This window comes from Neovison vison, chromosome 13 (assembly GCF_020171115.1).
Source record: "Neovison vison isolate M4711 chromosome 13, ASM_NN_V1, whole genome shotgun sequence".
NCBI classification, from domain to species: Eukaryota; Metazoa; Chordata; class Mammalia; order Carnivora; family Mustelidae; genus Neogale; species Neogale vison.
The window spans coordinates 130,712,372-130,856,550 of record NC_058103.1 but is presented as its reverse complement, the minus strand read 5'-3'; the positions used below and the strand labels follow the sequence as shown (position 1 = coordinate 130,856,550).

The 144,179-nt window shown below is 41.1% G+C and overlaps 1 protein-coding gene and 1 pseudogene across 1 annotated transcript; both read left to right on the top strand.

The window, feature by feature from the left end:
- Positions 1–39,231: 39,231 nt before the first annotated feature.
- On the top strand, positions 39,232–89,120 carry LOC122893809 (CHRNA7-FAM7A fusion protein). Its single transcript, XM_044231088.1, has 6 exons — positions 39,232–39,281; positions 77,913–78,080; positions 79,613–79,807; positions 80,811–80,897; positions 83,546–83,655; positions 87,718–89,120. The coding sequence occupies exons 2-6, from the start codon at positions 78,026–78,028 to the stop codon at positions 88,240–88,242; spliced, it is 972 nt and encodes a 323-aa protein (XP_044087023.1). The 5' UTR covers positions 39,232–39,281; positions 77,913–78,025; the 3' UTR covers positions 88,243–89,120.
- A 52,652-nt stretch (positions 89,121–141,772) lies between these two features.
- LOC122893981 lies at positions 141,773–142,003 on the top strand (annotated as a pseudogene).
- The last annotated feature ends 2,176 nt before the right edge of the window (positions 142,004–144,179 follow it).

Sequence of the window (144,179 nt, the reverse complement as noted above, 5' to 3'; positions counted from 1 at the left end):
CATTAATATGTTATGGCTATGCATTTATTTAGATCTTTGATTTTTTTATCATCTATATTTTTAGTTTTCAGTGTATAAGTCCAGTAGATGCTGTGTAAAATTTCCTCTCTCCCTCCTTCCTTCCTCCTTTCCCTTCCTTTCCTTTATGCCTTCTTTCTTTTTGTAAGCGAATATAAATAGTAATGTATTTTTAATTTAGTTCATGTTTTGTTCATTTCTAGTATGTAGAAATAGAACTATGTTTGATGTATTCATTTTGTATTCTACCACATTGCTAAACTCTTATTACTGGAGTTTTTCTGTAGACTTCTTAAAATTTTCTATGCAGACAGTTATGTTTTCTGCAAATAGTGACAGTTTATTTTACCCTTCCCCATATATATGCCTTTCTTTTTTTTTTTTTTTTGAACTTATTGCAATGTTAGGATTTCCAGCACTATATTGAATAGGAATAGATTTCTTGTAGATGTTCCTTAAAAAGTTGAAGGCATTTCCCTCTATTCCCATTATTTATTTTAGAGTTTACTTTTTATTCTATCAATATGCAATTGATAATGTTTGTGTGAATTTTTTCTTGTTTTACTTATTAATATTCTGGTGTTTTTATATTGTTTGGTTTTTTTTTAATTAAACTTTAAATTATATTTTATTTTGCTTTTAAGATCTTTTTTTTTTAAAAAAATCATTTTGCTGATCTCTTTATCTCTTTTTTTTTCTCCAATTTATTTATTTTCAGAAAAACAGCATTCATTATTTTTTCACCACACCCAGTGCTCCATGCAAGCCGTGCCCTCTATAATACCCACCACCTGGTACCCCAACCTCCCACCCCCCCGCCACTTCAAACCCCTCAGACTGTTTTTCAGAGTCCATAGTCTCTCATGGTTCACCTCCCCTTCCAATTTACCCAAATTCCCTACTCCTCTCTAACGCCCCTTGTCCTCCATGCTATTTGTTATGCTCCACAAATAAGTGAAACCATATGATAATTGACTCTCTCTGCTTGACTTATTTCACTCAGCATAATCTCTTCCAGTCCCGTCCATGTTGCTACAAAAGTTGGGTATTCGTCCTTTCTGATGGAGGCATAATACTCCAGAGTGTATATGGACCACATCTTCCTTATCCATTCATCCGTTGAAGGGCATCTTGGTTCTTTCCATAGTTTGGCGACCGTGGCCATTGCTGCTATAAACATTGGGGTACAGATGGCCCTTCTTTTCACGACATCTGTATCTTTGGGGTAAATACCCAGGAGTGCAATTACAGGGTCGTAGGGAAGCTCTATTTTTAATTTCTTGAGGAATCTCCACACTGTTCTCCAAAGAGGCTGCACCAACTTGCATTCCCACCAACAGTGTAAGAGGGTTCCCCTTTCTCCACATCCTCTCCAACACATGTTGTTTCCTGTTTTGTTAATTTTGGCCATTCTAACTGGTGTAAGGTGATATCTCAATGTGGTTTTAATTTGAATCTCCCTGAGGGCTAATGATGATGAGCATTGTTTGGTTCTTAAATGTTAAACCAGGCTCAAGTCCATGGAATAAACTGTGTTGTTGTTGTTTGTTTGTTTGTTTGTTTGTTTTTACACTTAGAAGTCTTATGCCATGTCCTTCTGGCCACTATGATTTCTAATGAATAATACACTATCATTCGGATTGTCTTTGCCCTATAGATAAGGTATTGTTTTTCTCTAGCTGTTTTTATTTATTTATTTTAAAGATTTTATTCACTTATTTGACAGGCAGAGAGGCAGGCAGAGAGAAGCAGGGGGGTGGTGGTGGGGGAAGCAGGCTCCCTGCTAAGCAGAGAGCCCTATTCGGGGCTCCATCCCAGGACCCTGAGGTCATGACCTGAGCAAAAGGCAGAGGCTTTAACCCACTGAGACACCCAGGTGCCCCTCTCTAGCTATTTTCAAAGGTTTTTCATTGTCCTTAGTTTTTGCTATGATGGGTGTTGGTATGGATTTCTTTAGATTGTCTTGTTTGGGATTTGCTCACTTTTTGAAATTATAGATTTGTATGTCTTCTCACATTTGGAAAGTGTCAGCCATTATATCTTTATGCACTTTTTCAGTTCCACATTCTTTTTGACTCAAGACTCCAATAATACAATTGTGAGATCTTTGTTGTAGTCCCATAGGTTGCTGAGGCTCTGTTCATTTTTTTTAGTTTAATTTTTCTCTGTTTTTCAAATTGTGTAATTTCCATTGTTCTATCTGCCTGTTCACTCATTCCTCAATCATTCTGCTCTTGAGCCTGTCCTCTTAGCTTTTCTTTAGGTTATTTTATTTTTCACCTCTGAAGTTTTCAGGATTTTTCTTTACATCTTGTGTTTCTTTGCTGAGACTATCTTTTCATTTATTACTGTTTTGCTCATAATTCTTTGAGTTTTTTTATGATGTTTGCTTTAAAATCTTTATCAGACAATTCTAACATCTTTGAATTGTTCATCTTATTGTTGGCATCTGCTGATTGTCTCTTTTAAAAATATTTTATTTATTTGAGAAAGACCATGAGAGAAGAACATGAAAGGGGGGAGGGTCAGAGGGAGTAGCAGACTCCCCACTGAGCAGGAAGCCAGATGTGGGGGCAGGCTTAATCCCAGATTTAACTGACTGAGCCACCCAGTCACCCCATGTTGATTATCTTTTACTTTTTAAAAATATTTTATTTATTTATTTGACAGACAGAGGCAACAAGTAGGCAGAAAGGCAGGCAGGGGGGGGGCATATCCCTGCTGAGCAGAGAGCCCTATGTGGGGCTCGATCCCAGGACCCTAGGATCATGACCTGAGCCTAAAGCAGAGGTCTTAACCCACTAAGCCACCCAGGCACCCCTGATTGTCTTTTAAAATTCACTTTGAGATCTTCTTGTTTCTTTGTATGGTGACTGATTTTCATTAAGAACCCAGACATTTTGGTTATTATGTTATGAGACTCTGGGTCATATTTAAACTTTCTATCTATGTATCTTTCTCTGACACTACTCTAGCAGAGGAACAGGGGGCAATGCCTAATTGCTAGGTGAGGGTGGACGTTGAGATTTCCTACTTGGCTTCTGTTGGTTGACATGAAGGAATGGGAGAGGGATGGGCCCCTTTTTACTGCTAGGCAGATACAAATTTTTATTCCCCCCTCCATTACTGCCTAGTGAAATGAAAGCCATGGCTTTCAAATTGTCCTTCTGGTACATAAGAATCAAAAATAAAACCCACGGAATTCACTGAAGTGTTATTCCTTGGTACTAAGGTCTATAGGCAGTCTGCCTTCTCCTGCACACTTTTTAGAGTCTTTTCCTGTTTGCCTTATATATAACATCTAGAGTTTTTAGTTGCTTTCAGTTGTATTTAGTGGCAGGCTCCCAGCTCCATGGGGAGTCTGCTTCGCTCTCTGACCTTCTCCTCGCTCATGCTCTCTCTCACTGTCTCTCTCTCTCAAATAAATAAATAAAATCTTTAAAAAAAAAAAAGAATGGGAAAAATCATATCTACTCCATCTTTCTGGAACTTAATCATTTTTATGGCTCTTGTAATGAGCATTTAAAAATTCTACAGTAAGCCAAAATATGTAGTATCAAAAATGAGATAAGAATTATAACTCCCACAGTTGCGTGCATGTTAAGGTCAGTATCACATCCTCTATATATTTTATTTAGAGAGGTCAAATAACTCTTAGTAAAGCAGGTGGGTTGTGAGAGAAGATTTCAGAGAGCAGTTCAGTATTGAAAGGATCAGATTATATTCATGAGTAAGCAGGGGATGAAAAATAGAAGAATCACAGAATAGAATTTAAACAATGGATAATACTATAAGTACAATTTTATGGGATGTTTTTCTCCCAAAACACATTCTAATGTGTTTCTCAGATGATTGTATTTTTTTAAGAAACATTTTAGTAATTACATGGCATTTCCCTTTATGGATATGCTACAATTTATTATTATATGTGCTGCCGAAGCGAGCATGCTACAATTTATTATTGGGCAGTTAATTTGCTTATAATATTGTGAGCACTGTAAGTAATATAATCAGTACCTTTGGACTTCCTTGTTCATTCTGATTCCTGACTATTTCTTTAAGGCCATTTCTTAGATGTGGAATTAGCCCCCAAATTTAATAGTATTTTTTAAAATTCTGTTACATAAAGGCAAATTTAAAGGTTGCTTTGAAGAAAGTATGTAGTACTTTACACATTGACTCACAGTTTCGGAAGCTACCAGTTTTGCTATACCATCATCAGTTCTGAGTCTTATCATTTTAAAATACTTACTTAAAAGGTGACTTGGTTTATTTTAAGCACATACAACTTTGCATTAATACAGATTTAAGAAAATGGCCCACAGTTGCAGAAGCCAATCATTCTTTCAGTTTCTCAGGATCATTTCCTACTATCTATCCATGAACCCATACCTAAAGGAGGACAGGTCCAGGATGTATAAATGTAGCAATACTTCAAAGTTTTGTTCATTATTTATAAATTTGATGTTAGAATTAATCCAATAAAATGTGAGAATTCAAACATATTCAATGCAATCTGTCACTTTTTTTCCCATTTGTATGTTTTGAGATGTCTCATTTTTCCCCCTCTTCCAAATCAGCAATATATATTCACAATCTTTGTGCTATTATTCCTTTCCTTTTCACTTGTGAGCTAATTGGACAAGATTTTCTTTCTTATGAGTATGCTTACTCAGTTTTCAAGAGCCAGAAGAGAAGGTGTGTTCTGATCCTCTTAACTGTTATTGCCCTGTGCCACTTATGGAGTTGACCACTGTCAGGGACTGTGAGGACACATGAGGACAGGGGGGGTGCATTTAAACTTCTGCCAAATAAGTTAGATGGCATCTCAGGAAGGTCCTACTGGAGGCAAAAGGGGACATTGAGTGCTTCAGCATGTGGTTGGTCAGGGGAGGTTACAAAGTATCTTTAGGAGCGAGGAAGAAGGTAACAACTCACTGTGGAAGTTGGTGAAAGTTCTTAGGAAATGTCAAGGGGACTCTTCCTTCCCTGGGAATCTCTTCTTATTTCATAACCTAATCTTTTATAACAATCTGTTTATGAAATCCAATTTAAGGCAAGTGCATCCCCCTTGTTAAACTAAAGAGAAATTGACTGTTCTAGATTATAATGAATATAAAAATAGGTGCAGGTTAATTTTGATCTACTGGTGAAGGCATGATTATAGATCGAGAGGGGTTAGGAAATGGGAAGTTGTGGAAGAGAGATTCAGCTCCAGTTGTTGTAGATTTCAACTCAGGCATCTCCCGCACCGAGCATTTTCTTAATAGTGAATTCATGGTTTATAATGAAAAAAATTTCCCTGAAATATTAAGTGGCTGACATGTAACAAAAGGTCATTTATTAAGGAAGGGCACACTTTGGAAATTTATGCAAACTATTTAATCACTGGAATCACAAGAAAGTTCCAAAGTCATCTGTTCCTGATTTTGTGATAGGAACATTTTTCTTGGTAATTGGTATAGTGTGCTTTATGGCATGAATCACTTCATTGTACTTTCCAGAAGAAGAAATGAGGTCTGTGAATAGTCTGAATTTGGCTTATTTAGCTCCTCATTGTTCCATGTAGAATAGGGCATCTGAATATGCTCTGTATTAGATGGGAAATGGACTTCTATCTTGGGGAAGGGAAAGGTGTAGACTTTTCCTTTCTTAGTGTTAGAACTCTGTGATGATTAGTCAGAATGAAGTGCCAAGTTATTTCTGGGTATTGGTCATTTATTCGCTTTCTACAAGTCTGTAAGAAAAGGATTAGAGCCTAAAGATCCGTAGAGGACTCATTATTTATAGCTTGTATAGAAGAACAAAAAGGATCCTATAATTCCATTTGGGAACCACAAATTTTGTCAGGTTCTTTGGGACTTAACAAAATCCTTGTGATAACACATGAACTGGGGTCTATGAGGGTGCATCCTAGTGTTTTTCTTTGTTGATATACATCATTTAGGCTGTACACTTTAGCCCTGGGGTTTCCAAGATGACCCCAGCCTGGTTTCTTTAAAGGGTAGAACCTTGAATGCAGACTTCTCTGCTACTGTGTTGCTAGTCAGAGTTGGCACTGGGGGCTGCCTAGGTAGCAGCATGTATGAGAACATCAAAAACTCAGAACAGGCATGTTGGGCCATGTTGGACCACCGTTAGGACAGCATGGGACCTGTGGAACTTCTGTGGAGGATGCAGTGTTGCCATATAATGTTCCTGGTTCTCCCTCAGGTATCTGTATGGCAGAGAGCAGGTCCTTAATAAAAGTGCATCACCAGGGTGGGCATTTGGTCCCATAGTCAGGTTGAAAAGGAAGACACTTTGAGTCAGCTGCTGTGGGCAGGAAATTTAGACTACTTCAGAGGTGCTCTCTCCCCATGCTGGGGGGACCACATGCATAGGGGGACCATGTTGGGGACCCACTGCATAGACTGTACGCATGCCCAGTCTTAGCTACCGCCTGACCTCTGACTCCTCTGAAGGGGCCCAGGGGTAAAATTGGCTTATCTTTTTACAGAAGTCCCCACCATCTGGCCTCTCCCTTACTAGATCTTTGGTTGCTTTAAATGCCTTATTTTCTTTTTCTATTGAAATATTTTGTTGAAATATTCAAAAGAGAGAAATATTCTCATTTTGCTTCTTATCCGCTTCTTGATTAAGATGTGCTGGGTAACATGCTGTTTGGAAATGGTGACAAGGACTCTCAACTTCTTTTCCTGAATTGTAGTTGTTAGTGTCCTGGAACCACCACAATGACATTCCTTGTTTTTCTAGTTCCTAAGTTTAGCAACATACTCCTATAGGTTATTCCCATCAACCTTCTCCATTTGAATGAGTTCAGGAATATTTGCAAGCTTAGAAATTTCTCTGCCTTTCAGATAGCGTGTAAAAATTTCAACGTTGATTCTGGAAGAAACCCCTGTGTAGGCTCTTTGTGTTTTCGAACATTGGAACAAATGAGGTTGAGATGGGTCATTAGAAGTCTCTGCTACTGCTCATGCCTTCTTTAACTTATGAAAGAAGGAGTAAAAAAATACATTTTGTACCATAGTCTATCAATTCTAAGATTATTTTTCACATTTTAACATTCGTGTAACATACATGTGTCTTACAGCTGAATGGCATCTAAGATTGGATGTCAGAGTCTTATCCTGATGCTTGCTTCGACCCTTCAGATTATTTTTTCTTGTCTTTTACCTGCCTGGTGGTTTTTCTGTCACAAGTCAGAAATGACCTGTAATAGGAGTTGAGGCAAATACAACTTAGTATGAAAATTTATGTTAGTTTGGCTATTGGTTAGGTGTTACTGTTTGATGTAGCTTTGGGGGCCAGAGGCTTCACATTCCTATAGTGTCCTTATTTTTGTCTCCTTGCTTGACCTTGGGCTGCCCTTGGCACTCTTGCTCAGGGAGTCTGCAGACTATTTCAGCCATACCCTGGTGCCCTACACCCATACTGGTGTCCTACTGGAGCATTGTTGTGGTGGAGAAGTGTGGGGGAGAGGAAGCATTCTATAATCTTATGATAAAATCACAATATTTTGGTGGGGCTGTGCTCCTGGGTGTTTCCTAGTGATATAGCTCTTCCCTTCCCCAATCTGGTGAGACAGAAAGATGACAGGGTATTGGTGTGGGCAAGGGACACTCTCCCCAGCAGAAATAAATCTGACAAAGTCAGAGTAGGACTTTTTGGAGAGTAGAACTTTGCTAAGGAGAAGCCTCTGAGTGACCTGTTTCCCTAGAGTTGCTCCCTCCATCCCTGTATCAGAGTGAAAAGTGATCTTTTTTTGCATATTTTCCATGAGAACTTGAGGGGGGCTGCTGCTGGAGATAAAAATCCATAGAAGTATAGAGGTGTCCATAGAATTGTGGCTTGTGTCATGTGGACGAATGCGGTCTGGGGGTTTGGTTCAGTTCCCCTCCAACTATGGAGTCAAAGCTTTGTCCTCAGTCCCATCAAGGCCCTGCTCAAGTTCTCTGTGAATATAACTGGCCACCACTGTTCTCTGGCAACATCAATTCATGCACTCACCATGTTCTTTTTAGTTTTTTCTTGGATTTCTGTTTCGAGGGATTTCTCGTACCTTTTTTATGAGCTTAGGTTTTCATTTAAAAAAATTTTTGTTTGATTTCTTTCACCATTTCTAAGTGTTTTGTGGCACAATGGTGTTCAGGCCATGGAGTCTAGTGTTTTGCCAGAACCAGAAGTATGTCTTCTGTGCACTTACTTTTTTCATGGTCTGCTCTCCGTTTCAGCTCTCCTTCTGTCTTCTTATGTCACCTCCACCTCCGACCTCTTCCCTAATGGACTTAATCGCTTTGTGTTTTTCCTTTGCACAAACTGTGATCATCTCATGCCTCGCTTTCATGCCAGTAACTCAATTTTTAAGGGCCTGTTTTGTCCCTTTCTGGGTCTAATTTATTAGCTATGTAATCATGTTGTTTTGGTTCTCAGTTTATTTATTTAACTCTGCAGTTTCCCTTTCATTTCATTTGGTTATTTTATAATCTTGTCTTTGAAATCATATTTAATTTGATCCAAGGTTTTATTAAGTTATATAGTATTAAAGAACTCATGGGAAACATGCTCTTCTTGTTTGGGTTTTTTTTTTCCAGACATTATTTTACATTTTAGTTGTGCCTATCTGCTTGCCTTCCTTTCTTCCTTGTATTTGCTATTTTTAAAAATGTACCCATCCATTCATTCATTCATTTATTGCCGTATTTTATTTATGCAGCTGTCATTTCATCTTGCCCAGGCCTTATCCTCATAATGTGCCTACTCTTAATTTTTAATTTTCTGGGTTGTAATGGTAGTGAACTATTTTTTCCCATCATTTTTTCCTTACTTGTGGTCCTGTTTATTTTTCCTTAATTTATTAAACCAATTAATCTATATTACTTGTAGAAATACAAGTAATGCCAAATAACAACCAAGGGAGAAAATATTACTTCTCTTATATCTTGCTTCTACCTTCCCTTCATTCCCTCCTTTTTGGCCTTTTGAACCCACCTTTGCATCAGTTACACATGGGGTGTTCTGCTGGGATCCCTGTATCTCTAGCTGATGTCTTTAGAAGACCTCGGTTGTAATGAGACACACCACAGTCAGTTCCTGCCAGAGTGCATTGGAAAAGCCTGGTGCTGATGCTGCACACATCTCTGTAATTTCTCAGGCATCTGTGGGGGATCTGGTGGTCCATGTGATTCTTTGCTCTTAGCCCATTCAAAGATAATGTTTTATGTGCACTGCGTGTGTAGTAGTGAAGGCAATGCTTGGACACTGATTCAGTTAGGATGATGGTTAAGTGTAAAGGGAAATTTATTGTGTCTGTTCAAGCAGAGTCGAGATAAAGTTGATTCCTGGGTCATGTAGGGCCACTGAAGCACTTCTCCCTCTCCCGCACTCCATGATCTCCCCCATTCCTGCCACCATGTCCTCCACTTCTCAGCTCTGTAAACTCAAGGAACAGTGTCTTCTTGGTTAGGATCACTCTCATGATCACCTTCCCCAGCTTCGTTCCTCCAAATTTGGGTCTTTGGGGGGAGATAGAGAGGCCCGTCCTCTTGCAGAAGTGGAAAGAAAGCCTTTCAGTCTCAGTAAAAAGTGTACTCTTGAAATCACTCCCTCTCCTTGGGGAACCTGGGCAGTGCTGGGGATGGGGTTCACCCAGCAGGAACCATATAACGACAGGGCAGGTTACTTCCCCAGGGAATCCTCTCATACCTGCACACACAGGCAGCAGAAGTGGCTTGGCCATGAGCCCCAGTCCCTTCGATATTGCACTGGGCAGTGGGTTGTTGTTGTTGTTAAGATTGTATGTATTTTTTGACAGAGAGAGATCACAAGTAGGCAGAGAGGCAGGCAGAGAGAGAGGAGGAAGCAGGCTCCTTGCTGAGCAGAGAGCCCAATGCGGGGCTCGATCCCAGGACCCTGAGATCATGACCTGAGCTGAAGGCAGAGGCTTTAACCCACTGCGCCACCCAGGTGCCCTGGGTGATGGGTTTTATAGGGGAAAGAAAATCAGTTCGCATTGGCCAAATCAAGGACCTAAGCTCAGGAGACAGACTTGCCATTAGTTCACCTGGCATGGAAACTTTCCAAGGAGACAGCTTGATGGGCCAGTTTTGTACCCTTGGTTATGATGCATCTTAACTGGGCTGAAGTCAGTAAGGAATTATACACCGTCCTGTTGGAATAATACTCTGGTCTGATTTCACAGATTTCTTCCAGACTTCCTCTTCATTATTCCTGAAAACAGTGTTCTAATGCTATGCAAGATTAACTTTGGTAATTAAAAATGGGATAAAAGGGTTCAAAAATCACTTTGGGGAATTCGAGAGACAGTTTTCCAAGGACCATAATTTGCGTTGGTGGAGTTCTTCGGGGCACTGTCTACAGTATCAGGCTCTTCAGAGTGCCGTGTTTTAAAGGACCACAGCATAATACATTTCCTTTATTTATAAGTACTTAACAATACTGTTAGAAATAAGCATATATCTCTAAACAGTTGAGTGAGGAGTAAAGAGTTCCAGAACCTTAGTAAGAAAATGGTGAGGTTCCAAGGCCAAGCCTGCTGAGAAGCCGGATGCTGGTGGAAGGACATAAACATCCAGCACTCGAAACTGTGGCACACATTTTTTTTTTTTTAATTCACATCTGCACATTCATATATCACAATACCCTTAACCCGTTAGGAAAATTAAATGTTGACATCAAGACATTTACCTTCTAGGCCCAGATTTCTGTGAGAAAACAAATGTAATTATGTGCCACCTGCAAAGGTAGGCATTTGGGAGTAGAGAGGAGATTTTGCCTCGGTGGGACAACCTTCTAAGTCACCCCAGTACCTTTCTGTTGGAGGAACTTGTTTCTGATCACTGAAAGGTAGAAACTTGGGACACCTGGATGGGTCAGTTAAGCATCTGTCTTTGGCTCAGGGCATGATCCCAGGGTCCAGGGGTCAAGCCCACTTTCAGGCTCCTTGCACAATGGGGAGCCTGCTGCTTCTCCCTCTGCCCCTCCTCCTCACATATGTTCTCTTTTTCTTAAATAAGCAAACTTTTTTTTTTTTTTAAAGAAAGCCAGAAGACTTTACTGTGTTTTAGGGACTTCTTGCGTGCTACTTGTTTAATCCTTGCAGTTTGCTGGAGAGATGGCAATCAGTTTCTTATTTTTATGTATAGGAAACCGAATCTCAGAAAAGTTCAGTGACTGCCCTAAGTCTACATAGCTTGTAAGTAACACAGCCAGGTCTGCCTGTGATGTCTGGGCTTTTCAGTTGTACTCCCATGTCACAGATCATGAACAACCCCAAAAGGAGAACAGAGATGCAGTAGGGCTCTGCACCATGAGAGGGCTGGGTTTTAGGTATGAGATACAGAAGTTCTTAATGAATGTAGGCCCTTTATCAGTGACTCTCAAACTTGAAAGCTTCAGGACCCCTTGTACTCTCAGAAAAGTTACGGGAATTCCTCCCAATTTTTCTTATGTGAGTTATATTTATCAATATTTACCATATTATAAATGAAAATTAAGAAAACAGTTTAAGTTCATTAATTAATTTAAAATTGTAATAACCCCATGCCATGTTAATGTGACCAGTATTTTTCTAAAAAAGTAAATACATTTATCCAAGCAAAACAATTTTAGTGAGAAGGGTGGCACTATTTTATATTTTGCCAATCTCCTTAATGCCAAGCTTAATAGAAGACAGCTGGATTCTCTTATCTGCTTCTGTATTCAGTCAGTTGGCGACTCATATGCCATAGGCTCTCTGCAAAGCTCTGCTCAGTGCTCATGAGGCAATGAGGGGGAAACCACCTAATAACTTCTAATGATTATGAAGTTTTTCACTGATCCTCTAAAGCATCTCAGAACCTCAGAGGTTTCCAGATGATATTTCGAGAACTCCTGTACGAAACAAATACCAAAGGGAACTACTTTTCATTAACATCACCAAGGTGCTCACTGTTCTGACATTGGGAGCAGAGCCTCATGGTAGCTTAAACACAGGTGTTGGGATAAAGAGGTAAGGGGGTGGATCTCAGCTTCCACGCTGAGCTGGGGCCAGGAACTCCTTTTGTTTCACAGTTGATATTTTTATGCACCCCTTCCCTCTTGATTATAAAGGAAGATATAGGCTCACCTGAACATATTTGAGCAGGATGGAGACATATATTAGGTTAAATTTGGGAGCCTTTCCATAATCCCCATTATTAAAGGAGAATAATCATAGTACTGACTTAGCTGGGTTGTTGTCACAAACTTTAAAAAAAAAACAAAACAAAACTGTGTGCGTGCCTGTGTGCACGCATGACATTTGGGAAGAATGCAGATTGTCTACTGAAGATTTAACTAGGTATTTTCAGATGTCATTTACTGATATTCTCTGTGGTGAAAATCATGTGCTTGTTCATCTTTTGCTCATTTTTCTCTTGGATTGTCTGCCTTATTCTTATTGATTTATAGGAGTTTATTTCTTATTTTGGATATGAGGGGTATGTGTCTGTGCGTGTGTTGATAGTTCATCTACTATCTTGCTGACTTAGGGAAAATCTCAGTTTATTATTCTATAAAACTAGGACAAAAATATGGTTGGTGTAAAATTAAATTAGATAAAAGAAGTAATCCTTGGTATAAACTAGAGACTACACAAATAGGAATTTATGTTATCCAGCAATTTTTCTCTGCAAACAAGAATTTAGACACAGTGAAATGTATTGTTATCTACTTTTTCTCAGCTTCTATACAAAAGCAAAGAAAAAGTGTTGGGAGCTTTGCAAAATAATGTTGAATAATGTTGCTGTACAACTTCCAGAAGAATAATTGCTATATGAAATACAAGATAGCACATTACACATTATCAGAACTGGTGTGCCCAAAGCAGATTCTGCGTGCTCATGCTTATTCTGGGAGATTGTGTCAAAAAGCATGGCTGCTTAAATCAAAGTGCACTTTTTTTTTTTTTAAAGATTTTATTTATTTATTTGACAGAGTGAGAGAGATCACAAGTAGCACAGAGGCAGGCAGGGGGAGGGGGAAGCAGGCTCCCCACTGAGCAGAGAGCCTGATGCAGAACTCGATCCCAGGACCCTGGGATCACGACCCAAGCCGAAGGGAGAGGCTTAACCCACTGAGCCACCAGGGGCCCCAATCAAAGTGTAATTTTAAAAGAAAACAACACGCCCTTTATTGAAGTATGAGTGAAATACAGAAATTTTATTTATATTTATTTATTATTTATTTATTTCTATGATAACATTTAACACAAGATCTACCCCCCCCTTTTTTTAAAAAAAAGATTTTATTTATTTGACAGACAGAAATCACCTAAGTAGGCAGAGAGGCAGGCAGAGAATGAGGAGGAAGCAGGCTCCCCGAGGAGCAGAGAGCCCGATGCGGGGCTCGATCCCAGAACCCTGGGATCATGACCTGAGCCGAAGGCAGAGACTTTAACACACTGAGCCACCCAGGCGCCCCAAGATCTACCCTTTTAATAGATTTTTAAGTATATAATATGGTATTGTCAGTCATAGGCTCCATGCCTCACCAGAAATCTCTAGGAATTGTTTATCTTTCAGAGCTGAACCTTGGTTCCCCTGGCCTAAAACCTCCCATTCCCCCGGCAGCCACCATTCCATTCTGTGCTTCTTTGTGCTCAACTATTTGTTGATTCCTCATATAAGTGTTATTTGCTTTTCTGTGTCTGACTTTTTTCACTTAGGATAGTGCCCTCCTTGTTCATCTATGCTCTCACAAATAGCAGAATTTCCTTATTTTACACTGTTGGTGGGAATGTAAGTTGGTGCAGCCACTTTGGAGAACAGTGTGGAGATTCCTTAAAAAATTAAAAATAGAGCTTCCCTATGACCCTGCAATTGCACTACTGGGTATTTACCCCAAAGATACAGATGTAGTGTAAAGAAGGGCCATCTGTACCCCAATGTTTATAGCAGCAATGGCCACAGTTGTCAAACTGTGGAAAGAGTCTAGATGCCCTTCAACAGACGAATGGATAAAGAAGATATGGTCCATATATACAATGGAATATTACACCTCCACCAGAAAGCCTGAATACCCAAGTTTTGTATCAACATGGACGGAACTGGAGGAGATGACGCTGAGTGAAAGAAGTCAAGCAGAGAAAGTCAATCATCAGATGGTTTCACTTACTTGTGGAGCATAAGGAATAACATGGAGGACATAGGAGAATGCAAGGAAAAGTAGATTAGGAAACATTGGAGGGGGAGATGAACCATGAGAGACTGTGGGCTCTGAGAAACAAACTGAGGGTTTTGAAGGGGTGGGGAGTGAGGGGTTAGGTGAGCCTGGTGGTAGGTATTAAGGAGGGCAAGTATTGCATGGAGCACTGGGTGTGGTGCATGAAGAATGAATCTTGGAACACTGAAAAAATAAAATTAAATTAAAAAAAAGAAATGAAAAAATAATTTCCATATTTTTTAAGGCTGAATAATATTCTGAGGTGCTCAGAATAAAACAAAAAACAATGAGGCATTAGACTAGCTGGCTTTGGGGTTGCTTTGTCACAAGGGCCTCCTGTGATTCCATGGCAGGAGAGCTGTGTGGTGAGGGCAGCTGCACAGGGACAGCCACTGGCACTGAGTCACATGTCACAGTTTGCAGGATGCTCTCCTTGCCTCTTCCACTCTAGAAGGTGGTCAGGGCCTCTGTTATCTCCTTATTTCCTAGGACAGATAATTGGAACCCACAGAAACTGAGTGCCTATGATTGGAGGGCTCAGATTGGAGCCTGGAGGGTCTTCTGCTGAGACGGGGTCTGCCCCTCCACGCTGTCCTGCAGGGCTGGATCAGATCAGGGATGGCCAGGTGGCCGCCTGAGGGTCTGGAATCACTGAAACCCATGTTCAGATTCTGCACTGCTTGCTGGTTATTTATTCAGAGACCCTGGGGCTAGGGTTTGGGACTTGGGTTTGGAGGTATCATTCCCCCTCCCTGCAGGAATCCCAGTGTTTGTCCAGTGTGCCACCCAGCTCATGAGGAAAGAGATTATTGAAAGCAGCTTCATCAGCTAATTCAGGATTTAAACAAGCTCAAGGGAGTGCAGAAGGCTGATGGCTTTTCTGTCAGTGGAGGATGTTTACTTGAGAGGGAAGGAAGCTTCCTCCCGGGTTGAATAAGTACAGCTTCTGGACAGTGAGAGTGGAGCCCCTGCAAACCCTGCCAGGAACATCCAAATGCCCGAGGCCAGAGAGGCATCTGGGAACCACAGCTCCATCTGCCAACTTTCTAAACCAAAGCCTCCGTCTCCGTGCCCAGTTCTCCACATCACCTCAGCATGGACAGCAATGCAAACCCTGAGGCATGATAGTTGAATGCAGGCTAAAGTTCTGCCTTGGGCCCTCTTGCAGAAGGCTCAGGAAGTAGGGCACTGCGGGTATCCTGGGGATGGCAAGAAGGAAGGGCTAGAGGCTGGCGTGGGCACCAGGGTGTGTAGGAGATCTGGCCACTGTAGACTGCGCAGGCCCTCGGTCACCTAAGCTGCACACTTGCAGGGCCACTGAAGTGTCCTTTGCAGGCAGGTGGCTATCCTCTGTGTTTATAACTCCAGGAGCTGGTTGCCAGGTGCTTTCTGAAGTAGGCTGGATTCTTGCAGGCTGTAATCTCTCTTATATCTCTCCTCAGTGCTCCTCATTCTCCTTTGCAAAGCCGAGGTCCTGAGCTGCGTTGCTGGCTCTGTGCTGGAGCCGCTGTTGAGTCAGGAGGCAGCCTCAGTCCGGGCAGGAGAAAGGAGGAGGGTAGGGAGAGGGCAGGTCCTGGGAGGTGAGGAGTGAGGTCTTGAAGAGAAAATGATACAGGTGATGTGATAAGGGAGCCATGTCTTTTGGTCTTCCAGTATCATAGGGTGTCAAAAGGAAGGCTCATTCTTGGGACTCCATCCCTGTCATTCTCTCTGAAGGCACCCTGTTCCGTTTCTGTCACCTTTTGTAATTATATCATTCTTGAGTTGTCTAATCCTATTCCTGACTCACATTCTACATTCTACGGGCTCAAGAATGATGTTCAGTTCCTACTGTATATGTCTGGATGGGACAGGATGAGACAGGAAGTGCTCTGCAAACATTTGTTGAATGAGTGAGTGAATGAATAAATGAATGAACACTTGGCTGGACTGTGGCTTGTAGAAAAGGCTGTGTACTACACTAGGAACTGTAGACTTCATTCTTTCAGCAGTGCAGCTGGATAAGGGCAGAGAGCCCCATCTGGAACTGAGTGAAGGTCAGTGTGTGGTGGGGTACTATCTTCATCAGCTTGGGCTCCTATAACAAAAATATCACAGACTGGGTGGCTTAACACACAATTATTTCTTACAGGTGAGGATGCTGGGAAATCCAAGGTCAGTGCACTGGTCGATCTGGTGTCTGTGCGAACCTGCTTCGTGGTTCATAGACAGCTCTTTTCTCCCCGTGTCCTCACAGGGCCGAAGGGGTGAGGGGGCTCTCTGGGGTCTCTATCATAAGGCACTGATCCCATTCACAGGAGGCTCTGCTCTCAGGACCTAATCTTCCAAAGGTCCCACCTCCAGATGTCATCACAGTGGGTGTTAAGTGTGAACATGGGAATTTCCGGGGGACACAAACATTCAGTGTGTGATGGAGAGGAGGCACTACGCCCGGGGGTGGGAAAGAATTACGACATCTTGTCGCTGGGCAGGCTGAGAAAGCTGAGAGACACAGCCAGTGGGTGGCCCTGGGATGGAAGCAGGAGAAAGAGACCCACTCTGGGAATGCACACAGCAGCCTCCTTGCTGATCTGTGGGCTGGTCCCCGGAGTCTCCGCGGAGGGCTCCCCGACCTGGCATCCTTGTGCTCTCCGGCGGTAGCTGGCTGCTGCTTCGTGTTGATTACAGTTTGAAATGCCGGCACTTCAGTCCCATGCCGCTACACACCACAGAAATTCCGTTTCACTCTAATGAGGTTTCAGTTAGAATGTTGGAAAGAAGAAAGCCTTTTAATTAGATTGGTAGTAATTGAGCTCCCAAACCACAGAAGCTTTTTTCTCAGAAGCTGAAGACACAGACGCAATTAAAAGAAGGAAAGCCACCCAAATGGAACACTGGCTAATTTTAAGTCCATTAAAAACAACAACTCCTTAATAAGTTGATGCAATGGATATATGTCCTTAAAGAGTTCACTGATGCTTTCAAATAATATTGGAGATTGACCCGGAACAAGAGTTTTCTTGCGGTGCAAATACACGGCTCTATCGGGGACCATTTGCTCAGTACAGAATACCGAGAGACGTCAGCTACGTTAACTTTTTCCACCAAAAAGACACTGCCGTGTTTTATTTTGGAAAATAGGGTGTGTTTTTGCTTTAATTAAACTGACAGCATTTTCTGGACACAGCTGCAACCCGAGACTTTACTAGGATGCTGTTGCCTGTCCCTTCCCAAGCAGCTCTGTTCTTTCTTTGGGATTCACATACCTCCTTGCCTGCCAAGTTCAGTTCTCAAAAGTTGCTTGGGTGGGAGCTGCTGAGCCAGGGGCATTGGTGCATCAAAGAATCTTTGCCAAATCCTTACATGTTCAAGATATTTTTATTTTAATGGGAAACAGCATTTATTTCTCATTTGCATCCCAGCCCTCTGGCCACGCCCCAGCAGATGCCATGTTCTTTCTTCCATTGGGTCTGTTTTTGTGTAAGCCATCAGTTAAAGGGGCCAGGTAAATCCTGGAGGAGGAACTCACAGTCTCAGCTTCTAGGCACATCTATTTGGGGGCATTGCTTAATACTTTCTCCTAAAGAGACTGGCAGTTGCCAATTTACAGAGTCGTTTAGGTGGGAATTGGGTGCTAAGTTCTGCATAACACCATCGCAGTAGAACTACTGCAGGAGACTTGCTCATTAGCCTGCACACATTGCTGGGCCATGTTGGGCTTGGCCAGCTGTGATACGATGATGCTTGCATCCCAGCTGGAAAGGTTGATATTGCCTAGAATCTTCTGTAGATGTCCTGTGCTGGGGCAAAGCCATGGTTATTACACTATCCCAGGCTCTGCTTAGAGCACAGACTAGGCACCCTGCTGGATCCCATCCTTAGGTGGTTTGGAAATGTGGGGAGAAGGGGCTTTGAGTCAGAGATCCAAGTTTGATTAGCTCTGTCGGAGAGTCATCTTACCTTGCTGAAACTTGGTTTGCTCATTAGGACAGAATTTACCTTGTAGGTGTATGTCAGGGGCCAGGCATCCTTCTTGGTAGCTAGAAGATGAGAGAAAAGGTAGGCAGATCCACAGGGACCAGGCAGATATGTGACCCATGCAGCACCATTGGCATACAGTGTGTCTGCTGCCATAGGGTCATATTCCCTTTCCTGGGGGAGGGAAGCACGAGATATTGATATTTGTTTAAAACTGTATACATTCTGGTAATAAACTTGACTTTAAAGAATTGGAATTTGTACCCAATTTTATTTTCTTAAGCATTTTAATTAATGTAAAGGGTACAAAGGAGAATAAGCTAAATCATTAGCATGTGTCATCTCTGGATAATGGGGCTGTGGGGTTTTAATTTTCTTCTTTATACTTCTTCATATTTTGTAAGTGCTCTATAATGTACATAATTTCAGGATAAAGAGAAAAGCTTAACTCTGGGGAAATGCTGCTTGTATGTATTTGGAAGCGCTCAATGCCTCCTAATTTCCACACACTCCAGCAGTCTGAGCAGTCCGATTCCTGCATGAATAACAGTATCATTCCCTCTTTTGTAAACCATATAAACCATATTTATATGGGTCTTTCTTTTTCTTTGAAGGATGAGAAGAACCAAGTGTTAACCACCAACATTTGGCTGCAGATGGTAAGTCGGGACAATGGCAGTCCTCCCCTGCGGGTCTTCCTGCTCATGCTTCCCAGTAGCCAGTGCTTGAAATGCAGGGGAAGCAGAGGACCCCTGAGCAAAGCCAGGGCAGTCCTCCCTCACTGCACACATGCCAGTGTATGTGAACTAGAATGCCCACTCTGGGGTTTCTCATTGTATCCTGCAGGATCGAGTGCATGCTTGTGTTTCTCTATGTGGTGATTTGAGGGACATTTTAAAACCACTTCATGCAAAACAAATAATAAGACAAAGATCTGCATTGTCTGTAAGGTGTCTGTAACCTGCACTAACTGGACCCCAGGGCTCAGGGGCACCTGCCTCCCCCACCTCGCCATGCCCCCTGGATGCACATATTGGAATATTAAGGAGTTGCCTAAGCCAGAGGCCTCCACACTTAGTGCTCCAGTGGCCCCTGCAAACGTTTGGAAACACTATATTCCATTCATAGATTTTTAACTTGACATCTAAAATTCTCACCTAAATTTAATTGTAAATTGTAAATGATGTCTCTTCCATCAAATTGTAAATATTGACATTTGAAAGTAAAACTGTTAATCTCTATTTTCAGTGGAATCTAAATGCCATAATAATTTGATATCCATATCATTCACTTAAGAAATATATAAACAAGGTCTTCTTTAACTGCCAGATATTTCACACAGTCCCTGTCTTCTTTGCACTGGCATTGCAATTCTAATTTTCACACAGAATTTTACCCTAACATAATATAATTTTGTGTTTGCAGGTCTTTTATTAATCACTCTGTCTTGGTTCTCTTAAATATAAATATTTACATAAAAAACTATTCCTTTAGACAATATGTTAATTTTTTTTCTTCTAGATTGATTTAGGTTTACAATGATTATTGGTACTTAATTCATCAAGGTGACATTCATCTCTCTACCAAAGATGGGTTTTTGTTTTAAATTAATTCATGTATTCATGGATGACTGTTTTTTATTATCAGAAATGAGACACTGATGTCTATTTCACCATCAGTTCTATGACTTTTTAAAATAGATGTAATAATGTGTCGCTCATAATGAAAGACATTTTCTTACAGCAATGTTAATCAATTCCTTGAACTTCTTCCAGATGACGTGCCAAAGATAATATAGTTTTATCAGGATGTATCAGCTGACAACCTGATTAGTTTCTCTTTCAATTTTGTTGAAAGCAAGGAATTAAATGATTTAAAACCCACCAAAGATCATTTGAAAGTTTTTGTCACCCAAGTTTTAATGCATAGATACTGACATTTTGAATTGACTTGTTCCTTCTTGGTCCACTGTCCCAAGATAGAAGCTGAGGTAAGGGAAATATGCCTTTCTTTGCAAGGAGAAATGAGAAAAGTAAACGTGCGGAAAGGGGTACTCCCAGGTGGTTCTTGGGCAGGTGAGTTTTAGTGGAAATGCATGTGGAAGTTGAGGGAGAGAAAACGGATTCATGCAAAGCCATCTGCTTTGTGTCCCACAAGTGAGCTTCTCTCTACATGAGATCCCTCAAAGAACCTTTTAGAGATTTCGCTGCCGGATTTAAAGCAGCATTCTTTAGTGAGCACATCCTACCTCAAAGCCTGTGCACACCTGCTCCAGCTTCCCTCCTTCTATCATGGGCACAGGGTCAATGCTCCCCTAGAGAAGGGCTCTCCCTCCTGGGAAGGGGTTCCTCTCCTGGTACCTGCTGAGAACCTTGCTTTCATGGTCCTCCCTGTTGCCTCTAACGTCATAATAGAGTCTGCAGGTCATTCTCAGCATACAGGCAGGGCTCAGTTTGTCCCCATTAACCCCTCCAGTGACTCTGGTTTCCTCCTCACCTTTACAAGAATGTTCCTCCAAGTGGTGCTTCCCTGGGCTCAGACTGCCCCCAGCCTCTTCCCATGCGTTCTCAGTTAAACTCACCCTGGCCTGGCTTGGGGTGAACAAACCACTAACCCCAGTTTGCTGAATGCTGTACTGTGAATAACAATTTTCCCCAGGTTTTTGTTGAAAATTTTCAAAAATTTCAAGCTTTGTCAAGTCACAGTGAGTGTATGTCTTCACCTCATAGACTCTGTAATTAGCACTTCGTAATTCTTGCTTTCTCCCATATTTGGCCATCTATCCATCTTCCTATAGATCTAGCTTCTTTTAAAATTCTGTTTAAAGTGGAAGAGCGGACAGTGGTCACCTTCACCCATGTGTTTCATGCAGCTTTTTGACTAGGGTGTCTTTCAAGGCAAAATTTTAGGTACAGTACAATGCCTAGATCCTAAGTGTACTCGTCAGTGAATTGCCAGGCATGCTTTCAGCTCTTCAGTCCCACCCTCCTCAGGAAGCAGAACTTTGCCATCATCCAGGGTGATGTCTTGTGTCCCTTACCAGTCAATACCTGCCCTGTCCCCCTACTTCCCACCAGGGGTAGAATACCATTGTTTTATCTTTTCCAGGGATTGATTTTTTTTTCCCCCTCGTATCTTAATGGGTCTCTCAGGGCATTTGGTAGAGTTGATTGGTCCCTCTTCCTTAAATCTTTCTTCATTTAGTGTCTGGATACCTCTCCTTAAGTTTTTCTCCTAATTCACTCAGACTCCTAAGCTCCCTCTGTTGTCTCTTCATATCTGTCCAGCCATTCCTTGTCTCAGGAGTTGGAGGATCCAGTATCCTGGCTTAAGGCACCATTCAGGAGCTAACAGCACCAACCCAACTTCCTCCCTGGTGTCCCCATGTGGGCACCCAGTAGGCTCTTAACCCTAGTGTATTCCAGACCATCCATTCTTTTCCTTTCACACTTGCCACCTCCATAGTGAAGAGAAGCTAAAATCTTTCTCTACCCATTAAGGTCCTCCCAGTTGGCCTAACATTGAATTTACATGAGACAGATTAACAGGAGAAAACACAGTTTTGTTATGTGCACATGGAGACCCAATAATGGCATTGAGACCTACAGAAATGACCAAGACAGATACTTTTAAGCTTCTTAGACAAAGAGACACATTTGTGAGGAATTGACAGGACAAAGACCCTGTCTTTGGGAGTTTTAATTAGTAAGGAATTCTGAAGGAAATTTGGACTGTGCTGGGAAATTAGCAAAAAGTAACAAAGATTGTTTCTACAGCCTTCTTGGCTCTAAATTTTCCTATCTCTGGTGATAATTATGTCTCTTTAGCTCCTGGTCCAGGGAGGGTATCTTTCATGGGAGAAATTTATTTTCTTTGCTTTCAGGGAGACAGAGGAGGGTCTGAGTATCCTTCTTGCAGAGGCCTTTTTAGGTAACTTTTATTTAAAATAATCAGTATGATGGGCATTAAGGAGGGCATGTGATGTGATGAACATTAGATGTTATATACAACTAATGAATCACTGAACACTACATCAAAAACTAATGATGTACTATATGTTGGATAATTGAATGTAAATTAATAAAATAAAATAATCAGTATAGCACAGTGGAACATTTTGGGCAGCTGCCCTTGGCTACTACAGTAGCTGTCTCCATTTGGGATAAATGGTATCTCCATTGTCTTCATTTACTCAGAGCAGAAGCCTCAGAGTCACCCTTAACTCTTGTTTTTCACACCCACATCTGATCTGGCAGTTCGACCTTCAAAACAGATCCAATTCTTATCACCGCAAGTCAACCCCATTGCTTCTACCCTGGTCTAATCCATCATCCTCTCTCACTCATGTTATTGTGGAGACTCCTAGCCCAACTTTCTGTGTCAGTTCTTACCTCCCCTAGTGATGTCTGTTCTCAATATACCAGTCAGTATGATCCCAATAAGAGAGGATGAAGGTTCAACCACAAGCCTCATTGACCCAGATCCTTCCAGAGACTCCTGTCTCACCAGTGACAAGCTGAAGTCCTTGAGGTATTCTCTGACTCTGTCAGCCTGGCCCTTGCTGGCCTGGCCCTTCCTCTTTTTCTTGCTGTGCTCCCTGCCCTGCGTGATGCCCTGCACATGTTACCCAAGCACACACCCACCTCAGGGCCTTTGTACTTGCTCCCTCTACCTGGAAGACTCAGCAAGAACCACTTCTTTTCTCCCTCGCTTCTTACTAGTCTCTTCCTGAAAATCAGCTTTCCAGTGAGGTCTTCCCGGTGTCCCTGACTACTGTCTCAAACCCTCCCCTGCTACTCCAGCTCACTCCATTCTCCTTACCTGGTGCCTTTGTTTGGGCTGCTATAAGAAAATACCATAAACTGGGTGGCTATACACTACAGATATTTATTTCTCACAGTTCTGAATGCTGGAAGTCTGAGATCATGGTGCTACCAGCCACAGCTGGGTTCTATTAGGGCCCTCTTTTGAGTTGCGTTTGTGTCATGTTCTCACATGGTTGAGAGGGAGTGAGCTAGCTATTGGCCTCTTTGTATAAGGGCACTAATCTCATTTGGGAGGGGTACTTCCATATGATCTAACTACCTGCTAAAGGCCCCTTCTCTGACATCCTCACATTGGAATTAGGGCTCAGCATAGCAATTTGAGGGAAGCATGCATTCCATAAGGCCATTTCATTTTGTTTCTAAAGCCTTTGTCCCATCCTTTGTTTATTTGTTCTCTGGCTCTGAGTGTCCCTCCCACAACTGGAATGTACACTGGGAGGGCTGGACTCAGTTGGGTTTATTCACTACTCTACCCCCAGTGGGCACTGAATAATTTTTGTGGAACGAATGAAACAAAAAAACTCAACCTAGGAACCTAGGAAGGGCTAAGATACCATGATACAAAATAGAGCCAACTCCAAATAACATCTGAACACTGTAGTGTAAGGATGAAGTTCTGGAAATTCTGGGAGATAATACAAATGCTTCCTTTTTAGCATAAAACCAGAATTCCCCGTGTCCTCTATGGCACAGTCCTGCTGTTGCCATTTTTCTTATATAGAGAGAAACACCTAATATGTTCACTGCATGTGAAGTCACAGACAGGTCTGTCTTCTTGAAGCCTATATTCCTTATCCCACAGTAAGCAAATGATCTTCAATGACATATATGACTTGGCAAATGTTTTTTTCAAAGTTGTTGTTTTCCAGGAAAATATTATTTTGCCAGATTATTACTTATTACATTGAGTTCAGGGTCTTCATAAATAAACATGCTTGCTTTGAAGGATGTCGCTGGAGACTTCTAAATTTCTCTCAAGCACAGCATGTTTCTAATTAATTCTCGCAATTGCAGAATTGTCTGCAACTTCATTTATTCTAAAACTCACCTTATCTCACTTATCTATTTAACAAATCTTTTTGAGCACCTGTTATGAGGAAGGCATTGAACTGGGTCATGTGAGGGAGACCCAGAAGTAGATGAGACCCAGCTTTTTCTCTTAAGCCATTTATGATCAGGCTGTGCAATTTACATTCAACCAAAAAGGTTAAAATTTTGTGACCAAGTGAGTCCCTAGAGATATGGCAAGAGGCATGCTGATGGTAGGGACAGTGGAGTTCACAGGTGGGGAAAATCTCTGCTTTACAGAAATGAACTGTTTTGTTTTCTTTTTAACATCTTAATTTTATTATTATTATTTTTTCAGTGTTCCAAGATTCACTGTTTATCACCACAACCAGTGTTCCATGCAGTATATGCCCTCCTTAATACCTGAGGCCAGGCTCACCCATCCCCCCCCTCCCCTCCCAAACCCAAAGTTTGTTTCTCAGATTCCACAGTCTCTCATGCTTTTTCTTCCCCTCTGATTTACCCCAATTCAGTTTTCCTTTCCTTCTAATGTCTAATGTGAAGATCAGAGAGCAGTAGACCAGGGCAGAAATATGGACAGGAGGGGAAAGAAAAATCAAGGAAATTGCCTTCAGCAAATTTTATTTCCCAGAGCTTCCTGTTGCTGAATTGCTGTTCTGAAAACCTGAATCTGCATAATCTGTTCCCCCAGGGTATTTGAACTCTGAGGTCAATATTCTGCAAATGAGAGATTTTCTATACAGTCTGAATAGAAGGATGGAAAAGTAAAATAAATTAATTAAATTAGATTTTCTTTTGAGTTACAGTTTGTTACTATGTTTTCCTTTTTTTCACTCACCCTTGATTTGGCAGGAATTTCCAGTTATTTAGATAACCTGAAGGAAGAGAAAGTTGCTGTTCTGTTTACCTCTTCTTATTCCTAGGAGGAAGTGCTTGGGGTATTTTTTTTCTATAGAGTAGTTTCATCATTTTGGGAAGCCTGTCAGATATAATCTGATTTAATCTGTGAGAAGAAATAGAAGAACCATTTCGGTTTCTGAAGGGAAATCCAAAGACTTGCCTGTGCTTTTCAAAAGAGTCTGGCCTCTGATCTCGGAATTTTGACCATTCTTCTGGCTCTACATTCCCCATCCTTTTTATGTTCTCTATTTTGTACTTCCTGATTCTAATTATGGAATGAATAGTATTCACATTGTAGAATGTTACATTGTAAACCATGTTTATTTCTAAAACGTTTACTTTTTAAATTTGTTTTCTCTACCACTTCATCTCTGACATGTAGAAATGCTGCACATTACGTTCACACACAAGCCAGCCAATGCCTTGCTTAGGGCCCTCATAACAACCCACAGTTAATGATGATTTCAATCGTGATGTCATACAGAGAGAAAAAAATGTCAGGGGTGTAAGGTTTTATAGGCGAGATAAACACAACACCAGGCAAAGTGGGTGCAAGGCAAGATTTATTAAAGGCACTCTCCGGTGAAGTTTCGGGGCTCAGGAGTAGGGGAGCCAGGAAAGTTGCACTGGGAGGAGGTGGGCACCCTTGGGGCGAGGTTCCTTGACTCTGGAAAGAGGAGTGGGGGAAGTCGCACTGGGAGGGAATTGGCAGTGGGTGGGGGGGCAGGGGGGGCAGGGGGGTGGGGGCGCGTGTCTTTTATCTGTTTCCTGCATAGGTATCGGGTTACCTTTGGAGATGTGACCTGGGCATACATCCTTTTGGCGGGAGAGTCAAGGGTGAAGGAAAGCGTGGGAGGAGGCGGGAAGATGGCAGGACCCATGGTCATTTCTCTTATTCCTCCTGCACTCCCAGAACCGCCAGTCATTTCTGTTGTTCCTCCTGCGCTCCCGGAGCCTGACGACCCAAGAAGGAAGGAAGGAGGAAGGAGGAAGGAGGAAGGAGAAGGCCCACTTTCTTCTTCTGAGATCAAAACCGTTGACTCGAAGAATTTTCAAAACACACATGTATGGAGTTTTCTGACACCAAGTACATGCTTTTTCACACCTACGATCAGTTCTCTGATTCTCTGGACACAGACTGGGTGTCCAGCCTTTCAGTTCTATTCTGATCCTCTCTACCTGGAATTACCATCAGATCCTACAAGTCAAGGTCTCAGTCCCACAGGTCTACCCCCAAAGCATGCCAGCCACAATGTGGGTGTCCAGGCTCCTCATACTTCTGTCCAGCTGAGTTCAAATTCAGAACATCTCATGGAACTCAAGAAAACACTTATATTTACTGATTTATTATAAAGAATACTGGTCAGGAACAAGTAAATGGAAGAGAGGCATAGGGCAAGGTATGGGGGAGACACAGAGCTTTTCTGCCCTCTGTGGGCTACTGTCCTGGCACCTGGTCACCAACCCAGAAGCTCTGAATTTTGTTCAAGGGTTTTTATAATCCATTCTTCATTCTCTCTCCTCTGCCTGGATATTAAGTTTGGGTGGGGCTGAAAAATCCCACCTGGGAGTCAAAGCTTGGTCTCTTTGATGTCCAGCTTCATCCTGGCTATCTGAGGTAATCTAGGGGATCCACCTTAAGTCACCTCATCTCCTTAGAATAATCTTAGATGGACTCAGATATATGAATAACAAGAGACATTGCTATCCTCAGGGAATAACCAAGGTTTTAGAAGCCCTGTGCCAAGAACCTGGGACATAGACCAAATATGTTTCTTATTATACCAGACGTACTTTCTCTTCTCTCTCGTTCTCCTGCTATAAATATTTTCATGCATGTGCATGCACACACACTTAAAAAGTTTCCTGTGGGCTCAAGGCAAATGCTAATGAGGCCAGTTCTCAGACACATGGAAGAATTGGGGTTCCTATGGTGTGTTTCACATCCAGGGCCCCTTCCTCCCTTGTATGTCCTCGTAACAACCCTACTTAATCATATCTTGAAGACGAAATGAGAAGGGATCCCTCAGAAATGGAAGAGAAGGAAAAGCAGAGATTCTTCCAGATGCTCTGGGAGTAATTATCTGACACTAACTCCAGGTAAAGAGGATCTGAATTGAACCAAATGGCTGGACATCCGGTTCTTGTCCAGAGAATCAAGAACTGGTTGTTGGTGTGAAAGACTTGGCTTTGGAAAACTCCGTACATATGTGTTTTTTGTTGTTGTCCTGTTGTTTTAAGATTTTATTTATTTATTTAAGAGACAGAGATGACAAGTAGGCAGAGAGGCAGGCAGAGAGAGAGGAAGGGAAGCAGGCTCCCTGCTGAGCAGAGAGCCTGCTGCAGGACCTGATCCCAAGGCCCTGGGATCATGAACTGTCCTGAAGGCAGAGGCTTTAACCCACTGAGCCACCCAGGTGCCCCAGATATATGTTTTGAAAATTCTTTGAGTCAACTATTCTGATCCCAGATGAAGAACATGGTTGTCGTTTCTAGGTTGACACTTACTATCAGGTACCCAACATGCCAGGCACTGTTTGTAGGAAGATTTTGTGCAGGACCTCTGCCCTCCAGGGACCTACTTTCTGAGTGGGGAGTGAGTGCTTCAAGAGGATAAAAAACCTGTTTCTGGAACATGATTGCTTACAAGCCCTTTTACATATTCGGTTTTCAGAAATGTTCATGGAAACCTTTGGGGTCCTGGGCTCTGATCCTGCTCCCAGGGCACACAGAGCCAAGGTTCCTGCTACAGCCTCCTGTGCCCAGTTGATGGTGTCTCTATACCTTTGGGTAAAGCTTGGTTCTTACAGCTGTCTTGTCCTATAGGGTCTTGTGAAATGGAGAAGTCCTTCTTTTGCTTTTTTTTTTTTTTTTTTTGGGTATGCCATCATTATTTGTCACATTCCTGCTATGGCCATGTGACTGACCTGCTACTGTACACATTTCATCCTCACAGCACCATCCTGCCCTGCGAGGCAGGGCACCTGTGAGGAAGCCACAGCTCAGAGAGGGAGGTTTACCTTGTGAAAAAACAAATTGCAACCAAGTAAGGTTGAAGATCTAATTGGCTTAATTAAATGATCAATTTGTGAGTTGGGCGGCACCCTACCCAACAAGTAGAGAGGAATGAATTCCCAGGAGTTGCACAAAATGGAAAGTTTTTAAAGGATGGGGGGCAGGGCAAGAAAATTACAAGCAAGAGAAAAGAAAGAATTGTTTCAGACAAGGTCACTTTCCCTTACAGGGAAGGGTAGGGGGGTCTTATCAAGCAGATTACCTCATCTTCCACTGGAGGATAGAGAGGGGCTTTTTTTAAAAAATTAATTTATTTTTTCAGTGTAACAGTATTCATTGTTTTTGTACCACACCCAGTGCTCCATGCAATCCGTGCCCTCTCTAATACCCACCACCTGGTTCCCCCAACCTCCCACCCCCCACCCCTTAAAAACCCTCAGATTGTTCTTCAGAGTCCATAGTCTCTCATGGTTCACCTCCCCTTCCAATTTCCCTCAACTCCCTTCTCCTCTCCATCTCCCCTTGTCCTCCATGCTGTTTGTTATGCTCCACAAATAAGTGAAACCATATGATGATTGACCCTCTCTGCTTGACTTATTTCACTCAGCATAATCTCTTCCAGTCCCGTCCATGTTGCTACAAAAGTTGGGTATTCATCCTTTCTGATGGAGGCATAATACTCCATAGTGTATATGGACCACATCTTCCTTATCCATTCGTCTGTTGAAGGGCATCTTGGTTCTTTCCACAGTTTGGCGACTGTGGCCATTGCTGCTATAAACATTGGGGTACATATGGCCCTTCTTTTCACGACATCTGTATCTTTGGGGTAAGTACCCAGTAGTGCAATTGCAAGGTCATAGGGAAGCTCTATTTTTAATTTCTTGAGGAATCTCCACACTGTTTTCCAAAGTGGGCTTTTGACAGTTGACCTCACTGATGCTGATCAGAAAATTCAAGACTGGCCCTTTAAGGCTTAAATCTCTGGAGTTGATTGAAACTGCAGTTAAGTATTAAGCCCAGTTTGGTGACTTGGCCAAGTAATTTGGGGCCCATGGTTTTTTGTTTAACAACTTGCTTGAGCTCACACAACTGGCTCTGCCACAGGCTTGGTGAGAACCTAGGGCTGCCTGATTTCCACCTCTCCCTGAAGCCCACCTTTCCTGTCCTGAGGTGGGGGAGACCCAGCTTGGCTTTCAAGTGAGCAGATGCGAGGCACCTTCTGGGACGATGAGGAGCCCACCTCCCTGTGGTGGGAAGTCTGCCAATGCAGAGACATTTGCTAAGAAGAACTGGCCATGGTAGAGCCTACAGATCACTCTTTTTTTTTTTTTTAAATTAACATATAATGTATTATTTGCCCCAGGGGTACGGGTCTGAGGATCATCAGCTTACACATTTCACAGGAGTCACCATAGCACATACCTTCCCCAATGTCCACAGTGCAGCCACCCTATCCCTACCATCCTACCCCCCAGTGACCCTCAGTTTGTTTCATGAGATTAAGAGTCTCTTATGGTTTGTCTCCCTCCCGATCCCATCTTGTTTCATTTTTCCCTTCCTTAACCCCCAAACCACCCACCTTGCCTCTCAAATTCCTCATATCAGAGAGATCATATGATACTTGTCTTTCTTTGATTGACTTATTTCGCTCAGCATAATACCCTCTAGTTCCATCCATGTTGTTGTAAAAGGCAAGATTTTTTCCTTTTGATGGCTGCATAGTATTCCATTGTATATATGTATATACCTCATCTTCTTTATCCATTCATCTGTTCATAGACATCTAGGTTCTTTCCATAGTTTGGCTATTGTGGACATTGCTTCTATAAACATTCGGGGACACGTGTCCCTTCAGATCACTTCATTTGTATCTTTGGGGTAAATACCAGTAGTGCGATTGCTGGGTCATAGGGTAGCTCTATTTTCAAATTTTTGAGGAGCTCCACACTGTTTTCCAGAGTGGCTTCACCAGCTTGCATTCCCACCAAAAGTGTAGGAGGGTTCCCCTTTCTCCACATCCTCTCCAACATACGTTGTTTCCTGACTTGTTAATTTTAGCCATTCTGACTGGTGTGAGTTGGTATCTCACTGTGGTTTCGATTTGTATTTCCCTGATGCTGAATGATGTGGAGCACGTTTTCATGTGTCTGTTGTCCATTTGGAAATAATCTTTGCAGAATTGTCTGTTCATGTCTTCTGCCCATTTCTTGATTGGATTATTTGTTCTTTGGGTGTTGAGTTTGGTAAGTTCTTTCTAGATTTTAGATACTAGCGCTTTATCTGATATGTTATTTGCAAATATCATCTCCTGTTCTGTCAATTGTCTTTTGGTTTTTTTTCCTGTTTCCTTTACTATGCAAAAGCTTCTGATCTTGATGAAGTCCTTGCCTTTGGCAGTGTTTCTTGGAAGAGGTTGCTGTGGCTGAGGTAAAGAGGTTGCTGCCTGTGTTCTCCTCAAGGATTTTGATGGATTCCTGTCTCACATTGAGGTCTTTCATCAACTTTGAGTGTATTTTTGTTTATGGTATACAGAAATGGTCCAGTTTCATTTTCTGCATGTGGCTTTCCAATTTTCCCAACACCATTTGTTGAAGAGACTGTCTTCTTTTCCATTGGACATTCTTTCCTGCTTTGTCAAAGATTAGTTGGACATAGAGTTGAGGGTCTATTTCTGGACTCTCTAATATATTCCATTGATCTATGTGTCTGTTTTTGTGCCTATATCATACTGTCTTGATAATGACAGTTTTGTAATAGAGCTTGAAGTCGGGGATTCTGATGTCACCAACTTTGGCTTTCTTTTTCAACATTCCTCTGGCTATTCAAGGTCTTTTCTGATTCCATATAACTTTTAGGATTATTTGTTCCATTTCTTTGGAAAAAATGGATGGGATTTTGATAGGGATTGCATTAAGTGTGTAGATTGCTTTAGGTAATATAGGCATTTTCACAATATATACTCTTCAAACCATGAGCATGGAACATTTTTCCATTTCTTTGTGTGTTCCTCAATTTCTATCATGAGTAATTTTTAGTTTTCTGAGTACAGGTTCATTGCCCCTTTGGTTAGGTTTATTCCTAGGTGTCTTATGGTTTTGGGTGCAATTGTAAATGGGATTGTCTCCTTAATTTCTCTTTCTTCTATCTTGCTGTTGGTGTATAGAAATGCAACTGATTTCTGTGCATTGATTTTATATCCTGATATGTTGCTGAATTCTTGTATGAAGTCTAGCAGTTTTGGAGTGATTTTTTTGGGTTTTCCACATAAGTTATCTTATCATCTACAGAGAGTGAGAGTTTGACAACTTCTTTGCTGATCTGGATGCCTTTAATTTCTTTTTGTTTTCTGATTGCTGAGGCTAGGACTTCTAGTACTATGTGGAAGAGCAGTGGTGATAGTGGATATACCTGTTGTGTTCCTGACCTTAGGAGAAAAGCTGTCAGGTTTTTACCATTGAGAATGATATTCACTGTGAGTTTTTCATAGATGGCTTTGATGGTATTGAGGTATATAGCCTCTGTCCCTACACTTTGAAGAATTCTGTTGAAGAAAGGATGCTGTACTTTGTCAAATGCTTTTTAAGCATCTATTGAGAGTATCATATGGTTCTTGTTCTTTCTTTTATTAATATATTGTATCACATTGATTGATTTGAGGATGTTGAACTAACCTTGCAACCCAGGAATAAATCCCACCTGGTTATAGTGAATAATCCTTTTATGTACTGTTGCATTCTATTGGCTAGTATTTTGGTGAGAATTTTTGCATCTGTGTTCATCAAGGATATTGGTCTGTAATTCTGCTTTTTGATAGGATCTGTGTCTGGTTTGGGGATCAGGGTAATGCTGGCTTCATAAAATGCATTTGGAAGTTTTCCTTCCATTTCTAGGTTTTGGAATAGTTTCGGAAGAATAGCTATTATTTTTTCTTTAAATGTTTGGTAGAATTCTCCTGGGAAGCTGTGTGGCCCTCAGCCCTCGGCCCTTGTTTGTTAGGAGATTTTTTTTTTCAAATTTTATTTATTTATTTGAGAGAGACAGAGAGAGGGCACGAGAAGGGGGTTGGTCAGAGGGAGAAGTAGACTCCCTGGCAAGCAGGGAGCCTGATGTGGGACTCGATCCCAGGACTCCAGGATCATGACCTGAGCCAAGGCAGCCGCCCAACCAACTGAGCCACACAGGTGACCCTGTTGGGAGATTTTTGATGATTTCTTCAACCTCCTTACTGGTTATGAGTCTGTTCAGGTTTTCTATTTTCCTAGTTCAGTTTTAGTAGTTTATATGTCTCTAGGAATGCATCCATTTCAAATTGTCAAATTTGCTGGCATATAGTTGCTCTTAATTTGTTCTTATAATTGTATTTCTTTGGTGTTAGTTGTGATCTCTTCTCTTTCACTTATGATTTTATTCATTTGGGTCCTTTCTCTTTTCTTTTTGATAGGTCTGGCCAGGAGTTTATCAATCTTAATAATTCAGTGAACCAGCTCCTAGTTTCATTGATTTATTTTACTGTTTTTTTTTTTTTTTTGGTTTCTATTTCATTGATTTCTGCTCTGATATTCATTATTTTTCTCCTGCTGTGTTTAGGCTTTCTTTGCTGTTCTTTCTCCAGCTCCTTTAGGTATAGGGTTAGGTTGTGTACTTGAGACCTTTCTTGTTTCTTGAGAAAGGCTTGTATTGCTGTATACTTTCCTCTCAGGACCACCTTTGCTGTGTCCCAAAGATTTTGAAAATTTATGTTTTTATTTTCACTTGTTTCTATGAATATTTTTCAGTTCTTCTTTAATTTCCTGGTTGACTCCTTCATTCTATAGTAGGATGCTCTTTAGCCTTCATGTATTTGAGTTCTTTCCAACTTTCTTCTTGTGATCGAATTCTAGTTTCAGATCATTGTGGTCTGAAAATATTCAGGGAATGATCCTAGTCTTTTGGTATCAGTTGAGACCTGATTTGTGACCCAGGATGTGATCTATTCTGGAGAATGTTCTCTTCCACAAGAGAAGAATGTGTATCCTGTTGCTTTGGGATGGAATGCTCTGAATATATCTGTGATGTCTATCTGGTCCAGTGTGTCATTTAAAGCCTTTATTTCCTTGTTGATCTTTTGCTTAGATGATCTGTCCATTTCAGTAAGGGGCCTCTTAATGTCTCCTATCATTGTATTATTGTCATGTTTGCTTGATTTTGTTATTAATTGATTTATATAATTGCTCCCATGTTAGGGGCATGGATATTTAAAATTTTTAGATCTTATTGCTGGACAGACTCTTTAAGTGTGATATAGCGTCCTTCCTCATCTCTTATTATAATCTTTGGCTTAAAGTCTAATTTATCTGATAAAAGGATTGCCATCCCAACTTCATTTTAATGTCTGAAAACATGAATTGTTTTCCACCCCATCGCTTTAAATCTGGAAGTGTTTTTGGATTTAAAATGAGTTTCTTATAAACAGCATATCTATGGGTCTTGTTTTTTTATCCATTTGATACTCTGTGTCTTTTGAATGGGATATTTAGCCTATTTACATTCAGGGTAACTATCAAAAGATATGAATTTAGTTTCATTGTATTGCCTGTAAGGTGACTGTTACTGTATATTGTCTCTGTTCCTTTCTGGTCTGTTACTTTTAGGTCCTCTCTTTGCTTAGAAGATCCCTTTTAATATTTCCTGTAGGGCTGGTTTAGTGTTTGCAAATTCTTTTAATTTTTGTTTATCCTGGAAACTTTATATCTCTCCTTCTATTTTCAGTGACAATCTAGCTGGATATAGTATTCTTGCCTGCATATTTTTCTCATTTAGTGCTCTGTATATATCATGCCCGTCCTTTCTGGCCTTCCATGTCTCTGTGGATAGGTCTGCTGCCAGCCTAATATTTCTAAGATTGTATGTTACAGACCTCTTGTCCCAATCTGCTTTCAGAATTTTCTCTTTGTCACTGAGACTTGTAAGTTTTACTATTAGATGATGGAGTGTGGATTTTGAGGGGGGTTCTCTGTGCCACCTGGATTTTGATGCTTGTTCCTATGCCATATTAGGGAAATTCTTTACTATAATTTGCTCCAATACACTCTCCTTCTGCTGATCTCTTTCTATTCTTCTAAGATCCCAGTTATTCCAATATTGTTTTGTCTTATGGTATTGTAAAGTTTTATAGGCGAGATAAAATGACACCAGGCGAGGTAAGCACAAGGCAAGATTTATTAAAGGCACTCTCCGGTGAAGTTTCAGTGCTCAAGAAAAGAGGAGCCAGGAATGTTGCACAGGAAGGAGGTGTGAACCCTCAGGTGAGGTTCCATGATCTGGAAAGCAGAGTTGGGGAAGTCATGCTGGGAGGGAGGTGGTGGGGGTCTTTTATCGGGCCAAGGCAGGGCATGGGCTTACATCCATATATGGTAGGGTATTTGATGATCAGAGGGTATGGGGTGTGGGCATCCTGATACTTCTGTTTCCTCCATAGGTATCAGGTTACCTATGGAGATGTAACCTGGGCATACATCCTTTTGGCAGGAGGGTCAAGGGTTGAGGAAAAGGGGGAGGGGGCTGGAAGATGGCGGCCCCAGCAGTCATTTCTATTCTTCCTCCTGCATTCCCGGACTGCTGACTCAACAGGTATCACTTATCTTTTGAAGTCTCCCCTTATGGTCCAGTAGTTGTTTGTCTCTCTTTTGCCTAGCTTCTTTATTCTCCAGCATTTGGTTTTCTATAACACTAATTCTATCTTCTGCCTCATATATCTGAGCAGTAAAAGCCTCCATTTTTTATTATACCTCAATAATAGCTTTTTTGATATCAACTTTGTTAGACTTTAGTTCTTTTATATCTCCAGAAAGGACTTTTATTTCTCCAGAAAGGGTTTCTCTAATAATCTTCCATGCTTTTTTAGAGCCCAGCTAGCACCTTGATAATCGTCATTTTGAACTCTAGTTCTGACATATTGCTAATGTCCATATTGATTAGATCCCTAGCTGTTGTTACAGCCTCTAGTTCTTCTTCTTCTAATTCTTTTTTTTTTTTTGTGGTGAATTTTTCTGCCTTGTCATTTTATCCAGATAAGAATAGAAGAATGAGAGAACAAAATACTGAGAATGATGGCAAAAACCCCAGAAAAATAAGATGCTAACCAAATCAGAAGAGACACAAAACAAGGGGGAGAAGAAAAGGGGCAAAATGAAAAAATAAAAAATAAATAAAATTATATATATATATTAGACTTGTGAATAGAACAGAGCCACCCACTTAATTTTGGGTGTATTTTGGTCTCTTAGAAGAAATTACCTCCCAAAATTTTAAAGAAAGAAAAACTTAAATATATATGAAAATAAGGGTAAACACAATGAAGGGATGAAATATGACTATACAGATGAAAATTTTAAAAGATTCTAAAAAGGGGGGGCACCTGGGTGGCTCAGCGGGTTAAGCCTCTGCCTTCTGCTCAGGTCATGATCCCAGGATCCTGGGATCAAGCCCTGTATCAAGCTCTCTACTCAGCAGGGAGCCTGCTTCCTCCTCTCTCTTTGCCTGCTTCTCTGCCTACTTGTGATCTCTGTCTGTCAAATAAATAAATAAAATTTAAAAAAAAAAAGATTCTAAAAAAGGAATTGATAAGAAGTTATTTGGAAAAAAAAAAGAGGAGAAAATGTGATCAGATTGGAGACTAGAACAAATCTGTGCACTAGATTTTGGGTATATTTTGATCTATTAGAAAATATGTCCAAATTTTTAAGAAAAAAAATCTATACATATACAGTAAATAAGGTTAAATACAATGAAGGGATAAAATATGACTATACTAATGAAAATTTATGGAGTCAGATGCGCTACCATTGTACCACAAGGTCACCACCAATGAAAATTTAAAAAGTTTTTTAAAAAAAGGTATTTATAAGATAAAATAGTTAAAAAATGTTAAAATAGGAAAGAAGAAAAGTTAAAAAAATAGAACAAGAAAATAATAAAATTTAAAAAAATTATCTTTGAAAGACAAAAGGATCATGGGGGAAAGCCATGAATTCTATGTATTGCTTTCCCCTAGCTCTGGAGTTCCACATTTCTCACTGATTAGCAAACTTGGTCTTGGCTGGATGCTCTTGCTGATCTGGGGAAGGGGCCTCTTGCAGTGATTCTCAGATGTCTTTGCCTGAGGTGGAATTGCACTGCCCTTGATATTGCCAGGGGCCAGGCTAAGTAATCAGCTTGGGTTCGCTCTAGGTAGGTTTTGTTCCCTGAATGCTTTCCATACAGCTTTGGAGGATGAGAATGAATATGGCAGCCTTTCAGTCTCCTGTCCAGAGGAGCCAAGAACTCAGGGCCCCACTCCTCAGTGTGCCCTCAGAGAAAAGCAGTTAATCCCTCCTGTCTCCCTGATCTCCAGCCATCCAGCACTGTGCTCATCCAGCCTGTGACGTGCATTTCTATATCTGGTGCACAGCCCCGTTTGGAGACTCCAAATCCAGCAGATTCCTGCAGCATGCTCCCGCGTAGCTTCTCCCAGAGGAGGAAGAAGGAGGGGTCTCTGGATCTGCCACTTGTGGGATCCCCACTCGAAGAACAGTGGCCCAACTCTGCCTCAGAGCACAGTTTAAGGTGGCCCTGAGCTGAGAGCCCACTGCTCAGCTCCATCTCTGTAGCAAGCTTCATCACTCTGATACCTAGGAACTCTGCCACACTCAGGCACCCCTGGTCTTTCTGTGACCCCATGGGTCCTGAGACCACACTGTCCCTCCAAGGGCTCCACCCTCTGCTTAGCCTCTGGAGCGATATCCTTCAGTGGAGCAGACTTCTAAAAGTTCCAATTTTGTGCTCCGCTGCTCTTTCATTTCCTGGGAGCTGGCCCCTTCCCCCACGGTCCATGTTTCCATCGCTTTGGATTCACTTCTCCACATGTCCTACTTTCCAGAAAGTGGTCGATTTTCTGCTCCAAGAATTGCTGCTCTTCTTCTCTTCTATCTCTTGTTGAGTTTGTAGGTGTTCAGAATGGTCTGATAACTAGATAGCTGAACTCCTGGGACCTGATGATATTTCAGTCTGCTACTCCTCCACCATCTTGCTTCCTTCTATATCCTGATCACTCTTCTTGAAGTCAAACAATGCAGCCCTGAGTCTTGACCCAGTGATTGACAGAAAGGATGTTGCTTCTCTGTGCTCCAGTCTCCTCTTGTAAATAGGAATAGTTGTCATGCTAGCATTCCTGGATTATGACCAGCGAGGTGTACACATGACTTGAAACAAACAAGGCGGTCAGGGTGTATGCCTACAGGACACATGCAGCTAAGATCATGAGTTGGGTAGGGGGAGATTGCTAGGGAGGTAGCCAAGAGCTCACACATGGTGCCATCAGAAGAGGCTGAACTTTGACCAACCAACCAAGCGCTCCCACTCCCTGCCTTACCTCCCTGCTCTGCCCCTCATTTCAGCAGGCTAGGGAGATGGGTATTTTCTTCCCATGCCCATCTTCATTCTGGGAGCCATGTGACCCTCATTAACATAGTGAGAGTAACAGGCTATGCAATAATGAGTCACCAACCCAGAGAAGCATCCCAGGGTAAGATGAGATTCTAGTAAGGAAATCACAGGTGTTGGGTATGAATGGGCTCATCACCAGGACAAAGGAGGAAAAAGAATGGTGCCCTGGGCTACAGAGATGGAGCAGTCTGGAGCAAACACAGTTTGTTGATGCCCAGGGATTCCTGAAAACCAGCTTCACCAAGACTGGTCCTCTGGGAACTTTCCTTCCCTTCTCCTCCACCAACAACCCACATCAATTAGAAATATCAGTGGGGTGGCTTTCTATCCTAAATACCCCCAGGTGATTCTCCAACACATTATACATTGACAAATCTTCATTCTCAGAGGCTCCTGGCTGTAAAGTGACATTACTCTCCCAGCTCTTCCCTCTCATCTGACTTCAGATGGTCCCAGAAGTGGGATTGCCTTTCCAGATACTTACCTGTCCTCTCCAGAGGATGGAGGGATCTCTGGGACATGCTCTGTGATCCACTACCACTTGGCTGCAATTCCCAAATCTCAACAGCTTTGAAAATTAAAGGACTTTTGTCTCCCTTGATGTTGTTTTTGTAACTCTGCATCAGACTCACGGAGTTTAAAAATCAAACTGAAATAGATATGCAGTGAAGGCATTTATTTTTCTGACTTAGTATCAGTATGCATGTTTTGCAGTAGAAATAATGATACTTTTGATTATGGGAGTTGCCTTGGTCCCAGCTGGAAGTGTTGTATCAGATACCTTTCTAAGCCTGAGAAGGTCTGAGCTCCAGAGTACAGGTGGTCCCAGGGAGACTGGATACAGGATGGGGCCTTTGCTTGGGTCTTCTCTGATTATGGCACATTTATAGGAGCTGCTGAGTCCAAATGGGCTAGCTCAGCAACCCTGGCTTGGTGGTGCTTTTTGTATATAGCAGCTGCCTGTGGGATCCTTCCTGACCAGTCTTTATAGAGCTAGTGGACTCCAGGCAGGGCTGGGGTATGTGGTCCTGGACAAAGGACCCCAGGCATGGGCCTTCCTCTGGCAGAGGTCACTCAAGAACCAATTTAAGGCCTGGCCCCAAGGAGATGCACCTGTGCTGGTGTGTTTAGGACTATTTCTTGAGTCCTCATCTGCACACTTGTCCTGATTCAGTGTTTTACCACCAAGGCCAAGTGTTTGTATTTTTCGGTTGTGACATCAGAAGCACTATTCCTGAGAATATGGACTCCAATCCAAAAACAGCCCCCCATTAGAAGGTTCTGAGAGGTTTCCCAGCAGCTGCACAAAATTGTTTCATGGAAATAAATATTCTCCTTTTTTCCAGCTCAGTTCGTATTCCAGTTGAAGTAAGTGAATTTATTTTTCCCAAGTGTCCTTTCAGTGGAGAACTTTGAAAGCAGAACAGTCACTCATTTGGCTAGAAAAACCCCATCTGCTGTGGGAGGGAAAGGCTTGGGGGCATGCAGTGGACCAGAATTAACTTTACTGCTACCGTCTGAATGTAATCATGGTGACAGCAGAATCTTAAATGCAATTTTTTTTGTGCTATTCATGGTCATTTTGGAAGAGATTATTTAATTCTCAGTTTCCTTATATTTTGTAGATAACAATTAAATTATGTAAATAAGTATCTGGATCTCGTTTTGGCTCTGAATGTATCTAATAATCTTGTAGAAGAAATATAAGTAGGCACAGAAGCAAAGTGCTGCTAATGTCATTGTATCTGTGTGTCAGTCTTGGACAGATCACTATTTACAATGGAATATGTCAGAATATCCGGGTGTGAAGACTGTCCGTTTCCCAGATGGCCTGATTTGGAAGCCAGACATTCTTCTCTATAACAGGTAAGCACGCTGGACAAAAGGAAAAATGATTTTATTCTTGCATACATGTAATAACCAAGCATATTTACATATTTTATAGAAACACTGGATACATTATCTGTATTGAGATCATTGCTGTCCATGATGCTTTGTGAATGCCCAGGCCTTTGAGAAGCCTTCTGCCCCCTTCTCCCATGTTCTCTGCTGTGGCATGCAGGCTTGTATTACTTACTACTCTCCCTATGATGACCATGTCTCTAGGACTGTGCATGATAGATACATACATACTTTTGTACATATTGGCACTGAGGCATTTTTGCATGTGGAAGTACCTTTGCACCTGAATGGCAGCATTATGGTCACAGCATAAGTTGCTGGCCAATGGCGTGCATGACTGGAATCTACTCTTCGGACCCAGGTCCTCACTGGGTGCATTCCCCAACGTGCGTTGGGAGAGTCCCACTGTGTATAGCTGGGTGCATGAGATCGTCATCTCTAGCTGTGCTTGGAAGCTTGTGATACAGGTCGAGTGACAGAAGGCACATAACAGTCATATTCTAATAGTCCTCCTGCTCCTGAAGTCAAGAAATGAGGAATTCATTAGTAATCCAGGACATTCTGATTTGTAGACCAGATGCCCAAAAGGCAAGTATTCAGGCAGAGTAAATTTCTAGAAGCACAAAATTTTGGGCTAAGCTACATCATCAAAATAGGGATCCAGAACATCTCTTTCCAGTAAGGTGTAGAATATGATAATGAATCTAATGTAAAAGAAAGATGTTTCCTAGTGGTAACTGCTGCCTTTGGTCCTATCTGGAAAAGAAGGAGGCCCCATGCCTTCTTGACTTAGGAAACAGTGTGACCAATGTGACCATTGAACTCAAAGGCCCTTGCTTTTGATTTCCACAGAGTGATTCTGGGACCAGCTGATATGTTTGTCCTATATTGACTGCTTCCAGGAGGCTGGATGATTCTTATCTTGCATCAGCTATTAATTTGCTGGAGATTACATTTCATTTGAATTATTGGGCCTGTTTCTAGAAGAATATTATCCCTTCCTGATTTGCTTCCATACTTCAGTTCCTTAAATTAGTTCCAATACCTGAGTTTTACAACATGTCTAAAGTCAGAGTGCGTGGTCCCCTACGGAGTAGGTGAAACACATGAAATCCTATGGCTCATCTTTTGGGTCATCAGTGTCCCAGGACTGCCATAAGAAAATACCACAGACTGAGTGACCAGAACAACAAGAATTTGTTTTCTCACAGAAATGTATTTTTTTTTTTAAGATTTATTTAACAGAGAGAGAGAGAGAGAGAGAGATTACAAGCAGGCAGAGAGAGAGGGGTAAGTGGACTCTCTGCTGAGGAGAGAGCCCGACATGGGACTCGATCCCAGGACCCTGAGACCATGACTGAGCTGAAGGCAGAGGCTTAACCCACTGAGCCACCCAGGTGCCCCCAGAAATGTCTTTTCTTTTGGAGCCTGGAAGCCCAAGATTATGGTGTCATTAGGTTTCCTTCTTCTGAGGCTCCTCTCCTGTAACTTGTAGATGTCCATCTTCTCCCTCTGTCTTCATATGGCCCTCCCTCTGTGCATGTCTGTGCTCTGTGATCTCTTGTGAGGACAACTATCATACTGGATTAGGGCCTACTGTAATGACCTCATTTTAACTTAGCTTCCTCTTTAAAGACTGTCCAAATACAGTCACATACTGAGGTACTTCAGCATAAGCTCTAGGACTTCAGCGTGTGAATTTGAAGGAAACACAATTCAGCCCCTAACAGGGACACTGCAGTTGACTCCTTAAGGACAACGAGTCAGGACTGGAGAAGTCCGGGTTGGAATCTTAGCTGTAATGTTTACTGTGTGTACAACTGTGAAGTCTCAGACTCCTCCTTTGCAGAACGGGGGAGATGCCAGCTTCACAAAATTTGGAAGGGATCACTCTGTGGATGTACCTAGCATGCCCGGTGTGGTACTTGGCAAAGACTGAATGGCAGAGCATTTACAGAGATGGTAATGAGGATTTCCGCATAGAGTAAGAGGGTATGGCAATGCAGAAGGAAATGTCTGTAAGGGTTTTGCATTGTGCCTAACTTAGTTCTTTTTCATTTGAAGTCAAGAATAAATACAACAATGTGGTAGAATCTTTTCTTTTTATAAAGATTTTTATTTATTTATTTGACAGAGAGATCACAAGTAAGCAGAGAGGTAGGCAGAGAGAGAGGAGGAAGCAGGCTTCCTACTGAGCAAGGAGCCCAATTTGGGACTTGATCCCAGGACCCTGAGATCGTGACCTGAGCCAAAGGCAGAGGCTTAACCACTGAGCCACCCAGGTGCCCCGGTAGAATCTTAACAAGGCCATAGAGATGGTTCTTATGGTTTATATGGAAGGCCTCAAACCCTAATAAATAAAATGTTTGATGATTCTAACGTTCTGGATAATGAAGAGTTACCAAGAATTCTATATAAACTGAATTTCAAGGAGCAAAGGAATAGTCTCCACCTGCTATCACCACGGAGCAGGCCCTCAGAAATAATGCTGCCCCCCATATGTCTGACCAAGCCAATGGCCCCAGAAACCCTTTCCTCTCAGTTTCCCCTTGAGCTCTAAATAACTATCTTTTTTTTTTTTTTTTTTTCCCCTCTTTTCCCCACCTCCCTGCTGGCCACATTCATTATTTCCTCTCATAGACTCTGTAGAGGCTGCCTCCTCTTCAGCTTCAGTTTTTCTGAGAAATGGGAGGTAGAGCCTCCTTTCTGAAGTAATTGTTAAATATATGGCTTGCATGTCCACACAAACATGTTGTAGCATAAGCAGTTTACAGAATATATTTTAAGCCTGTCATAGACACAGTGTCATTTATCCTTTGCTGTTGGACAGACTACCCTGAACTTGGTTCTTAAAAAATTGTGTGCATGTTACTTCTCACCAGGCTGGGGACTGACTGGACCCATGTGGTTGCCTGTCTCTGCATGTGAGATGTTGGCAGGACGCAGGGGGCTGGGGCTCAGACAGGCTGGAATGTGGAGGGCCGCAGCCCCATAGCTGGCAGGGATGGCAGCTGCCGGTGGGAACTCAGGTGGGGCTGTCACCTCTGCCACCTCAGCTTCCTTTTAAAAGTCTTTTCTACTTGGTATGGGCATCCCCCAGTGGGGTGCTTGAAGAGGAAGGAAGTGGGGGCCATGAGGCTCTGTAGGGACTGATCATAAGAACCCTAGAATAGCCCCTTCACTACACCCTGTTGAGCAGAGTAGCCAAGGGCTCAGCTTGGATCAGGGGAGCAGAAGTCAACCTCACCAGGGCACACAGGGAGGGAGGGAAAGGAAGACAAAGGTATGCTGGGCTCTGTGGAAGGGAAGTGGTGAAGCATGAAGGCCAGATTCGATGGTTGTGGGGGGAGGGGATGAAGAACCAAAACAGACATGTGTAATGAAGGAGGACTCAGTTAAGTGCACCCTGGAGGGACCTGTAGAAGGGAGAGAGTGCACAGGGAGGCAAGCAGAGAGAGATTCCCAGCATCCTCTCATCCCCTGACTCCATTCACTGGCTTACCTCTGCTGTCCGGACAGAAGTCACAAGGCCTGGCCAGCAGGTGGGAGTGGCCCCGCCCATCCCCTCCAGCTGCCTCTTAACACGTGCTGCTCCCTAGCTAGAAGTTTGTCTTCTAGCTCCTTGGTGTGTCTGGACTCTCCCACTACAGGACATCTCTGTGAGCTCCCCTCTTGACATGGTCACCCTTCTGTCCTCCCTCGGGCCTCAGCTTGATGCCCTAGCCCACTGAGTCCCTGGTGTGTGTCTCTCTGTCACGCTCTGTCACAGAAAGAGGTCCTGCCGCCCATAGCACATGGGGTCTGCCATCTTTCAGGGGTCTAGAGGGTGGTTAATACATATTTGTGCACAGGCAGGATAGAAGGAGGAAGGGAAGATGCAGGAGTTAAGAGGAGCGAGGGCAGATGATGGAGCCATGTGATGTGGGTGCTGTTAAGAACAGCAGGGAAAGAAGAAAAAGAAACCGTATGGGCAAACTGGAAAATACGAACCTGTAATGGAGCCAAAAAATTGACACAGGAAGTAGCAAAAACAGGCTTGAATTTAATAGGATCCTGACCTTCTGATATTCCATTATTAGGGATTTTGAGAGATGTCGAGCTTAATACTTTCTGCCAGCTTCCAGGCACTCCAAATGGTATGTTCCCTCAGTAGGCTTGTGAGATGGTTCATTAACATGTTGTGTTTGCAGGGGGAGCTTTTCCTTAAGGAGGGGGGTATACCATCATTTCTGTGTAAGCCATGGTTTTAAAAGGAGCATTGATTCAGGTTAGGGGAAGCATCACAAACATGTCCATCACGTTTCTTGGTCTATTCTGGTTTGATAATGGAGTCCAAGTGTGAGCCACTAATGGTTTTTGGGATAGAATACATTTTCTGTGCTTTGAAGAGGCTGGGTCACTGCAAAACAGCCATCTCTGCATCATTTCTGGGATGGGATGCTTTATTTCCCTGATGGATGGAGAACAAGTTACAGTGCTGCCAGCCAGCTGGCCGGCTTGCTCCAAGGAAAGGACGGGCGCTGATAAAAGCATCCCTGCCGGATGCTGATCCCAGTAGTTTCTCGGTTGCTTTATTCTGCTTTACTTTAAGCCTGCAGTTCAAGGATTTTTCTGAACACAGCCTTGCTCAAAGTGAGTAGCAATTGTGGATAGCTTTTCATGATTTTCACATTTGGATGGAATGAAAGGCGTCCCTTATCAGCAGTCGACTCATAGAAGAAAGCCTGAACCGCCGGGACGCCTTGGCTTGCCCTGCACTGTGCAACCACAGGCAACTGCCTCCGCCTCTCTGGGCTTCTCCATTCCTGAGCTGCTCAATCAGTTATAATAGTGGAATCTTTGCTGATGAATGTATTTGAAGGTGTTTTTGTTGGCTCTGTATTTTTAGGACAGCATGATGTGTCAACCATCCCTTTCTTACCGCCTGTGCAAAACTGCATTTCCATGTCTGCAGGCTCGTGTCTGGCTCGGAGACTCCAGTCCCCTGGCTATAGCCTTCTTTCCGTCATGTATTCCCATAACCCTGTACCTGATGGCAGAGCCTAGGGAAAGGGTGATGTGTGCAGAACAAGCCTGGATGCAGTGTATTCCAGCCCATGAGGGCCAGTAATTGTGTGCTAATCAGTGACTCACCCATGAAATAGAGTTTATTTCCTTTCCAAGTGTCTTTTGTTCCCCCCAGCAGTCAATCTACGACAAGTATTTCAGCACATGGTTTATTTGGGAGAAGCGAGACAGGGAAGGAAGGAAGCCAATGTAAGATAAATTAAAAAGCAAGCTACTGCTCTGGGCAGTGGGGGCCCTTTCTCGCTGGAAACCTCTGCCAGCTGCCCTCTGCCTGTCATAGGTTGACCGCTGCTTCCAGGAATGTCACCTCCCTGACACCACCTCTGCTTGCCTGCCCCGTGCAAAGACCGAGTGGGAGTTGGTCCTCAAGCCTCAAGCCAGGCTGCTGATGCCTGCAATAGGCAGATGTCAGGGCCTTGGGCCTGGGAAGGACAGCTGTCAGCCTGGTCAGCTGCAGTGCAGATGAGTTGCACACTCACGTTTCAGTCGTTGTCACCTTGGCCTGATTGAAGTTCCAGTCCAGTTCCCCCTCCTGTTGCGGAAGGCAGCAGTGATGCAAGTAGGAGGGAGAACATCATAAGGACTAGGCGGGTTTCTCAGCCAAAGCAGAGAGGAGACAGGCAGGTAACAGAGGTAACAGAGAAGAGCCAGGACCTATATCCTTGTGAGTGACCATAGCCCCTCTGTGGCCTTCATGTGTTATCATGGTTTCACATCAGTCTACATATGCAAAGGGATCTCAGGGAGCGAATCTCTTATTTGGTGTTGTCACTGTTAATGCCTCGTGGAGAAGGTTAATGAGTTAGTACCCAACAGCCCATGTGCAGTCATGGCTGGTTGTGGGGGGTGGGGCTGGGGGCAGGAGGCCATCACGGAAAGGATATCAGTAGCGGCTCTTGGATGCAGCAGGACTCTCCAGTTGAACAAAGGTAATTTTGCAACTTTAGACCTCCCAAGCGAAGGAGGTTTTAGGATGTGCTGTTACAGCATGATCTGCTTTATCAAACATTCAGACCTACTCTGGAGGGAGGCTGTTCCTAAGAAGGCATAACAGGAAGAGATCGGAGCAGTCACCTGTTTTCAAGAAGTGAGTGGAACCATCCGATCTATGCGTGCATTTCCAAAACTGTCCTCCGAGCTGTCTGCCCAAACCTCCCCTTTCTTACCCCTGTGCCTTTGATGTTTGTTTTTAATTTGTTCGTTCACTGAACCAATATTTAGTGAAGGCTTATGTGCTGTTATCACACACTGTCTAGGATCTGAGGACACCACAGCAATCAAGCCAGACAGAAATCCCTGCTCTCTAGAGAAAGGGAGAGAGAGAAAAGAGGGGAGCACAAACGCCAGATTATAGGGGCTCCAAGAACAAGAAAGCAGGGATAGCAGATAGGGAGTGGTAGAGTCATGGGTAGGATGTGAGGTCAGCAGAAGGTCCAGAGGAGGTGGGGTAACAAGTCATGTGGCATCAGGGAGATGAATGTTCTTGATCGAAAGAATAAGGCCTCTCAGGAAAGGTTATAAAAAGCCTTGCAATGTGAGAGCAAAACAGACAAGAGAAAGATGACCAGGTGGCCTACGGCATGCTGTGTGTGGTCACACGCACCTTCTAGGTTAGCAGAAACTATCTCAAACTCTGTCATGGTCTTTGAACTACTTTCCAACTCTGTACATTCTAGGAAACCAAGAGTAATGCATTTAAATGACTGCAATGCACAGAGAAGCAAATGGATTTTGTCTCCTGGGCTGATTTCTCCGTTAACAGATCTGATCCCCACTCTTGATTGCCTTTGTATGTGTCTACTTTCTGGATGCTCCTTAGAATTGGTTTTTGACACCTTGCTTCTTCCCTAATTAATTAATGACTTAAGTAAAAATTTCAACACATGTTCACTTGGTATTTTGTGCAAGTGTCATGCTTTCATCTTTGAGAAAATTTACCTTTTTTGATCACTCTCAGATGGGAACATGCCATCTGGGTCTGTCTGGGAACACGAGGGAGAGTGGCCCAAGTGTTGGAGGGCTTGGCTCTTATCATGAGTGAGATGCGAGCGGCTCTCATCCTTTTTGTAGAATTTAATTTCTTTCTTTCTCTGAATAATTATCAAAATACTTATTCGTATTCTCCTTCTGACTCCTCCTTCTACCACCAGATGATTCCCATCCCATGGTTATTTTGTCCAGAAGTTACCTGTTCTCTGCTTGTACACTGCTCCCAGCCGATGGCAGAGGATGTGTTTTGCTTCTGTTTCCTCTGGCTTTTTGGTCATGCTGAGTGGAGGAGGGCCCATGAACACATGCTGTCATTCAGCCACTGTTAGCCCACATCCACATCCTGACTCAGAGGCCAGCCTGTCTGCACTGGACATCACAGACTGTCCCTGCTGGACCTTTAGCACCTCTGCCTGGTCCTATTCTTTCTGCAAAGGGCTGGGTAACTTCAAAGTCAGTCTTTCGCATCCATATTTCTCAGGACAAGAAACTGGTACCCAGAGAGCTTTAGTCAATTGCCCAGAGTGACCCAGCAGTGTGTGCCCAATGCCAGAGTCTGATGTATCTCAGGCTGGCCTGCCTCTGGTCTGGCCAGAGATCCTTTATTTTTCTACAAATTAAACAAAACAAAATAATTCCTCTCTCCCTCCCTCTGAGTTGACTCTACTTTTAGACCTTCACTGAGCCTCTCTTTTTCTTTCATTCTGGAAAGGTGAGTCTCTCTTCCCACTCTCAGAGCATCTGACATCCAACTTTTCTTTCACCAAATCCCTTGCCAGCTAGAGTGGGATGACAAAATGCAAACCACTGTGCAAGGGTTTGAGCAGAATTTCAAACAGAGGGCCAGGTGCTGCAGCGATTGGGGTTTGCTAGGGAGGGCTTTGCATCCAGATGGCCCAGGCCAACGGTCTTTCTGCCTTTGGCACAGGGCCAGTCCACTAGCGCCCACCCCCTCCCTGCACCCTGAGGGCCTGTGAGACTGATTGAGTCCAAGAGCATGGCTTTTGGAGATGAGCTTATTGATCTTAGTGACATTGGACACAGAGCCAACATGGTTGTAAGGGTCTGTGTAATAAATATGTGAGACAGGAATTCGATGGGAAGTTCAGTCATCATCATGAGCTGCCTGAGGGAGGGGCGGGGCAGGTAGCACAGTGGTGGTGGGCAAGATCAGCCCTTGCCTGCCCTCCTCAGACTGCTCTGGGGATCCCTGCAAATTTCCACTGCCCTCTGCCTAGGGCTGTGCTCAAGGCTGCCTGCATGGAGCCGCACATAGGGGTTTGTGAGTCACAGGAAGAGATGTATGGGAGAAAAACTGGTCTTCCCCAGCAAGCCCTCACAACCTCCTCTACAGAGTGTGGGCCCCTAGCTGATTGTGCCCCATGGAGTATATCAGAGTGTATGGAAACCTGGAGGAACCGAGACTTGACTTGTCTGATGTGGCTGATGCTGTCAGTTCAGCTCTGGAGGATTTTCTGAGGACCTACTAAGTGTGAGATTCTGTGCTTCTAAAAGGACACACATTCAGTGACCTGAAGGCACTTGTAATCAGGAAAAAAAATCACTTTACCCTAGGTGGCCTCATCTGATTTGATCTCATCAAATTACTATCCCCAGTTCAGCTATTTCTGAGATTAAATGGCCTGTTCACACAGAACCACAGCCTTGACTCCAAACCCTTTTGCTTTTTGCAATGCTTTGACACCTTCTTCCTGGGTATGACAAAGGCTCAATGGATCATCTTTCAGAGGAGAAATGATGTATCAGGGATCTGGCATCTTAGAAGGATCTGGAAGACCGAAAGCCTCATCCAGAGGTAGGAGAGGAGTACTTGTCTGTGGGAAGGTGGCTGTACCAGATTTGTCTACCTGGGAGCCTGGGACAGGCCTGAGTTCAGTTTTCTGTCCTGGCACAGCTATTAGTAATGCCTCATTTCACTTCTAAGAGTAACTCAGTTTAGACAATAATTTAAGTGGTCACCTCACTTTGGGACAGTGTCTATCTGCTTAGAGAGAACAGTTAGATTAAGACATGGGAGCCAAGAGGGGCATCTGGGTGGCTCAGTGGGTTAAGCCGCTGCCTTCGGCTCAGGTCATGATCTCGGAGTCCTGGGATTGAGTCCAGCATCGGGATCTCTGCACAGCGGGGAGCCTGCTTCCCCCTTCTCTCTCTCTGCCTGCCTCTCTGCCTGTTTGTGATTTCTCTCTCTGTCTAATAAATAAATAAAATCAAAGACATGGGAGCCAAGATATATGGCATTTTCATGAGAAAATAAGAATTAGGCCATGGCGTGCAGAGGGCTCTTGAGGAGGTGATGGGAGTCAAACTTGGAAGGAAGCAAATGTTGCAGGATTTGCTTTTAATGCAAAGGAGGGGATGAAGATAAGATAGTAAGGTCAAGATGAACTACAATGAGGAGTTCAGATCAGTCTGGCCAGGCTTCTCCTCTGGGACTGTCCCTGCCTTGGCCACTGTGGACCATGGAGGAACTTGCTGTTTCTAAGCAACATGACCCATAGAAAATCAGGTTTAACACTCTCCTTCCTCCTCACTGGCCAGTGATCTCTGTCAGGGAGGCCATGTTCTGTCCACATGTTTTATCCCCAAAAGTTAGTGTGGCAAATAGCACTAGAGAGCATCAAATTACTGTGAGTAGTTGCACTACTGGAGCCATTAGGTGGGTCCATTAGGGAGTGGCTGGAGCCCACAATTTGGTAATGGCACTGGAACTCACACTGTCTGGATTGACCAATTGCTCTCCCCAACACCAAACACATACCTCCCTACCTATCTACCTACCTATAAACATACATGGATTTTGGTTGTTTGGGGTGGGGGTGTTGGGTATGGGTCCTAAAATATACATGGGTATAGCCTGAAAAACAAATTAACCTAGAGATTGTCATTCTCTTTTCTATAGTACTTTCCATACCAATCTCTCATGAAGGATTATTCAATTTAAATTATTCAAGTTGTCTTTTAGCATGATGTATGGTCTTTTATTTAAAATAAATTTTCATTCTTAGTAAATCAGATCTATTTTGTTATTATTATTGTTTTTTTTTATGTGTCCTCTAAGACTTTGGGATTCCATGCCAACAGATGACATGTGCATTCTATTGTAGTTTCTTTTAATACTTTAAAAAGTTTGTACTGAACTAAACTGACTGCTAAAGTAAACCAAGAGAAGATTTTTTTTATATTGTGGGTTTTTTTTTTTTTCCTGAAATTTTCCTGTATGGTATGAGGTAAGAGTCTAACTTTATTTCACTCTAAAGAATAGGAAATGATTAACATGATTTGGTTGAGCATTCCATCTTTTCCCCAGTGTATTGAAATGGGATGGTGTATTTGTCTCTTCATGTACCAATAGCATACTGAATACTAAGTAGGGTAAACAGAAGAGACTTATATCTTGAATATCACTTGAAATTTACAAACATTGAGGATGAAAGGAAAACCTCTCAAAGCTCTCAAAGTGAAAGATCTTTATAACAGGAAAAAAAAAATTGCCTAAGTTAATAGAGCCTTACTTTCTAGTATTAGAGGTAAAATTCTTTTCATAATAAAATATTTTAATGAACTGTACTACCCAGGCAAAAATTAAGGTAGTTTAGAATTTGTGAAGACTTGAGTGATTTACTCAAGGATAGACTGAACAAAATGGGATGAAACCAAAAGAGAGGCAAAAAAGACTGGTGTACAGTCAGCAGTGGTTACCAAAGAAAACACTAGACGTTATAGCTAAGTTTAAATATTTGACAATATTTTTAAATAGATTAATATGCTGTTTAAGTCAGTAGGAGATTGAGGCATCGAGGAGTGACGTGGAAGTTTGCTCTACTCTTGTTTGTGTATGGGACAGATAGATGCCCTAGTTAAGTGCACAGGATGGACAAAAAGTACGATTAAATTGATTGTTTATAAATTTTGGTAGGTATTAGAGGGACAGACATGGTATAATAACTTCCAAACCACTAGACACAAAACAAAGCAATCCTGACTGATTGCTTTGTTTTGTGTCTAGTGGTTTGGAAGTTATTATATGTAGGAATGGAAAAATAAGAAACAACATGAGAAAATATGGCAAAATGACAAGAGAAAAGCAGAAATAAGTTAAAGTAGTCACTAATCGTAAAAGTGCAAATAGGTTTACATCCCATAACAATTCCTAAAATAAAATAGACTCTCTGATTGGTTTAGAAAAACAAACAAAAAACAATCTGAGGGTTTTGAAGTGGTGGGAGAGGTGGGAGGTTGGGGTACCAGGTGGTGGGTATTAGAGAGGACACGGATTGCATGGAGCACTGGGTGTGGTGCAAAAACAAGGAATACTGTTATGCTGAAAATAAAAACTAAAATTTAAAAAAAAAAATTAAATAAATAAAATGATATATGCACCTCAGTAAAAAAAAAAAAAAGAAAGAAAAAGAAAAACAAACAAAACTCCAACTGTAGGCTGTATACAGAGGACGCATTTTCATCAAAATGATGCAGCAGAATGAGTAGAAAAGAATTGAAAAAGTTATGTCTGGAAAGTGCCAGAAAAAAGACACCTGATTTAGCAGTGTTCTTATTCAAGAAATAAAAATCAAAAATAGAATACAAAAGGCATGAAAAGAAACAAAATGAATCTTTTTATATTCATTAAAGGCAAAGTTACTGAGTAAACAAAGTGATTATGAGCAGTTATGTAGCAAACAATGTAATTCAAGACATTTGCAGCTAATACTGATGAAGTACGTAGGAGAAGTAGACAAAATCATAATCTCAGGGGGAAAAGATTTGGTTAATAGGATGAAATAAAATAGTTGATAAGGTCAAATCATGAAATACAGAGATTCATACTCAACAAACAAAAAATACTTTTAAACACTTGAAATATTTGCCAAAAATTATTTTTTTTTTAAAATTATTTATTTATTTGAAAGAGAGAGCAAGAGAGGGAACACAGCAGGGGAAGTGGGAGAGGGAGAAGCAGGCTTCCCACCAGCAGGGAGCTCGATGTGGGGCTCGATCCCAGGACCCTGGGATCATTACCTGAGCTGAAGGCAGATGCTTAATGACTGAGCCACCCAAGCGTCCCCCGAAATTATTTTTGAACTATAAGTAATATCTAGTGTATTCTAAAAAAGTACATCTCATATAGCTCGTATTCTCTGATCACGTGTTTTAAAAGATGAATAACAACAGAGGGATTATGATAAGGTATTCTGTGTGCATATGTATCTATAATCTGCACTTTTTAAAAAAAGACACTCTCAAATTAATCTTGGTTTATAGAACCTTTCAAGAAATATCTTTTAAGGAATGAATGACAATGAGAGTAAACATAACAAGACCAGGGAGATATTGTCAAAGCACAAATTAGAAAAGAAGGAAGTTTGAAATTTAGTTAGTAAGTTTGTACCTCAAAAATTTAGAAAATATTGGGGCACCTGGGTGGCTCAGTGGGTTAAGCCTCTGCCTTCTGCTCAGGTCATAATCTTGGTCCTGGGATTGAGCCCTACATCAGGCTGTCTGCTCAGTAGGGAGCTTGCTTCCCTCTCTGTCTCTTCCTGCCTCTCTGCCTACTTGTGATCTTTCTGTCAAATAAATAAATAAAATCTTTAAGAAAATTAGAAAATCCATACCAGAATAAACCTGAAGAAGGCAGAAGGAATAAATTAGTGAAGGCATAAACAGAAATTATTTATGATACAAAACAAATACACATTTAGAGAAAGGAAAAGAACTAAAATTTAGTTCTTTGAAAACATAAACTCCAAATGAGTATATGTATGTATGTGTGTGTGTGTGTGTATATATATATATATATATATATATATATATATATACACCTGGTTGAAATGGGTGATTTTCTAGGGGAATACAAATTACTAAATATACCTAAAGAGAAGAAAATCAGGATAGATTTAAAAATACATTAAAAAATGGAAAAAGTAGGCCAAGATTTATATTTTAAAAGATACATTTTTACATTGGACTTTTGTATCTTCAAGAATAGATAAATCTACGTTATATAAATTATTCTAGAACATGCATAAAAGATGGAAAATGTATAACACTGATATAAATTAACATGGTAAAGATATCTCAATAGAAGAGAACTATCAACAAATCTTGCATGTGAATATGGATGCTGGTATTCTAAATGAAATGCTGGCAGATAAAATCCAGCAGTGCATTAGGTGAAAAAAACCAAATAAATTTTATGCCAGGTATGCAAACATGGATTAACTTGGTAGTCTTGCTAATGGAATTCACTGTATGTCCATGTTGAACAAGGAAACAAAGACAAAATCTCGAATGACAGAAAACTTTTTAAATTCAGCTACAGTTCTTGATCAAAACACATTATAAAGGGGCACCTGGGTGGCTCAGTGGGTTAAAGCCTCTGCCTTCTGCTCAGGTCATGGTCTCAGAGTCCTGGGATCCAGCCCCGCATTGGGCTCTCTGCTCAGCAGGGAGCCTGCTTCCTCCTCTTTCTCTGCCTGCCTCTCTGCCTACTTGTGATCTCTCTCTCTCTGTCAAATAAATAAATAGATTAAAAAACAAACACACTATAAACTAAGATTAGAAGAAAACTTTTATAACTGGATAAATATTATCCACAAGAAAACTCCTGCAGACATAAAGCTAACTGTTGAAAAGTTAGATGAATTCCATCCAAGTTAGAGAGAAAGGGAAGATGCCAGATATTCCTGCTGTCCGCGGTCTGCTGGGAGGCCCTAGCCAGAGCAAATTAAAAATAAGAAATCTAAATATTACAGAGGAAGACATAACACTGTCATTGCTCCTAGCTGATTATTTACCTAAAAATAGAATTAGCTGACAAACTCTGAGCTAATGAGAGAGTAGAGCAAGGAAGGCAAGATAATAGCTGAGTTACACATCAGTGGATAGCAACATGGAATAAAGGGTCTTGGATAACCCTGAGATACAGAGAAATAAATCTGGGACAAAGGCACCATCCTGTTGTTAGGAAAACTATAAAAATTCACCAAAGCACCTCAAGGGGAGTGAAACAGCCAGAAGTGGCATATGTGTTCTTCCTAACCCTCTTCCCCATGTGGCCACCCAGACATCGGAAGCAGCATGCAGCAGGAAGACTGCTAGGGAAGCTTCCTGGATCAGGCTCTACAACTTTATCTGCAGTCTCTCTGTACCAGGACAAAGGGTCCACAAGGAGACAGACTCATTTTGAAAATTTTCAGATTGCTCAGTGGTTCTATCTGCGGCTCTCTGAAGCCTTGTGGGCCGTAAGGGTCTTTCACATTGTGCTGACTATTTTGACTCTTCTGTTTTGACTTTCTGGCTTCTGCTCTACCATAAGAAGCTCCTTGAGTACTTGTTAACAATGGAGACTTCCCTTCTACCCTCCCAGGGCCTGACCCAGCAGGTGTGAAGAAGTACAGCTCAGGACTCTGCTACATATGGTCCCCAGACCAAGCTTTGAAAGACTCTGCCTGCTTAGCACTAACACCTGCTTACATTTTTTTAATTAGATGGAAGCTAGCAGGAATTTAGTGCCTGGAAGTCCTGAATTTCAGCTCATACGCTAACCTCAGTTATATTCTTGTCTCCCTCTTGCTGTCCAGAGAAATACCAACTGAATGGTGAATTATAATCATGCCACTGGGGGCTATGGTAAAAGAACCAATGAGAACTTGATTGTAACCATCTGAGTGTTTCTCTTTGGTACTTACCTAGTAAGTGCTTCTCATTTTTCCCTGGGATGCATGCATTAATGCTAGACAGCTTTAGTGAATCATTACAGGATTCCTTACCTATTTTGTAATCAACAAATGTGTTATTATAACATAGTCTTTTGATGTTGTTGGTATGCAGAACATTGTATGGATTCCATTTTATGGTCTTCCAGATGGTGCCTCCAAAAGACTTCCTAAAGATCAGTGGCAGTAGATCAGTGGGTTTGAAGGTTTCAGTACCTTCTGACCTTCCAGTAGATGTTGTTACTTTTTGTGTTGTCACTGTTGACCCTTATTTATTATGAAAGCTAACTTCAGATTGAGAGCAAGGTAAAGAAGGACCTCTTCATATTTAAAGACTACCATCAATGGCCATGAAAAAGTAAAAATGCTTAATTTCTGTTTCTCCTTCCCTAAATAGCTAAATTTCACTTTATTATGTCTTCCTTTAGTCCAGCTGCTTAATATGCTTTTATGGGATTATAATGACATAATTTTTCAGTTACATAGATATTTTCTGTTTCCATGGACTTTTCCTAATCATCATTTAAATGGTGACATAGTAGCCCATTGAGAAGATGTATTTTATTGAACATTGTTGGATATTTTGTAAGTTTCTGACTTTTTCAAATATTTTATTTATTTATTTGACAGAGAGAGACAGCAAGAGAGGGAATACAAGCAGGGAAAGTGGGAGAGGGAGAAGCAGGCTTTCTGCTGAGCAGTGAGCCAGATGTGGGGCTTCATCCCAGGTCCCTGGGATCATGACCTGAGCTGAAGGCAGATGCATAATGACTGAGCCACCCAGGCACTCAAAGTTTCTAATTAAAAAAAAAATTCTACCTTCATTTTGAAATAATTATAGGTTCACAAGAATTTTTTTTAAAAGTATACATGGAGGTCTATCTTTCTAACCTGGATAGGACTCAGTGGTATGGATGTACCATGGTTTGTGTAACCATTTATCCATTGAGGAACATTTAGGGTGTTTAAAGTCTTTAGCTGTTACAAGTGCATCTCCTGTGAACATTTGTGTACAGGTTTTATGTGAACATAAGTTTTCATTTATCTGGTATGAATTAAGTAAGAATGCCATTGTTGGCTTACATAATAAGTGAATAAGTGGATATTTGGTTTTACAAGAAATTGCCATAATCTTTTTCAGAGTATCTGCATTGTTTACAAACCCCTAACCCCCAGAAGTATATGAGTGACTGAGTTACTCTGTGTCCTTGCCAAGATTTGATGTTATTACTAGTTTTTATTCTGATAAGCATGTAGTGATATCTCATTGTGGTTTTCATTTGCATTTCCATAATGGCTAATGAGGCTGATCTTTGCATGTATTCACTTGTCATCTGTATATTCTCTTAATTAAATTTCTGTTCATGAATTTTTCCCTTCTTTCTATTTGGATTGTTGCTTTTTATTATTCATTTAATTTTTACTGTTGAGTTTTGAGAGTCCTTCATATGTTGTAAATATGAGTCATTTGTTGGACATGCCATGAGAAAAAAGCTTTTGCATTTCTGTGGGTTGTCTTTCCACATTCTTAACAGAGTCTTTCACAGAGCATTTTTTTAAAAATAGTGGAATCTAGTTCATCAAATTTTACTTTAATGGATTGTTTTTGGTATCAAATCTAAGGACTCTTAGCTTAGACCCAAGTCCTCAAGATTTTCTCCCAAGCCTTATAGTTTTAAGATTTGCATTTAAGTCTCTAATTCACTTTGAGTTAATTATTGAATAACAGGTGAAGCTCAGGTAGAGGGTCATCTTTTTGCTTATGGTTTTCCAATTGCTCCAGCTCCATTTGTTGCAAAGGCTTTATTCCTCCTTTGTGTGTCACACTTTTGTCAAAATCAGCAGGGTGTACTATAGTCCCTTCTTATTCATGGGGGATATTCCAAGTTCCCCAGTGGAGATCTGAATGCCTGAAACCACAGGTAGTACTGAACCCTGAATATGTTTTTTTTCCCTTATAGATATATACCTTTGATAAAGTTCAATTTATCAATTAGGCACAGTTAGACATTAACAATAATAATAATAAAATAGAACAATTATAACAATATATTATAACAACAGTTATGTGACTGTGGTCTCTCTATCAAAATACCCTGTTGTACTGTACTTATCCCTCTTCTTGTGATGATGGGAGATAATAAAATGCCTCACTGATAAGATGAAAAAAGGTGAATGATGTAGGCATTGTAACATCAACTTAAGATACTATTGACCTTCTTACAGTGCATCAGAAGGAAGATGGTTTGCCTCTGGATTCCGGGTAACTGAAATCACAGAAAGTTAAATCTTGGGTAAGGGCTGGGGGAACTACTGTATTCATGTGGGTGTAAACTTGGGTTCTCTGTTCTGTTAGTTTCTTTGTCTGTCTCTCCATGGATACTGTATTGTCTTCCTTGCTTAAGCTTTACAGTAAGACTTAGACATTGAGTATTTTCTGCCACTTCACTCCTCTTCCTTCAAAATTGTTTAAGCTGTTTTAATTCCTTCGCCTGTCTGTATCAATTGGAGAATGACCTTGTCTATGTCTACAAAATAACTTACTGGAATTTTGATAGGAATTTTGTTAAACCTACAGATCATTTTGGGGAGAATTGACATCCTATATTGAGTCTTCCAATCCATGATTACGGTATGTGTCTCTTATTTAAATCCTCTGTGATTTCTTTCACCCGCATTTTGTAATTTTCAGCATAAAAGTCCCATGAATGTCTTGTTAGGTTTATATTCGAGTTTCATTTATTTGAGTGATTATAAATGGTATTGTGTTTTCAGTTTCCATATGTTTATTGCTAGTTTATAGACACATAATTTTTTTTTTGTTTTTTTGTTTGTTTGTTTAAAGGTGATCTTGTATCCTCTGATCCTGAACTCATGTATTCTAAGAGCTGTTTTTTTGTTTGTTTGTTTATTTTTAAGAGACTTCTTGGGATCTTTTACCTACATAAACATGTAGATGATTTCTACTGTCATGTCAACCCAAATAGGGACAATTTTCTTTCCTTCTGATCTTTATGCCTTTTTTCCCCTTTATTTTTGAAGTGAGGACTTCCAGTGTTATGTTGAATGAGAGTGATGAAGACAGGTGTCTTTGCTTTGTTCCTGATCTTAGGGGGGAAACATCAGTCCTTTTACCATGAAATGTAATGCTAGCTTAGTTTGTCTTTAGATGTTCTTTATCATGCTGAGGAAGTTCGTTACTATTCTAGTTTTCTGAAAGTTTTTATTATGGGTAAGTGTTGACTACTATCACTCTTTTCCTACCAATTGGTATAATCATGCTGTTTAGGCTCTTAATGTGCTTGATTCCACTGATCAGTTTTGAAATACTGAACCAGTTTTGCACCCATGGACTAAACCCCTTTGGGTTATATGTGCAATTACCTAAATATGCAGCTGAATTATATTTGCTAATATTTTATTAAAGGCTTTTAAAATGTCTGTTTATGAGGGAATGTAGTTTGTAGCTATATTTTTTCCTTTTTCTCTTCTTTTCCTTTTTTTAGGAGGGTGGGGTGGGGTGGTCCTATCTTTGTGGTTTTAGTTTCAGAATATTAGACGTTTAAAATGAGTTGATAGACATTCTATCATCCTCTGCTTCTTGGAAGAGAGTTACAGAGTTAGTATTCATTATTCTTTGATTGCTTTATGAAATTTTCAAGTAAAACCATCAGGATCTAGAGAATTCATTTAAGAATTTTTAAAATTATTAATTTAATTTGTAAAATAGCTTTAGGGCTATTCAGTTTCTTCTTGGCTAAATTTTCATAGTAAATTTTTAGTAGTTTGTGATTTCCAAGGAATTGGCGTATTTCATTTAAATGGTCAAATTTATGTGTGAAGAGTTGTTTACAGTATTTCCTTATCACCTTATCATCCTTTTATTGTTATAGAACTTGCAGTGTTATACTCAGATTCCTTCCTGATACTGGTTTGTCAATTTTATTGATCTTTTCAAAGAGGTAGATTTTGCTTCATTGATTTTCCCTGTTTTTTTCTCTTTTCACTTTCATTGATTTTTGTTCCTATCTTTATTATTCCATTCCCTCTATTTAGTATGAGTTTATTTTTCTCTTCTTTTTCTAGTTAGTTGAGAGGTAATCCCAGATTATAGACTTGAGACTTTTTTCTAATGTAAGCAATTTGCTACTATAAATTTCCCTGTCAACTCCTTGTCTACATCTTACAGATTTTGATGTGTGTTTTTTTTTAATTTTCATTCAGTTCAGTGTATGTTTTGAATTCCCTCTAGACCTCCTCTTCGGCACATAGACTACTTAGAAATATGGTGTTTGATTCCAAGTGTTTTGAGACACTTCCTGTTGTTTCTAATTTGATTCTGTTGAAGACACATATTATGTTCTATATAGATTCAATTCTGATAAATGCTGTCAAGCTTTGTCCTATGGCTCAGGATACGGTCTTAGTATACCTTCCGTAGAGTATTGAAAAGAATGTGTTGGGGCACCTAAGTGGCTCAGATGGTTAAGCATCTTACTTTGACTTGGGTCTTGATCTCCGGGTCATGGGATCGATCCCCACGTCAGGTTCCCTGCTCATCCGGGAGTTTGCTTTTCCCTCTGCCACTCCCTCTGCTCATGTTCTCTCTATCTTTCTCTCTCTCTCAAATGAATAAATAAAATCTTTAAAAAAATGAATAAAGAGAATTTGTTTTTACTGTTGTTGGGGGAAGGGTTTTCTCTCCATTAAGTCCTTTTGGTTGAGGGTGTGTTAAGTTCTTTTGTATCCTTGCTGATTTTTATGTCTATTTGTTCTGTCTTCCATTGTAGAGGGAGGAGTGTTGAAGTCTCCAGCTATAACTGTGGGTTTGTCTCTTTCCTTTTTTTCACTTCTATCTGGTTTTGGTTCACATATTCTACAACTTGTTTGTGGAAAGATTACATATGATTACGTAAGATTATGTATGATTACGTAAGATTATGTATGATTACGAATGATTACGGTGTCTTTTGGTGGATTGAACCCTCAACGATGTGTATATTTATGTCTGCCCTTTGTAATTTTCTTTCCTCTAGCGTCTACTTTATCTCATAATAACATAGTAATTCTTGCTTTTTTGGATATTATTTTCTTGATATATACAATTTGGTTGGAAGTCTGGAGTCCTCACTTAGCCATTGCTGATGGGGTTGGTAATGGTATATTATTTTCTTCTTTGGTGTTTAGCTGATACACGGATATTGTCTAAAACTTTTCTGTCTCTCTGCTACCCTTCTGGTCACTGGGCTAGATAGAGCAGGCTTTTCTCCGAGCCTTTTTTTTTTTTTTTTCTTTTGATCTATGCCTTTTGGTGCTCTCAACTACCCAGTTTGGAATTTGGGGAGACAAATGGAGCATGCAGGGACTTCATGTCATTCCTTCTGCCTTCTTCTCTGCACTTTTCTCCTTATGTTTATTTATACATTATATTCAGAGTTTTTAGTTATAATTAATAGAGAGAATGATGGATTAGCCAACTTGAGCTGCCATAACAAAGTACTATATGTTGGATGTTGTGTTTCTTTTTGTTTTGTTTTGTTTTTTGTAACAAAGTAGATATTTTTAGAGAGCTAAATCCTCAAGCCATGAAAGTTTATTTCTTATTTATTTATATACTGTGCTCCTCCCAAGAAGCATTCAAAGTGATTTTCATGGATATATAAAAATGGAGACTTTTACTTCTCACAGTTCTGGAAGTCCAAGATCAAGGAGCGAGCCAATTTGTTTCCTGCTGATAGCTTTCTTCCTGGCTTGTAGATTGCTGCCTTCTCATGTCCTCATATGGGATATATAAAAAGTATGGGGGAAGGGAAATGGAAAGAGAGAAGTCTCCTTCCTCTTATAAGGCTGCCAGTCCTATAGGACTAGGGCCTCATCCTTATGACTTCATTTAACTAATTACCTCCTTTAAGCCTTTAAGCTCTATCTTCAAATGTAGTCACTCTGGGGTTTAGGGATTCAAAGTGTGGATTTTGGGGTGGGAGGACCCAAATCAGTCCATAGTAAAAAGATAATGTTCTGTCTTTCTATAACTGAAAGTCTGAGCTGTATATTCTATCAAAATAGTAATAAACATATGTGACTGTAATTGTTTTAACTTTAGGTAACTTTCCAGACAAAATATGGAAATGTTAAGGCTCCTAAATGCTCTTACTATATTATGTGAAATTTCTTTCCAAGCTTGTTATACCAACGTGGTTTACTCATAAAGAAAATAAGACCCTTTATTCCCAACAGCTTTTTAAATTTTACTTCTTTGGCCTAAACTTTGCATAATTTCTTAAAAAAAAAAAGAAAGAAAGAAAAGTAAAAAAGAAAAAAAAAGGAAAAAAAAAGAGAGAAGAAAATAAGAAAATAAGGCCCCCAGTATTATATTCCACATACTCTAAACCAAGTTTGATTTTTATAATTAATTATTAATCTGTTTCAGTTTTTTGGTGGAAATACTTGAAATAATTATGGGCAGGAAATCTTTAGATTGAGTTTATTAATTTTTTTTTGAATATAATGTCATACATAGCAAGTGGTATTTTTTGAAAGCATATGCTTACTTTATATAGACATCATATTCATTCAGATTAATGCTGATGGAGTTCTTTACTATCTTCAGTCTAAAAAGGAAAGTCCCCTTAAAAAATTAATGTGGTCACTTTTTAGCCAGTTACCTCAGCATGGATCTCAGGCCACCATTTACATAGGAATTTCCTAAGCTGACAGAGATTGCTGGAGCACAGGTGGGCAAAGTGTGATTTTGTTACATTTACCATTGTGTTTTCAGTCACCCTGCACACACACACGCACACACACACACACACACACACACAAACTTGTGAATTTCTGCATATGATTTATAGTCTTTTAACACATAATCATACCAGTGGCAGAATACTTTGTCCACTGGCACAGGCGATTAGCTTTTCCTCTTTTTCTCTTTGTTCCACAGATCTGGAGCCAGAGAAGGGACGTCATAGTTTGCATAGTTTAGGAATGAAAAACTACTTTTTGTTTCATTGAGGTCTTCGTATCGATTATATAGGCTACCTAAAACACCGCTAGAAGGAATGCCCAGGCTTTCTTTTCTGCCCAGGTAGCCGACTTAGGAAAATGGAGATCAGCTCTCTCTTTCCCGCCTGGAGCCCTGGAGAAGTTCAATGAACTGTTCTGTGTCACAAAACTAAGGCAGGAGTGATAGCGGTGCTTCTGCTCTCTTGCCCCATACAAGGTGGACTGGAACTGAGAAAGCTGGCTGGCTGTGGAAATGCTGCCCTCAGTGAGAAACTGGGCTGAAAAGCATTTGCTTCTCAGCACAGGAGGATTAAAGAGAAGCTTGCCTGTTTTACACTGTGCTGGGGGGGGGGGTTGCCTCCTGGGGCTAAAAGGCTCAAGGTTCATTCTGGTCTGTCCCAGCAAAAAGCTCCAACATGCCCTGTTCAAGCTCTGTGGGTGGGAAATCTGCACTTGAGCCAAGAGTTTTGTGCAGCCTAACAAATAGTACAAGGCACAAGTAGATAAATGTCTGGAGTGGGAGGCATACAGCTGTGAGGAGAAAGCCACAGGACTCTTTTTTCCCCACTGTAGTCCCCAGCCTCCTCTCCCACCAGCACTGTTGCTGCATTGATGCCTCCTGAGCTCTCGTTCTTACAGAAAATTGTACAAAGACTACCGGAAATAAAGCAGTAGGGGAAGGTAAGATGGAACTCAATTAAACATGTGCACGTGCACGCACACACACAGACACACACCCTGCTGAAGATGAGTTGAAAATTAAAATTATAAAATTTATAAAGAAACAGCTCACTTGGAGCAAATAGTAAACACGGCAAACAACAGATTTAGATCTAAATCTTAGGTCATAGAAACTAACAAATAATTTTAAGGTAATTAAACATGATTAAGAATTGAAAACACAAGAAAAGAGCGGCACACCCTCTAAAAAGCACCATTTATTTATTTATTTTAAAGATTTTATTTATTCATTTGTCAGAGAGAGAGAGCGAGCATGCGCACAAGCAGGGGGAGCAGCAGACAGAGGGAGAAGCAGGCTCTCCCCAAGCAAGGAACCTGTTGCAGGACTCGATCCCAGGAGCTTGGGATCATGACCTAAGCCAAAGGCAGACACTTAACCAACTGAGCCACCCAGGCATCCCTAGAAAGCACCTTTTAAAAGTCAAGTAAAACTAATAGATTGAGAAATTTAGCCATCAAAATGAAAAACTCGGTGGAGACATTGATTATCAAATGAGGCACAGTTGAAGAAAAAAGGCTATTTCCCAGATGAATCACAGTGAGCTAAGTAGACGAGAATATGAAAGAACAGTGAACAGTTGCAAAAATTTCTAACACTTCTATGATGCTTCTCTGTGCCAGGTCCTGGTCCCGAAGTTTCATATAGACTAACAAGGAAGGTACTATTATTATTCCTCATAGCAATAATAATAGTAACGTACTATTATTATTCCTATTTTCCAGTAGGGAAAAATAGGACTAATTGATCATAATCATAATAAAGTAAAGTATGTCTGAGGTTATGTGGAAAACATATATGGAAGCATGAATCCACCCAGGAGATACCATGTACTTAATCCTGCAAGACCTGGAGTGTGGGTTCCTTTCATATGTAGGATTAGTATTCCCACACATGTTTGCTAGTACAATAGAAGGAAATAATAGAAAGAATGTGGGATGAGTGTTCAAAGATTATTTTCAGAAGAAAGATAAAATTGTGACTTGTAAACAGATATAAAAAGTGAACACATGTTAAAGAATTTATTTTACTCATAAAACACAAGGAAACCAGGCAGATGTTAGAGCCAGTTCAAAGGAGAAGTCAAATCAGGACAAATTTATATGGACTGGGAATGTTGAGATAATTTAGAGGTGGACACAACACTTGTTTTCCTACAGGGCACAGAAAGTCAAGTCACTGTCAGTTAAATCAGTACCAGACAACATATAATTTATACATCTATCAGTTGCTTACAGCTTACAAAGAACTGCAAAATAGCTCGAACACCATACAGGCTAACTCAGAACTGTGTTAGAGAGCATGAGATTTTCCACTGAAATACATCTTTTTTTTTTTTTAAACAGAAGCCATATTCCGAAAGAATAGCTGAAAATTTAATAATATTGATGAAAAACAAATCCTCAGCTTCAGGACATACAACAAGCCTAAGAAAAGGAGGATAGTAAGAAATGAGCCCCTAAACATACTGTGCTAAAGGCTGCAGAACACCTGAAGCTGAGGAGATCCCGGGAACAAGGGAAGACAAAAAGGGCAGCTTCTTAATGAAGAGCTGAGAATTAGACTGCCTGCGGACCTTTTAGAAGCCACAGTAGAAGCTAGGGGGAAAAAAAGAGTATTTTCTAAATACTGAAAGAAAATAATTATCAACTTAGAATTCTTTCCCCAGCCAAACCATTTTTTAGGGGCAAATTAGACATCCTGACATCTTCAGGAAAACAAAGACAAAAAGAGTTTCCCATGAAGGGGAAATGACCATAAATACTACTAGTAAGAAAAATGTCAGAACGAACATTTAGGAACGAGTTTTGAGAAGGAATGGTAAGCAAAGCAGTTGGTTAGAAATTCAGGTAAATATAAGGGCACCCGGGTAGCTCAATTGGTTAAGGGTCTGACTTCGGGTCGGGTCATGATCTCAGGTTGTGGGATGAAGACCTGAGGTGGACTCTGTGCTCATTGAGGAGACTGCTTGCCCCTCTGCTCCTCCCCTGCTGGTATACACTCTGTCTGTCTGTCTCTCAAATAAAATCTTAAAAAAAAGTTCAGGTAAATATAAACAGGCTTGAATATATAAAATAATAATGATGAGGGGCACCTGGGTGGCTCAGTGGGTTAAAGCCTCTGCTTTCGGCTCAGGTCATGATCCTAGGGTGCTGGGATTGAACCCCGCATCGGGCTCTCTGCTCGGCAAGGAGCCTGCCTCCCCTTTTCTCTGTGCCTGCCTCTCTGCCTACTTGTGATTTCTGTCTGTCAAATAAGTAAATAAAATATTAAAAAAAATAATAATGAACTTGGGGGTATTAAAAACAAAGAGATTAAGATGCTAGAAAATAGTAACATGGAAGGTGGTACTTGGATAGCAGGTGGAGGTAAAATACTCCCTTGTTGCTCTGGCAGGCCACAGAGTGGTCAGTTCTGAGTAAGAGACACATGTTAAAAATGTAAGAAGAACCATTAGAAGTATAAGAATAATATAGTGAACTTTCAAACAGGTGGGGGTGGGAGAATAAGGAAAACATGAGTAAACCAAAGAAAAGAGGGAAAAATGCAGTCAAAGGAGAGAGAAATCAAAAGCACAAAATTAAGTAGTAGAGAGAAAAACCAAGCGTATCAACAGAGAAGATAAAAGTAAATGGATTAGGCAGCTGATTAAAAGTACCAATGTTTCCCAACTATGTTATAGATACTTTAAAAAATCTGGCTATAGGTCATTCGGATAGAACTAAAGCATTTAAGTACATAAGAAACAAAACACATTAATTAAGGTAAAAAGTAAAAAATGAGAAGGTATACTTGACAAAGAGGAACCAGGAATGAGAATGACTGTGTTTACAAAAGAAAAACAGCAGCCAAAAATAAAATAAACCCCAAAAAACAGAAAACCAAAAGTCATAACACACACTGTAAGAAAAAAAATAATAAAGGCCTAGTCCATGATAAAAAAGAAACAATTTCTAAGAATGCATGTACTAAATACAAAATACCTTTAAAACAAATGAAGAAAATTGGCAGACAAATCCATAATTATGGTAGATTTTGATGTCCTTTTTTAGTAATTGATAGTATAAGAAGAGAAAAAAGCATAAAGATTTCTCAGTTTTGAACTACACAGTTAACAAGACTTATCCAATATATAAATATGTACAGTTAAAGGGATACACATGGAGACAGGTATAGGAATAGATTTATCCTTGTTATACAAAAAATAAATATCTGCAGAACTAAATATCATATATGAGTAAAAACTTTGGTGTAAGTGTGTGTGTGTGTGTCTGTGTGCCTGAGTGTCTGTGTCTGTGTGTGTAGGGAGAATACATAGCCTTAAATAATTACTTTAGAAAAGATTTAAAAAGGCAAATATGCGATTTAATCATCAATCACAAGAAGTTAGGAAAACGACTAAGTAGAAAGAAGGAAGAACAAAGAGTAGAAATACCTTAAATAAGAAACATAGAAATCAAGAAGGAATAAGCTGATTATATTCACTTTATTTCTTTAAAGATTTTATATATTTGATAGAGGGAGATAGAGGGGGCACAAGTTTTGGGGGAGGGGCAAAGGAAGAGGGAGACTCCCTGCTGAGTAGGACACCTGATGTGAAGCTCAATCCCAGGACCTTGGTATCCTGACCAGAGCCAAAGGCAAGCACTTAACTGACTGAACCACCTAGGTGTCCCAATAAGCTGGTTTTTAAAAGAACTAATAAGATGAATATACCTCAGAATAATTACCAAGAAAATAAAGAAGATACAAACAAATGATAATTAGCAGTAAAAAGGGTTTATAACTGCGGACAGGTATTTTATTTTATTTCGTTTTATTTTATTTTATTTATTTTTTGGACAGGCATTTTAAAACAAGTGGGGCTATTATGGATAATTTTATGCCAATAAATTTGGAAATTTAGCCAGAATTATTTTTTTCTGGAAAAACAGAAGCTGATTCTAGACAAAAACAGAAAAAAAAAAATAGATAAGATTGAATCAACATGTATTTCTTAAAAATAGACTTTACTTTTTAGAGCAGTTTTAGGTTCATGGCATAATTGAGTGGAAGAGAGAGATTTTTCCCTATATCCCCTGTGCCCACTTATGCACAACGCCCCCCCCCACATCAGAGCGGGACATTTAACATAATTGATGAACCTACATTGACACATCATTATCACCTAAGTCCATGACTTACATTACGGTTCACTCTTGATGTATATTCTCTGGGTTTGGACAAATGTGTAATAGCACATATCTGCCACCTTTATATCATACAGAGTAGTTTGACAGCCCTAGAAATGTTCTGCTTTATCTGTGTATCCCTCCCTCACCACTACCCCTGGCAAACACTGACCTTTTTACTGTCTCTGTAGTTTTGCCTTTTCTGGAATGTCATATAGTTGGAATCATACATATACAGCCTTTTTACATTGGCTTCTTTCATCTTGTAATAAGCATTTACGATTCCTCCATGTCTTTTCATGGCTTGTTAGTTCATTTCTTCTTAATACTGAATAATTTTCCATTGTGTGGATGTATCACAGTTAATTTATCTAGTCACCCACTGAAGGACATCTTGGTGGCTTCCAAGTTTTAGGAATTATGGATAAAGCTGCTATAAATATCCATGTGCAAATTTTTGTGTACCTAAGTTTTCGACTCCTTTGGGTAAATACCAAGGAGTGTGATTGTTGGATTGTATGGTAAGAGTATGTTTGGTTTTGTAAAAAATTGCCCAGCTGTCTTCCAAAGTTTGTATCGTTTTGTATTCCCACCAGTAATGAATCAGAGTTCTTACTGCTCCATATCCTTGTCAGCATTTGGTGTTGTCAGTGTTTTCGATTTTGGCTAAGCTGGTTGGCCAAAATCTATTTTAATTTGCATTTCCCTAATGATCGTGGAAAATCTTTTCTTATTCTTATTTTATATTTGTATGTCTTTGCTGAATTGTCATTCAGGTTTTTGGCTCATTTTTAAATCAGGTTGTTGTTGGGTGCCTGGGTGGCTTACTGGGTTAAGCCTTTGGCTCAGGTCATAATCTCAGGGTCCTGGGACTGAGTCCTGCATTGGACTCTCTGCTCAGCAGGGAGCCTGCTTCCCCCTCTCTCTCTGCCTGCCTCTCTGCCTCCTTGTGATCTCTCTTTCTCTCTCTGTCAAATAAATAAAATATTAAAAAAAAGGTTGTTTTTATCCTTATTGTTGAATTTCAAGGGTTATTTGTATATTTTAGATAACAGTCTTTATCAGTTATGTCTTCTTCAAATATTTTGTCCCCATCTGAAGCTTGCCTTTTCATTCTTTTGATTGACATGTTTTGAAAAAGAAAGCAGAAAATGTGGGGTTTATAGGCAAGTTTCACCTAACATACAGTGTCACTTATGAACACACATGTATAAATGTTAACCAAAATATTAGCTTACTAAATCTAGCGATAATTAAAAATAAATCCAATCAAATTTAGTTTTCTATTAGAAATACAAGTTTTGTTTAACTTTAGAAAAATCCATTTATATAATTCATCCTCATATGGTCATCTTGGTAAGTGGAGAAAAATCAACTGACAGTATGTGATACCCATTTGTGAAATAGAATAAAACTTAATTTCAGTTGATGTAAGATCTTTACCAAAAGCCCATTTAATGCTGAAACATTAGAAGTTTCTGTATGTGGGAACGAAATAAGGATACCCATTGTCATCATATATCTTAATAATGGTATGAATCTAAGTAGTAATAAAAGCAAAGTACTAAAATATCAGGGATTAGAAAGGAATAAACTAACCATTATTCATAGACTGTTATTTGTTTACATTAAAAAGAACTCTTTAGAGACTACACAGACAAATTATGTTGGATACAAAACAAGTGTGAAAATACTGAATGTATTCCTTTGCCCTTGTAACAATTAGAAAATGTAAGTTAACCAAGTTCATTTCCAATATCTGCAAATGGCAAGAATTACTAATAAACAAACATGAGAAAGACCAAAATAAAGGATGGATTATGTCATATTTAATTCTGGGAAAACTCAGTATCACAGAGATGTCCAATTTTCCCAAACTATTCTATAAATTTAATGTGATTCCAACTGAAGTCTCAGCAAGGTCTTTGTGAGACTGGACAAGTGGATCCTAAAGTTTACAATGATGAAGGAAGTGTCAAGGATAGATAATACAATTTTTAACAAAAGAACAAAGTTGGGGGACTTATTCTGCTAAATAACAACAATTTATTATTTTGTAGATTAAGATGATATTATATGAGGGGTTGAGGGTGGCTCAGTCAATTGGGCATCCGATCCTTGATTCTGGCTCAGGTCTTGATCTCAGGGTCTTTAGATCAAGCCTGGAGTCAGGCTCTGTGCTGAGCATGGAGCCTGCTTGGGATTCTTTTTCCTTCTCTCTCTGCCCTTCCCCTCACCATCTCTCTTCCTCTCTTTAAAAACAAAGATAATATTGTAGGAGGTCATGGATAGTCATACAGTTCAAAGAACAAAATAGGGAGCTCAGAAACTTGATAGATATTGTGCTAACATTATCCTATTCATAACATTATTATAATCCATCCAATGTTACGTTCAATTGTTATAATAACATCCATGTTATATGCCACCTAACATGTAAATTGGTGGATAAAGAAAGGATCTTGAATGCATTCCTCTGGAAGCCTCCTGCTGATGCTGATAGCTGCCTCCTGGGATCTCTGACGGGTAGAAATGACCATGAATTTTTAGTTCTGCTCAAGACTTTGTTCATGGACCATGACTGGCCACAATGCTGGTTGTAGACCCTTAACATCTTAGATAAAAAGGCAGAACTAAATCAAACAGGCAGAAATCAAAAAGAACTAAATAAAAAAGAACTAAATCAAAAAGGCAGAACTAAATCAAACAGTCCAGAAACTGGACTCATTACTTTTGAAACAAAAACCATCTCTTTTAAACAGACTGTTTTCCCCTCTGACATCTAGGTATGCCTTACTTAAGAGGTGTTTTGGGTTTTTTTTTTTTTTTTTTGAAGATTTTATTTATTTATTTGACAGACAGAGATCACAAGTAGGCAGAGAGGCAGGCAGAGAGAGAGGGAAGAAAGCAGGCTCCCGGCTGAGCAGAGAGCCCGATGCGGGGCTCGATCCGAGGACCCTGGGATCATGACCTGAGCCGAAAGCAGAGGTTTTAACCCACTGAGCCAACCAGGCGCCCCCATAAGAGGTGTTTTATCGTGTAATTGACAACATGGTTTTTTTTTGGCAAGAGATTTAATATAAATGATACCTTAAATCCATTGTATTTTGAGATAGATTGGCTCTCTCTGTCTTCCTCCTTTACTTTTTTTCATTCCAGTATTTTAATTTTGTTATTTTTTATTGAGATATAATTGACATGTAACATGCCAGTTTACTGTGTGTGGTGTGTTGATTTGATCCATGTGTATATTGTAATAAGATTACTGCTGTAGCATTAGCTAACACCTCTAGCACATCACATAATCATTATTTCATTTTGCGGTGGGAACAGTTGAGATCATTTTTCTTCTCTTCTGCTTTTCTGTTTCTCTTTGAAGGACGATGTGAGCTCAGAGAGGACAGGATGGGCTGCACATGAGTTCTTATTCATCAAGGTCCTCATGAGCTCACACACCTAGTGGCTCTTTGGTACAGCAGGGTGACCCTGGATTATTTTTTCCCTAATCCTTCTGCATTACTAATATTCAGAGTCTTTAGTTTAGTGAGCATGTGTCTGTTGGGGGTTGGTCTTTCTGGGCTTCCTTGATGACTGGCCCCCCTGTTCTTCTCTCTCAGGGCACTGACAGCTGGACTCCAGGGACAGATGATGCTGTGAGTGGCACGGCCACTTTCTTTTCCCTGGCTTAAGGCTGAGCTCCTGTAGACTGTAGGGGTCCGTGCTGTAGGGCAAGCTAAGCAGGAGGCTACGGTGAGCTGGCTTCAGAGGCTCTGCTTCCCAGGTCAGGAGCCAGTACTATAGCCCCAGGGGGATGGAGAACAGGAAGACATCTAATCCCAGACCCCCAAGTTCATCTCTGCCTGTGCCTTCATTGACTTCTGAAAGTACAGCTTGCAATGAACTCACTGAGCATTGAACCCTGGACCCTGCAGGCATGGCTACCCATGGTTTGCCCTCAAGCCCTGATGCTAGCCTTCCTGCTAAGGCAAGTGCTATGATAAGGTATTGGGGCAAACTTCACTCACTCCAGCATCCAGGCAAACCACACCTTCACAGGGCTTCCCTCTGTATAGTTTACTTACAGGTATATGATCAGACCATGCATTCTGCTGGGGATGTACCAACCTTCCTTTCCACCTGCTGGAGTTATGCCCACCTTTCAAGCCTGTCCAGTTGCCCTTTCTTCCTGACCACCCCATGTAGGACATTAGGGTCAGAATAATTGGGCTAAATATCCATCCTCTCCATGATCACTTCTCAGTGACAAAGCCACTTTGCCCTTTGTTGCCCCATTGGTGTGTGTGGGGGGGGCGGTGTACCCAGAGTTCTCCTCATACCAGTGGAGGGCTTGTCTGTCCTCCTCTGGCTGGACAAGGATGCAGGCAGCTGGAGAGAGGAGCTGTCGATGGGAATGAAGCGGCCATGTGCCTGAGTTGTCAAGAACTCTGAGGGTTCATCATGTCTTAAGGACATAAACAGTATACATATTCAAACTGTTTAATACAGGAAGTTTCGCATGCACACCAGAGCAGAGGGAAGAGTGAGCCAAGGCCTGTGGACCTACCCCAGCTCCCATGGCTAGCAGTGTCTGCTGGCTACAAAGCTGTGTGATCTCACCCCTCATGCTCCCTCTCCCCTGGCACACATTATACATCACTGCATGACCTAGTGCTGGGCCACGGGACACATTTCACTGACACTGTCACGCCCCTGTGTCATGGCAGTGGCTTGGGACCACTCGTGTTTCACAGAGCTTTGTTCAGCCTCAGTTTTTAGCAAGAGAGCCCTTTTGCAAACAGATCTCATCTCCAGTTCTCATGGCCAAAACAGATAAAGTGGTATTAGCATACAATTATTACAGCAGTTTACTTTTACATCATTGGTGTAGAAAATAGCAAAGAACTCTAAGACTGTCAAAACAAATATTAAGATTTGACCATTGATAACGATAACAGTGTTACAGTTCAGTTTATCTCAATATTCTGTTTTGGTTGAACTGTGTTTAGAAATCAGTGAGTCACACAGGTAAACTGTTGCTAATGGAAACCGATTTTTATCTTGTTTTTACACATTTGTCTTGTGATCTCAAGAGTGTCTTCAATTAAATTGATCCAAATGTGTGGAGGAAGAGCGTGGAGGAATTCTTTTTTATTTTTTTTCTCCTCTAGAATTAAGTCACTGATCTAACAGATGCTCACAGCCTTTGTTATAAATATAAAAATCAGACAAGAAGAAACCCAAGCTTAAAATAAGCAGAACCGTGCATCCTGTGTCATGTGTCCTGAGACAGTTTCAGTTGTTGCAGTGGTGGGAACAGGGGCTGTGCAGTGGGGTCCAGGTTCTGTGCTAGAACTGCAGGCTCAAATGTGGATTTTTAAAAAGAGCAGTGCAAAACTGAAATCTTACTGGGTAACTCATTTGCAAGAGATTCAGATCCATGCACAGGCATGGCAAGAGAAGTTTTAGCTTAACTTTCAGCCAGAAGGGAGTTAAATGGGCAAATGGGCCACAGGTAGTAATCCATCTGTCGTCTAGTCTGAAGAGGTAGAATTTTCTAAAAGTCCTTTGAGTGTCTTTGGAATTTGATTAGTATTTTCAAGTACAAGGAAAAGAGAGTATCAGAATCTACATGTACAGAAACTCCAGAGCACATCCAGAAAATCTCAGGGTTCCGGAGAACCCGATTTGAAAATCATGGTTTGAGCTGGAGCGCTTTTGTGATGGTCCACATGTTCAGCTTTTCTGTGCTCAGTCACTGCTTATCATTTGTTTCATGGAGACAGTTGGGTACAGACCACAGTCAAGCAGAGAATATTTGCACCTTGAGCCGGCCTCCTCCTCTCTCTCCCTGTGCAGGCTTGCCAGAAAGGATGTAGGAGTGTTCTTCATCCCAAAGCTAGGAGCTTAGACTCTCTCCCCTGCTTCTTCCTCTGCACCTCAACACATATTTGTTTCATATTCAAACCCTGGCCTTTTTTTTTTTTAAAGATTTTATTTATTTGACAGGGAGAGAGATCACAAGCAGGCAGAGAGAGAGGGGGAAGCAGGCTCCCTGCTGAGCAGAGAGCCCTATGGGACCTTGATCCCAGGACCCTGAGACCATGACCTGAGCCGAAGGCAGAGGCTTTAACCCCCTGAGCCACCCAGGCGCCCCCAAACCCTGACTTTTTTGTATAGTTTTTTTCCCCCCGAAGTTTCTGGTTGATATTTTACTGTAATTTTAAAAAACGTGTTCTTGATAGACTGCATGGTGTTTTCCAGCTTATTTCTCTTCTCCCTTGCTCTGAATCTACTTCACTCTCCTGAGACCCCTCATCTCTTGCTGTAATTTGGACAGGTCTCCCAGTCCCTCCTCTTCTAGGCCCGCTGCACAGCTCAATATGGAAATACATTTACTTGATCCCCAGGTTTAGTCTGAAAGTTTATTCCTTCCTTTTTCAGTATTCACCCTCATTTTCCTAGAGCTCATCCTCAAATCCATGATCAAGAAAATACACGTGGGACGCAAGCCCTCTGAGCCCTTTAACTGTTGTGAAAGTGCCTCCCTTTGCCTTCGTGCTTGGCTGGTTTCTTTCAGCTCCAGCATTTCTCTGTGTGATTTCTTGAGTAATTGTCTCCCGCCCTTTTGTCTCTCCAGCATCTGTCAAGTGAGTTCCTTGGGTCTTGGACTCTGGAGGCTTTCCTCGTCTCTGTCCTACATTTCATCTCTGATTGTTCTCAGCCCAACCTCCCACCCATTTATAAAAATTTATTTCATAAATCATATTTTAACTTTCATATTTCTCTTTGTTTTACTAAATGCAATGTCCTCTTGAATTTCTGAGAGGAGATTACTTTTTTAAGGAGAAATTTTTTATTCCTTTCATTGATGGCATCTTCTTGGAGGGAAAGAGCCTTTACAGTGGTTTCCGTGGACTGGAACTGGCGAGGCAGGGTGAGCAGGGTTAGGCTTGGCTGGTGTGAAGGATGTCAGTGGGTTCTGGGTCGTAGGCTATCGCTAGTTGCTTGGTACCTTGCCCTCAGGTAATCAGGACAGAGGGAGAGAGGGCCAGAGTGTGAGACCTAGAGGAAGGGGCTGGGGTATGGGCTCTGGATTAGATGGTTTGCGTTTGACAGATGCACTGGTGAGCATGTTGTCTCCTGTCTCTAGGAACTGGCTAACTTGGCAGTGGAGGGGGGACAATTCCTCCAGGGTCAGGAAAGCATCAGAATACAGAAGATACAAGACGTGAATAATAAAGGCTGATGGCTTTAACTGTTCTTTTTTCCTGTTTCATGTCTTTGTTCAAGTTGGTAACTTCTGGCTGCAGGAGGTTCTGAACAAGGGCAGGGAGGGGCCTGGGGTGTACCTGTCTGAAACCTGTTCCTATCTCTGCTCTCTTCACCTGCCCTCCTTCCTGTCATCGCTAATCATGGGGCCCAGAATGCCTCTGGGCTCTGCTGGTGTCTTCAGTTCAGTCCCTCAAGATGTATTGGTTGAGGACCCGCTAAGCATTGGGTGCATTCAGGAGGCGGGAACTGGAGCTTTGGAGGTAGTGGGTCAGAATCCCTGCCCACATGGGGCTGTCCATAGCAGAATGCTTACCCGCTCTTTATTTCCTACAGAGAGATAGGAACGTCTCATCTGCTGATGTCCTGTGAAATTGTCTTCAGGTTTAACTTCTGCTAAAAACTTTGTTTTATGTGCATATGAAAATCAGAGTGTATATGAAATGAGTGGCGTAGATGGACATTGGCCACTACCAGCCTGTGCTCTGAGAAGATCTCCCAGGCCAGCTGCAAATGGTGTCGGCATGATCTAAGCACCAAGGGTAGCACTTCTTAAGCTTTTCTAGCTGCAGTCAGGACAGACGTAAGAGCCCCGAGAAATCCCCCGCCTGGCAGTGCTGACTCATGAAATCCTTCTCGTGTTTCTAGTGCTGATGAGAGATTCGATGCCACATTCCACACCAACGTGTTAGTTAATTCTTCTGGGCATTGCCAGTACCTCCCTCCAGGTAAGACCTGCTTCCTTTGTCCTTCTATAGTTAGACAATTTAAACGAGTTCAGGGTGCCAGTTCCAATGGTCCTCACATGAGTGTGGCGCATCCTTTGCCTCGTTCATACCCAACCCCTCCTGTGTTTGCAAATATTTCCTGAACATGACAATGCCATCTTCCTCTTTTTTGTCTTGGGGTCGTGGCTCAAACTGTCTTTGCTGAAATGTGTTATATGTCCTCATTGTGTGCCAAGTGTTCTTTAAAGTTAATCCACAGTTAAAGCAGGTCTCCCTCATCAGGTCACTTCCAGGTCTCCCTATAGTCTGCAAGACAAGCACCCTGGCCTTTCCCTCCACCATTTCAGCTGGCTGTTTCCCTTCCTGCCAGACAGCGTATCTCGGCCGGGGCTGTTCTCCAGGTGCTGGGGGCGAGATGATGGACTTGCGGGCTTTTTGAGCATGTGCATTAAAAAACTTGCATGTTAGATAGAAGAGCAAGTGGTTTCAAAGTGGGGCTCATTAGTGTCTTATTCCTGACTGAGCTTCTCTCCCTCGCAGCCAGTTGCTGGTTAACTGCTTCCTGGGATTGATTTTTTTTGCCCCACCAGCTCCTCATTTTTCTCCATTCATTGAGCCCTAGGCTGCTCACTGAATAATACAGAGCATGGGGAATCTGGGTTTTAATGCTTTGAGGCAGATATTAACAGAGTTTTAAAAATCTTTTAGATGATTTTTTTTAACATGTTCTTTTCCAGGATTATCTCCCCCACTGCAACTGTTCAACTTCCTGTTCCAGGCAATCTGCAGCCGACTCCTACCCCAACACCAGCATAAACACACACACACACACCATACCATATGCACACACCTACCACTCCCACACTCACCACACACACACATTATACATCACACGCACACCCCCCCACATATACACCCCACATCCATATCTCCCCCACACACATATCCACACACATTCACACACCAAGCAAGCCCCCCCACAACACACCACTCATACACATCACACATAACATGTCCCACATCACACCTCACATGTACTACATCCATATCTCCCCCCCTCACATAGCCACACACGTTCACACACCAGTCACATCCCCCACATACCTACACTACACACCACACACACACACACCACAACCCACATATATACCCACACTCATACCTTCCCCCCACAAATCCATACACATTCACACTCCTACCACATCTCCCACATACATATACTACACACCCACACCATATCCACACACTATCTACTGTCCCCCCCACACCACACATGCATTACACACCACACATCCCACATATATGCCCTACATACCTGCTTCCTGCACACGCATATCCACACACCAAGCACAACCCCTGCATACACACTACACAACATACATACCACACTCACATACACTCACAGCCTTTCTGCTGTCGTAAACCCCATTCTCACACCTTCATTCACAGCACACAGCAAAGCTGGCCTTATTTCTTGTTGTTGCTTACACATTCTTCCTCCTTAGCAGATGATAAGCATCCCGTGGGCAGATTCTGTGTTTACTCATCTTAGAACCACCACTAATCAACCAGGCACCTGGCCCACTTGTTCATAAATGAATGTGTGAGTGATTAAACCCATCAAAGGCAGATACCTCCCAATAATGTTTGTAGAGACCGAAGAACCACAGATTTTCAGGTTTTGTACCTGAAAGCATGTGCTTCCTTGCTGCTTCCCCTGTTCCTTCACCCCTCCCCCAGCCGAAGCATGCTTTCTGCCTGACAGCAGGCCCCTGGGGGACTGAGGCTATGGGAGGAGTCTTCCATCACATACGCATACATTCTTTTTCCCCAGCCTGGGAGTTACAGTTTCTATTATGAGAGCTATTTTAAAAAATGATCTCCGGTAGTCATCAGTGTACAAGAATATGGTGCTGCACATTGTTTTGAGGACGGAGGCTATTTTCAGCTACAAGAGGCAGCATTCCTGAGCCCTAGGCCACCTGTGTGCAGCAAACTCCTCTGGGGCTCCGTGCCTGTGTCCCAGCCTTCATGGCCCCAGGAGCCTGGGAAGGACAGGGCAGGTTGTGCTGTGAGTGTGGGAGTCTCCCCTACTTTGGCAGGAGCAGAATGGAGCACTCTGGCCTGGGGCAGCAAGCCTGTGCCCTGGGGTCATGTAGGACTGACCTGGGATGCTGTTCTGTTCATGCAACCAAGTACAGGCAAGAAAAAAAAAAAAAAAAGTGTTTTGGGTGCATGATTTGAGATAAAGACTTGGTTATGAAATTCTCTTTCTATTTCATGTTTTTATTTTTAACAGGTTTATTATATAATTGACATATCATACAGGTCACCCATTTTAAGTACACGATTCAGCGATTTTTCAATAAATTCACAGAGTTGTACAACCAGTACCAAAATCTAGTGTTAGAACACTTTTTATCACTCCAGAAAGATCCCTTTTACCATCCTGCAGTTGATCCCCACCCTTACTGCCCGTCCTAGACCAGCACTGATCTGCTTTCTATCTCTAGGGATACTCTTTCTCTGGCCATTTCCTGGAAATGGAATAATTCAATCATGGAGTTACATTTTCCACAAGCAGTGTGGGTTCAGGGGGATCTCGCCCATTAATGGGAGGGCAGCATCTGTGGATTCCTATAAACAGCAGACATGGCGCTTAAAGGAACTTGTGAGGATAGAACATTGTTTATCGTTTCTCAGCTTGGTTGTGGAGTGAAGGTTTGTGTTTGCAAGGCTGCGGAGTCCCTCCCACCATTCATTTTTTCTTTTTGCTTTTTTTTTCATTTACTAGCAGAAATGTATGGAGCACTAACCCTGTCCCCAGGAAGAGGGGGCACCCTTAGCTCTTTGTGCCTTCCACAGCCTTCAAGCCTTTTTCTGGGCAGGGAGGAGCACATGGGCATAAATTACTGAAGGGGGCTTATCTGGTTTCGTCTCCGTAACCTGCCAAAAATTCACTTCCAGCTTATCTTAGGCTGAAGTCAGTCTTTTCAGTGGAAACTTTTACTTGTACCCAAGCACTGTCTTCCATTAAACCTATCAGTCTTTGTTCTTCATCTAAGATCCAAACTAGTTAAAATTATCCTGCACATACACGTGCATTGTGAAATGATGCCCCAAAGTTAACACATCCATCACCTTACCGGGCTGGGTTTTGTTTTGTTTTGTTTTTCATGAGAATGTTTAAGATCTGCTCTCTTAGCACATTTCAAGTACACAATGCTACTAACTAGAGTTCCCTTGCTGTACCGCTGATCCTCCAAATGTACCCCTTGACCAGCCCCTGTCCATTTTCCTACTTCCCCTAGGCCCCTGGGAACTCACTGTTTCTGTGAGTTCAGTTTTTTGTTCTTGTTTTTGTTTCTTTTTTTTTTTTCCTTCAAAATCTACATGTAAGGGAGATCATAGAGTATTATCTTTGGCTTACTTCAATTAGCAAGATGCCCTTCGTGTTCATCCACGGTACTGCAAATGGCAGGATTTCCGTCTCTTCTAAGCTGAATAGTATTTCACCGTGTGTGTGTGTACGCATTTGCATGTGTGTATGGTTTGATCATCTTTTTCTGTTTTTATTCATTCATCGATGAATACTTAGCTTGTTTCCAATCTTCAGCTGTTGCTAATAATGTCGCAGTGAACATGGTGAATATGGGCGTGCAGTTCTCGCTCCCGGAGGGCGATTTTATTTCCTTTGGATATATTCCCAGAAGTGGGGTCTCTGTATCATAAAATAGTTCTATTTTTAATATTTTTAGGAATCGCCATACTGTTTTCATAATGACTATACCAGTTCACATTCCCACCAGCAGTGTGAGACTGCTGGGTATTTAAAGCCGGGCTTGGTCCCCTTCCATTTCGGTTTTCTGACTGTTTTGTTGCCCACATAGGCATATTCAAGAGCTCCTGCTACATTGACGTGCGCTGGTTCCCCTTCGATGTGCAGCAGTGCAAACTGAAGTTTGGGTCCTGGTCCTATGGAGGGTGGTCCTTGGATCTACAGATGCAAGAGGCAGATATCAGTGGCTATATCCCAAACGGAGAATGGGACCTTGTGGGTAAGCAAGGACATGAGACCAGCAGCCTTGTAGAAAGCTGCTTTTAAAAAAAAAAAAAAAAAAAAAAAAAAAAATATATATATATATATATATATATATATTTATTTATAAAACAGTACCCATTTATTAGCTCCTAGGTTTTTTTTTTCATTTAATAAATTTTTAATTTTTTTTAAACATATAATATATTATTAGCCCCAGGGGTACAGGTCTGTGAATCGCCAGGTTTATACACTTCACAGCACTCACCGTAGCACATACCCTCCCCAGTGTCCATAACTCTACCACCCTCTCCCTAACTCCCGCTCCCCACGAAAGCTGCTTTTTATTCCTGGGCTGGCTTTAAAAGTCTGGGATTTTCCACTCTGGTTTCAGTGTAAGCATTTATTGAACCCTGCGGCAATCTCTATAATTTACTGAGAGCCATACAATAAGAAACAAAAAACAATTAGAAAATTCAGAGCTTTCCATGAGAAACGTGCAGCCATTTAAAGAAGTCAGTGCTAGTATAGGCATGACTATATTATTAGAATCTGCTCCATTCCTAACATCAGGTTGGATAGCAAATTGCAGTTCACAAAAACCTATATTTGATTATTTTTAATAGAAAAAAATAGTAATTACATTTATAATGGTGTAAAGCTCATAATGTATTATTTATAATCATGGTGTCTTAGTCCATTCAGGCTGCTAAAACAAAATACCATCGATTAGGTGGCTTATAAACAGCAGAAATTTGTTTATCACAGTTCTGGAGACTGGGAAATCCAAGATCAAGTCCAAGATCAAGGCATATCCAGTGTCTGCTGAGGGCCTGCTTCCTGGTTCATAGATGGCTGTCTTCTGTCTATGTTCTTACACAGCTGAAGAGATTAGGGAGTTCTCTGGGCCTCTTCTCTAAGGGCAATAATCCCATTCATGAGAGCTCTGCTCTCATGACTTAGGCGTGCCCCCCCAAAGTCCCCATCTCCGAATGTCATCACTGTGGGGGTTAACATTTCAACATAGGAATATGTTTACATATTCCTATGGGGACACAAACATTTACTTTATACCTCATCTAGTTCAGTCCATTAAAAAAAATTCTCCCGGGGGCACCTGGGTGGCTCAGTGGTTTAAGCCTCTGCCTTCAGCTCAGGTCATGATCTCAGGGTCCTGGGATCGAGCTCCACATTGGGCTCTCTGCTCAGCAGGGAGCCTGCTTCCCCCTCTCTCTCTGCCTGCCTCTCTGCCTACTTGTGATCTCTCTGTCTATCAAATAAAAAAAAAAATCTTTAAAAAAAAAAAATCTTAAAAAAAAAAAAAATTCTCCCGGTTTGCTTCAATATCACTGAGATACTCCTGAACAACTCAAATACACCAGAAAGGGTTTATTCAAACACTGATTACCCAGTTTTATTATTTTTTTAACTTTTTTTTTTTTTTTTTAGCACCTAACAAACTCCATGGTCATTTGTGTGATACGCCCATTAAAATAAACAAGCAGGGTAATTTTCTTCAGACACTGTTCCTTTCCCCTTTTGTTCATGGAGGAATCCCAGGCAAGCGGAGTGAGAAGTTCTATGAGTGCTGCAAAGAGCCCTACCCAGATGTAACCTTCACAGTGACCATTCGCCGCAGGACCCTCTACTATGGCCTCAACCTCCTCATCCCCTGTGTGCTCATCTCTGCACTGGCCCTCCTCGTCTTCCTGCTTCCTGCAGATTCAGGGGAGAAAATTTCCCTGGGTAAGTGTCCTGATCTTGGGTGTGAGTCTGAGACAGGATGGGAGGCCCTTGCCTTGAGGTCAGCTCTCTAGGGATCCCGGTGGACGATGCAGGACATGTCATGGCTATGGGGGCAGAGATGTGGGGTCACACACTGACCTCCCAACCCGGGGCATCTCCCCAACACCTCAGCCTCCTGATTTAGCTTCATGCTAGATACCCAGTGCCCTCCTGAGAATCTGTAGGCTCCTCCACAGAAGATGGGACTGCCCAAGAAGAGACTACTGAGTTCTGTCCTGAGGGGCAGTAATTACCATTACTTTCTCTTCTTGTGCCACTGCATCCTGTTTCTTGGAGAGCAGCTGGCCAGCATTTGTTATGGAGACGCAACACTTTAGTTAGTACAGTATCAGTTTGCATCTCTATATTGCTGTACACAGGGTAATTCCTTCTGATCATCCAATAGAAAGATAAGAAAACTAAGACTTAGAATGGTGAAATGAATTTCTCAACATCTTAGAGTTATTAAAGGTCATATGTCATACATGTAGAAATCATCCTCAAACCCTTATCTTCTGACTGCAAGGCTCAGGCACATTAAGTGACTTATCCACAGTCACACAGGTAGTAAATAGCAAAATCAAGAACAAAAGTGAGGTCTTAAGATTGTGTGGCTTTTTTGTTTTGTTTTTGTTTTCCTGCTATATGTAACTACCTCTCAATTCTAATGTAGTTAAGAAAATGAGAGATACTTGTGTTGAGTTCAGTAGTTCATTTTGTATCCTTGTTCTAAAGTCCTGGCTTCTAGACTTACCTCGATCTGGGACTCTGACAATTGATGTGAACAGCCCCCAGAAAAATGGCCGTACCCTTACAGACAGAGAAAGAACCCTGCACTCACTTTTAGGACATCACTGGCCTCTCCCCCACACCTCCCTCCTTTGAATCGCAGATTAGGCACAGTTAATGGACTTGAGGCGTTATCATCTCTTTTGTCTCAGGCACTGCTGTGTTTATGTTTCAGGGATAACAGTTTTACTCTCTCTTACTGTCTTCATGTTGCTGGTGGCTGAGATCATGCCTGCGACATCTGACTCGGTGCCCTTGATAGGTAAGCAAATGTCAGGTCTCTTTTGAAGATGTGGGTTTAGTGAGGGTCCTGGAGAGCCACATGGTCCCAGGAGGAGTGACTTTCTAGAACTGTTTGAGTGACCTACAGACTCTGCTTCCCTGGGTACATGTACGGCAGTGTGGGGAGTCAAGCTTCATGGTTTGGCTTGAAGGTACAGAAATGCACCCTTCCTCCCATTGTTCTCCCCCTCACACTTATGCAGCCAGAGATTTTACCATTAGAGATTTGTCACTTTAGCTTTGAGTCATTGTTCTTCCACAAATCCTTTGTCAAAATCAGAGGAGCTCACATTTTAACTCTGAGATACCTCAGTGTCTCTGGATAAAGTTAAAGCTTGTGAGAAAATGTAAACAGGGTAAATGTGTTTTTGGACAAGACACATATAAATCATGACCTCCAGCCCAGGACAGGATGACAGAAACAGGAGATAGCATTGCCCGTGGCTATGTACCTCCCTGGATTGGAATAAGCAGCAACGTGCAGAGGGGTGCTCAGAGTCTAGTGGTCAGGATTTGCTATTTTCGCCACTACAGCCAGGGTTCTATTCCTGGTCAGGGAACCAAACCTCCAAGCCAGTTTTGAGAATGGGAAGCAAACAGCCTCATAGGGGATATTAGGTATAATATGAGCATCACTCCTCCAATTGGGTGATGGAGTTCAGAAAGACAGATGGAGTCTCTGATTATTCCTGTTGCCCCGGGCCACCTGAGGGCCACCCTGTGTGGTTAACAAGGGAGGGTAGGTCTAGGGGAGCCTATTTATCTTACACAGATACTCCCAGGCTTCACAAACGACAAAGGCAAGTTTCTCCTTTGTTCCCCTAATGTGTGATATTTTGACCAGAGAGAGACAGTATTGCTATGAAAAGCCTTTGTGGGTGTTCCTAGTTCTCTCACTAGCATCCAGAGGTCAAGAAACCATGCTTCAGCCCACTCTTCCTACCTTCCAACACAATGCTTTCAGTAGAGACTTCAAACAAAAAGCAGGCTCTGTGGGGTAGTGGGCATCCCTGCCTTGACCGATGAACTGATGAGCAAAAGACATGGTTGGTGCATAGCCCATGTCTAGAAAGATGGGATTTCAGCTGTGGGGATCCTTTGACCCCACATGTCTCCACAGGTCTTTGTCTCAGTCAGCTAGGTTTGCTACAGTAAAATTCCACAGACCGGGTGTCAACACACAGAAATGTATTTGCTTATAGATCTGGAGGTTGGGAGTCAAGACCAAGGTGCCGGCAGGTTTGATCTCTAGTGAGGCCTCTCTGCTTGACTTTGGATGACCACCCTCTTGCTGTGCCCTCACATGGTCTTTCCTGTCTGGGTGCATTCCTGGTATCCCTTTGTGTGTGCAAATTTCCCCTCTTATAAGTACACTAGTCAGATAGGATCAGGTCCCACTCTAAGGACTCCATTTTAACTTAATCCCCTTTTTAAAGGCCCTGTCTTCAAATATAGTCATATTCTGACATACCAGGGACTAGAGCTTCGACATATAAATATAAACTCAGCCCTCAGAAGTCACAGTTTTGTTCTATCTCCTTCCTTTTCTTAGAGATCCCTGGAGCTAACTTGAAGTCCCAGATATCCTTCTCTCACAGCTTCTCACATGTACCTCTTAATTCCCACAGTGGGGCAGTGAGTTCCTTCCTGCCCAGAGAAAAGGAGGCATTCTTAACTGAGTGTGTGGCCATGCACTTAGCCTCTGCACCAGGATGTCCTCTGCTTCGAGCTCAGCCCCCTTGAGCTGAAAGCCACACCAAAGGTTTAGTAATGAGAGTTGCCAATCAAGGAATGTCTTCCCTTCGCCAGGCTTTCTTCTAGATCCTCAGCTCATATAATTGCTATGCCTGCACCAACCCCACAAAAGAAGGCATTGCCATCCCTGTTATACTGCTGAAGAACCTGAGGCCCAGACAGGCTGAGTAGCCTGTCTAAACTCATAGATGTCTGAGCTCATGGTTGGAGGCAGTGGGTTAGTGGAGAGCTGTTTAGGATGTGCCATGCTTCTCATGTGGATCAAGGAGGAAAAATGCATCCTTGCCCACCGGAGCTGAAGCTGGCATTCTCAGCCAGGAAAGTCACTGTCTTTCACGTTTTCTTCAGACACCTGGCACCTCCTCCTATCTCTCATTAGATGGGACCAGGCTCATTTCCCACACTAATTCTAGGTACTCCGCCAGTGATGCCCAGGTTTGCCCTTATTACATCCCTGCCTCCAGCATGTCCCTGGCCTACAGTTATCACGATGGGGACCAGACCTTCACTATCCTGGTATTCTCAACTCCCATCACAGTCCACAGCCTTTCTCCTAGGAGCAACCTTATCAGCGTCCTGTGAGGCACCGTTAACCCTCCCTGGAGGAGGAGGCTGGCGGAGCTCACAAAAGTGGGGTCAGCCAAGCCAAGCAGCTGGCACGGATGGGAAAGCTGGTCCCCGTGCTCCAGGCTGGCCTCTGCCTGCCAAGAGTGTGGCGGGGGGTTCTGCAGGCCCGTAGACAGTCCTGCCTTGCTCCAAGCTCTGCCACATGGTCCCAGGCAGTCAGAGATGGCCATCTGGTTCTGCCTTCCATGCCATGATGCCTGTGCCGTGGAGGGCCCGGGGCTCACCCTGCGTCTCTTGTCTCCGCAGCCCAGTACTTTGCCAGCACCATGATCATCGTGGGCCTCTCCGTGGTCGTGACGGTGATTGTGCTTCAGTACCACCACCACGACCCCGACGGCGGCAAGATGCCCAAGTGGGTGCGTCCCTCCTGCTCTTCACCACAGGGAGTTAGGGGCCCTCAGCGCGGGTGACTCCGCAGATGAATTATCTGTTTTAAAACTCCCACCGACAGCTAGCAGCCCTCAACCCAGAGCCATGTATCCCACAGGACCTCCCCGGTCCGCACTATTGTATTATGTCTGGCCTGTTACGGTGAGCACGCTCCTAGGGGCCCATGGCACTGTTCTTGCAACCTGACATTCCAGAACGGGGCCCACACACTGGCCGCTCTCTACGTTTGGCTACCAGTGTGTTTCTAAAACGTTTCGCACGTACGCTGTGGAGAACAGGACAGTGGTTGGAAGCAGCGGAGGAGATAAGCACCCAGCCATGTGGCTGGATCTTCCAAACAGAATGAAGACCAATGGGGTGAGAGAGAGTGAGCCATGTATTAACACAGGTAGTCAGTGCCTGGAGGAATGCCAGCGTACCACAGGCCTATCTAATAAAGGTTAGTGCTTACCAGTGGGCAGGGGGGCTAGGATAAAAGCAAAAGGGAAAAAGATAAATGATTGAATATAGCCTGTTATGTCAGCCCTGGGCCATGCCATTCCTTCCCAGCTCCTGCTCAGCAATGGGCACTGGGATGTAGGCAGATGCTTACCAAGCTGTGCCCTTGGGAGTCCGGGATCGGAAGCTCAACGCTGTTCCTCACCTGACACTCAGGAAACCTTGATTAGGGCCAAGTATGGCCTGGGCTTTCCTCACCTCAGCACAGTGTGACAACACCCAGGGCCAGGGGAGAGATGGATCCTTATTTGGGCCCTGCAGACCTTCCAGTGTTCTTGTCCAGAGAGCATGGCCTAGGCACAGCGGGTGCTAAAGGAGCCCTCTCTTGTCAAAACAAGGCTGTTTTCTTTGGAGATCTATAACCTTGCATCCAAGTTCGGAAGGGACTCTAAGAACCGCTCCCCATCTTCCCTCCCACACACACACGCTAAATGCAGGTGCAAGAAGTCAGGGACATTTTGTGGACCTCTGGGAAGAAAGCATTCCCAGGCCTTCTAAAACTATTCATTGTGCAATAATTTACAGTTACCCAAAGTGATTGGAAAGACCAATTTAATTTTTTTTTTTTTCTTTACTGAGTTACTGTGTCCTCTTAGGTTCTTTTCCACTGCAATTTCATACACTTAATGACGACTTTCTCTCATAGCTCACTGTATCAGCACCGGAATGAGCCCCCAGAAATGGTGCTGTCTCCTACACATGTCCCATCACTGCAGTCCGTGGGCTTGTTTTGAGAAGGTCCCCCCATTAAAAAGTGGGACACATTTGCACATATTCACTACATTGTCATCTGACTTTTACAGCCCTGACACACTTTCTGGCTACCTTCCTTCCATTTGAAAAAGGTAATACATTCACATGTTTCAAAAGTCAAAGTGAAAGTTAAATCATATGGAAGGAAATCCTGCTCTCGTTCCCAGCCTCACTGTGCTTCCACCACCAATACTGATAGCCATTTTAAGCAATTTCCCCATTATCCTTCAAGTGTTTATGCAAATGTAAAACTAAAGACACATATTATTACTCCTTATGTTTAAGACACAAAACCATTTTTAAAGACCTGGTAGTACTTTACTAGCCCAGAAAAAAAAAAAAATCTTAATTAAGAGTCTATGCTAATTATTCACCTCTCAGCACGGGAGTGTGTTAAAACCAATGGCTGCAAATGAAATATGAAGCTTGGATCTCTCACTTTCAATTTATATAGCCTCCTGCATTTTTCTTTCTTTCTGTGTGTATTTGAAAAATAAATAGCCTCCGAGGAACTTTTATTATGATGTGTTGCTATGAAGAAGATATTGCCGGTGCCGTGGCATTATGTGACATTTACACAGCCAGACACAAAACCATAACCCAACAGAAGAGGTCATGAGCACAGTTTGATAAGTGTCAAGAGGATAATTGCATCTTTGGAGATGCTTTAGCCTTGAAAGCTAATGATTTAGGCCATGGAACTCAGAACAGACTTGGTAGCATGGACCACATTAGCTTGAGATGTGCTCCAGGGTAGGCACAGACTCCCCTGCCCCCCGCCCCCCGCCACACACACACACACACACACACACACACACTCCATGTGTATAGCTGTCTCTTGGGCTTGGACGCACTCGCTGCCCAATGCATTTCCTTGAAGTGGGAGTTGGGCTAAAGTCACAGGAGTGTTGAAAAAGACTTCATAGACCCTTTCACAGATGAGCCGTGAAAGCCTAAACACATAGATGGCTTGTTTACTGTGTGACCTTGAGCCAATTTATTAGCCTCTTTGAAGCCTCAGTTTCTTTATCTGTAAAATGGGTGGGGAAATTATACTCACTTCACAGAGGCCCTGAAAGGAGCAACTAAACTGTCATGTCTTCTCAGCCTCCTGTGGAGGGCCAGACTGACCTGCAGATTCATGGGAGGCCATATGTCCCTGCTCCTTACTGGTCATGGAAAACCCTCCAGGGTATGCAGACTGGATTTTCCAGGCTCTGGAGATTTGTCCATAAGGGATGGGCGGGATATACAGAGTGCCTCTGCCCTGAGCAAAGGGTTCTCTTTACAGCTGGAGTGAATCTGCACTTACGCCTTCTTGTTCTCTTTTCATTGCCTGTCTCCAGACAGGTCTACTGCAGTTATCTCTGAGAAGATGCCATCAAAGTGCTACAGGCATGAACTTCACAACTTACCGCCTGTACTTACAGATGGGAAACATGCCTTTTATGTTGCTGATGGAACTCACCGCAATCCTAAACCAAAATTAAAATTGGTATCTGGATAACTTCAGGGAAAGGGCCCACTCTTCCCACACTTGTCTCAATAAGTTTCCAAGAAATTTTTTAACCTGAATTAAGGCTTTGCATGGCTCCCTCTTTTCATTAGAGGGAAAAACCAGAAATCTCAGTGATTTCTCTCCAGCATCTTCTGCATGTAGGCAGTATATGTTGATAAAACACGTTAAACTGGAGGTCAGCCAGCTGTGGCTCCAGTGGTCAAATCTGGCCTACCAGCTGCTTTTGCAAATAAAATGTTAGTAGAAAAAAGCCATGTTTATTTTTTTACAAGCTTTCTATGACTATTTCTATACTTTATTAATAGCTGAGTATTTACAACAGAGACCTTATGGAGGTTATTATGTGGCCCCTTAAACTCTGGCAACCCCTGCTTTCGACTTTTCCAAGTACTTTCGTGCACATCATCTGACTGTCTTCATTGCAGCCTAATGAATTAGGTTAGAGGTCCCTAAACTTTCCTGGTTCACAGCTCTTTTAGTGTCTTGGGGATTTTTTTCACAGGCCCTAGGGCAAAAACAAAAACAAAAAAACCCCACCTAATGGCTCTCTTTATTAAGGTGGTCAAAATAATGTAATAAATATTTATGTCCTGACCCCGAGGCACCTGTTGGCACAACACACCCCTTCAAATCTTAGGAGCACAGTGCCCCCATTTTCTGTTCCATGTTGACTTTCTTGGCACTTGCTTTTCATCAGGACAAAAACCCGCTTTGCAATGATATGCCATCCTTACAAGGGACCCCATGTTCTAGCAGGAACTATTTCAAGCTGGGGGTTCATGCAGCATCTGATAGGTGTCACGGGGTTCCCCTTGAAAGTTTTAAAATCTCCAGCGGTGTGCCCCTGCAAGTCTGCCCTGGCACTGGGGCGCCCCACAAACAGCTGGGTATGATGGTCGCTGGTGGAGGATGGGGGAAGATTGGAGAGGGAAGGTGACTTATTTTGTTTACACAACTCAGGCAGGGCTCTTTTTCCAAGACCGCTCTCTCCTCCCGTATGCCTGTTTGCCCCAAGACTGCAGTGTGTCTGCCACTGAGAATTCCGCTCATTTCCAGGGTGACTTTCTGGATTGGTTTATTCTAGGCTCACATTTGACCCAACCATTGCAACATGTTGGCACTTCTTGCCAGTGTAAACTCAGGGAAGAAGTGGGAGCCTGGCTCCCCCAGTAACCCCTTCCCCCCACAAGTAGGGCTGCGATCAGGACCCGCTGATGCTCGCTTCCACCTGCTCCTAACTTCCCTGTTGTCTCCCCAGACCAGAGTTATCCTTCTGAACTGGTGCGCATGGTTCCTGCGCATGAAGAGGCCGGGGGAGGACAAGGTGAGGCCGGCTTGCCAGCACAAGCAGCGTCAGCGTCGCTGCAGCCTGGCCAGCGTGGAGATGAGTGCGGTGGCGGGACCGCCCACCACCAACGGCAACCTGCTCTACATCGGCTTCCGCGGCCTGGATGGGGTGCACTGTGCCCCCACCCCCGACTCGGGCGTTGTGTGTGGTCGCATGGCCTGCTCCCCCACGCACGATGAGCACCTCCTGCGTGGTGGGCAGTCCTCCGAGGGAGACCCGGAGCTGGCTAAGATCCTGGAGGAGGTCCGCTACATCGCCAACCGCTTCCGCTGCCAGGACGAGAGCGAGGCCATCTGCAGTGAGTGGAAATTCGCGGCGTGCGTGGTGGACCGCCTGTGTCTCATGGCCTTCTCTGTCTTCACCATCATCTGCACCATCGGCATCCTGATGTCAGCTCCAAACTTCGTCGAGGCTGTGTCGAAAGACTTCGCTTAACCTGGTCTTGGTCCCCAGCATGTGGGAAACGCACCAACAGGCGATGCCTTTGGCTTGGGGAAAATCCGGGGTGCTACACTAGACATGGGGATGCTGATGTATCCAGAGCGCTCGCTGCCAGTCATATCCGTTATAGTTTCCTTGTTACTTTGAATAATAGAATCTCAGCACGTTTTGTTGAACCCTCTCAGATGGGCTACTTGATATTCTTGGGACATCCTTAGGGTCACTAGGACCACTGAAAGCTGTTTTTGCCCATTCCCCAGTGCCTGGTGAGCCCTTCAGAGAGGTCAGGGTGGCTCCAGACCGCCAGGGGAGGCCTGTACAGTTGGTTTTGCATGCCTGCATGTCACTTGCCAGAAGGCCTATGTGAAAATTCAACATAAGCTTTTGCCTGTTTACAAACCTCGAAGGAAAGTAACAATAATAGTAATAAACCACCCTCACTAGATCCATTCAGATAATTGGTAAAAGGACACAAAACCAAAAGGAAAAACCCAACTGCTCGTTTTTCTGTGATTCAGATTTTATTTTTCTCTGCCATAGATGGTAGAGAGAGACAATTTTACACTGCTCCTGCATTTTATTAGAGAGAGAAAGAGGCATAGTTGGTCTTTTAAATGATGCTTTTACCAGTCTGATTTTCTGCCAAGCTACCCTGTGGTGGGAATCAGGAGGGACATAGATGTATGTTGATTCTGAACTAGGACCACACCTGCCCAGTCAGGGGGATGTCTGTAGATACCAGGGGACTCCCAAACTTCCTATGCTACCCTCAGACACTGGGGAGCTGAATTTGCTCTATTCTGAAAAACCCAAAGGGCAAATAGAATTCTGTTAAAATTATAAGCCCGATCTAATAGCTAAAGTTAAATTAAGCCAGCTGTGTGTGTGTGTGTGTGTGTGTGTGTGTTTAATAATGCATTAGATGTTTCTCGTGTACTTGAGTTAATTAGTCTTAGAAAATTGTGGGTCTGTACAAATGCACAATATAAAGTGAAAGTATGCTATGCCTTTCCTTATGTGTCAAGGCCAAGGAGCAGGATCTGGGACCTTTCTGGTTCCTTGTATGGCAGGAACTGGGAAGGGCATGATGTGGGCAGCAGCTTTCCTGGAGCAGTAACTCCATTCTCTGGCTTTTAGGGATCTGCTTTCGCACAGCTCAACAGCTCCAACGTTAGCCCAGAAAGGTAGCTTGAAAAGGGACATACATCTATGTCCCTCCTGATTCCCACCAGATTCACTGGAGATAAGCATTTTGAAAGCAAAGGAATCTTTCATTTTAAACCTGTGTGGTGACAGAATTTTCCAGTTACATTATCTAGCTGACAGTGGTCACTTTGACTCTTCCCAGTTTCCTTATTTTTTAATGCAATCAGAAGGAGACACAACAAAATCTCTCCTGCTCTGTTGTTTCATCTAGAAACAGATCAGAGCTCAAAACCGCAGAAGGCTTTGAGCTCCTGGAGATCTTTAATTTGCTTCTAACCCCTGAGACAGGTGTATTATGAGGGAAGATTATGTTTTCAGAGAGAAAGAAATTGCATACCTTTCTCCGGCCATTTATTTCACTCATTTCTGGGTAATGCACATGGATTTGTTTGCACTGAGGAGAATGGAGGCTTGGGTATGCTCCGAGTGTGGGTGTGCGTGAAAGCTGAGTGTGCAGCTGCAGAGGGGACAAGCAGGTTGATAAGTGAGGGCATTCTAGCTAACATCACGCCGTTTGGAGCAGGGTTGTCCTCAGAGTTCAGCCGTTCTACATGGGATGGATGAACAACGCACAATCTTTTCTTTCCTTTTTTTTTTTTTTTCCTATTGTAGACACAAGTAGAAGTGTTTTGATATATAAGAGAATGCTTCATTTCCTATTGCTACCTGAAAACCTCTGTAACACTTTTGCTTGGGAAAAAAAAACAACTGACTTTGATTTTGTGTTTTATACAGAAAAACATTTAAAAAGCAAACAGAAGTAGTTTATATGTGGACCCCTTGACCAGTACTCTGCCATTTTAGAAAGTGATAATAAGGAAAAGATGCACATGTAGTCAGAAAAGCATAATAGCTACAGGGACCACGGGTGAATGAGCTTCTGAGGACTGGGGAGCATTTCCAGAAAGGAAGAAAAAGAAAGGGAGGGAGGCCGGGAGGGGGTGTAAGGGGGCTCAGAGAGACTCCTTTGCTACCCCCTCCTGCTATGCACAGCACTCTGCACTTTGCTTTCTGCGATTAGTGTTTTATCCTTTCACAGCAACATAAAAAGATCTACCTCATTCTTCTTAATAGCTGCTTAGCATTCCATTGTCTCGATGGACTTTTTTTTTTTTTTTTTGGTTAGTCTATTAGTGAACATATAATTTCCAGGTTTTTTTTATTTTTATATACAAATCTGTAATGAACATCCTTGATTTATATCTTAGCATACATTTATGACCATATCTTGATATAAATGGGAATGGTGTAAGTGGGAAATGGAATTGCTGGATTCAAGGCTCTGTGTGCATTTACCATTCGGTAGATATTGATAGATTACCCTCCAAATACCAATCAATGAATATACCTACCAAGAATATAATGAAAAGGCTAGTTTCTCAACTTTCTCAGTACTGGGTATCATCAAACTTAATATATATTTTTTTCCAATCTGGTGAAAAATTATATTGCAATCTTATTCTGATTTAGTTCATTTTATTAGGAATAAAGTTGAGTATCTTTCAGATATGTTTTAGACATTTCAATTTTTGTAATTTATGTTCTTTACATAATTTGGGGTTATTTGGCTCTTTCTTAATTAATTTGCCTGTGTACTTTGGAACTTTCTTGTCTTATATCTTGAAAATATTTGTTTAGAAAATATTTTTGTTTATTTTTGTCTTTTGATGTTATTTATTGTTTTGTTTATTTCTTAGCATATAGAAAGTTTAAAGTTTTATGTTGTCAATTTATCCATATTTGCCTGGGTAGATCCTGGGATTTGTTTCCAGTTTTAAAAGGCCTTCCCCATTCTGAGATTATAAATAAATTTACTCATATTTTCTTCTAAATTTTTATGGTTTCATTTGTTTACCTTTACATCTTCTAGCTCCCTGGAATTCATTTACTGCAGGAAATAAAGGTAAAAATGCACTTTTTTTTCTCTCCAAATGGTTGGTCAGTTGTGCCAATAAAATATATAATAGTGTATCCCTGTAATATAGTTAGTCTTTTCCCCATTTTGTTCAGAATGGCTCCTTGTTTGTAAACTAAATTCCTGTCAAGTGTTTTGGGGCTATTTCTACTTATTGGTTTGTCTCTCCGTGAATGCTTTTCATTTTTGAAGCTTTATTCATTTTAATATTAAATATTCACAAATCGATATTTTCAAATCCCCTTAACATTTCCTGCCTTTCCCTTCCTCTCTCTTACTCTCTCTCCTCCATTTCCCTCTCTCATACACATTTTTTTTTCATTTAAATTCAATTAGCCAACATATAGCACATCATTAGTTTCAGATGTAGAGTTCAGTAATTCACCAGTTTCATAGAACACCTGGTGCTCATCACATCACGTGCCCTTCTTAATGCCCACCACCCAGTTACCTCACCCCACGCCCCTCCCTTCCAGCAGCCCTCAGTTTGTTTCTTATAGTTAAGAGTGTCTCATGGTTTGTCTCCCTCGTTGAGGTCACAATGAATTTATATGAGTCTTCCTATTCAAGAGTGCTGCAGTCTAAGCTTGTGTTCAAATCTAATTTTATGCCACTTGGTAGATTATTATGGTTTTGTTCAGATAGGTTCTATGAATTTCTTGTCTAGTTCTAGATAGTTTATTGTTTGGCTACCATTTTCAATGGAATATTTCTTCCATTTTATTTGATAACTGGATGTATAAGAATACAGTTGATTTTGTATATTAATGCCATAATGGCTTTAACTGTGTTTTCTTATTGTTTCTAAGATTTTCTTTTGCCTTCTCCTTTCCAATAATTTCCCTTATTTCTTTCCCTTGGGCAATTGCGCTTGAGAACAGTGTCAAATAATAGTGATTCAGGTGGCATACCTATCTTGTTCCTGACATTAATGGGGTGGTTCAGTGTCTCAATATTCAACTTGTATGAAGACATGTATTTTCCTTGTCATAATAAAAAAGTGTCCGTGTATTCTCAAAATATTCAGGCTTTCTGGGGGAATATATAGGTGTTAGATTATTGTGACAGCCCCACAGTATCTATGGAGATGATCAGAAAGCTTTCCCCTTTGCGCTAATAGTATGTTGTATTATATTAATAGATTCCTTAAGACCAAACCACTGTTAGAGTGAGGTGATCCCTACATGTAATTTTTCCCTATTAGTACTGATAATTGAGATTAATCATTCTGTCGCTTTTGTGTACTAAGCAAATATCTCTATATTCTGCAACTGGTTACTTGGTTTGAGAATCATCTTCTTAAGGGTAAAAGAACTCACCTGGGGGCTGTCTGGGCATCCACCGGTATGTGTCTGAATTCCTCCCGTTTGGGAAGGTTAGGTCCTCAAGTTGACGTCTGGAGTCAACTTTAGTTATAGATGTTAAAGAAAATTAATGACAGTCCCTTTTTCAACATATTTGCATAGGTTTTACAATATAGGCACTTAGGATTTGTTAATTTCCTCTGTGTTGGTAGCTTATTCTCAGGCTTTCATTTTTAATTGTGTACATTTCTCCTTTCTTCTGTTTTTATTGATATGGCTCACCAAGGATTTTGTTTTTGTGTTTTCAGACCCCAAACCCTTAGACGTTTTCATCCGTTTGGAGAACTCGGTGCAGCCCCTTTTGGCACTATGCTGACCTGACCTGTCCTGGGACAGCTTGTATACTGTGCAAAGGGAGCCCCAGCTATGAGGAGCCACCTTCCCACTGGCTTCCGGGGCCACAGCAGGAGTATCACTAGGCAGAGGGAGCTCAGGGTTCAAACCAGGCCAGGCAGCACAGATGTGGCACACATGAATAACCATTCTACTGAAGAGATGACCATAGTTTGCTGGAGAATAGATGGACTTAAAGCTTTAACCAGAAGCCATCTTGTGGCACAGGCCACTGGAAGTATCCCTTTTTCACATAATTTAATGTTCTCTCATTAATGCATTCTTTTTGACCAAACCCTCCCCAATCCACACAGGACTGACCTCACTGCTCATGGCTCCTTAACTAAAAACCATTTACTCCATTTGCATATGGGTTTGATTTTTCTAATATCAGATATTATGATAATATGGAGAGGGGGTCCTGATATGTACCTGGGGGGAGGGAAGCGGAGGAAGGTACTATCCATAGTTTCAGCCTTTTTGAAATCTTGGGGGTCGATTGTCACCGTATCTTCAGCACACCCCATTTAGGAGTGCGCGATATTCCACAGTTCAGCCCAGTCCTTCAACCTTTCCTGTCTGACTCCAATGTCTCATTTAAAATTGTACATTCTCTAAATTTTTTTTTCTCCAGAAACCTTATTACCAGTCCCTCTTCTGCTGTATTGGATTTTTATGAATTTACCTTCTAACAAATACTGCCCATCAACAAATTCTATGGAAGTGTTTTATAATTCTTAAAGTTCTACTTTTATTTTTAATATTTCAGCTCTTTTCCTCTACTCTTATTTTTATTTTTTTTACATTTAGGATTCGTTTTTGAGCAGTTTTAGGTACAGAATAACTAGAGAGTACAGAGAGTTCCCATATTAGCCCCCCCCCACACACACATGCACAGCCTCCCCCACTACCAACACCCCCTATCCAGAGTGGCATAATTGTTACAACTGACAAAAATACATTGTCAATGTATATTATATACTATATAACCACCCAAAGCCCATTGTTTACTTTAAGGTTTATTCTTGATGTTACACATTCTATGGGTTTGGACAAAGACATATGTACACCATTATAGTAACACACTGAATAGATTCACTGCCCGAAAACTGTGCTCTGCCTGTTTATCCCCCTACCCCCACCAACCTCTGATCTTTGTCTTCAAATTCTGCTTTTGTTTTTCCAAAATGCCACATAGTTGGACTCATACTGTATATAGCCTTTTCAGACTGAGTGCTTAGTAATATGCATTTAGAGTTTCTCTCTGTCTCTTCATGACTTGATAGCTAATTTCTTTTTACAGGTGAAGAGTATTCCATTGTCTGGATGTATCATAGTTTATTTATCCACTCACTTACTGAAGAACATCTTGGTTGCTGCCAAATTTTGGCAATTATGAAGAAAGATCCTATAAACATCCAAGTGCTGATTTTCGTTTGAAAATAATGTTTCCACTCCTTTGAGTAAATACCAAGGAGTGCGATTGCCGGATCATATGGTGAGAATGTGTTTAGTTTTGTAAGAAACCCTCTTCCAAAGTGGAATGCATTTTGCCTTCCCACCAGCAGTGAATTGGAGTTTCTGTTGCTTCCCTTTCTTTCCAGAGTTTGGTGTTTTCAGCCTTCAGATTTTGGCCATCTAATAGGTGTGTAGTAGTACCTTTTTGTTGTTTTCATTTCCCTTTCCCTGGTGACGTATGATGTGGAACATCTTTCAATATACTTATTTGCCGTATGTCTTTCTTATTTGATGAAGTATTTGTTAAGGACTTTGGCCTATTTTTTAAATTAAGTTGGGTTTTTTTTTTCCTTGTTGTTGAGATTTTTTTTTAATTTATTTTTTATTTATTTTCAGCATAACAGTATTCATTATTTTTGCACCACACCCAGTGCTCCATGCAATCTGTGCCCTCTCTAATACCCACCACCTGGTACCCCAACCTCCCCACCCCCCCGCCGCCACTTCAAACCCCTCAGATTGTTTTTCACAGTCCATAGTCTCTCATGGTTCACCTCCCCTTCCAATTTCCAACTCCCTTCTCCTCTCTAACTCCCCATGTCCATGCTATTTGTTATGCTCCACAAATAAGTGAAACCGTATCATAATTGACTCTCTCTGTTGTAGAGTTTTAAGAATTCTTTGTATATACTGGATAGCAGCCCTTTATCCGATGTGTTTTTCAATTTTTTTCTCCCAATCTGTGCTTTGTCTTTTCATTCTCTTAACATTGTCTTTCACAGAACGAAGTATTGCATTTAAATAAAGTCTAGTCTATCAATTATTTCTTTCAAGGATCATGCCTTTACTATTGTATTGAAAAACTCATTTGCATATCTAAGGTCATCTAGGTTTTCTGCTACATTATCTTCTAGGAGTTTTATAATTCTATGTTTTACATTTAAGCCTGTGATCCATTTTGAGTTAATTTTTTAGACAGTGTAGAATCAATCTTTCTTTCTTTCTTCCTCTCTCTTCCTTCCTTCCTCCCTCCTTTCTTCTTTCCTTCCTCTCTTTTCTTTTTCTTTCTTTTCTTTTCTTTTATTTCACTTTTCTTTCTTTTCTTTTCTTTCTGTGGATATCCAGCACCATTTATTGAAAAAGCTGTTTGCTCCATTGTATTGCATATGGATGTTCAGTTTTTCAGGCATCATTTGCTTAAAAAACTGTCTTTTTCCAGGTGCCTGGGTGGCTCAGTCACTTAAGTATCTAATTCTTGATTTCAGCTCAGGTCATGTGAGCTAGAGGCCCGCGTTGGGATCTTGCTTGGGTATAGAGCTGGCTTAAGATTATTTTTCTCCCTCTCCCTCTGCCCCTCCCCTCTCAAAAAGCCAAAACCAAACAAACAAACAAAAAAAAAAAACAAATTTATCCTTTCCCACAGAATTGCCTTTGCTCCTCTGTCAAAAATCAGTTGACTGTATTTATATATGTCTATTACTGGGTTCTCCCTTCTGTTCCACTGGGTTTCTTCTGAGTTCTTTATTCTGTTCTATTTGTCTATCATTTTATTAATGCCACACTATCTTGATTACAGTAGCTTTATAGTAAGTCTTGAAGTTAATTTTTTTAGAAAACTATTATAAATATATAATTGTGCTAAAATATAAACAACATAAAATTTATGATTTTAACAATTTTTTTAAAGACTATATTTATTTATTTGACAGTGAGACAGACACAGAAAGAACACTAGCAGCGGGGGCAGCAGAAGGAGAGGGAGAGGAAGAAGCAGGCTCCCCACTCAGCAGGGAGCCCCATACAGGACTCAATCTAAACCCTGGGATTATGACCTGAGCCAAAGACAGATGTTTAATAGACTGAGCCATGCAGATGCCCCCAGTTTTAGCCATTTTTAAGTGTACAGGTCAGTGGCATTAAGGGCAGTCACATTGTGGTGCAACCATCACCCATCCATCTCCAGAATTCTTCTCTTCTTGCAAAATTGAAACTCTACCCCCAACTTTGTACTAACGCCCCATTTCCCATCTCCCCAGACCTTGGCAGTCACCATTCTGTTGTCTGTCTCTATGAATTTGGTTATTCTAAGTAACTTACGTAAGTGCAATCACTTTGTCATTTGTCATTCTGTGACTGGCTTACTTCACTGATCATAATGTCCTCCAGGTTCATCCAAGTTGTAGCTTCTTTTCTATTTTATTGTTTATTTTGTTGGTGTTCTAATTCATTCAGTAGATAGCTAGTTCACCTAATTTCATTAATTCTGACTTACTCGTATCAGTACTTTAAGGTCTGAATAGTCTTCTCACCAAAGCTTTAACAGCAATTCATATTTTGAGATGTAGTTTTTTTAACCTTCATTTTCTAGATATTCTTTAAGTTCTGTTTTGACATCTTTGAAATGAACTTTTTTGAGCATTTAAAAAATTTCCATATTTTTAAAAATTAAAATTTATTATTGTATTACATTGTTCTTTGAGCACCATGTATTCTGTACTATTTTTATTATTTATAATTTATTAAGCTATATATTGAGGGGTTTTACTCTTGTTTTGTTTTGTTTTTTTAAATATAATCAGTCTGTAGGAATGGGTCCTTCCCAGAGTATGACCTTGGAGTTCCGCCTTTTCACACTGAACTGTCAGAGTCTGGCAAGAGGGGTCACACACTATTAGCTGTACTTCTTTCATTTTTCTTTCTTTTACCAGGAGATATCTAACAATACATCATATTTTGGTTCTGTTCTAAATGTTTACCTTGAATACACACTTGTCTGCTTTCAAAATCAGGGCCCCGGATTTCTTTCCCTGAGCTTATGCTTCATATATCCTCCCTCATGATTTTATTTTTAACCGTTTTTGAGTCACTTTGTTGTAGGTTCATCTTGAAACTCATTTAAACTTTAAATGTAACTGATATGGTTGTCCTGATATTATTTTTCCTCAAATGATTTCTGTATTAATATAAATTTTTTGCATCCTATGTTTTGGGTTTTCTTTCCCCTCTTTTGGGGATATGGGTTTTCTTTTTGTTAAAATGAAAGATTTATTATTTGTATCTATTTAAAGTGGCTACCTATATACTTTTACATAACATAATCAAACCTATATTTCTTTTTTTTTAATAAAACCTATATTTCATGATTTATCAATCTGAGCCTGTTTTCAATGTTCTCACATGTTCTGAAATGGTGGGTTTTGGATTCTCAAGCTCTACAATTTGCCTTTCATTTGATTCATCGATCTTTTCTTTTAGCTCTTGTTTTATTGAAATCAATTTCTCATTAACTTCCTATAACCAATTTTGGAGCATTTCCTTCTCTTCATTGGGTTCTTTGTCCTTGCTGAGGGGAATCTTTGTCTTTCTTCCAGATGGGTCACACTTTCCTTTCTGTTCTCCATGAACCTGTTTGCATGAATGCCTTGCCATTTATTTTCGTCTTGCTTCTGCTTACTTTGACCAGCTCTGTGTGGACCTTCCATTTCCTCTGGTTGAGAAGATCTCTGACCCCCTTTCCCAAATCTCTAATTATTCTCCCATTCAAGCTTGAAGTGAAAGCCCACTCCTCCCTCTTCTGCTCTTTTGCCCTGAGATTCTGGGAGGAAGGATGGAAGATCTAGGGTTTATGTTTACCTTTTTGCTGTACTTGTTGGCCTGCTAAATGCCACTGACAAGTGAGGTACCACTTTCAGAGACTTCCATTTATTTCTCTAACTCAGCATGAAGTCCTGGAGCCTCCCACCAGCTGATTATTTAAGCCTGATCTCAGCAGCAGCATGGCCCAGCCCTTACCCTTAAATCCATTCATTCAGGACAGAGAGAAGAAAAAATACTGGTGGACAGAGCTGCTGTTCCCACCAATGGGTGCGATGTGGAAACACTACCTTTTGATCGGATTGTGCCTCTGAGGTGGTTAAAAATCGCATTCCCCCCACTTTTTTCCCGTCCATCTCAGAAAGGCAATGTGAAGACCCCTGGTAGGTTTCTGGCTTCTGCAGAGATCCTCAAGGGGTCCATAGGGCATTCTGCACTCACGGGGGTTCTAGAAATGTTCCCCTCTGGATTACAACTTCCCTTTTCAGTGAGCCACATGCCAGACTGGTGTGGATGGGGTTGGGCAGAGTGGAGTCAGCTGCTTCGGTGGGATGTCCACGTAGTAGGCAGGATCTGTGCCTTGCAGGCCCACACCACTCTGTCTCTCTCTTCGTGGCTGCAGTATTTTGAAAAGTGCAACATGCAAGTCCGTCACTTCATTTACCTCCCTCTGCTGCTTAGCATTCTCGCTGTTTGGGCTGGGAGCATTTCTGGTTCTGCTTTCCTCCACTCATAATGCCTTTTTAAGGCCCTTGACCTATATTCGGAAAAATGAGTAACAGAGGAGAATAACTGTTGTATCCTTAAATACCAAGGCTAGTGGAAAGTTATATTCTCAATCACTTGAAAGTATCCTGGCAGGTATTTTTAACTTTATGTTGAAGGAGCATCTGGTCGTGCAGCTTAATATTCCTCCACCCCTATTTGCCCATTTTTCTTCCCATGGTAAATGAAAGCAGCCAAGAGCTGGCCGTTTATTGTAGTAATTTTTTCTATTAATACTAATGACATAGCTGTTTTTCAAGACCTGTTATACCAAACTATCTTCTAAGATATGGACAGTCTTGAAGGAATAAATACTTCTGACTTAAAGTGAGTGGTGTGTTTTCTCCTGTGCATTTTGGTAATTACTATACAGTGTGAACTGCCGTTACACTCTTCAAATGTAATAGGGCTCAGAAAAGAACTACCCATTTGAAATTTAATATGATCTCGTCCTGTCCATACTTCGGCATGCTCCCTATACCCTGTCGACCTCGGCCTTCTGGTTCCTCTGTGATGACCTCAGGCGTCCTCATTTGCCGAGGCCCACGTGCTTTCTACAGAGGGAAGCGTGGTTATGCATTTGAGTAAGCAGTGTCTCACATCTTTTGCAGAATAAGGTTAAGTTTGTCACCAGCTAGAAAGATCCCCAAACCTGAACTTCATTGCCCGCCTGCTTGTGCTCACCGACCTTTGCTCTACGTTTTTCCTTCCGCTCTTCTTTCCAGATTATTATCTCTTAAGTCAGGCAAATGGACAATGAAACTGACCCTTGAACAACAGCAGCTTCCCTGACAAGACTTGCAGCTGGCCCAGAACACCCAGAGTAATTTGAGAGTAACCTCTGACTCATGCCTGTGCAGATATGACCCTGGAATGACTTCTAGAATGACCAAAGACTACCTTTACCTCATTATAATACTACAACTCCCACCCAAGGAGGAGCACGAGCCTCATTCACATACATACAATGCAGGTACAGGCCTGTTTCCTTATGCCCACCCCTACATACATACAAGGCTTCGTTATCTAAATATTCATCTTCACCCTAAATAAAAGGATCACATCCACCCTTGCACGGGGAGTCACAGCTTTGAAAGTCATTCCCTGTGATCTCCTTATTTGTTGCAAATAAAGTTTTCTCTGTGCCACAACGACCCCGTGCAGTTTATGACTCCCCACGGAGTGAAGTCGTGTTGTTTCAGTTACAATCTGGGTGGGGTCTAATCCGGTCTGACTGGTGTCCTTCTAAATAGAGGAGATTAGGACACAGACACCCACAGAGGGAAGGCCATGTGAGGACACATGGAGAAGAAGGTCATTGGCAAGCCAAGCAGAGAGGCCTGAGGAGAAACCAAGCCTGCTGAGACCTTAATCTCAGGCATCTAGCCTCCAGAACTGTGAGACTAAATTCTGGTCGTGTAGACCCCCAGTCTGCTGTTCTCTGTACAGCAGTTCTAGCAGACTAATAAACCACCCATGATGCAATGTCCCCTGTCAGGCTCTGCGGTGAAGAGTGGGTGCTGCCATGTGCAAGAACAACAGTTCTTCATCCAGAAAAAGAGGTCTTTCCCAGGAAGAGACTTAGATGCAGAAATAGACAAGGAGTGAGGCATCTCAGGCTGGGGAAATCACGGAAGACTTCCCAGAGAAGGTGGTGCCTCAGCTATAATCAGACAGCCAGACTGAGGCCAAAACCGATCATGTGTTCAGTTTCTCACAAATGATTGCTTTTGAGTTAGGACGGGAGACTCGGTGTCCTAAGGTTGTATTCATTTACCCCAAACGCGTCTGTCCTAATTTGGAAATGGAGAATGCTGTCCTGTCCTTCAATACCCAGATTTAAACAAAAGTGTAGAGATGCTACGGCTGCCTTGCCGACTCAGCATTACATCCTTCAAAGTGATTATTTTTTCTGTCACTGGCGTGTGCTGTCTTCATTAGTTAGCTGTGGATGAAAATTTTGTCTGAAACCATTTTTCTTTGTAAGGTTACTTCTTCAGGGCCATGATTCTGGGGACACTGGTGCTCCTGAAAGCGCTTTTAGCTGAAGCATGGGTGGCAGGGGCAGCTGGGAATGGCGCCCTGAGGCCCTGCGTCTAGAGCTTCCCACAGAGTGGTTTAGGGCTCTGTTCAGCTACCACAGATCGAATAAGTTCAGGTGGGAGTGATTAAGAAAATCTCTCCAAGGCATTTTGTGGCTTGCAAATCCATTCCCTTCAAACTATCACTTCTCTAGTGCAGTGCTTAGAAATGGCCACCCCAGGTCAGCCCATCACACCCGCAAACCCACCTCTGGCACGGCAATGACTCAATGACTGACCTCCAGCCCGCTACTCAACCTCAGTTTCCCCATCTGTAAAGAGTAAATGACTATTAGCTCTATCTGCTGAGACAGGTTTCCAGATACAGGACGCAGGAAACACTCAGAAAATGTGAGCTAAGTTCATTTTCACCAGGATCAAACCTCACCATCCCACACAGGAGACATTCAATTCTTGTTTTTAAAGGCTTATGACAAACAGCTTCCCAATTGTTCTGTCACAGGCTTTGCCTTCAAGTTTAACAAACGGCTCCTGCCCCACTGGCGAGGACATCCAGCCACATGTTCCTGGGGAGAAAAAGCAGTTCAGAGAGACACTGTCTGACATCTCTTCTGAGTGGTATTTTCCAGAACCCCAGTACTGAAAAGCACAAGTCAAACACCTAGAGAGGGGCTTTGGCAGTGAACCCCGAGAAAAGCTGGCAGGTGGGTAGGGAGGGGCCATTCCACATGAAAAGCAGCAGAGCTGTCACAGAATGAGTACATATTCAATGCCTCCTACACGCTCCACAGGTTCCCACATGGCAAGAGGGAGAAGCCTATCCACACGTCTGGTAGTCTTGGAGTCTGGTAGGGAGTGTGATCAACTTGTGTACAGACATGGACATGAATGAGACAGGATGGGCATGACAGGATGAAGACCTGGGAGAGTGGAGTGGAGGGAAGGGGTCAGGAGAGGTTGGTTGCCTCTGGAGGCAACCTCATGCAATACATAAAGCAAGGATGAGCAGAGTAACCCAGCGTGGTGGATGGGAGTGGCAGCCCACAGCGGAGGCCCCTGACCTGTGTAGCCCCAGAGGGACAAGCAGTCATGTAAGGATAAGAGCTGGGAGCGGTGACACTGGGGTGTCACTGTTTTTCCTCAGAGCAATAGGGAGGCTTTGAAGGTTCCAGCAGGACGGTGGTATGATCCCGTTTGTCTTCAGATTCTTATAGACAGATTTGAGGGAGACAGCATATCCCCTCCCACCACTTCCACCCCACAGGACATAGAGAGCATATGTTGAGGACTATGCTGAAAGCCTGAACAAGTTTGACAGTAGAAGCCGAAGCCCCCTGATTTTCCTTTAAGATTTAGTTATTTATTTGAGGGAGAGAGAGAGCACAGTGGGGTGGGGCAGAGTGGGAGGAAGAGAGAATCTTCTGCAGACTCGCCACAGAGCCTAGAGCCCAGTGTGGACCTTGATGTCATGACCCTGAGGTCATGACCTGAGCCGAAGACAAGAGTTGGATGCTTAACCAACTGACCTACGCAGTCACCCCTTCAGCATCCCCCCCGCCGACCATTTTTAAGGTGAGAAACGGGGTGAGAATTGCAGGATGGGGGATGCAAGGTCACAACCAATGAGACTTGGCTAATGAATGAATGAGTAACCAATATTTTATCAAAGCCCAGGACAGAGGGACCTAGAAGAAAGCACAAAGTCGAAAGGGATTTTGAGGCATTTTCTAGACAGGTATGATATAAACGCTCTCCTCCATCTCACCAAATGATATTTTCTAAACTTTGCAAAGCCCCATCTGCCAGTCTGTGCAGACGGGAGGCAGAAATGTGAGCATGGAAAATTTCATTCGAAGAACCATCAAGCAGACAAAGGTAGCCAAGACTGAAAGGAGGGATCAAGGGCTCTAATGTGTATAGAGAGGCTGGGATCACAGAAAACAGCTGCCAGCCCTGGAGCTGAGGGGAAAGACAGATTTTCCAGGGTTTCATTTATTTAAAGGTGATGTATCATTTTTTAAAAATTTTTTTAAGATTTTATTTTTTATTTTTTTTAAAGATTTTATTTATTTATTTGACAGACAGAGATCACAAGTAGGCAGAGAGGCAGGCAGAGAGAGGAGGAAGCAGGATATCCACTGAGCAGAGAGCCTGACGTGGGGCTCGATCCCAGGACCCTGGGATCATGACTTGAGCCGAAGGCAGAGGCTTTAATCCACTGAGCCACCCAGGTGCCCCAATGTATCATTTTTGAAGCAATTTTTTTGTGATGGCTACTTTAAAAGTTCTTGTCAGGTAATTCCAATATCTGATTCATTCTGTGTTGGTGGCCCTTGTCTTTTCTCATTCAAGTTGTGATTTTCTTGGTTCGTGATATGACAGGTGATTTTCCTGTATATTGTAGACATTTTGTCTGTCATGTAGGGAACTCTGGGTCTTTTTCAAATCTTTTACTTTAGCAGGCAGTCACCTATTTAAGAATGCATGCCCTGGCCTATTCTGTGCACTGTGGTTCTGATGACAGTGTCAGAGTCTCTGCTGTGTTATTTTTCCCTGTTGGTTTCTCTGATGTCACTGGATCTCCCATGGTGCCTGCTGATGCTGCCTGATGGACAGAAGGGTCTTCCCCCAGTCCTGGGCGTCTCTCGGTAAGGCAGAGTGATCTGTGCTGGACAAAGAGGCCTCTCAGGTGGAGTTCCCCTGCAGGTACCATTTATTCATCCGGTATCCCTAAGTGGCGAGGAAGATCTCAGCTTTTGAGAAGGGAGAGTGACTCCCCTGACAGTTCTTACTGGGGGTTCTTGGGATCCATTTCCCTTGCTAGTGGTGTTGAGTTGGAATTGTCAGAAGAACATCCTTCATCAGAGAAGGAACACATCCATCCTGCCGTCTTCAGCTTCTGGGCTAGGATCATCTTCTGTTGGACTGGAGAAATTCAGGTCTTCCTTCCACTGTTCCTTCCTTCCTAGGGTCCCAAAGCAGCCCTCCACCCTCTGACGACCTTTTAGAGTTCTCTGATTGCCTCTTGTGTGTTACTCTAAATATCTGGTTGTGCTTGGAGCAGCAAAAAGTGGTCTATGCATCTTGCCCAAATGGCAGATGGGGTAGTGAAATGGGGACATATTACGTGTTTATCATAGACTGGTTTTGGAGGGGGAAATGCATGTCCAGGGATTGTTGGGAAACATGGAGTCCAGGAATTGTGAAGATATTGGGTAGATATCCCCAGGGCTATGGGCGGAGGATCATCCTAAGTGAGGGAACCACAGTGCAAGAGGCACTCATGAAGACAGATGTAGCCTCTCCATGGTCTACTGGGGTTCAGTTTAGTGGCTGCAGCATCACTGCATCTTTGAATAGTGCAAGATATGATTATCTGTAGCCCAAGACTTTTTTATTACTTTTCCTTTATGAATCCCATAATTTGAAATATCATATCTACCCACTTAATCATATCCCAGTGTTTCTAAAGAAAAGAACATTGATGATATGTTATTCATCAATAATCCTGCAGTACACAAAAACAAAAAAAAGTGCTAATTTAGTCATATTTTGCATCGATTATTACTGATTTGATATGGGAAAGAGAAATGATGGGTAGGCACTGGTCTGGCGCTCACGGCTGGGCCTTGGTGCTCTCCTGATAAGCGTCAACAATCACATTGCATGCAGCAGGCAAAGCCATTCAGTGTTCGTGATGGATCAGGGTGAGAGCGAGACCAGTACATCATCATGTCTGAATACAGACAAAGCAGGAACACTGTCCAAGCTCCAAAACTGGCCAAACATCCCCCTCTCCCAGATGAAGTGAGCGTGCTGCTTCCTTATAATTAAAAGAATGCCACCTCACTTCTGTCTGCCCTTCTTCTAGATGTGATTTATTAGGTCACCAAGCAAAGCATTATGCTTCCTGACAGCATCCAACCTAGAACAAAGCCCCACTTCTTTTAACCCTCCTCCAGAGTCACCCAATGCTAGCCCTAGTCCTGTAAGAAATCCTTTCTGGCACCCCCTTACCCAGATGCCCCACAGTTCCCCATGGAGGCCCTATGGGTGGTTTCTCCAGCTCCAAAGGAGCAAAAAGCCTGCTTTGTTCAAATGCAGACATGTTCCTAGGGGGTCTCCAGCTAAAGGACATTTTCAGTTACAATATACTCAGGTAGCATTTATGGGCTAATTTCCATGAGGCCTTTTGAAATATGTCAAAAAACTGACATATTTAACTCCCACCTGGCCACCAACTTCATGACAATGCAACTTTTGCTAAATCCTAGGATTCTGGAACACTCCAGATTTTAACTTCTGAGCTAAGAACATCCTTGTAATTTTTGTGGTATATGAGTAAATAACAGGAGTAACTTAATGAGATTGGATATCACATTTTCTTCAATTATTAATCTGCTGATTCTACCAATGATGAATGAAAACCACCTGATGCCTTTAAACTCTCCTTCTCACCTCTCCTGCTATTTGTCCCCAAGAGACACACTCCATTAGCTTCAAATTACTTTGTATCTGCTTTCAAAGAATGTATTTTTTCAAAAACCAAACAAACAAAGAAGGTGCTATAATGGATAGATACCACCAGTGTGCTCACTGAATTGCACAAAAGTTGTTCATTTTAAATGTTAGCATAAGGAAACAAAAAAAAATAAATAACTAGAACTTACTTAAAGTTTCTGGTTAGAGACTTTTAGAAAAATGGCTCAAAGGACGATATTCAAAATCAGGATCTTTGCACATCATATGAAGCCTTTGACACACATGTCTGAGCAGCCTACATATCGACTGAGTCTGGAGTTGAAGATGAAGTTAGAGAAGCTTCCAGAAGACATTGTCAGCTCTGCACAGTTGCTCTCTCCACCCCTCCCAGGATAAGACGTGGAGGAAATCTGAACAGGCACAGTGTCTACCACTGGGTGATCCTCCCTTCATGAAATTCATGGTGTGGGTATGAAATCGTCACCACTGCATCTTACATCAAACCCTAATATAAATAAGCAAGCAAATAAAGCTTTTAAACATGTATTTTTGATACTATACAACCACAATAGGATTCGGAAAATATCTCCTTGAGTTTGGGAGAGGGGAATGAGGGAAAGTAGGGTTTGTAGATCTAGAAAATAAAAATACAGGATGGGATAATAGTACATGAGACATCTTTACACTAAAAAGTTATTCAACTGAAATTCAAGTTTCACTGGGTACCCTGTGTTTTATCTTCCCAGAGGTCATCACAAAAAAATAATATTAACAACCAGTCAGGTGGAAGTGTTGCTCTAAATTAAGAAAGGTTTGGCCTATGATGGGATTCCAGGTGTGCAGTTCCTGACTGCTCTGAAAATGACCAAGAAGCTTTGGCTGGAACAGGAACCAATGGTTGGGCAAAGGAGAATATGGGAACAGTCTGAGTGGTCCAGAATTGCCTGTTGATGGGTTCTAGATAGTCTAGTCCTAGACTCCTTTTTTAAAGATTTTATTTATTTATTTTGGAGAGAGATGGGGTGGGAGAAGGGGGGAATGGGTAGAGGGAGAGAATCCCAAGCAGACTCTCTATTGAGCATGGAGCCTGTCACGGGGCTCGAACTCACAACCACAAGATCATGACTTGAGCCAAAATCAAGAGTCAGATGCTCAACTAACTGAGCCACCCAACCACTTCAAGATCTCTGACTTTTTAGGAAGGTCTGGTTACCCATCAGAGCCTAGAATGGTAGGTCAGGAGGCTGAGGTATGTGCTGCTAAGTGGAGTAAATTGAGTCAAGTTTCTTGGCTCAAAATTGACTGGCTGTGAGGCGGTGTTCTTAGATAAAGCAAATGAAGAGGTCCACGTCCTGTTTCTCTACCCCAGCAGGACTCTGGTCCGCCCTTGGGCTCTCCTGAAAGCCTAAGACAGTCACTGGCCTGTAGTGCTCAGTGTGGACAAGAGGGAAGACAGAAGCCCGATAGAGGGACTGCTTTCCTTTATTTTCCTTGTCCCAGAAGCCATCCTGCTCTGGGCTGGCCATGCCTGTCTCTGGTTGGAGCTTGCCAGTTCCAGCAGTTACTCTGTCTCAGGTCAGCAAGGCTGCTTTTAATGCAGAAGTGTCCTGCTGTGAATGATAAATTACATGATCATCCTATTCTTAGCCCAGGGGCCTCTCTGAGTTGAACTGATTGCATCAGCTTTGTTTTAACCATAGAATCCACCTTTGCAATAGGGGGACAATATGATTCTGGCAGACAGAACAAAGATGAGGAAAAATGGGACAAAAAAGGAAACAAAAAAGACGAAGACAGGAGAGAAAATGGTAGGAGTGCAGAGGAAAAATCCTACCCTTCCCTCCTGGGTCTCCTGACCTATGCAGGCCTCAGAGGGACCAGTTCACTGGAGCGAACCTGAAAAACTCACTCCAGAAAAGGATTCCAGGAAGCTGTTTCTAGAGATACTGAGATCTGGCTCTGGGGAAACTGTGCCAGTGTGGCTCCATCCAGGATCTGAAGTCTGAAGAGGGATCTAGTCTGTTTCCCAGAGATGCTTCATTCGAGTGGGGCAGGGGGACTGGGGCCATGGACACTGGATTGTGCAAGGCACTTAGCACATGCCCTGTCAACGTTGACGGGGAACATACATACAAGTTCAAACTGCCTTATTAGAGTTTCAGATAGTTTTCCTCTGTAAATTATTAAAATATTTCCCTTACTTTCTTAGAAATAATTTTATTTAAAACCCACCTGTGTTAGTTTCCTAGGGCCAGTGCAACAAATGGCCAAAACTCGGTGGCTCAAAATGATATAAATAGATTCCCCAACCATTCTTGTGGTAGAAATGAGTCTCATAGGGACAATACACCAAGGTGTTGGCAGGCCTGGCTCCTTCTGGAGACTCTGGAGAGGATCAACGTCCTTGCCTTCTCCAGCTTCTGAAGTCACCTGTGTTCTCTAGATTGTGACACATTCTTTGCAGCACACAGCCCTTTCTTCTCCTACTTCTCCATCATACTGCCTTTCCTTTCTCATGTCAAGTCTTCCTCTGTAATGTAATTACATTTAGGGCCCACTTGGATGATCCTGGATAATCTCCCCATCTCAAAATCCTTCATTTCATCACATCTGCAGAGTCGTTTTGCCATGTTAGATATCTACAGATTCCAAGGATTAGTGGGGCAGTGGAAGAGCCCATCATTCAGCTGACCACACAGCCCCTCTCTCAGATTGAACTGGTGGCCTTGTCTGTCCCTCTTTCAAGGCAGAGGGACTTCTGGGTCTCCTGCTCCTCACAGAGCTATCTGTAAAGAGTCTTACTCACATACATCCGATATGCTCTTCAAAACCACCCACGAGCCAGTAGTCAGTCACGATTCCTTTGCAAATGAGAAATTGGAAAGGAAACTAACATTTACTGAGTTAAATCAGATACCAGTTGAGCATTATTATGTGCAAGGTCCTGTCTTTTCATTGCTTCATGCGATCCCTTTACGATATGGAAAATAGTTTTGTTTTTGACTGTTTTTGTTCCTATAGAGAAACCCAACAATAGAAAGGTGAAGCACTATAACTAAGACAGCAGAGTCAGACATGAAGGTGCTGAACTCAAATGGGGGTTCGTAATTTCCAACCCTCACATGTCCTTCAGCCCCCTTCTGCCCTGTTCAGCATTCCTTGAGCGAGGTCCTGCAATGGTCGGAGTACGGGGTGGCTGCTGGCTGCAGCGGACCCTGTAACTGTCTCTCTGTGGCATGCAGGCACATCTTTGGTTGTATCCAGAACCACAGAACAGTAAGGCAGAAATGAGTCCTGCTGAAAACCCTCTACATGTGCTAGCCGAAGTACAACATATACACAACTCTATGGTTGCTTATAAAACGTAAAAGTTTCTGAGCCCCGTTCTCAGGAATTTTAACTTAAAAGGTCAGGGGTAAGGACCAGAAATCCAATCTTTAGCATTCCCAGAGCATTTTTAACATGCTCTGAAGCAATTGGATGGAAAAGAAAGACATCAGGATAAGAGAGGTAGTGCATATTTTCTAGAATGGAGCATTAGCCCCTCTGAGAGCATGGGTTTGTGTATCATGGAGGCTAGTTATGGTGAATCATATGACCATAAAATGGCAAATAATTCTTCTTTTATAAATATTTTATTTATTTATTTGAGAGAGAGTGAGAGAGCAGGAGAGAGAGAGGGTAAGAGAAAGAGAGCATGAGAAAAGGAGCATGAGCAGGGTGAAGACAAAGGGAGAAGCAGACTCCCTGCTGAGCAGGGAGCCTGATGCAGGGTTTGATACTGGGATCATGACCTGAGCTGAAGGCAGACACTAAACCTACTGAGCCACCCATGGACCCCATCTTCTCTTTTTAAAAAATATTTTGTTTATTTATTTGAGAGAGAAAGACAGAATCTGAAACAAACTCCACACTGAGCACAGAGCCCAATGCAGGGCTTGATCCCAAAACCTTGGAATTCGTGACCTGAGCTGAACCTGAGTCTGATGCTTAATCAATTAATCCATCTAGGCACCCTGGAAGGGTTTTGGCAGTCTGGACTCTGATTTGAAGAAATCTGGAGTGGCTGCTAGAGTTTCTACAGTACAGTCCGTCTGACTGCACTTTCCAGAATACAGGGTCAACTGACTGTTGAGTAATATTTCAAATCAGGGAACAGATAGGCAGTATACAGAAGCCATATATTAACCAGAGATTTTAGCACAGACTTGAGCTTTGTTACTGCTTAGAATATTGAGAAATGCAGCAGCAAAACTTAATATTTAGGGCTGGGGGAGAATGTGCCCAGACCAAATACCTTGATATCTGGTTGTCTTAGGCAAATTTGCCCTATGGACACCTGCTTTCTTTGTATTCATAAACTTACCAAGTCACCTGTTACTTTATGTTGCATTTCCCAAGCTGAATTCCTGGGGACAGAGATACAGTCAGTCTGTTTGACTGGCATAATCCTGGTGGTACAAATGAGACACATGAATGATGATTCATGGACTATGGTGAATGATAATGTAACTTACCACATTGGGATCTGACTCCGCATTTCACTTGGGCTTCCTGCAAGTTGAATTCTTGAAAGAGCTCAGATTCCTGGCTCAGCATGCCTTTGCTGGAGGAGTGTGCTCTGAAAGGAAGAGAAGCAATAGTTTTGTTTTTTCTCAGTAGACCGCTTCTAAAGTCAAGTCAGGGTTTTAACCAATGTTCAATGTCTCCTTTTAAAATCCCCACGTCTCTGTTTCCCATAAAGGATCCAGGCCAGAGTTTATGCAGACACTATTTTTTTTGAGGGCAAGGTCAGCAAATTGTGCTAAGTATGTGTCCTATGATCTCCATAAAAGGGAATCATTGAATTTTCTGTCCACTTAGCGGTGTTTTTTTGTTAATGATGGGCAAGAGGCTTGCATTATTTATGGAGAACTTTGACAACTCAGCAGTTTATGGAGTATATATGAAGAAAAGGGGCTTTTTGTCATCTAATAAAATGTTGCATAACAACTTCAGTATTGAACTTCTAAAGAAAGAATCCTGGATTATCATGTGGCCAGTATAAAGGACTTACTTCAGTCTCACATTCAAGCTAACCTACCAACCTTTAAGACTGTGTGTCTATATGTCTCCTGGCAAAAGTGAGGTATTACTTCAAAGATAAGAAGATTTATATTATCCATTATAAATCCTTCCCAAAGCAAAGAGTCATCTTATTAAAATGCTGTAAGTTCATCCACGTGGGATTTGGTGAAAGCAATTTTGGACAAGCCACTGTGTACCAGTAATGAAAACAGAAATGAATTCAACCCTCTAATGGGAAAGTGACAAGCAAATAAATTAGTCTCCAGGTTATCCAATTTTAGAAAATTATCTAAGACAAAATATGACCAAAAATTGAAATAGAAAGTTAAAAGAGACTCCAGTTTCTGTATGGATAACTTGTAATTTAAAATAGTTGGGGCGGACGGGGGTGTCCAGGGCAAATCTGAACATCAGAATTCGCCCCTTCTCTCCGATTGCTGCTGCGTAAAATTTGCTGCACCTGTTCTCTCTGCCCTTCCCCATAAGTGAGTCCCAAAACTCACACAAAACTCTCACCAGCCTAAAATACACAGCCTGCTGTCTGAGACTGGCCAGAGAGTCCCTTAGTTTTGTCTTTTACTTAAACAAGTTATCACCTCTGCTTAATTATAAGAAAAATAGAAACCATGTCTTGCAAGCCCAGGACACAAGACTAGCATTACATGACATCTTCATGTTTAGGGAAAGGGGTGGGAAGGGCCTATCTTGGACACATGTTGCTCTTCTTCCTTAGGATTCTAGGACACTCCTTCCGCTCTTTGTTCCTAAAATCCCATCCTCAAAGTCTTGCTTCCCTCAAAGTGTGCACCATGCCACAGAAGTAGCACCTGAACTTCCTCCCTTTACTTTGTCTTACCTCCTCCTCCTATAACCCAGGTTAGTCAGAATACCCAGAGTGCTGGCTTCTATAAGCAGGATGGTTGTACTGGTTTTCAAGACAGCGTGGCAAACTTTCCATTATAAAATAAGCCAGTCATGACAGAGATGCCAAGGATAGCTTGGGGAATACGGTCAGTAATATTGTAATGGTTTGCAGGGTGACAGATGGTGAGTACACTTACTGTGGTGATCACTGAGTCATGTTTGAAATATCAAATTGCTGTGTTGTACATTTGAAACTAATATAATATTGTATGATAATTATATGTCAATAAAAAAAAAAGATCATGTTGAGACAAGTGCATAGAAAAGAGGTGGATATGGTTTTTCCATAGTTCCCCTCAGCTCTTCCTCCAGGGCAGTGGGACAAAAGCCAGGAGAGGTCCTAGTTTTTAATCCAGGGGTTCAGCCTGAAACCTGTCTGATGCCAAACACCGGAGATGCTGGGAAGCCCAGACTGATCATGGTTTTAGGATACTCAAAGATCCTTCTTCCTGCCCCCAGGTGTTTTTTAAAGCCCATCCCATCAGATAGTCAGAAAAATCAACCATGTGTTTGTCCACAAAGAAAATCTTTATAAATTTCTGAAAGTAAAAATGATACATGCATATTTCCTTTTATAAAACAATGAAATCGGAAATTAAGAATGAAGGAGGGATAGCAAAAAAAAAAAAAAAGAATAAGATCTGTCTTCCTTTAACAAGCCCACCTTTCTTAATACTTCTTAAATTAGGGAGGAAATCACAACAACATTTTAGATTATTTAGAAGTGTGTAACTGTGAGGACACCAAACCCAAATTCATGGAACATGCGCAGGCATCAGCTAGATCAAATCTATTGTCTCCATGATATACAATGAAAAGAATTAAAGTATGAACAGCATATTAATTATGTATACCAGTTTAAAAAAATTAAAGTGATTCTACTTGGTATAATAAAAGGAGTTGATGTGGATGAAGTTCACTTTCAGTTCAAACTTTGAAATTCTACATAAAATATCCAAAGAGGAAAAAAAAATGTATGTATTTCTCTAAACTGAGGCATGGGTTTTCCCCAATGGCAGAAATTTGTACACATTTTTCAAATACTGTTGACTCTTGAATAGCACATGGTTTCCAAGGCATCCTGGAAGGACGTAAGAGGTAGGAGGTAGGAGGGGAGATCTTAGAAGAAAATGTGAGCATGTTTTAAGGGTCTGGCTTGGAAGTAACACCCATCACTTCTGCTCACATTCTACTGACTAAGACCTCAGTTACATCACCCGACCTAACTGCAAAGAGTGTTGGACAACAAGTCTGGCTGTTTGCCCAAAAAGAATGGCAAACTAGATTTTAAACTTCCAGCAAATTCTGCCACAAATCTAACAAAGAATGTACAAGGCTTATGTGAATAAAACTTTAAAGTCTGCTGAAGGACGTTAAAAAATACTAAAGAGGAGAGACATATTTTGTTCTTTTATGAAAGATACAGGCCTGTAAACTAAGTTCTCCCATACTAGTCTAGAATTCACATGAATCCTCAACCAAAATCTTAACTGAATGTTAATGGAACCTGACAAAATGATTCTAAATTTCATATGATAGAAAGTATCAAATTTTTAAAAGAGGACATTATAATGTTATTATCACTATAGACCTATCATAATTAAAAATTAGTGTTATTGGTGCAAAAATAAATGTGTAGACAGGCAAATAGACTAGAGGACCCAGAAATCTGGATCTGTTGCACAATAATGTGAATATACTTAATACTACTGAATCATACACATTAAAATGATAAATTCTGTTACTCTTTTAACCACCATTTAAAATTAATTAAATTAGGAGCTCCTGGGTGTCTCAGTGGGTTAAACCTCTGCCTTTGGTTCAGGTCATGATCTCAGGGTCCTGGGATCGAACCCCACATCGGACTCTCTGCTCAGCGGTGGGGCCCTGCCTCCCCCTCTCTCTCTCTGTCTGCCTCTCTGCCTACTTGTGATCTCTGTCTGTCAAACAAATAAAATCTTAAAAAAAAATTAAATTAGTTTAAAAACAGATATTTTATTGTACTGATAAGACAGTAGCTTATGATAATAAAAAGGGGTGTTTCAAGTTAGTGGTAAGTGGGTAGTACATTTAAGAAATAATGTGGTGGTAATTCCATACCCATATGGAAGAAAATGTTCCCTTATAAATAATTTTAAAAAATGCAGTTTATAATAAAAAGCAGAACTTGTAAACTTAGAAAAAATATTACAGAGTGTTTTTATAATATGGAAGAGTTGCAAAAGCCAGATAAAAATCAAAATTGTGCACTTGATAAATAAAATGTAGGGAACTGTTGCATTATGTTGGAGTGGATGAAAGTATGTCCAAGCAAAGTGTAAAATTCAGAACCCACAAATAAATCTAATGAAGTATTTGCCTTCATAAAACCTAAAACCTTTTGTAGAGAAAAAAGTCTCTGTAAATTTAAAAGGTAAGTGATGGACTGGGGGGAGATATTTGCAACATAGTTAATCAATAAAGCATTAATATGCAAAATGTATAAAGATCTAAAAAAAATAAAGAGGAAAACACTTTAATAGAAAAATTTAGACTATGGACATGATTCTTACAGAACCCTGAAATAGCCAATAAGCAAGCATATGAAAAGATATTAAGTCTCACTCAAAATCAAGAAATAGCAAATTACTACCATAATAAAATTTTTCCCTCATCTATTAGATTGGGATTAATTTAAAATATGAAGAATAATGGGTGTTCTTATTCATCTCTGGTGAAAATGTCGAAGTTTTGGTTTCATAAAAAATGAATATATTTGTCAAAATCTAAAATGTAAAAATAATAAATAAATAAATAAAATGTGTATGTATTTTATTTATGAACTTTGCACTAGGCATCTATCTTAAATATTCCTATATGTGAATAGAGGTAAATATACTGAAATGTTCATTGCTGATTTAAAGAAATGTTCATTGTTGATTTAAAGAAAGATCAGAAATTAAATATTCATCAACAGGGGTTTTACTAAATAAATTGTGCTACTTGCATATTGTGGGATACTATGTCGCCATTAAAAATGAAAAGGTTAGATTATATGTACTGACCTTGGAGGATCCCTAAGACATATCATTAAAAAAACAATGCATATAGAGTGATCAATTCTGTAACTATGTAATAAAATGATGGAAAGGATGCATCTTGGATCAGTTAGATTTTGTTGCAATCCTGTCGTGTAACAAACTCAGTGGGCCTGAACAACAATCTCTTATTCTCATGAATATCTGATTTATGGAGCAACTTTGTCTTAGCCTGTAAGCCATGCTTTGGTATGCACCACCTGTTTCTCCTCCTCTTTCGATCAACAGACTGGTTAGGACATATACTTCTCATCCTGGTGGCAGAAGCTCAAGAGCCTGAACAGAAACATGCAAGACTTCCTTAAAGCCCGGGCATGGAACTGGTGCACCATCACCTTTGCCCACCTTCCCTCGGCCAAAATGAGTCCTAGAGATGAGTCCAAAGTCAAGACACTGCTGGTCTGACATCTCTGCCTATAGGATTGGAGGACTGGGGCCAGTATGTCAATCTACTACATATACTTAAGTGTTGATCCTCAAGACAAGATTTTGCATGATTATTTTATGCATTTATTTGATAAATACTTATTAGCTTCTACTGTGTACCAAGCTCTATTCTAGGCATTGGGCAATTAACAATGAACAAAAGTCATCACCCTATAGATGCCCTTCCCTCATGGACCTTACATTCTAGTAAAGGAGACACCATAAATGATGTCAATAAGAAAATATATACTGGATTAGATAGTGATAAGTGTTCAAGAGGAAAATAAAACAGAAAAGAGACATAGCATTTGGTCTGCAGGGAGAGGGAATACAAAAATAGAGATCACGTGTTAGGGAAGGCCAACGAGTGAGAAGATGACTTTTAGGTAAAGCTGTGAAGGAAGTGAGGGAAGGACCCATTTGTATATCAGGGGGAAAGTACCTTCCAGGATGGAGGAACAGCAAATGCAAAAGCCCTGAGATAAAAGCACAGCCAAAGTGTTCATGAAAGAGGAGATGCCATGGTGCTGAAGCAGAATGAACAAGGGAAAGAGTAGAAGGATTTCGTCAGAGAGGTCACAGAACTCAGTCATGTTCCTGACAAGTGCTTGCCAGGGACTGCAGCCCAGTTCAAAGACGCATACTTGTAGGCACTTGGGTTTTCCTGCTTTGGATTTTCAGGTGTTCTCACCAACTTATTTTCTGTTCCCATGCCCTGCTCCTAAGCAGGTGTTGTTTTGTGACTTTCTTGTGTCCACTGGACTAGGCTTTCCAATGACAGTAAATCCCTCAGAACTCTTTCCTTGTTTATGAGGGTCTCTTGTCCTAGTTCAGGCTCCACAAAATAGTTTCTTCTTCCTCAATTAACCAAGATGTAACAGATCAAGATCAAGAGCTCTATGGATTGTGCCTTGACTGGTAGTAAATGGATCAGGGATTTGGGGAAACTGCTCTATGACTAAAAAGATTACAATTTCTCTGATCAGAAAAAAAAAATTATGATCCAGATGATTCCTGAAAAGACCAGTAGATTGTAAGATGGATAGATGGCCTAAGCATTTCTAGCCATGGCTACCATATTCCAGACACCAGAAGTTGCTTTCAGGGGTGACAGCGGGATTGAACCCAAATAAGAAAAGCCATTAGATCCACTGGGCACAGAATAACACCTGCCAGCCCAAAACTGCATAAATGGCCAGACAACAAAAACCCCTTCTGCTTCATGAAGCACATAATATAGGATTATATATAATCCCATATTACATTATATAGATATAATATATATTATATCTATATCTTATATAATATATAGATATCTATATAGATATAATATCTATATAGATGTATTTATATCTATGTGTGTTTGTATATATGTATATAGATATATACACACATAATAAAAATGGCCCATTTTTAAATAACATTTAAAGAAAACATTTATAATAACGTTTAAAACATTAAATTGTTTGATTGAAGTGGTGGGGGGGTGGGAGGTTGGGGTACCAGGTGGTGGGTATTATAGAGGGCACAGCTTGCATGGAGCACTGGGTGTGGTGAAAAATTAATGAATGTTTTTCTGAAAATAAATAAATTGAAAAAAACCATTAAATAACATTTAAATAAATTTAACATTTAAATAAATAAATTAAAACATTAAATAACAATTTAAAGAAAAATAAGATTTTTCTCACTCTTTTAGTATCAAAAAAGTGGGGGTCAGTAGGGAGGAATTCTAAAAGACAAAGTATTTTTCCATTGCATTTAAGTGGTAGTGCATTTCAGCTCATTCCTATAATTACCATTGATGTAGTAAATGGAGAAATCTATTAAGTCCTTGAATTTTAATAACCTTAATGGTACAAGCCACATTAACGATATTAACATTACTCCTTCTGAATAAAGAAGTTAACCAAGTTTGCCCTTTGGGGCCTTACGAAGACCACAGACTGCATCCAGCCAATATTGTTGAGTTAGGATCCTAGAGTGTGGATGTAAGCAGGGTCCCTGTACACAGCCACAAACAGGCGGTGATGTGGTGTGTGGTGTATCCAGCCCTCTGGATACTACCAGGACAGATATTTACTGTCCTGGAATATGGTTCCTGCCATTCAAAGACACTGAGGTGGGGATGAAGTCAAAAGGGCACTCACTCATAAGTACTTAATGATGAGTTTTCATGGTAGTAGAGCTAATGGTTAGTCAGGAAACCTGCACTGACCAAAACATACTCCTTTATCCAGTAAGTAGTGTTTAAACACTGTATTTTTTTTTTTTTTTACTTAAACAAGATAGTTTTCCTTTAGTAGAAGTAACTTTTTATATAAGAGGTTTGACTTCAAACTGTCTTACTATTCCTCTTTTTGGCCTCTAATTTTTTGAATTTAATTTAGTTTTTTTTTCAGTGTTCCAAGATTCATTGTTTATGCATCACACCCAGTCCTCCATGCAATATATGCCCTCCTTAATACTCACCACCACCTGTATTTTGAAGCTTAAATAATCGTTGAACACTACATCAAAAACATCAAAAACTAATCAACACATCAAAAACTAATGATATACTATATGTTGGCTTACTGAACATAATAAAACAAAATCATGAACTCCAATAACAATGAGTGTCCTTCTCCAGAGCTTTCCCACCCCTTTGACTTTTTTAAATTATTTTTTTAAACTTTAGTAGAGTTAATATCCAGTTAACACACACACACACTCTCTCTCTCTCTCTCTCTCTATATATATATATATGTATAGCTATACACAGATCTATATCTACATCTATATCATCTGTATCTTTATCTATATATCTATATACACACACAGCTAGTGTGAGCCCGTTACTAACATCCAATATGGGATTTCAGGATTGATTTGGCTATGCCCTTCACCTTGAATGTAATGCAGAGTGGAAAATGGAATTCCAATAATCCACAATGAGCAATGACATTAGGATTCAGTTGTCACCTGAGGTTGCTGGGGAAGAAACGCTTATTGAAGCAAATGCTTTGGGTGCTGTACTTGACATTCATGGTGGGGACAATGATGACAAGACCTGCATGGAGGGATGGGAAAACCACGTGGCAACTGTGCAGGGAAGCAACCCCAAGACAACATGCCTGACTTTAAACCATTGACTCCTGTCATGATCAGAAATCAGACAGCTTCTGCAGTGATGCTCAAAGCAAAAGAAGACAAAACATCTTTTTCCTTTTTTATTAGCAGGAAGGCAGATATGACTGCAAAATGGACTCAGAGATTAATTGAGTGGATTGCACAATCACAATGACAGTTGAATTCTCAGACTCATTTATATGTTTGTGTATAGTGAGGCTCTGATTGTGGTACAGATGGCACTTCTGAGACTTGGAATTGGGATATGTGTGTGGATTCAAGGAAAGCTGGGGACTTTGAACTCCCAAGACTCTTTGATCTACCCTTGCTGGAAGAAGAAGCTCACTCACTCTGTATGAAAAACCTTTCCTTATTTAAAAATCCCTTAATATTTACATGGGGTGATGCTTATGACCCACAAGAACTATCCCTATCACTTGGTATTGACTTGGGACCTGAAATTAGGGTCACAAATATCAAGTAAGATTCAGGGAGACAAACATAAAATCTGATCCATGAAGAGACAGTTGATGCTAAGAGAAAGGGGGAGGGGAGACAGAAGGAGACAGAGAAAAAGGAATGTACAGAAAGAAAGGGAAAAGAAGGAAGAAGATAAAAAGGGAAATATTTGCTTATTTAAATGACCAGAGACATATGTGAGTATATGGGCATGGATTCTAAGATTGCTAAATCATAGAGTGAGAAATTCAACACTGGGTAAGGCTGACTTTGTGCCCATGAGAAGATATACAGAGATTCAAGCTAAATGGGTTAATTGAGCACCTTAGAGTAGTTCTCAGTTTGCTGTTTGGCAGAATGAAAACCAGATTCCACAATGCCCCACACCCAGTGAGGCCAAACTGTCCTGCTTCTCTGTGATAGCCCCTTGTGCAGAAATCTCTGCATTCTGTAGAAGAACATACTCATCCCCTGGTATGACGAACCTTGCAAGCAGATATAGCAAGAACTTTAAGTGTCTTAATGAGACACGTGTGTAACAGAGGATGAGAAATAACCCACATGAAATCTCAGGGGCCCAGACCTTGGAGCTGTTTCTAATGACCAGGTAGTCTGAAACATGTTGGAGCATTCCCTCCAAAGTGAAAGAAAAGTTGCTATTTCTTCTACTGCCTAGCACTTAAAAATAGACCATTTAGGATGGGTCTCTTTGAAGACAACATATACCATATTTGAAAGTGCTGTTATAATACCTTTACTGAATAATCTACAAAATTCCAGATTCGAGTGGGACCTGGAACAGGTGTCTTGGGCCTAATGGACCAGCATAATGGTAATTGAAATGTCTGTTTCCAACAGGGATGCTGTATGGAACTCCTGGCAAGCTTAAATGAGAAAATTAAAATGCAAATATCCAGGTTTAGGAGCAAAGCCATGTTCTATGCTGTATACAATAATAATAATTATTATTAATTTTAAGAATCATGTCTTATATTGATATGCTACTAAAAACTCTGTAAAGACAGAAAGGGGACTCAGTGACAATGTGATCTAAGCTACTCATCATGACTTTGCTGTACTCCGACACACCAGGCAATTGGGTGGAAGTTTTTTATAAGAGAATAGATTTGAGTAAGTCTAGAGGGTACAGAAAGTTTCATGGTCTGTTAGCTCAGACTCCTACTGCATCCTGTCCTGCTTCTCTGCCTTTTTTTCTCACAATTTACATGTATAACTTCATGGGTATTCCTTATGGTACTGGGGTTTATAGATGGTTCTGCCTGATACACTGGCACCAACCGTAGGCAGAATGCTGCACTCTCCAGCTTCACTCAAGGGTGGCCCTGAAGAACAAGGGAGAGGGATATTCTCTAAGTGGACACAAATTTGAACAGTACATTTAGTTTTTCACTTTGTCTGGATAAGAAATGGCCAGAAATAGAGATTGGAAGAAAGAAGAGATTGAAAGAAATTGGAGAGCGATATGCAAATGACCTCTGAGAATGGAAACAAGATGCCATATTTGTGTCTTATGTGAATGTTCATCAAAGGTCAAACTTCCCTCTATAGGGAAGTAATTAGGTGGGCAATTTGGTACATTCTATGGGTGTCATGAAAGGCTCCGTGGCGCCATGTACAAAGTGGCTAAGGCTGCAGTGATGGAGGCCATGCATGGGCTCAACAACACTTACCTCCTAGAGGAATCAGTCATATGGTAGCAAGCATATTACAACACTAATTTCCCTAAATTGCTGCCTTGTCTTTTTTGGAAAAAAAAAAAAAACAACAACATTCCAGATGTGAATTATTTTTTTTCCATATTGGTAATGTTTCTCCCAGCCCTAAAATTTCTGGATATGGTATGCCATCTCCACAATAAGTTATTTCATACAACACTGCTTCTGATCCAGGAATTCACTTCGTAATAAAAGGATTATGGCCATAGGCTTATACCCTATTTATACATCCTACTATATTCCTAGTCACTCAGAAATAGTTGGCTTGATATAATACCAGAATGACCTGAGAAGACTCAGTTATTCCACCAATTGGGAGATGGCATTGTGGAAGTGGTATATACTTTGAGATAACAACCAATGATCAGAATACACTAATCTGGAAATTGAAGAGACATTATTGGAAATGCTTCTTCTCATTATTATGCCTAATATTTCTGCAGGATTTTGGCTTCCCACCACTATAACTTTGTGCTTTGCCGGTTTGAAAGTTTTAGTTCCAAAGGGAGGAATGCTTTTGCCAGAGAACACAATGATATATCCATTGAATTTGAAGTTGAAGCTATAGCCTGTTATTTGGGGCTCTTTATTCTGCTATAAAGAAGAGAATTACTGTCCTCGCCAGGCTGATTGATTCTGATTACTAAGGAGGACCTGCATTTCTGTTACACAAAGGATTTGGGAGGACTCTATCTGGAACACAGAGGATGCTCTGGAATGTCTCCATCATGTCCAAGAGTAGATATTAGTGAATACTTTGTGAATTTAGTTGTGTGCCTCACAAAGATAGGCTGAAATCCTAAACCCTGGTACCTGTGAATGTGATCTTACTTGGAAGTAGGATTTTTGCAGATATAGTCAAGTTAAGGTCATACTGGCTTAGGGTGAATCCTAATCCAGTGTGACTTGTGTCCTTATAAGAAGTGTAGAAGAAATGTAGACACACACACACACACACACACACACACAACGCTATGTGCCAACGGAGAGAGGTTGGAGTTGTGTAGAAACAAGTCAAGGAATGACAAAGATTGTCAGCCACCACCAGAAGCTAGGGGAGAGGCATGGGATAGTTTCTTATTCAAGAACTACAGAAGGAATCGCCACTGCTGACACATTGATTTGGGGCTGATAGCTTCCAGAGGTGTAGCAGAATACATTTCTATTGTTTTAAGACACCCAGTTTGTGATGATTTCTTTGGCATCCTTTGGAAACAGATGCAGACAACAACAGTTTCATAAAGGTGGGACAGCTAAGGACTCAGACCCTCCAGGAATTAAAGTTTAGGTCACCTAACTGGGAAAGCAGCCACAACTATTTGAGACCCGTATCAGCTATGACCCCGTGATCAATACAGAAATAAGGGCAGTAGCAACTAGGAGTTTGTGTGTATGTGTGTGTGTGTGTGTGTGTGTGTGTGTGTGTGAGAGAGAGAGAGAGAGAGAGAGAGAAAGAGAGAGAGAGAGTCTATTTGATCTTTTTGATGGGAGTATGTGAATGCTTGGCACTGAGATATCCTATAAGATGAGGCACACCTTTAATGCAAAGTTGACAGAAACTGTCATCAATTTTACCAGAAGATGCCCATGCAGCAGGGAACTAAGGTAATCTAATCACTGTTTCTTTTGAGCCATTTATTTGCTCACTCATTGCAAGTCTGGGTGAGACCACTGCCTTCATTCACTTAGTCCTGAACCCAGCATAGCAAAGCTCTTACCCCACTTAGAGATCAGGCTCTACATTCTGTCTGCCCCTTATCAGTCCTCCACAGGTCCCTCAAACCTCTCTCATCTTCTCCCTGATCTCAACTATAAGCTCTCCCTTTCATAGTGTAAACTTCTCTAGTCCTTTGAGTTCTGTGATCATCAGGAGCTTTGATTTTAGTCACTTTTCCCCTCCCACAATACTACCTCCTACATATCCAAAGACCCATCAATTTCTAAATGCTCGGCTCGCATACCATACCTGTCCCAAGGTCTTCACCTGGCTCTAAGCCACTAGTATCACAAACTGAGTATTTAATGCCCCTCCTTTCATTTGACGAGTTTTTGTTTCATCACCTCATGCTTCTGTATCCCATAACATGTCTTCCATCTGGCTTGAATGCTTCCTTCTTTCTCCTATGCCCCCTAAAGTTGAAAGGTCACCAAGTCACATTTACTCTCCTCCAAAAATGTTTTTATGACTGTTGCCAGTGCTGCTAACTCTAGTCCTTCTGCCACAGCAAGAGCAGGAACTTGTAAAAATGACAACATCGTGTTCATCTAAGTCCTCTCCATGGGTCATCTTGTACAATCCTGCAAAACCTCATGAGATGGGTGTTATCTTTATTCTTGCTTTACTCCCACGGAAACTGAAGCTTATGGAAGTTAAGCAACTTGCCCAAAGGCAGAAAGCACAGAAAACTAGAGATTATTTGTGACAAAAAGTGCTTAAAACATAGACTGTCCACTTTAAAGATATTTTGGGTGGTCTAAAGGTCTTAAAGGTTTGGAGTATCTAAGACCCACACTCACTGAACTCTCATGGTTCTTTTTTTTTAAATTTTTAAAAAAATTTTAATAAACATATAATGTATTTTTATCCCCAGGGGTACAGGTCTGTGAATCGCCAGGTTTACACACTTCACAGCACTCACCATAGCACATACCTTCCCCAATGTCCATAACCCCACCCCTCTTCCGACCCCCCTCCCCCTAGCAACCCTCAGTTTGTTTTGTGAGATTAATGGTCACTAATGGTTTGTCTCCCTCCTGATCCCATCTTGTTTCATTTATTCTTTTCCTACCCCCCAAACCCCTCATGTTAACTCTCATGGTTCTTAAAGGAAGTTTGCTTTTTGCCAAATTTAATTCCTAAAAATAAAATTAAAAAAAAATTGTCCCTTTTCCTTCAAGAGATTTTGGTTTAAGCAGGATTGATTCATGTGAAGGTCTGCACTTTCAGATTTATTGGCAGTATGGTTGGTGGAGACAGGCCTTTGATTTTGAATTGTAAAGCTTGGCAATTTTAGCAGAGTTGGGTGTAGTCCAAGAATTTTGTGAAAGTTCCTGGGGTCACCATGAAAGCTAGACTGGAGACAAGGAATGAGTTTCAACCAAAGCAGTTGTGCTTTTTATGTGCATGTGTCTTTGTGTATCTACATGTGTGAATGTATGAATATATATACATGTGTGAATATATACACATATGATATGTATGTATTTGTGTACATGTGCATAGGTATATAAATTTATGCAAATATACATATGCATTTTCTGAGTTAATCTTCATTTGGGAACAGAATTCTTATGCTTTAGAAACAGTAAGATGCACTCATTGCAGTGAAAGGCAAGGATAAAAAAATAAACAACTGAGGATCAGGGAGATTAAATATATAGCCAGAGACAACATGAATATTTAATGACAACTCCTCAAACTCAAGTTTCCTCACTGTGATAAGATGATTGTTTTCTGAGGTCTTCTCTCTCAAAAGCCAGAGTGGGAACCCCTGGAGGATAAGGATGAGTAATTGGTACATTTCAGGCCCAGGGCTAGGCTGTAAGCTATAGGTATGGGGTGAGGTTCAAGAACTCCTTAGTGAATGACTTAATGGCATGGAGCAGGCCATACATAGTATGCTGCCCAAGGTATTGACACCTCAAAATCCTCTCTTTGGGTGGGCAGGGGGATCATGCTGCTTTCAGTGCTTTACTTCCGCTAGTCTGGGGATCCCAGCATCTTGGGGCTTGATTGTCTGTATATTGCACCTTTTATCCTCTGGATAATTTTTATAATTTGCTTGTTACATGCAGGCAGAGTTAACTGGTCCCTGTGAACTGAGCTGGGATCTGCAACTCTACTCTTAAATTAAGATCTTATTAAGGGAACAGGTCCCACAGAACTAACATAAGGACGATAGAGGCCAATATTTCAAATTACAAAATGTTTATATTTTTTTTCACTGAAATTTACCTCTCACTGCCCCCAAGGGAAGAAGAAAATAACCTCAAAACTTGCATCCAGAAATGATGGATCTCTTAACTTGATGTCTAAGATAGCCTGACCTTTAGCTAGAAATGGCCAGTCCCTTCTCGACTTAAGGCAGGGGTTTCACATAGGAGTCGGGTGGGGGGGAGTCCTGCCAAGGTCTGCCTTCCCATCATTCTAGGGCAAAGGAGGTTCTATCTTCCTTTACAAATTAGCACACTGAGCTCATGAAATCAAGTATCCCTTCTAGATAGGAGCTGGCCTGGTGCCGTCCATTAGGTGGTTCTAAACGTCCTGAATGTTTTGCTTGGGCAATATGACTTCCTCCAGACTCAAAGAGCAAATAAATATTAAAAGGCTGGTGCAGACTTTTGCCTTTTAACAGATACTAACAGAGCTTTAGATACTTGGCAAATATTTACACAAGAAAGCTCATTTTAGTCTTGATCTGGAACAGAACTTTTTGTGAAATGTAATGCAAGAACCTTGTTCTAGGAAGAAATTAGCTTTCTGCACAAACACGCCAGCATTTTGCTAAGGATTTTGATGGACTAAGAATTGTTTTAGATGCCAATATCAAATTCATTCTGCTGACCATCAGCCTTGAGTGGTGGCCACAACCTGGAGTTCCATTCTGCCTTAAGCAGCTGTACTGTTCCTTGCATCCATGCCTGCAACCATTTACCCATTGTTTTGTATATAATATCCCACCAGAAGTCAGTCTTGAATTAGTCTGATAGAAGTCTTGTCCCTTGTAGCTTGCATGATTAAAGTTATAAGAAACATATAACATAGTGAAGAAGGACTGAAAGGCGGAGTAGATGTACATTATGTTTTCCTTGACATTTACAATTATTTGCAAATACCCATTATCTCCTCTGACTATATCCATGTGTAGATGTTATCAGTGATCCCCCTTTAGTGGTGAGAAAGTGTTAAGTTAAATGATCTCTCTGCCCCCAAACTCATGACTAACAAGGAAAGGCTCAGGACTTACTTTGGCCCCTATTTGTTTTGTTTTGTTTTAAATTTGATGTTCCCAGGTCTTTCCTCAATACCACAAATTCATTCAGAAGGATACTCATAAATCACCATTGACTATGGAAGGGGAAAGAAACAAGTGTGGAGACCAACATACAGATTTATGGGGAATCAGACCTGCTTAGAGTATACAATCTTGCTCTGAAACTCTCTCCTTGCTCCCTAGTCAAGGACAGCACATACAGGACAGATGCGTAGGTGTCAGTATGAGACATCTTTGTGCCTGGGGACACCCAAAGAAACGTGTGATACTACAGGAATTTGGAAATGAAGAGTCAGGTTACTTTCTTCAATGTGTGGTTTGTGTCCCAACTGCAATTGTTCTGAGGATGCAACTGGGCTCTTGTTTCCCGTCCTCTCCCCACAATCCCTCTGATGAGCACCCTCTGTCCTCACTCTGGAAGAAAACATAAGAAGGATTGCCGACTTTTTTAGCCTTGATGTTAGCAGACATATTGATAGCACACAACTTGCATGGGCTTTATGGAGAAGCCATTTTTGAAGAATTGGCTCTGGAAATTCCAGAATACGCGCACTGATACATTATGAAACCAAGTCTTCCAAATATAATACTCTAAGAGATTGTTAACAGAAGGAAAAACTTTGAGTCAGCCTTTTAAAGCTTTTTAATTTGTGTTTTTAAACTTTATAGTGGGAGTAGAGAGAAGCAAAATCTGCTCATCAGGCACAGAGATAGCATATCTGATTTTCTCCCACAGACTTGGAGACTGAGTAGAAATGAACCAGCCTTTAGGGACTCAATACAATTGCAGTTCTCTGAGAACCAGGCTTATATCACCATCATCTGAGTGCTGAGAAAGGGTGACAGCAGTAAGAAGCGCCTTGAAGGACCTTGGTATTCAGGCTGGCAAACTCTAGAGTAAGAATGCTGAATGAGGCAGAACTTCCTTGGAAAATTGTTGAATCAGTGAATTTCAATGAAACAGCCCTCGGAGGCATAATATTTAGTGATTTCAGCTTGCATTATTTATTGACTAGTGGGGAGTTTGTGGGTTTAACATTTTATTAATATAGCACCAGGTCATCTGAGAAAGTCATAGCCACTGAGAAAGTTCCCTAGAAACACATTTTCATATTATCAACAGTGCACTTGAAGGATTGAGCAGAATCTCCTGTGTGTCTTTGTGGACAGAAAGTGCCAGGTCTTGTACAAGCCATATCTTCTCCAAGGAAGTCAAATGGGAGTGAGGAAACTCCATAACTACTTCATTTCTTTCTTGATGATTTTGAGGTTCTTACTTTGTGCCTTCAGACTCATGCAGGGCTGGGCAAGCCATGATCTCTAGACCTAAGACAGATCTGGGCAACCAAATGTGTCTCTTCTATTTTCATTCATTAGACCCCAGGATGTCTGGCATCAAAAACAGCTTATATGTAAAGGCTCATGGCCTTCTATCTCACTTAAAAAATGTGATGATCAGTGCCCAAGGACTCAGGTCCACTAAGAAAACCTTGAAATTTAATCATAAGACTATGGAACACTTCTCTCCTTCCCTTCTTCCCCCTACCCCCCCCTTTTAAAGATCAATTTAGTTAACATATACTGTATTATTAGTTTCAGGGATAGAATTTAGTGACTATTTAGTTGCATGTAACACCCAGTGCTCATTACTTCAAGTGCCCTCCTTAATGCCCATCACACAGTTACCTTATCCCCTCACCCACCTCCCGTCCAGCAACCTTCAGTTTGTTTCCTAGAGATAAGTGATAAAAACAGAAAGGGAGTTAAACCATGAGGGACTTTCCTTCACTTCTCACCATTGCATTAACAGGGCTTCAATATGTTAACAGTGAGTTACAACTAGAAAAGCTAAAATTGCTGTAAAGATCAGACCCTATTTGAGAAGTTCTTAAGGAAACTCAGACAAGAGAAACAGAAACATGAAAAACTAGACAAATTTAAAACCACTGGCATCTACAGCTATAGCAAACATGAAACACTTCTAGTAGATTAACTTAAAACCTTATACTAAAGGCAAATCTGAATAAAACTCACACCTGATATAGATTTTGATAATTATAATTAATTTTCTAAGGATAATAACGGGAAAAAAGTAAACAATATTTAAGAAAAGATGAATAATGTTAAAAGATACTGAAAGCTCTAAGAAAGAATCAAAAGAAAATGTTTGAAAAAATAAAACAGTAGCAGAAATAAAGAATATCTTTAATAAGCTAATGAGTAGACTGGAAACAGCCAAAGAAAGAATCAGTGAGCCTGAAAATGTGTCAACAGAAACTTCCCAAATTAAAATGCAAAGAGAACAAAAAAAGAATAATAATAAAAAAAAAACCATAGCAGAATATCCAAGAACTTTGGAATAATTTCAAAAGATGTAACATGCATAATGAAATATCAAGAGAAAAAAGAAGGAATGGAGTAGAATAAATATTAGAAACAATAATGGATAAGAACTTTTCAGAATTAATGGCAGGCATCAAACCACAGATTTAGGAAGCTCAGAGAATACAAAGTAGGATAAATAACAAAGACTCTGCATCCAGGCATATCATAATATATTAAAAGAATGCCCCTTCAAAGAATCTATATCCAAAAAATCATTTTTCAAAAGAGAATTAGAAACACAGACTTTACCAGAAAACCAAAAATTGATAGGAATTCATCACATACAAGAAAAGAAGATCTACACAGAGAAGGAAAATCATAGCCTGGAAATTTGAATCTACATTTTCAAAAGACCAGAGAACAGATTGGAGAAGGAATAAATGAAAGTAAAATAAAATCTTTTATTTTTATTATCCTTAATTGATCTAATGGAGAAATGCTCGTTTAAAACAATAGCAGTAACAGAACAGTGTACTGTGTGATTACGTGATACAATAAGGCAAATAAATGACAGCAATTTTATAAAAGAGGCAGGGAGGAATTAAGAATATTCTTTTATAATTACTGTATTACCCATGAAGAGGTATCATGTTATATAAATTTACATTAGTTGTAAATGTATTTTGCAAATTATAGGGCAATCACTAAAATTTTTTAAAGTATAATGTATTCAAAGAGAGAAGAAAAATTTAATAATATGCATGTAAAATTAAAACTAGATAGGAGCAAAAGAAGAAAAAAAATAGAAAGAACTATAATAAACAGAAAACTGTTCTAAATATGGTAGTTATCAATCCAATAATATCAACAATCATATTAAACGTGAAATATCTTAGTATGCCAACTGAAGGACAAAGATTGTCATACGGGATTAAAAGTATCCAATTATATATTTTACACAACATACCTCTTTTAAGTTTGAAGACACAGACACATTACAGTAAACGGGTGGAGGAAGATGGCAGAGTATGAAGCGCCAAGAATCCTTCTCCCCATCTGGACAACAACTATCCTGCAAAATCTGTTTGATGTAACTGATATGGAACTCTGGAATGTACTGAAAGTTTCAACTTCCAGGGGAAGATTTGAATGGTCAATGGCAGTTAATTTCAGTCCATTTCAGCTCATAGTAGAACTCAACCCTCATGCAGACAACTGTGCAGGTGGTCCTAGGGCAATCTTAGGGGAGCCAGGATAGGCAAAAAGTCCTTCCAAATGTCAGGAATCAGTGCTGGTATTGCTGCTTCTGATCATAGAGCTGCAGACAGAGAGGTGGAGGACATTGTTGTTGCATGGACCCCATTTGTTGTAAGCCCCTCCTTCTCTGGCTGAAGGTTGCTCCATGGTGTTTAAAAGACTGGCACTCTTTTCTTTCACCGTCATTTTTCTCTTTTTTCCCCTTTTGGGAAGGGGGCTACTAATCAGGTTTATAGAAATCCCAGATGTGAAGAAACCTTATAGACAAGATATTAACCAGAGAGAAGGGAACCTAACATCTACCATGTTCTTTCTAAATATAGACAGGATATTCTCATGATACTTACAAATCCAGTACCTTTGACATGTTATTGACTAAATATTTATCAGTTTCCCTGATCAGTTTTCTTTTCTTTTTTTAACATCTTAATTTTATTTTTTTTAAGTGTCCCAAGATTCATTGTTTATGCACCACATCCAGTGTTCATGGGATACTGCCCTCCTTAGTACCTGATCAGTTTTCTATAAAAGACCAACCATAAAACCCTCAGTGCTAATCCATTCAGGACACTTTTCACTCTGGAGAGCTTTTTTCCCCTTTCCTTTTTGTTCTCACCTTTACTTAATAAACTTTCACTTCATTTCATCCATTTTTCCACGAGATTTATTCTTCAACTGCCTGAGACAAGAATCCTGCAACCCTGCAACCGAACTAACCTTCAAAAATAAGGGGAAATTTGAGATTTTTCCAACTAAACAAAAGCAGAGGGAATTTGTTACCACTAGACCTGCCCTGTAAGAATTGCTCAAGGGACTCCTGCAGGATGAAAGGCCACTAGACATAACTTGAAGCCTTATAAATGAACTTACAAATAGAGATAAATAAAAGGACAACTTAGATGGCTCTGATGAAGAAAAACAGGAAAAAAAGAAGTGTTGGTGAGGATGTGAGGAATTGAATCTTTTGTGCAATTTTGGTGGGAATATAAAATGGCACAGCTGCTGTGGAAAACATTAACAGTGTTTTTTTAAAAAAATAAAAATAGAATTAACGTGTGATTCAGCAATCTCACTTTTAGGTGTATACCCAAAAGGTTTGAAAGTAGGGTCTCAAAGAGATGTTTGTAGGTTCATAGCAGTATTATTCAGAATGCTAAAAGCAACCCAAGTGTCCATAGACAGATAGATGAATAAGAAAAATGTGGGATATATTTACAATGAAATAGTACTCAGCTTTAAAATGGAAATTCTGAATCTTATAATATGGATAAACTTTGAAGACATCATGTGAAGTAAAATATATCAGTCACAAAAAGATAAATATATGCTTCCATTTATATGAGGTACTTAGAGTGGTCAATTTCATAGAGACAGAAAGGATCATGGTGATTGCCAGAGGCCTGGGAGGGAGAGGAATGGAGTTATTGTTCAGTGTGTTTAGAGTTTCAATTACGCAAAAGGAAAAGAATTATGAAGATAGATGATGGTGATGGTTGCACAAATTTAAGAACATATTTAACACTACTGAACTGTATACTTACAAAGGGTTATGAAGGTAAATTCTGTGTCATGTGTATTTCACTGTTTTAAAAATGAATGGGAAAAAAGCCCTCTGAATGGAAGGAGAAAGACCTAATATGCTAACACTAATCAAAATAAATCTAGGGTAAATTAGTTTAAGACAAGTTAATTAAAGACCTCAGGACAAGGAAAACTATCAAGGAGAACAGTGTGGAGATTCCTCAAGAAATTAAAAATAGAGCTTCCTTATGACCCTGCAATTGCACTCCTGGGTATTTACCCCAAAGATACAGATGTCGTGAAAAGAAGGGCCCAATGTTTATAGCATCAATGGCCATGGTCGCCAAACTGTGGAAAGAACCAAGATACCCTTCAACGGACGAATGGATAAGGAAGATGTGGTCCATATACACTATGGAGTATTATGCCTCCATCAGAAAGGATGAATACCCAACTTTTGTAGTAACATGGACGGGACTGGAAGAGATTATGTTGAGTGAAATAAGTGAAGCAGAGAGAGTCAATTAACATATGGTTTCACTTATTTGTGGAGCATAACAAATAGCATGGAGGACATGGGGAGTTAGAGAGGAGAAAGGAGCAGGGAGAAATTGGAAGGGGAAGTGAACCATGAGAGACTATGGACTCTGAAAAACAATCTGAGTGTTTTGAAGGGGCGGGGGGAGGGGGGTTGGGGTACAAGGTGGTGGGTATTATAGAGGGCATGTATTGCATGGAGCACTGGGTGTGGTGCAAAAATAATGAATACTGTTATGCTGAAAATAAATAAAAAATAAATTAAAAAAAGAATAACAGATAATTACTTAATGGTAAAAGAGGCTAAGTCTCCAAGAGGATATAATAATAATCATTGTATGTATTTATAAAATGTATCTATAAACTGTATTTATAAAATGTATGTATTACATAATGTATCTTAACATGTGACAAAACTTGATAGAACGACAAGTAGAAATAGATGAATTAATACTTAGAGTTGGGGACTTCAATACCCTTATCCGTGATTGGTAAATGAAAAGGAAGAAAATTAGTAAGAATATTGTGGAACTGAACAGTACCATCAATCAACAGAATCTAAGTAACACTTACAGGCTACTCCATTAAACAATAGCAGAATACACATTTTCTTAAAATGCCATGAAAGATTCACCAATATAGACCATATTTTGGACCATAAAATACATTTAATACTTTTAGACAAATACAAATTATATAGTATGAACTCAAATGATAATGGAATTAAACTAAAAATCGTTAATAGAAATATGGCTCAAAAATCTGAAAATATCGGAGGAGGAGTCAAGATGGCGGAGAAGTAGCAGGCTGAGACTACCTCAGCTAGCAGGAGATCAGCTAGAGAGCTTATCTAAAGATTGCAAACACCTGCAAATCCATCGGCAGATCGAAGGGAAGAAGAACAGCAATTCTAGGAACAGAAAAACAACCACTTTCTGAAAGGTAGGACTGGCGGAGAAGTGAATCCAAAGCGACGGGAAGACAGACCGCGGGGGGAGGGGCCGGCTCCCGGCAAGCGGCGGAGCAACGGAGCACAAAATCGGGACTTTTAAAAGTCTGTTCTGCTGAGGGACATCACTCCGGAGGCTAAACCAGGGCGAAGCCCACGCGGGGTCGGCGTGACCTCAGGTCCCGCGGGGTCACAGAAGGATCGGGGGTGTCTGAGTGTCGCAGAGCTTGCGGATATTGGAACGGGAAAGCCAGCTGCAGAGACAGAGCTGACAGTAAGCTCGCAGCTCGGAGTTGCCTTGAACCGGCCGCAGTTACGGTGAGCTCGGAGCACGGCCGGAAGTTAGGCAGACGCGAGTTACTAGGAGCTGTTCGCTGAGGGCGCACTGGGGAGCAGGGCCCCGGGCTCTCGGCTCCTCCGGGCCGGAGACCAGGAGGCCGCCATTTGTATTCCCGTCCTCCGGAACTCTACGGAAAGCGCTCAGGGAACAAAAGCTCCTGAAAGCAAAGCCAAGCAGATCACTCAGCCCGGCCCCTGGTAAGGGCGGTGTAATTCCGCCTGGGGCAAAGACACTTGAGAATCTCTACAACAGGCCCCTCCCCCAGAAGATCAACAAGAAATCCAGGCAAGACCAAGTTCACCTACCAAGGAGTGCAGTTTCAATACCAAGGAGAGAGCAGCAGAATTCCAGAGGAGGAGAAAACAAACCACGGAACTCATGGCTTTCTGCCTGTGATTTTTTAGTCTTGCAGTTAATTTAATTTTTTTCATTTTCATTTTTTTTCTCTTCTTCTGCTAAAATTTTTTTATAACTTTTACCCTTTTCTTTTTTAACGTTTTTTAACTAGATTATCTAATATATATATATTTTTCTTTTTTATACTTTTCTTTATTCATTTTCTTTTTTTTTAATTCTTTTTTTCTTTTTTTCTTTCTTTATTTTTGAACCTCTTTTTATCCCCAAATCAGAAGAGATCCTAATCTCTTCAATCTTTTTTTTCTTAATTCTTTTTTAAATTCTTGATTGAATTTTTAATTCAATCTCTTTTTTTTTTTTTTTTTAAAGATTTTTTATTTATTTATTTGAGAGAGAGAGTGTGAGAGAGAGCATGAGCGAGGAGAAGGTCAGAGAGCGAAGCAGACTCCCCATGGAGCTGGGAGCCTGATGTGGGACTCGATCCCGGGACTCCAGGATCACGCCCTGAGCCGAAGGCAGTCGTCCAACCAACTGCGCCACCCAGGCGTCCCCAATCTCTTTTTTTTAATTCTTTTTTTCTTTCTTTTTGAACCTCTTTTTATCCCCAAATCAGAAGAGATCCCAATCAGAAGAGATTGGGAGATCCCAATCAAAGGAGATCCCAATCAGAGGAGATCCCTCACCCAATCGTGAGGGGGGAGATTTCTCCCCCCTCACGATTTGGGATCTCTTCTGATTTGGTTAAAGCATATTTTCCTGGGATTGTTGCCACCCTTTTAGTATTTTACTTGCTCCTTCATATACTCTTAGCTGGACAAAATGACAAGGCGGAAAAATTCACAACAAAACAAAGAACAAGAGGCAGTACCGAAGGCTAGGGACCTAATCAATACAGACATTGGTAATATGTCAGATCTAGAGTTCAGAATGACAATTCTCAAGGTTATAGCCGGGCTTGAAAAAGGCATGGAAGATATTAGAGAAACCCTCTCCAGAGATATAAAAGCCCTTTCTGGAGAAATAAAAGAACTAAAATCTAACCAAGTTGAAATCAAAAAAGCTATTAATGAAGTTCAATCAAAAATGGAGGCTCTCACTGCTAGGATAAATGAGGCAGAAGAAAGAATTAGCGATATAGAAGACCAAATGACAGAGAATAAAGAAGCTGAGCAAAAGAGGGACAAACAGCTATTGGACCATGAGGGGAGAATTCGAGAGATAAGTGGCACCATAAGACGAAACAACATTAGAATAATTGGGATTCCAGAAGAAGAAGAAAGAGAGAGGGGAGCAGAAGGTATACTGGAGAGAATTATTGGGGAGAATTTCCAATGTGCAGAAATCAGTGGCTTTCTTATACACTAACAAGGAAAATACAGAAAGGGAAATTAGAGAATCGATTCCATTTACTATAGCACCAAGAACCATAAGATACCTGGGAATAAACCTAACTAAAGAGGTAAAGGATCTATACTTGAGGAACTATAGAACACTCATGAAAGAAATTGAAGAAGACACAAAAAGATGGAAGACCATTCCATGCTCTTGGATCGGAAATAAACATCGTTAAAATGTCTATACTGCCTAGAGCAATCTATACTTTTAATGCCATTCCGATCAAAATTCCACCGGCATTCTTCAAAGAGCTGGAGCAAATAATCCTAAAATTTGTATGGAATCAGAAGAGACCCCGAATCGCTAAGGAAACGTTGAAAAACAAAAATAAAGCTGGCGGCATCACCTTACCTGATTTCAAGCTTTATTACAAAGCTGTGATCACCAAGACAGCATGGTACTGGCATAAAAACAGACACATAGACCAGTGGAACAGAGTAGAGAGCCCTGATATGGACCCTCAACTCTATGGTCAATTAATCTTCGACAAAACAGGAAAAAATATACAGTGGAAAAAAGACAGTCTCTTCAATAAATGGTGCTGGGAAAGCTGGACAGCTATATGTAGAAGAATGAAACTCGACCATTCTCTTACACCGTACACAAAGATCAACTCAAAATGGATAAAAGACCTCAACGTGAGACAGGAATCTATCAGAATCCTAGAGGAGAACATAGGCAGTAATCTCTTCGATATCAGCCACAGCAACTTCTTTCAAGATACGTCTCCAAAGGCAAAGGAAACAAAAGCGAAAATAGACTTCTGGGACTTCATCAAAATCAAAAGCTTCTGCACAGCAAAGGAAACAGTCAAAAAAACAAAGAGGCAACCCACGGAATGGGAGAAGATATTTGCAAATGACAGTACAGACAAAAGGTTGATATCCAGGATCTATAATGAACTCCTCAAACTCAACCCACACGAAACAGACAAACACATCAAAAAATGGGCAGAAGATATGAACAGACACTTCTCCAATCAAGAAATACAAATGGCTATCAGACACATGAAAAAATGCTCATCATCATTAGCCCTCAGGGAGATTCAAATTAAAACCACATTGAGATCTCACCCTACACCAGTTAGAATGGCCAAAATTAACAAAACAGGAAACAACATGTGTTGGAGAGGATGTGGAGAAAGGGGAACCCTCTTACACTGTTGGTGGGAATGCAAGTTGGTGCAGCCTCTTTGGAGAACAGTGTGGAGATTCCTCAAGAAATTAAAAATAGAGCTTCCCTACGACCCTGCAATTGCACTCCTGGGTATTTACCCCAAAGATACAGATGTCGTGAAAAGAAGGGCCATCTGTACCCCAATGTTTATAACAGCAATGGCCACAGTCGCCAAACTATGGAAAGAACCAAGATGCCCTTCAACGGATGAATGGATAAGGAAGATGTGGTCCATATACACTATGGAGTATTATGCCTCCATCAGAAAGGACGAATATCCAACTTTTGTAGCAACATGGACGGGACTGGAAGAGATTATGCTGAGTGAAATCAGTCAAGCAGAGAGAGTCAATTATCATATGGTTTCACTCATTTGTGGAGCATAACCAATAGCATGGAGGACAAGGGGCGTTAGAGAGTAGTAGGGAATTTGGGTAAATTGGAAGGGGAGGTGAACCATGAGAGACTATGGACTCTGAAAAACAGTCTGAGGGGTTTGAAGTGGCGGGGGGGTGGGAGGTTGGGGTACCAGGTGGTGGGTATTATAGAGGGCACAGCTTGCATGGAGCACTGGGTGTGGTGAAAAAATAATGAATACTGTTTTTCTGAAAATAAATAAATTGGGGGAAAAAAAATAAAAAAAAAAAAATAAAAGCTTCCAGGACAAACAAAAACTGAAAGAATTTGCAAACACCAAACCAGCTCTACAGGAAATATTGAAAGGGGTCCTCTAAGCAAAGAGAGAGCCTACAAGTGGTAGATCAGAAAGGAACAGAGACAATATACAGTAACAGTCACCTTACAGGCAATACAATGGCACTAAAATCATATCTCTCAATAGTTACCCTGAATGTTAATGGGCTAAATGCCCCAATCAAAAGACACAGGGCATCAGAATGGATAAAAAACCAAAACCCATCTATATGTTGCCTCCAAGAAACTCATTTTAAACCCGAAGACACCTCCAGACTTAAAGTGAGGGGGTGGAAAAGAATTTACCATGCTAATGGACATCAGAAAAAAGTAGGAGTGGCAATCCTTATAGCAGATCAATTAGATTTTAAGCCAAAGACTATAATAAGAGATGAGGAAGGACACTATATCATACTCAAAGGGTCTGTCCAACAAGAAGATCTAACAATTTTAAATATCTATGCCCCCAATGTGGGCGCAGCAAACTATATAAACCAATTAATAACAAAATCAAAGAAACACCTCAACAATAATACAATAATAGTAGGGGACTTTAACACTCCCCTCACTGAAATGGACAGATCATCCAAGCAAAAGATCAACAGGGAAATAAAGGCCTTAAATGATACACTGGATGAGATGGACATCACAGATATATTCAGAACATTTCATCCCAAAGCAACAGAATACACATTCTTCTCTAGTGCACATGGAACATTCTCCAGAATAGATCACATCCTCGGTCCTAAATCAGGACTCAACCAGTATCAAAAGATTGGGATCATTCCCTGCATAATTTCAGACCACAATGCTCTGAAGGTAGAACTCAACCACAAGAGGAAGTTTGGAAAGAACCCAAATACATGGAGACTAAACAGCATCCTTCTAAAGAATGAATGGGTCAACCGGGAAATTAAAGAAGAATTGAAAAAAATCATGGAAACAAATGATAATGAAAATACAACGGTTCAAAATCTGTGGGACACAACAAAGGCAGTCCTGAGAGGAAAATATATAGCGGTACAAGCTTTTTTCAAGAAACAAGAAAGGTCTCAGGTACACAACCTAACCCTACACCTAAAGGAGCTGGAGAAAGAACAAGAAAGAAACCCTAAGCCCAGCAGGAGAAGAGAAATCATAAAGATCAGAGCAGAAATCAATGAAATAGAAACAAAAAAAAAACAATAGAACAAATCAACCAAACTAGGAGCTGGTTCTTTGAAAGAATTAATAAAATTGATAAACCCTTGGCCAGACTTATCAAAAAGAAAAGAGAAAGGACCCAAATAAATAAAATCATGAATGAAAGAGGAGAGATCACAACTAACACCAAAGAAATACAAACTATTATAAGAACATACTATGAGCAACTCTACGCCAACAAATTTGACAATCTGGAAGAAATGGATGCATTCCTAGAAACATATAAACTACCAAAATTGAACCAGGAAGAAATAGAAAGCCTGAACAGACCCATAACCAGTAAGGAGATTGAAACAGTCATTAAAAATCTCCAAACAAACAAAAGCCCAGGGCCAGATGGCTTCCCAGGGGAATTCTACCAAACATTTAAAGAAGAACTAATTCCTATTCTCCTGAAACTGGTCCAAAAAATAGAAATGGAAGGAAAACTCCCAAACTCATTTTATGAGGCCAGCATCACCTTGATCCCAAAACCAGACAAGGATCCCATCAAAAAAGAGAGCTATAGACCAATATCCTTGATGAACACAGATGCAAAAATTCTCACCAAAGTACTAGCCAATAGGATTCAACAGTACATTAAAAGGATTATTCACCACGACCAAGTGGGATTTATCCCAGGGCTGCAAGGTTGGTTCAACATCCGCAAATCAGTCAATGTGATACAACACATCAATAAAAGAAAGAACAAGAACCATATGATACTCTCAATAGATGCTGAAAAAGCATTTGACAAAGTACAGCATCCCTTCCTGATCAAAACCCTTCAAAGTGTAGGGATAGAGGGCACATACCTCAATATCAACAAAGCCATCTATGAAAAACCCACTGCAAATATCATTCTCAATGGAGAAAAACTGAAAGCTTTTCCACTAAGGTCAGGAACACGGCAGGGATGTCCATTATCACCACTGCTATTCAACATAGTACTAGAAGTCCTAGCCTCAGCAATCAGACAACAAAAGGAAATTAAAGGCATCCAAATCGGCAAAGAAGAAGTCAAATTATCACTCTTCGCAGATGATATGATACTCTATGTGGAAAACCCAAAAGACTCCACTCCAAAACTGCTAGAACTTATACAGGAATTCAGTAAAGTGTCAGGATATAAGATCAATGCACAGAAATCAGTTGCATTTCTGTACACCAACAACAAGACAGAAGAAAGAGAAATTAAGGAGTCAATCCCATTTACAACTGCACCCCAAACCATAAGATACCTAGGAATAAACCTAACCAAAGAGGCTAAGAATCTATACTCAGAAAACTATAAAGTACTCATGAAAGAAATTGAGGAAGACACAAAGAAATGGAAAAATGTTCCATGCTCCTGGATTGGAAGAATAAATATTGTGAAAATGTCTATGCTACCTAAAGCAATCTACACATTTAATGCAATTCCTATCAAAGTACCATCCATCTTTTTCAAAGAAATGGAACAAATAATTTTAAAATTTATATGGAACCAGAAAAGACCTCGAATAGCCAAAGGGATATGGAAAAACAAAGCCAAAGTTGGTGGCATCACAATTCCAGACTTCAAGCTCTATTACAAAGCTGTCATCATCAAGACAGCATGGTACTGGCACAAAAACAGACACATAGATCAATGGAACAGAATAGAGAGCCCAGAAATAGACCCTCAACTCTATGGTCAACTAATCTTCGACAAAGCAGGAAAGAATGTCCAATGGAAAAAAGACAGCCTCTTCAATAAATGGTGTTGGGAAAATTGGACAGCCACGTGCAGAAAAATGAAATTGGACCATTTCCTTACACCACACACAAAAATAGATTCAAAATGGATGAAGGACCTCAATGTGAGAAAGGAATCCATCAAAATCCTTGAGGAGAACACAGGCAGCAACCTCTTCGACCTCAGCCGCAGCAACATCTTCCTAGGAACATCGCCAAAGGCAAGGGAAGCAAGGGCAAAAATGAACTTTTGGGATTTCATCAAAATCAAAAGCTTTTGCACAGCAAAGGAAACAGTTAACAAAACCAAAAGACAACTGACAGAATGGGAGAAGATATTTGCAAATGACATATCAGATAAAGGACTAGTGTCCAAAATCTATAAAGAACTTAACAAACTCAACACCCAAAGAACAAATAATCCAATCAAGAAATGGGCAGAGGACATGAACAGACGTTTCTGCAAAGATGACATCCAGATGGCCAACAGACACATGAAAAAGTGCTCCATATCACTCGGCATCAGGGAAATACAAATCAAAACCACAATGAGATATCACCTCACACCAGTCAGAATGGCTAAAATCAACAAGTCAGGAAATGACAGATGCTGGCGAGGATGCGGAGAAAGGGGAACCCTCCTACACTGTTGGTGGGAATGCAAGCTGGTGCAACCTCTCTGGAAAACAGCATGGAGGTTCCTCAAAATGTTGAAAATAGAACTGCCCTATGACCCAGCAATTGCACTACTGGGTATTTACCCTAAAGATACAAACGTAGTGATCCAAAGGGGCACGTGCACCCAAATGTTTATAGCAGCAATGTCCACAATAGCCAAACTATGGAAAGAACCTAGATGTCCATCAACAGATGAATGGATCAAGAAGATGTGGTATATATACACAATGGAATACTATGCAGCCATCAAAAGAAACGAAATCTTGCCATTTGCGACAACATGGATGGAACTAGAGTGTATCATGCTTAGCGAAATAAGTGAAGCGGAGAAAGACAAATATCATATGATCTCCCTGATATGAGGAAGTGGTGATGCAACATGGGGGCTTAAGTGGGTAGGAGAAGAATCCATGAAACAAGATGGGATAGGGAGGGAGACAAACCATAAGTGACTCTTAATCTCACTAAACAAACTGTGGGTTGCTGGGGGGAGGGGGGTTGGGAGAAGGGGGGTAGGGTTATGGACATTGGGGAGGGTATGTGCTTTTGGGTAAATTGGAAGGGGAGACGAACCATGAGAGACTATGGACTCTGAAAAACAATCTGAGGGGTTTGAAGTGGCGGGGGGGTGGGAGGTTGGGGTACCAGGTGGTGGGTATTATAGAGGGCACAGCTTGCATGGAGCACTGGGTGTGGTGAAAAAATAATGAATACTGTTTTTCTGAAAATAAATAAATTGGAAAAAAAAAAAGATTACAGACACATCCAAATGAGGCACTGCGTGTGGCAGTCTGTGTTTCCAAAAAAAAAAAAAAAAAGTTGAAGGTGCTGATCCCTTGGATATTAAAAGAAAATTGTAAATAAATAAAATGAACCACTCTATATCCATAAATTTGATAACCTAGCTACCAAAAGTCACAGGACAAAAAGTCTTCATTTATTAAATAAATTACATCAGTAACTAATAATCTTTCAAAAACAAAAGCACCAGAACAAAATAGGCTTCACTGACATAATCTGTCAAACATTTGAGGAAGAAGAGATATCCAATCTCTACATTCTCTTCCAGAAAATAAGTAGAAGTAACACTTCCTCACTCATTCTGAGACAATCATTGTCCTTACTTCAAATCCAGGGGTATGCATGTTTTAAAATTTTGCTCAGGATCCCACTCTACATTTACTTGTCATTTTTCCTTGGGTTCGTTCTTTCTCTCTTTCTTTCTTCCTTTCTTTCTGAACTATCAATTCAAGAAAAGACATGGATGGACTTCAAATGCATATAGCTATATTAAAAAAGCCAAATTGAGAAGGGTAAGTATAATCTGATACCAATTTATAACATTCTGGAAAATGAAAAATTATAGAGTTCATAAAAAGATCAGGTACTTCAGGGGCTCTGGAATGTGCAGCAGTTGAACAGATGAAGCAGAGGGGATTTTTAGAGTGGAGAAACCATTCTGGTGTGCTTAAGGCCCACTCCTTAAATGTGAGCTCATTTACAGTGACTTCATTCCAATTAGTACAGTATGAAAAGTGTGAAGGAGACAAAAAATTTACAGTGGAGAAACCTGACAAACTATCTTAACCCAGTAATTCAAAGTCAACACTGACAGTGATAGATAACGTTGACAGTATGTATCCATGATATGAAGAGATAAATATGGCACTTTACCTCTGCAGTTTTCCTCCCAATAACCTACAAACCCAGTATAATCATGAGGAAAAAATTCAGACAATTCCATTTGAGGGACATCCTATAATGTAATTCACCAATGCTCCTCAAATCTGTCAAGATCCTTAAAAACAAGGAAAGTCTGAGAATTATGCCACAGCCAAGAAAAATCCCAAGGGTTGTCTCTTTGTTCTGTTGACTATTTCTTTTGCTGTGCAGAAGCTTTTTATCTTGATGAAGTCCCAAAAGTTCATTTTCGCTTTGTTTCCCTTGCCTTTGGAGACATGTCTTGAAAGACATTTCTGTGGCTGATGTCTAAGAGGTTATTGCCTGTGTTCTGCTTTAGGATTCTGATGGATTTCTGTCTCACACCGAGGTCTTTCATCCATTTATCTGAGAAACAAACTGAGGGTTTTAGAAGGGAGAGGGTGGGTGGGGGATGGGATAGCCTGGTGTTGGGTATTAAGGAGGGCACATATTGCATGGAGCACTGGGTGTTATACACAAACAATGGATCATGAAACACTACATCAAAAACTAATGATGACTAATGGTGACTAAGATAACATGAAAGAAAGAAAAGAAGGAAGAGGGAAAGAAAGAAAGAAAGAAAGAAAGAAAGAAAGAAAGAAAGAAAGAAAGAAAGAAAGAAAGAAAAGGAAGAAAGAATCCAAGGAAAAATGACAAGTAAATGTAAAGTGGGATCCTGAACAAAATTCTAAAACAGAAAAGGACATTCTGGAATTTGCTGTCAAGCTGGGAACTGGGGATATGGCTGAGAATGACCCCAAGACTTTGTAGGATCTTCCTTCAGTGGTGCAGACACTCCTGCAACAGATGCAAGATAAATTTCAGACCATGTCTGACCAGGTCATTGGAAGAATTGATGACATGAGCAGCTGCATTGACGACCTGGAGAAAAAAATTGCAGACCTCATGACACAGGCTGGAGTGGAAGAGCTGGAGGCTGAAAATAACATCCCTGACACACCAAAGAGTTGAAGGTGGCTAATTCACTCTGTACTTCAGAACACCAAGCAATGGCTGTGTGTAGATAGGTTTTCTATTCTAAAGTGTGAGTTCTTCTTACCACACACTGTATAGTTAGTCTATAGAGTGATTCTCCCCCCAGTTTCTTGAACATGCTAATTCCACATCTTGGACCTTGGTCAGTCACGCTGTTAAATACTAAACACTAAAACTTTGGCAGTTCCTGAAAAAGAAGACATTCTGTGAAAACTGAGGAAATCTGAGTAAACTATAGACTTTAGTAGTAATAATAACAACAACAACAACAACGAGGAGGAGGAAGAGGAGGAGGGGGAGAAGGGAGGAGAAGGAGGAGGAGAGAAGAAACATCTTACAAATGTAAGAGACTGAGTATGAGGGTATTGTGGGAGCTTTGTACTACCTTCTCAATTGTTTCTTTAAATCTAATAATGTTCTAAAAATTAAATATTTTAATGGTGCTTCATGTTGCCTCTATCCCAGTTAATGTAGATACAAAGTCAAATCACACATGAGCACATTTAATTCACAGACTTAAGTTATTCTTGTAATCAACGGAGTTTAGCAAATACAGTTTTGAGCTTTCCAACCTCTGTAGTATAGGAAAACATATAAGAAGTTTGGAAATGATGATGAATGAGCCAATTCACAAGAATCAAACATAGGTGTTTTTATCAAAATTCATCAAACTATTGTCTTACTAGTCGACCTCTAAGCCCTATCCATTTCTTTTTGTTATCAACAGTGCATCTAAGTCAGTGTTTCTACAAGATAAATAGAAGACAAATTAGAGATACCACAAGAAAAAAAATCATCGAATTTATACGCCCAGCCAAACTATTGCTATCAGTTTACAATCATTTGTTCATAATTTTGTGAATCTGTTGCATAAAATATCCCGCCTTGTTACTGTTCCAGTAAATGTTTCTCAAATTACAAATGAAGTAATGGTTCTGATCGCCTGTATACTCACACTGAAGTATGAGCTGATTTACAGAGACTTCATTCCAAGGAGTACAGTATGAAAAGTGGGAAATGAGGGAGGGAGGATCCTCTGTCCTAAATAGGATGAGACAGATGACACCTGACACTGGGCAGAAGAGATTCTCAGCAGGTTATTAGTCACATATGCTCATGGTCTTAGAGAGGAAGACACTGAATACCATGCAGGGGGCCTGTGGGAGACAGGCTTTCCAGAGGATGCAATTAACTTGTTTGAATAGTTTCATGGGCTGGCGGGGAAGTGAAGGTCAGTAGGGTGAAGACCAGGTGGACTGCATCTGGTCCAACTGAAATGGGAATTAGCCAGGTTAGGAGACTTTCCCTACTGGGGGGTGGGGTTCTCAAGGGAAAGCAGGGGAAGAAGCTACAGATAGACATTTGGGGCCCCATGAGGTTCAAAGATGTCAAGGTAGTATATTAAATTTTAGGCCTTTTAGTGTTTATCTGTCAGTTTTGTGTCATTTTTCCAGGATTCAGTCTTTTTTTTTCTCTGATTAACAACTATTTTTTTCTTACCCATATTATAAATATTTCCCTCTAGTCTGTTTTTGTTTGTTGTTTGTTTCTTTTCTTTTCTTTCATTAAGAATGTTCTTTAGGGGCACCTGGGTAGCTCAGTGGATTAAGCCTCTGCCTTTGGCTCAGGTCATGATCTTGGAGTCCCAGGATTGAGCCCCGCATCCTGCTCCTTGCTCAGTGGGGAGTCTGCTTCTCCCTCTCCCTCTGCTCCTCCCCCTGCTTGTGCTCCCTCTCTCTCACTCTCTCTTTCAAATAAATAAATAAAGTATTTTTTTTAAAGAATGCTCTTTAAAAACTAAATCTGACTTTGTCATTATGTACTTAGAACACTTTAGCGACTTTTAGAGCAAATTCCAAAATATTTGATGTGGCTGGGTACCCTGCCTGAGCTGCCAAACTCTCTCATGCCTATGCTCCTTCTGGCCTCACTTCTGTCCTCATTTTTTTCTCATGCTTTTTCGACCCTTCACATACCTGATTCTTCCATCTTGGGGCCTCTTGCTGAAGATTCTTTTCTCTTCACGCATTACGATGATAGACTCATGTACACTGAGAAATAAACAGCAGTGGGTGCAGTAGAACTAATGAAAGATAGTCATAAACCCTAAGCATTGTGGGCATTCATCATGTTTCTTTTATTTTTCTCCTCT

Coding starts and splice junctions, on each gene's coding strand:
- LOC122893809 (XM_044231088.1), top strand. CDS start 78,026: ATGCAAGAGGCAGATATCAGTGGCTATATCCCAAACGGAGAATGGGAC. Junction 80,898..83,545: donor TGACTCGGTGCCCTTGATAG/GTAAGCAAATGT, acceptor TTGTCTCCGCAG/CCCAGTACTTTGCCAGCACC. Junction 83,656..87,717: donor GCGGCAAGATGCCCAAGTGG/GTGCGTCCCTCC, acceptor TTGTCTCCCCAG/ACCAGAGTTATCCTTCTGAA.